General features: G+C 43.3%; 2 protein-coding genes across 10 annotated transcripts; one reads left to right on the top strand and one right to left on the bottom strand.

The window, feature by feature from the left end:
- Positions 1 to 25717: 25717 nt before the first annotated feature.
- TTI1 (TELO2 interacting protein 1) lies at positions 25718 to 70128 on the bottom strand. 9 transcript variants are annotated; one of them, XM_081257764.1, is made up of 10 exons: positions 70086 to 70128; positions 61423 to 61481; positions 57747 to 57860; positions 52986 to 55328; positions 48158 to 48367; positions 44800 to 44948; positions 41721 to 41861; positions 39135 to 39339; positions 38753 to 38840; positions 25718 to 27096 (listed from the first exon to the last, which is right to left on the bottom strand). In XM_081257764.1, the coding sequence occupies exons 4-10, from the start codon at positions 55285 to 55287 to the stop codon at positions 26913 to 26915; spliced, it is 3279 nt and encodes a 1092-aa protein (XP_081113890.1). In that variant the 5' UTR covers positions 55288 to 55328; positions 57747 to 57860; positions 61423 to 61481; positions 70086 to 70128; the 3' UTR covers positions 25718 to 26912. The 9 variants fall into 9 exon arrangements, with proteins under 9 accessions (XP_081113890.1, XP_081113889.1, XP_081113891.1 ...); XM_081257763.1 differs by having other exon boundaries at positions 69934 to 70119; XM_081257771.1 differs by lacking the exon at positions 25718 to 27096 and adding an exon at positions 34224 to 34409 and having other exon boundaries at positions 69934 to 70119.
- A 67-nt stretch (positions 70129 to 70195) lies between these two features.
- Positions 70196 to 128291, top strand: RPRD1B (regulation of nuclear pre-mRNA domain containing 1B). The gene is made up of 7 exons (XM_081257773.1): positions 70196 to 70774; positions 76618 to 76747; positions 83980 to 84113; positions 93389 to 93501; positions 95060 to 95186; positions 101818 to 101993; positions 125690 to 128291. The coding sequence occupies exons 1-7, from the start codon at positions 70624 to 70626 to the stop codon at positions 125837 to 125839; spliced, it is 981 nt and encodes a 326-aa protein (XP_081113899.1). The 5' UTR covers positions 70196 to 70623; the 3' UTR covers positions 125840 to 128291.
- Positions 128292 to 144179: the final 15888 nt, after the last annotated feature.

Raw genomic sequence — 144179 nt, 5'->3', positions numbered from 1 at the left:
CACAAAAACTTGGACATGAATACTCACTCGTAGCAGTGTTATTCATAAATAACAGCCCCAAAGTGGAACCAACCCAAATATCCATCAACTGATGAATGGATGAATAAAATGTGGTGTGTCCAGACAATGGAATATTATTTGGCAATAAAAAAGAATGAAGTACTGATAACATGCTATACCGTGGATTATTCTAAGTGATAATCAAAACATTATTCTACGTGAAAGAAGCCAGATGCAAAAGATTATGTATTGTAGGATTCTATTTATATGAAATGTCTAGAAGAGAAAAAAATCTATAGAAACAGAAAGCACGGGATTTCCCTGGTGGCACAGTGGTTAAGAATCTGCCTGCCAATGCAGGGGACATGGGTTCGAGCCCTGGTCCGGGAAGATCCCACGTGCCACGGAGCAACTAAGCCTGTGTGCCACAACTACTGAGCCCGCGTGCCGCAACTACTGAAGCCCGCATGCCTAGAGCCTGTGCTCCGCAACAAGGGAAGCCACCGCAATGAGAAGACTGCACACCACAACGAAGAGTAGCAGCCAAAAATAAATAAAATTTTTTAAAAAGACCCCTCCCCCTTTAAAAAAAAAAAAAGAAAGAAAGCAGACTGGTGGTTGCCAGGGCTGGGGGAAAGGAAAATGGGGAGTGACTACTAGCGGGTATGGGGTTCTTTTTGGGGTGATGGAAATGTTCTAGAGTTGATCAGGGGTATTCTAAAATTGATTTACACAACCTGTAAATAAACAAAAACCAATGAAATGTTAATACAGTACATTTTACATGGGTGAATTTAATGGGATGTGAATTATATCTCAGTAAAGCTGTTGAGGGAAATGGGCCCCTCTTAACGACAGCCCAGAGCCCACGTGCCCACAGCAGGCACATGGGAGGCACTTGGAAAATTCTGGCCGCTATTAATATTGCTGTGATTTTTATGTGGAAGCCAAAGCCAAGGTGTGCTGACCTCAGAGCAGAGCTGGAGGTGGCAGCCTGGGGGTTGGGACCAGGGGGCAGCAGAGAAACAAGAGACCTGGGAGAGGGAAGTTCTTAAAAGGGGTCCCCAGGCCCTGCCCTGAAAGCTCAGAAAACCCCCCTCACACCCCCAGGTTAGTCGTCCCCCAGTTGTCTGGTTATAAGAATAACCCAGGGGAGGTGTTTGTTCTAAATTCAGATGTCCAGGCCTCCTCTTGGCTTTCATACCCACACGGAACCACATCTACAGCTAGTGCCCCTGGCAGTTCTCATGCTTCTGAGTGACTCCAGCCCCCCAGCTCCCTTGGTCTCCAAGGCCTTGAATTCTGGCCCAAACCCTACCCACGCTGCCTGCCCAGCTGCCCTCAGGTGTGGACCCTCACAGGGCTCCCCTTTCAACTTTACCCCAGAACCTCCCTATCCCCTGCTGGGTGAGAATGGGGGAAACTGACAGCAAGGATCAGGCCTCTGGCCCCTCATTCTCTTTTTAATTAATATTTATTTATTTATTTATTTAATTGGCTGCACCGGGTCTCACGCGGGATCTTCGTTGTGACATGTGGGATGTTTAGTTGCGGCATGTGGAATCTAGTTCCCTGACCAGGGATTGAACCCAGGCCCCCTGCACTGGCAGCATGGGGTTTTAACCACTGGACCACCAGGGAAGTGCCATCTACCCCGCCCCCTATTCTTGATCCTTCATCCTAGGATTCAGAATGTGAGGCAGGGACGCCCCATTTCAGAAGGTGAGAGAGGGTCCGGTAAGTTTCAACCCAGGGACTGGACCCTCCTAGCACAGGGCAGGACTGACTGTGCTCCGAGTCGCTAGTAAGCGCTAGCTGTATGATTAGTTAACTAGAAGGGCAGGGACCGTGCAGAATCATCCCAGCAGTTCAGTAAGAAGCCAGCTTGGGGCACGGGATAACGGAGGCCTGGTCCAGGGAGAGGGGGAAGGAACTCAGGAGCCCCATCAGGATCCCTGGAAATCGGTGAGGCCCGCTGCCCTCTTGGGGCCCACACATCACCTAATCCTGGGGCCATCTGAGTCATGGCAGCTTGTGAGCAACCCAGGTTTGGGGCTCTATCCCCAGAGATTCTGACCCAGTAATTCTAAAGTGGAGCCCAGGAATCTATATGTCCAACTGGATTCTGATGGAGGTGGCCAGTGCAGTATAGTTGGAGAAATACTGTACTATATGATTCTTTAAAGAAAAAGACAGGGCTTCCCCGGTGGCGCAGTGGTTGAGAGTCCGCCTGCCGATGCAGGGGACACGGGTTCGTGCCCCGGTCCGGGAAGATCCCACATGCCACAGAGCGGCTGGGCCCATGAACCATGGTGGCTGAGCCTGCGCATCCAGAGCCTGTGCTCTGCAACGGGAGAGGCCACAACAGTGAGAGGCCCGTGTACCGAAAAAAAAAAAAAAAAAAAAAAGAAAAAGACACAGATAACTTTTAAAAAAATAATACTTTTTATAAAAGTGGGTGTTTGTTTCACTTAACCACGTGCCACATATAGACCTATCTCATTGTTGCTGCTAACTGGAGAGCATTTCAGCAGACGATGCACCACAATTACCCTCCCCTTTTGCCTCCTGATGGACATCTAAGTTATTTCTCATGATTTGCTATTACAGGTAATGATTATCTGAGCATGGCTCTATGGACAGCGTGGCACTCTTGGGGTATTTCAGAGTGTGTGGGACATCCTTAAACATGGAATTGCCAGCACCAGATATTCTATCAAACTGCTCTCCCCAGGCAACCTTGACTATCTTAAAAAAATTGTTTTTGAATAAGTTAATGTTAAAAGTTCAAAAGGGTATTTATAGAGAATTACATTCTGTTCCCACCCATCCACCATTTCCCAGTTCTTCCAGGAGGCAATTACCATTAGGAAGTTCTTAACTCTCCTTCCCGTTATAGTGTGTGTGTGTGTGTGTGTGTGTTTGTATGTGTTTAAATACCCAGATGATAGTGTGATATACACAGTTCTGCATCTTGCTTTTTCCACCTAACAATCTACCTTGGCGATGGTTCCACATTTTTATTGGCTGTAGAATAGCCCGTTATATGGATGAACCATGATTTATGTAGCCAGTCCCCTAGTGATGAACACTGAGGCTGTTTTCAATCTTCGCTATCATAAACAATGTTTATTGTGAATTTCCTAGAGTATAAATCTGCACGTACATGTGCAAATATGTCTGTAGGATAAATATTTAGAAGTTAGAATTGCTGAGTCAAAGAGTTTGTGCATTTTTTTTTTTTTTTTTTTTGCGGTACATGGGCCTCTCACTGTTGTGGCCTCTCCCATTGCGGAGCACAGGCTCCGGACGCGCAGGCTCAGTGGCCGTGGCTCACGGGCCTAGCCACTCCGTGGCATGTGGGATCTTCCTGGACTGGGGCACGAACCCGTGTCCCCTGCATCGGCAGGTGGACTCTCAACCACTGCGCCACCAGGGAAGCCCATGTGCATTTTTAATATTGCGAAATTGATCTCCACAGAGGTTGGACCAACTTACACTCCTGCAAGCTGTGTTTGTGAGAGAGCGACCTGTTTCCTGATTCCCCCACTCTCATGTTTTGATCCTGGTCAAACTGTTGGCTAAAATGGGATCTCATGGTGGTTTCAATTTGCACTTTTCTTATGAGTGAAACTGAGCATCGTTTTTGCTTATTTAAGCACTATTTGAGGGGGCTTCCCTGGTGGCGCAGTGGTCGAGCATCCACCTGCCAATGCAGGGGACACGGGTTCGTGCCCCGGTCCGGGAAGATCCCACATGCCGCGGAGCGGCTGAGCCCGTGAGCCATGGCCGCTGAGCCTGCGCGTCCAGAGCTTGTGCTCCGCAACGGGAGAGGCCACAACAGTGAGAGGCCCGCGTACCACAAAAAAAAAAAAAAAAAAAAAAGAACTATCTGGGGACTTCCCTGGTGGCACAGTGGTCGAGCATCCGCCTGTCAATGCAGGGGACACGGGTTCGAACCCTGATCCGGGAAGATCCCACATGCCACGGAGCAACTAAGCCCGTGTGCCACAACTACTGAGCCTGTGCTCTAGAGCCTGCGAGCCACAACTACTGAAGCCTGCGTGCCACAACTACTGAAGCCCGTGTGCCTAGAGCCCAAGCTCCACAACAAGAGAAGCCACCACAGTGAGAAGCCCGTGCACTGCAAGATGAAGAGTAGCCCCCGCTCACTGCAAATAGAGAAAGCCCACATGCAGCAACAAAGGCCCAACGAAGCCTAAATAAATAAACAAACAAAACAAACAAAACAAAACAAGAAAAAGAACTATCTGTACTCCCTTTTCTGTGCACTGACAGCTCATAATCTTTGCCCATTTTTCTATTGGTTTGTTGGTTGTCATCTTATTGATTTGTAGGAGCTCTTTGTGAGATGAATTGAAATATTTTTCTCAGTCTTTTGTTTGTCATTTGACTTTGTTTTTGGTGTGTTTTTTTTCTCCCAGGTAAAAGCTGTTAAGTACTTTATATCTATTAATCTTTTATTTTATCATTTCCGTATTATGTTTCATTTCTATAAATGTAAATTTTACTCTTCAGGGATTTAAATTGCTTCAAAGTATGAGATAAGGTTCCCATTTTATTTTTTTCCTCCACTGATTTGAAATGTCATCATTATCATATTGCAAACTCCCACATATATATGGACCTCTTCTCAACTTTCTTTTCTACCCCCCCCATTCATGGGTCAGTATTATACTGTTTCAATTGTTATGGCTTTATAACATATTTTAGCATATTCTAAGGCTGTTTTCTACTTCCCTTTCTGTTTCATTTTTGTTTCTAGAACTTGCCTGGATTCTTCTTTGCTTTTCCATGTGAACTTTAGAGTCAACTTCTCTAGTTAAAAAGAATTTGATTGTTATTGTAGTTGGGATCAGTAAAACTCATAAATTAACATAGCCAGAACTTACATTTTATGACAATGCCTTCCTATTGTATCTCAACACTCCCCTCCCCGGTAATGCCCTCTCATTTTGTCTGAGACTTATTTTGTGTGCTTCTAAAAAGAGTACTTAAAAAATAACGGATTGTTGAATGAATAGAAGGATTATATATGGACTGATATGTGTAATACATGTGAAATACAAAAGATGTTAATTGGAGAATCTAGGTGGTGGGTATATGGGTGTTCTCCGTATAATTATTTAAACTTTTATGTATGTTTTAAAATTTTTATAATAAGATGTTGAGGGAGAAGAGAGCATTTAGATGTTTCCTTCCTATAGACTTTGCATTTTAAAAAATTAATTCCAAAGCACTTGTGTTGCTGCTATTGTGATGTAATCTTTTCTTCTGTATGTCTTCTAACTAGATGCAGCTTGCATAAACATGAGTACTAGTAGTTTCTGTATTTTAACTTTTGTATCCAGCCACCTTATTGAATTTTTATTGCTTATAATAGTTTTTCATCTGATTAATTATCTCCCCAAGTAAGATTATCTTTCTCATTTCTTTCCAATCTATATAAGCTTTATTTTTTTTTCTCTTGTCTAACAGCATTGGCCAGTTCCTCCAAGATAATGTTAAATTACGGAACACATAGAGGACATCTTTGCCTTGCTTTTTAGCTTTAATGTGAATGCTTCTCATGTTTCCAATGCTGCCTTTTGAATATACATCTGGAGTCTCCTGTGAATGATTTAGGAGACTCAAGTCTTATTGATGAGACACCCAAACACTTCAATGTGAATGCCCATTTCAAGTTGGCACCATCCAAGCCAGGTTCCAGGAATATGCCCACCCCACTTCATAAAAAAAAAAAGGGAAAAAATGACTGGACCATCAGGTACAGCTCTGCAAACCAACAAGTATGGCATTTAGAGCATGGACTTGGGGGTCTGATAGACATGGGTTCAAATCTCAGCTCTGCCACTTCTGAGTTATGTGGTGTGAGGGCCACCTCCCTTCCCTGAACCTCAAGTGTCTTTGGGAAATTGAAGGGGACACTGTGAACTCAGCATCTAGCACACTGAGGCTGTTCTCATTCACCAGCATGGGGGAGGGCAGGGCCTGGGACTCTGCATTGCCAACACAAGAAAGTTTGTAAGCTGGTGGGATATCACATGTGCATAGCAAGTAGTCTGAAAAGACATCCATTAAGCTGAGAGCTGTGGTCACTTCTAAGGAGTGGGATAGAAGGGATATATTCCAGTAGGCTGAATATTTGTAAAAGGCAAGTTTTATATCTGTACCTTGAAATGCATACAAAGGTTTAAAGAAAACCAACCAAGAAACAGAAGTAAATAAAACGGGGATGAGGGCGGTATGTAAGATGCCAAGGTTGGCAGGAATCCTAGTATGTCTGAGTCCCCTTGACAAGGTCTCTTCCTCCAGTGATGAGAAGTGTTCTCCCTCTGAAGGAAGCCCTTGCTGACCCTACACAGAGCAGACCCTGGAGTCAAGTTCACCCCACTCCTCCTCCACCATACTCTCCCACCCTCTTCACACTCTTACTTCATTTTTGCTTGAGTTAGTCCTGATTTAGTTTAGATATCCACACTCCTTTGAAGCCACTTGTCTCAGTAAAGACCTGCCCACTCCCAGACTCAGTATGTGAATCTCAGTTAATCTAAGCTAGGGGCTTTTAATGAAGTCCACAGACCACCCCTACCAAGGGTCTGTGGATGGAATGCATGGGATTCACAATCTTGCATTGGGAAAAAAGAAAAAAAAAAAACTATGTCTTTCTTTTCATTAAACTCCAGCTGAAATTTATCATTTCCTTCTATTATGAATGTAAGCAACAAACCACAGTATCATTAGCAGTAACTTGTGACTTTGTCACCAATGGAAATCACAAATATTTTCATATCACAAAACAGTTATTACAGGTATCTCAGAACATTGTTTACCTTTATCACTACTTAAAAATTATGGTTGTTATTAGATCTGCTGCTAGATTTTGCTATTTAGTGCACTAATAAAGAAGCAAGTTTATTCCTATATCGCTTAAAAAATATATTTTTTGATATAGTTGGTTTCTTTTGTAATCCGGTCATTTTATTCAATGCAATTAAATAGAGTACTCTGGGAAGGGGTCCCTAGGTTTCACCAGACTGCCAAAGGGGCCCATGGCACAGAAAAGGTGAATAAACCCTGGTCTAAGCCAATGCTGGCAATTCCATTATCCGAGCTGGAGACTACTTAGGAAGTGTCATGTGACCTAGAGTGTCACATTCACAATGAGATGCAATGGGACATCTGTTGGAGGGAGAGTGGAGTCCCTCTTGGGAAAAGTTTCTTAAGAGGAGATACAAGGAAGTCATACTTTCTTCCTCTGCTTCTTAGTGTCTGAGCATGTGAGCTGGGAATTTCTTCCACCATTGGGCAGCCATGTGAAGAGCAGCTGATCCACTTGAGATGCAGAAAAGATTGATGGGAGATGCCTGGGTTTCTGAGGATGTGGTTGAACTGGTGAATTAGCCAGATAGGAACCTCCCTACTTCTAGACTCCTGTTATCAGTCAATAAATTCCTTAAGATTTAGGCCGTTAGGTCAGTTTTCTTCTACTTCCAGACAAGAGCACTTTCTCTAATCCACCATGCTATTTTTGTTCCCCCATGTTTTCCACACTTGGTCCTAACAATCAGTGGGGTGACGTGGAAAAGAAGTCAGCTCCTTGTTCCATCTGAGTCTTATGATTGGTCAGATCTTCTTTCCTTGAGGTTGAACATCTTCAGGTCCTTTAACTGGACTCATGTGAGATGGTTTTGAGAAATTTTTCTACCACTAACACATATATCTATACAGATCACTGGTTCTCAAACTTTAGCATGCATCTTTATAAATTTATTTATTTTATTTTTTAATTTATTTTTGGCTGCATTGGGTCTTTGTTGCTGCATGTGGTCTTCCTCTAGTTGTGGCGATTGGGGCTACTCTTCGTTGCAGTGTATGGGTTTCTCATTGCGGTGGCTTCTCTTGTTGTGGAGCACGGGCTCTAGGCACGCAAGTTTTAGTAGTTGTGGCAGGTGGGCTCAGTAGTTGTGGCTCGCGGGCTCTAGAGCGCAGGCTCAGTAGTTGTGGCACACGGGCTTAGTTGCTCCGTGGCATGTGGGATCTTCCCAGACCAGGGCTTGAACCCGTGTCCCCTGCATTGGCAGGCGGATTCTTAACCACTGCGCCACCAGGGAAGTCCCAGCATTAAGCTGTTAAAACACAGATTTCTAGGTCCCACTCCTGGAGTTTCAGATTCAGTGGGGCTGGAGTGGAGCCCAATAATTTGCATTTTCTAGCAAATTCCCAGATGATGCTGATGCTGCTGCACTTGGACACCACAGTTTGAGAACCACTGGTCTAGGTCCGTATAAAAACATGGCTTTCAGGGCTTCCCTGGTGGCGCAGTGGTTGAGAGTCCACCTGCCGATGCAGGGGGCATGGGTTCGTGCCCCGGTCTGGGAAGATCCCACATGCCGCGGAGCGGCTGGGCCCGTAAGCCATGGCCGCTGAGCCTGCGCGTCCGGAGCCTGTGCTCCTCAATGGGAGAGGCTACAACAGTGAGAAGCCCGCGTACTGCAAAAAAAACCCACAAAAAAAACCCATGGCTTTCAAAACTGAAATCACTACTCAAGGGGGGAGGGTCTGGCTAGTGCTAAGCAGAGCAGAACTATTACCTCCCTCAATACCAATAGCATGCTCTTATTATTGCAGCCCAAATTACAAACTGCTTTTTCATACTGTTGAACTCTATGTCACCAAGACTCTGAAACCTGTATCACACATCTGGCTCCCAAACTCTCTCCCTGTTCTTTGTTGAGGGCCTATTGTGTGCCAAGTGCTTTAAGGAATTATCACATTTAATTCTCATGACAACCCTTGAAATGCGCAGCTATTTCTTTGCGGGAGGCTAATGCCCAGAGAAATAAAGAAAAACAATTCCCAGGTAAATAAGTGAGGGACCCAGGATTTGAGCCTGGGTTATAGAACTCTACAATTAAGAACTCTCCTCCATCTTAACAGCATCAATTAATCAGCTGCCCTTTGGGGCCCAAGACAAATTTACCTAATTGTGCCTCATCTAGCTCATTTCTCTCTCTTGTCTACAAGGTCATCTAATGTGATTTTTGTCAAATGCCCCAGGTTTCTTGAGTATCTCCTTCACCCACAACTCAACCCTTTCACTGCCCTCACTGCTGCCCTAAAGAGAAGGAGGTTAAGTTTGCTGAGTTGCATTTAGAGCCATATGAGTTTAGTCTCTGAAAGTGTTAACTGTGGGCACATTTTAATAAAGGCCACTTTCTAGGCTACAGCTACATAAATGTCCCAATTTAATATGCAAATGTACCACAAGTTATTTAGGATGTGCTGGGCCTTTATTGTTCTAGTTGCCATTATGTTGATTTAGCCCAGAGCTTTATAGTTAATAATTTAGTAGGCAACCTTATTATTATTTTTTTTTTAATTTTATTTATTTATTTATTTTATGTTTGTCTGTGTTGGGTCTTTGTTTCTGTGCGAGGGCTTTCTCTAGTTGCGGGGAGCGGGGGCCACTCTTCATCGCGGTGCGCGGGCCTCAGTGTCGCGGCCTCTCTTGTTGCAGAGCACAGGCTCCCGACGCGCAGACTCAGTAGTGTGGCTCACCGGTCTAGTTGCTCTGCGGCATGTGGGATCTTCCCAGACCAGGGCTCGAACCCGTGTGGCCTGCATTGGCAGGCAGATTCTCAACCACTGCGCCACCAGGGAAGCCCGACAAGCTTATTTTTAAATCTCCCTTTGTCCTCATGCTTCACCTTTTTTTACATTAAGGGACTTAGGCCTGTATGAAGATTCAGTTTAATGAACGATCAATCCTTAAATAAGTGTAGTGGCAAAAGGACTCCCTTGAAATCTAGGAAAAGCTTTAGGTTCATGAGTTTTCACCTTCTTGATGGGATTCTTGGTCTCATCATAAATATCATGACTCAGTTTATCCCTAGTAGTTCTTTTTGTATTATATTCTGCTTTGCCCAATATTAACATCGTTAGTTGAGTTTTCTTTGGTTAGTATTTGCCTGGTATATCTTTTTCTATTTTCATCATTTCTGTGTCATTGTCTTAGGTATATCTCTTATACACAGCTTATGCTGAACTTTGATTTTTTAAAAATCTTATAGTCTCTGTCTTTTTTTTTTTTTAAAGCATGGATCATTCTTTTTTTTTTTTTTAATTTTATTTGTTTATTTATTTATGGCTGTGTTGGGTCTTCGTTTCTGTGAGAGGGCTTTCTCTAGCTGCGGCAAGTGGGGGCCACTCTTCATCGCGGTGCGCGGGCCTCTCACTATCGTGGCCTCTCTTGTTGCGGAGCACAGGCTCCAGACGCGCAGGCTCAGTAATTGTGGCTCACAGGCCCAGTTGCTCCGCGGCATGTGGGATCGTCCCAAACCAGGGCTCGAACCCATGTCCCCTGCATTGGCAGGCAGATTCTCAACCACTGTGCCACCAGAGAAGTCCTAGTCTCTGTCTTTAATAGGTAGGTTGAATCCACTTACATTTCTTGTGATCACTGATTTATTTGGACTTATTTTCTACCATCTTATTTTGAGTGTATGTTTGTGTGTGTTTTCTATTATCATGAGATTTTTTGGCGGGGGGAGCACATATGGTTGCTTTAATTTTTTCCTTCTTTTTTGACTTTTGATGGATAGCATTCTTTAGCACCCCATCCTTTTTCCTCCCCACTGATTTAAAAGCTGTGTATCACATTTCTTTTAGTGTTTTCTTTTTTTTTTTTTTTTTTTTTTTGCGGTAGGCGGGCCTCTCACTGTTGTGGCCTCTCCCCTTGCGGAGCACAGGCTCCGGACGCGCAGGCTCAGCGGCCATGGCTCACGGGCCTAGCCACTCTGCGGCATGCGGGATCTTCCCAGACCGGGGCACGAACCCGTGTCCCCTGCATCGGCAGGAGGACTCTCAACCACTGCGCCACCAGGGAAGCCCTCATTTTCATTTTTAACATACTTACTTAAGTCTATATTTTCCTAACAGCATAAAGGTTTTCAGTATCTATTTTCCTCTTAACACGACCATCCCTCTAACACCATGTAACTACCAACTGAATTGCCCCCCTCCCCGTTGTTCTCGTTATTGTCTAGAATCTTAGTTCCACTGTTTATCACAGAAATTAATGTTTATATTATCAGGAATTATTTAGAGTCACCCATATATTTGACTAATTTCTGCACTTAATGTCTTCCTTCTTCCACCTTCCCCTTTGCTCAAGTACTTGCTTTAGTAATCCTTTCCGTGAGGGTATAGCTGGTAAACTCTCTTACTCTATGAAAGTCTGAAAATACCTGCACCTTGATTTCCTTTTTCGGTGTCCATCTAGCTGTGTATTGAGGTAGGCCGACCATACGTTACCCTCCGCCTGATTTCTCTGTCTCTGTCCCCATTGCTGCTGATGAGAACCGTGCTGTCAGGTCAACGGAATTTCCTTCCCTTTGTAGGCAATTGGTCTCTATTCTCTGTACATCTTAAGATTTGTCTCTTTGTCTTTGATATTCTACTCTACCATTACAATGTTTCTGGTTGAGATTTTATTTCTTTATTTTCTTTCTTTCTTTCTTTTTTTTTTTTTTTTTTTCTTTTTGCGGTACGCGGGCCTCTCACTGTTGGGGCCTCTCCCGTCACGGAGCACAGGCTCCGGATGCGCAGGCCCAGCGGCCATGGCTCCCGGGCCCAGCCTCTCCGCGGCATGTGGGATCTTCCCGGACCGGGGCACGAACCCGCATCCCCTGCATCGGCAGGCGGACTCTCAACCACTGCGCCACCAGGGAGGCCCATATTTATTTTAAATTTTATATTTTTGGCCACAATGCGTGGCTTGCAGGATCTTAGTTTCCCAACCAGAGATCGAACCCAGGCCCCAGGAGTGAAAGCATCAGGCCCTAACCCACTGGACCACCAGGGAATTCCTGAGATTTATTTTTAACCATTCTATCAATATTTCGCACACGGTATGTGTTTTTCATCTGAGGACTTTCATTTTGATTCTGAAATATTCTCAGTCACCATCTCTTAAATATTGTATCTCCATTACATCCTTTATTCTATCCTTCTGGAATTCCTATTACACATATGTTGGACTCTTTCCATATGCTCACTATGTCTTAACTGCTCTTTCATATTTTCCGTTTCTTTATCTCTCTGTGCTGGACGGACGACCTAAATAGACATTTCACCAAGGAAGACATACAGATAGCCAAGAGGCACATGAAAAGATGGTCAACATCACTAATTATTAGAGAAATGCAAATCAAAACTACAATGAGGTATCCCCACACACCACTTAGAATGGGCATCATCAGAAAATCTACAAACAACAAATGCTGGAGAGGGTGCGGAGACAAAGGGAACCCTCTTGCACTGTTGCTGGGAATGTAAACTGATACAACCACTATGGAGAACAGTATGGAGGTTCCTTAAAAAACTAAAAATAGAACTACCATATGACCCAGCAATCCCACTACTGGGCATATACCCTGAGAAAACCATAATTCAAAAAGAGACATGTACCACAATGTTCACTGCAGCACTATTTACAATAGTCAGGACATGGAAGCAACCTAAGGGTCCATCAACAGAGGAATGGATAAAGAAGATGTGGCACATATATACAATGGACTATTACTCAGCCATAAAAAGAAACGAAATTGAGTTATTTGTAGTGAGGTGGATGGACCTAGAGTCTGTCATACAGAGTGAAGTAAGTCAGAAGAGAAAAACAAATACCGTACGCTAACACATATATATGGAATCTAAAAAAAAAAAAAAAAAATGGTACTGATGAACTTCGTTGCAGGGCAGAAATAAAGAGATAGACATAAATTTTAAAAAATACTTGAAAAATTATTGAATAAAAATATTTCAAGTTAAAAAATAAAAAGAGATAGACAGAAAATGGACTTGAGGACCTGGGGTGGGAGGGCGAAGCTGGGGCGAAGGGAGAGTAGCATTGACATACATACACGCCCGAATGTAAGATAGTTGGCTGGTGGGAAGCAGCAGTGTAGCAGGGAGACTGGCTCGGTGCTTTGTGATGACCTAGAGGGTGGGATAGGGAGGGTGGGAGGGAGGCTCAAGAGGGAGGGGATATGGGGACATGTGTATGCATATGGCTGATTTGCTTTCTTGTCCAACAGAAACTAACACAGTATTGTGAAGTAATTATACTCCAATAAAGATGTATTAAAAATTTTTTTTGATGAAAAGAATAATTTATCTATGGTTGCAGTGTATAAACAGAGGTTATTTTTCCTCACTAATTCATGGATGGTGTGGTTAAATATTCTTACCTCATTTTTATTGAGGTATATATGATTAATACACAATAAAAGCATCCATTTAAAGTGTATAACTTGATATAGTCATACAATCACCATTATATGATAAACATATACAGTCATATAATCACATTACAATCAAGAAAAGAACACTTTCATCAACCCCCAAACTTCCTCTGTACCCCTTTGCTATTAATCCCCTTCCCCAAACCCCAGCCCCAGGTAACCAGTGATCTACTTTTATAGATTAGTTTTGCCTTTCCTAGAATTTCATATAAATTGAATCAGACAGTATATACTCTTTTGTGGTTGGCTTCTCTCACCAAGAGAGTGATTTTGAGATTTATCCATGTTGTATATACCAGTACTTCATTCATTTGTACTGTTGAGTAGTATTCTGTTGTATGAATATACACAATTTGTTTATCCATCCTTCTATTGATGGACATTGGGGTTGTTTCTAGTTGGGGCTATTATGTATAACTCTGCCATGAACATTCATACACAAATCTTTGTGTGGACATGTTTTCATTTCTCTTGGGTAAATATCTAAGAGTGGGATTTCTGGACAGTATGGTAAATGATGTTTAACTTTGTAAGAAACTTCCAAACTGTTTTTCAAAGTGGCTACACCATTTTGCATTCCCATCTGCAATGTATGAGATTCTGGTTGAGAAGCAGGTTATTTTTAAAGTAGGAGCTCAATGCCATATTCACTGAGGGTGACTGTAAAAACACTTAGAAGGTACACTGAGCTATACAATGTCAGGAATGGTAATGAAGGCTCTGCGAGGGCACAGACTTTTAGTGTCCTGTGTACTGCTGAGTCTCCAGTGCCTCGCACAGGTCTTGGCTCGTGGCATGCACTCAATAAATGAATCAATGAATAAAGATTTGTCCCTGACAGACATTAACAGCTTTTAAAATTTGGGTCAAAGTTTGGACCTACTGCATCCTATTTGAGCAAAGGAAGTTTTGGGGAGTCCTGTTTTCTCCTTCCCTAAATTTCACAAGACCCTTGTTTTGAACTAGTTGGCATTTCTACCCCATTTCTATGAGATCTACCATCCCTTTAGCCAGGCTTCTCTTCAAAGCCCAAGATGACCACTCTACCCCCAGCGCTGTGTCTGCATCGCAGCCAGGAGGAAGGAGAAGGGAGAGGAGGGCACACACCCTCTCTTTAAGGATACTTGCTTGAAGTTGAAGATCATTTCTGCTTATCTATCATGGGCCAGAACTTAAGCCACATGGCCACATGGCAAGGGAGATTGGAAAGCGTGACCTTTATTCTGACCAGCTGTGTGCCTAGATAAATAGCGGTTCTCTTACTTAGGAGAAGAGGAGGTTATGTACTGATGACTTCTAGCAGGGCCTACCCTGCGCCTGCCTTTGTCCTGAATGCTAGGCACTAGTTCAATACACTGTATTAGTCGAAAAATATGTTTATTCCTCAACTCCAAGGAGAACTTTTTTTTTTTTTTTGCGGTACGTGGGTCTCTCACTGTTGTGGCCTCTCCCGTTGCGGAGCACAGGCTCTGGACGTGCAGGCTCAGCGGCCATGGCTCACGGGCCTAGCCTCTCCGCGGCATGTGGGATCTTCCCGGACCCGGGCACGAACCCGTGTCCCCTGCATCGGCCGGCGGACTCTCAACCACTGCGCCCCCAGGGAAGCCCCAGGGAGAACTTTTTGATTCACTACACAAAAGGATGCCACGCTGGTAGGTAAGGAGGTGTCTCAGTCAGCACTTCCAGGCCTCATCCCCTGCCACCAGACCAGCCACCGTGGCTTCTCCCTCAAGGTTTTCTGATCCAGCTACAGGGGGTAAGGAGCAGTTGATGGATGGTGCATTCAGAGAAGGGGGAGTTAATAATGGAATCTGTCGACAGGCCCACATTGTTGACCACCCTGGGACCCAAGTGTCTGCCTTCTGGTGACCTACCTGAGGAAGCTTTGATGGGCCCAGTGGCTGAGCTGGGTGCAGAGAGCTGGGTCCACTCAGCTGCCCTTCCCACGGTCCATCAGGCTTGGTGTCCAGGAAACTTAGCAGCCTACAGAGGGTAGGGTATATCCCAGAGCTGTGTGTCCAATACAGCAGCCATTAGCCCCATGTATTTATCTCAGTCTAAACTAATAAAATAAATATTCAGTTCCCTAGTTGTACCAGCCACATTTCAAGTGCTTAGTAGACACCTGTGGCTAGTGGCCACCATAATGAATAGCGCAGACATAAAACACTTCCATCCCTGAAGAAAGTTGTATTGGACAGTGCTGCCCCAGAGGAGAGACATCTCAGCTTGAATTATAGAGGCAGAGTACCAAGAAAGAGGCAGGTGATGGGTCTGATCTACACTGTGCCAGGCAGACCCAAGCTGGGCCACCAGGGTCCATGGGCCCCACACTCTGTGAGGGAAGCAAATGAGAGGGAGGAAGGTGTCCAGGCAAGGGTGCAGAGGGGGCTGGAAACGTATCTGTGTCTTGTTTAAAGGATGTTTTAGTATGGGTTCCTCCAGAAGCAGATGCTGGGACAAAGGTTTAATGGCAAGTAGTTTTCTGGGGAGGTGATTCCAGAAAGTACCAGAAGGGGAGTGAGGAAATGAGACAGGGAAAGTGTGAGTGGTCAGGCAAGCATCCACTGGGAGCAAGTGGGGCCCCATCCTACCAGGGAGCTCTGGGAGCCAGTGTACAGCACGTACCTCAAAGTCATCCCAAGGGCTTGGGGAGCTGTGGTGTTTATACATTAACTTCTACTAGTCATTGGCTGAAGGCTGCTCCCAGGGTGTTAATTTGCTACGACTTCTGGTCTGCTAAGTATGGAGACAGAGGGCCTTCCTTACCTGTGGAAAGTCCTCAAGCAAAGAGATGCAAACATGGGGCAGCTGGAAGTTGGCTGGGGCAGACTGAGGAGGTAAGACCTGAAGGATATGGGCTGGGCACCTGGAGAAGACCAACATCCTTAACCCCCAGCCTCATCTCTCTCTCTCTCTCTCATTCTCTCTCTCTCTCTCTCACACACACACACACACACACACACACACTCCTTGCGTATCTCTCATCATGCTGGCCTCTTCCTTTTCCTCAGACTCACCCTGCTCCCTCCCACCACAGGACCTTTGCATACGCTGTTCTGGGAATGTCTGAAGCACTCTTCTACTCTTTCCCATCCCTTTTCATCTAGTCAAGTCCTACTTATTCTTCAGATCTTGGCTCAAATGTCCCTTTCTCTAGGTAGCCTTCTCTGAGGGACACCCCACCCCCACCCCAGGACAAGAACAAGTCCTATTGCACACCATCCCAGCTCCCTGTCCTATAAATGCATCATTATATATTCGCGAGGTTAGTTGATTACCACTGTCTTCCAGTCAGACTGTAACAAAGGGATCTTGCTTGTCTTATTCACAGTGACACATAGTAGGTCCTCAAGAAATATATGTGGGGTGAATGCATGAAAAATGAGTGAATGAATGATTGAATTCCAGTCCGAATGACTAGGACTCCCAGTATCCAGAGAGAATTTACTAGCTTAAGACCCCAGGAAGAGGAAGAGGCTAATTAGCAATTCATTAGGATCTGTTCTCACTTCTGTAGTCAATGCTAATCACTTGTTTGTTTAAAACAGGAAGTTCTGCACTCATTAAATCCATTAGTAAATGAAAACGTTTCTCAGGGAAGTCTGGCCTCCCACACTGGAGTGTAAATTCTAGGGCCGCACCCCCCACCACCACCCCGACTTTGTATAGACTTCACAGAAGTCAGGAAAGCGGGTGCTCTCAAGCTGTAATTACCCTGGGAGAGGACTTGAGTCTTCCTTCACAGTGGGACCTTAGGAACCTGCTTCTTCAGCCCTCTGAGCTCAGTTTCTGCCCCTGTACAACGGGCACATTGTATCTCATGGCTAATTGTGAAGATTAGAGGGAGCTGTGGTGCCAGGAGTGTCAGCTCACACCTTGGTGTTATCCTCCCTGATGGCCGGTAGAGGGTGTATTTTGAGAACATAGCTACCGGGCTGTCCTGAACTCTCCTGCTAGTTAACAACCAGGGGCCTCTCTCCTCCTAAGCAGCCCAGCTTAGGGGCTCACAGGCCATGATGTGCTCGCCCTGGCCTTGCATTAGCTCATTTAGTTTGCACAGCAAATCCATTATTAGCTGCATTGGCAGATGTGAAAACTGAGGCTTGCAGAGCAGAGGCACTGGCACATGGACTTGTCTCCTCCCCACGCTTGGCTGTCTCCTCCTTGGCTGTCCAGGAAGACGCCTCTGCCTCGAGGCAGACTGGGCTCTCCCCAGTCTGTTCTTCATCAGGTGTGTCTGCTGGTCCTGGGTCTTACTCATCCTCCTGCTCCCAAGGACCTGATGCTCTGCAAAAATGGAACATCTACCTGGGTCCGGGCATTAACTACATACTAGCCTCAGTGCTGCTTTTCCTGCATTAAATCACTGAGTCCTCACCAAAATTCTACAGGCTGAGCTACTATTATTACCCCCATCTTCCAGATGAGGAAACTGATGTGTCAGAGGTCACAGGGCTGGAAAGTGCATAAATGGCCAAGGCAGGCTGCCTTCAGAGCCCGTGCACTTCACCCCACAGGGGACTGTTCTGCCCTCACAACAGGCCTCAGGACCGGTGGAGAGGAGGGCTGGGGGGTAGCCTGGCAAGGGCGAGCTCAGCCCTCCATCCAGTCAGAGCCCTGCAGAAAAGCCACAGAGAACAACTTCCCTGGTGCAATGCTACCAACCCATTCCTTAGGCGCCTACTGAGTGCCCACTGGTAGTAGAGTTGTGTCTGCCTTTGGGTATGGAACAGATCAGCCTCCCTTCCCGAAGTTTCATCCTTTTGTTCAGCCTTATTGTTTACTGTTCCCACCTCCCATTCACATGAGCCAAACATCATACATGCTGTTCCCTCTTCCCAGAGGGGATGCTTCCCTTTGCGTCTGAGGGGCAAATACTACAAAGCCAGTTGGGACAGCCTTTCTTCCATGAAGCCTCCCAGTTTCCTTTCAGTTCTACCTCTGGGCTGCCACTCATACCTCTAAGGTATCATCATCATCATGACGACCAGCTCCTACTGAGCACTGCCCAGGGGCTAGGCCCTGAGTTTAGCACTTTATTCTCACCATGCTCTCAGGGAGGTATTATTTTTATTCCCATTTTGTCAAAGCTCGGAGCAAACCCAGGCCGTCTGTGTCCAGAGGCCATGCTCTTAACCGCTGCTCCCAACCTCCTCCCAATCCAAACTTTATTGCTGCCTTCTCATGATGATTGTTTTGTTTAGCTCTCCTCTGAGCCTGGCTCCTAGGAGACAGAATTTATGTCTTTTTGTCTCTGGGCCTGGCACATAAAAAGCCTCGGAAAATGCTTGTTGAACTGAAGTTTCCAACCTGAAGATTTTGAATTCTGTTGCATAAACCTGATGTAACGGATCATGTAACTCATCATTTGATGTTGGCAGCCTCAGGTTTGAATCCTATCTTTGTCCTTTATTTGGTGCCTTTGGGCCCGTCACTGGGCAGCTGTCATCCTAACAAGGAGAGGAAGACACAAGCCACAGCCCTGTCCAAGGTGCTGAAGATGCAGTCATGAATGCAACCCCTCCAGGAGGGAAAAGGCTGCAAGCTGGACAGAGCCTCACTGGGGTTTGGGGCAGAGGGCACTGTGCAATGCCCTGAGAGCACTGAGTGTGAGTCCTAAATTCTGTCTGGGCAGTCAGGAGAGCCTCTGAGTCTCGACCTGCTTCTCTTGGGGTTCTGAGGGCTCAGATGAGCTGGGGCGTGGATGGGAGATGGTTTTTCTGCATGCACACAGGGGCTGTGGGGTGGCTGTCTGTACAGCACACAACCCATCCCCTGAAGGGATCCTAAGATCCCTTTTCTTATTTGGCTTAAGCAATACCTCCTCTCCCCCAAGCCTGGTGCCCCTTGAGAAATGCACAGCACAGGAGAGGGACCCCAGATGATGTTAGACTCCTATCACCAAAATGTGAGCTTACCATAGAATTATAGACTCACAAATGTCTTATATTTTAATAATAACTTTGTGAGTGAATAAGTTACACATGTATATGATTTAAAAATGTGAAGAGTAAAGGGAATTCCCTGGTAGTCCAGTGGTTGGGACTCAGCGCTTTCACTGCTGAGGGCCTGGGTTTGATCCCTGGTTGGGGAGCTAAGATCCCACAAGCCATGTGGCATGGCCAAAAAAAAAAAAAAAAAAGAGAAAAATGTGAAGAGTATAAAGGGTACAATGTGAAAAGATCTCTCATCACTAATCCTGTTACCCTTCCTAGAGGCTGCCACTTGAGTGTTCTTTAAGAAAATTCCACACATAAAGTACCCCTGTCCCTCATAAATAGTATCATTGTTCTGCTTGCCTTCTTCTTTAATAATGTATCTTGGAGATATACACAGAGAACCAGCTGTTTCTTTTTAAAGGCTACTTGGCACATTACACGTTAGTAAGACACTTATTTAGCCAAGACTCTCTGGATGGACTTCTAGGTTGTTTCCAAACTTTGATTAATGCAAACACTGCTTCAATGAACTCTTTGTTCCTTATCTTTGCATGTGGACAAGGAAATTCCTAAAAGCGGGACTGCCGAGTCAAAGAGTACGTGCATTTAAAATTCTGATAGCCATTGTTGGTTTATTCATTTTATTATATGGATGGACCATAGTTCATTTAACGTCCATCCCTCCCTCCCTCCCTCCCTCCCCAACCTGTTCTCCTGCTTTCTAATTCCATATTTACTTTTAGGAAATAGTTAACATTTCATGACTTTTGATGTATCATTTGTTCAGTATTGTTCACTACAATTTCTCTTTTGGGGGAGAGCAAGGGGGTGTTTCAGTTTCTTCTGGATGGATGTTTAAGTCCTATGATTAGGTTACTTCCTATCTTTTGCTTCCAGTCTCTTGAGATATTCATGTAAAGCATTAAGCATAATGCCTGATACATTGGGCATTTAGTATTTGTGAGTTCCTGTAAATCAGGAACAACCTCGCAGTGACTTGCCTGTGCATGTACTCCTTTGTGCACGTGTGAGTTTTAAATTCTTAGAGGCAGAATTGCTGGTCAAAAGGTGTATACATTTAAATTTAGGAGATATGGCCAAACTGACCTCCAGGGAGCTTGTACCAACTTACATACCCGTTTCCCCCAATACTTGCCAACACTTTATTATCCAATCACAGTTTAGGAGGTGGGGCAATTTTGGAGGCCGACAGTTTCAAATCCTAACAGACAGGGAAACTGAGACCCTGGGGAGGAGGAGGGACTGCCCAAGGTGACCTGTGAACTGTGGCACAGTTAGATTCCCATTTCTGGAGGACGGAGCAGTGTCTAGGGTGGAATGTGTGAGAGCACCAGGTGGGGTCCATGAGGTAAGAAAGGATGTGAAAATGGGGTGGAGGGGAGGTGGGGTGCACCAAGGTCTGGGTCCACTGCACACCTCTGCCTTGGGGAATGTAACATGTTTTATTTCTTGTTATTTTACTATTATTATTTTTTGGTTGCGCCGTGAGGCATGCGGGATCTTAGTTCCCTGACCCCGGATCGAACCCGTGCCCCCTGTGGTGGAAGCACGGAGTCTTAACCACCGGACCACCAGGGAAGTTCCATGTTTTATCTCTTGAAGAAACTTCTGACTCTTCTCCGTTACTTCTCCCTATCTCCACCCCCACCCTACCCCCCAGCATCTTTCCCCTTGGAAACAGCCTCAGAGATTCTGAAAGGAGTTTTCCTTACTTCAGAGCCTGCCTGTGTGGGAGGAAGCTGAGGACGTGAGGGTACTGACTGAGAGAGCCGGTTGAGACCCAGGAGCCATTGTGCGAAAAGAATGGAAAATTATATGAGGGAAAATGGAAGGGGGTGGTGGAGGCAGCCATTCATCAGTGCTTTTTAACCTTTTCCTGCTGCAAAAGCGGGCAGCCCCAGATGCTGGGAGATGGCTGCAACGAGAGACGTTTTCATAAATGGCTTGTGCCTAAGGCTTTGAAGGGTGGTGGGCACCACTCCCTCCTCTCCTTTTGCAGGCGGGCTTTGTACTCTGGGTAGAAGTGTCAGAAAAGGTAGAACAGCTCCTAATCTAGGAGATGATTCCTCTGGGAAATCAGGCTGCTTTTCAAGTGTAATTTGAAAAGTCGCTGCCTCCAAACTTCATTGGCGGGGGGCGGGGGGTAAGGCAGGGGGGCAGAGGGAAGAATGCCATTTATAAAGCAATCAATGCTTCGACAGAGGCAGCCATCACTCAGAATTATTTTCTGAAATTTGGCCTCTCTTCCTTACTCTGGAGGAAAGGCAACGTGGGCACTTTGCTTCCAGTCAAGCCCGACACAGAGGCTGGGGTAAGTCACACAAAGGGAGAGGAACCCTGCCCTGTTCATCGCAGCTGGAGCTGCGGAAAATCATTTCTAGGGCTTCTCAACTCTTTCGAATGAGCTGGAGGAAGCCTCATCAGAGGTTCCATTCATCTCACTTCTTACTTTTAAACTTTAAAGCACATATTTACGTGCCTCAAGTTGCCCTTGAACCATGGCGTGTCAAACAGTTTGGGGTTGATGGAAGAGGTACATTTTCTCGTCCTGGGACTTTCAGAAACACAATTTCATCACCAGGCTCTCTCCCTTCCAATTTCTGCTGTATGCTGCCACGAGATGCATATTCTGAAAACGCTCTCAGTGCTTTACTCTCCCATTCAAGAACCGTCCAAGACCTCCCCTCTTGATCTCTTAAGTCTGGGAACCCCAGGTCGACAGTCAAGGCCCTTCGTACATGTGGCCTCAGTGACCACAACCTTCTCACACCCACCATCCCTAGACCACCAAGCCACCCTTGTCACCTGCCACAAACATGGGGTGGTGAATGCCTGTCATTTTGGCCCTTCTGCACCCTGCAACTCTTCTCCTGGTAACCGAATGCAGGGCTTCCTTTTGGGGGAAAGCACCGCACCCCAGTTCCCTCTCCATATGGTTTGGGTGAGCTGACCTGACACCTGCCTCCAGGCCTGCTCAAGAGAATGTAGATCTGGGCTTGGCAAACTAAGGTCCCAGGGCCAAAAAAAAAAAAAAAGACCCCCAGCCTCTTTTGAAAGACTCCTGAGCTAATAATTTTTACATCTGTAAAAGGTTGTAAAATAAAATCAAAGAAGATGCCATAGAGAACCTATGCCCATAAAACCTAAAATATTTGCCATCTGGCCCTTTACAGAGAAAGTTTGCCGACACCTGCCTGAATGCACAATGCTTGGTTTGGGGTGGGGCGATGGAGGGGCTGAGCTCAGGAGAGCAAGTCCTAGGACTTGAGATGGAGCCGTCAGAGGGACGTGCCCACTCTCCTAACTTTGTTCAGCAGAAAGAACATAAGTCTGGAACTACTGGTGGCCATCTTTGACACTTTACGGAAAGAGGCTGCTGGAGAAGAAAGGCAACCCTGGGGGAAGCAGAATCAAAAGACAGACTGGCTGTGGGACCTGGAGCCAGCTGGGCCGGTTGGTCGTGCGAGCCCAGACATTTCTTTCAACTCAAGCCAGTTTGAGTTGGGTCTCCTGTCAGCTGCAAGGGAAGGAGTTATGATGAGCACAGATACTGGCAGGTCTGGCCGATGCATTGGGCGTGTTATTACCTTGTCTGGAATTGCCCTTTATCCTCTCTGCCCGCCAAAGAGCCTGCTTGTCTTGCCAGGATCTTTTTTTTTTTTTTTTTTTTTTAGTTTATTTATTTTATTTTATTTTTGGCTGCGTTGAGTCTTCATTGCTGCGTGCAGGCTTTTCTCTGGTTGCAGTGAGCGCGGGCTACTCTTCGTTGCGGTGCACGGGCTTCTCATTGCGGTGGGTTCTCTTGTTGTGGAGCACGGACTCTAGGCACGCGGGTTTCAGTCGCTGTGGCACGTGGCCTCAGTAGTTGTGGCTCACAGGTTCTAGAGCGCAGGCTCAGTAGCTGTGGCACACAGGCTTAGTTGCTCCGGGGCATGTGGGATCTTCCCGGACCAGGGCTTGAACCCGTGTCCCCTGCATTAGCAGGCGGATTCTTAACCACTGCGCCACCAGGGAAGCCCTTTTGCCAGGATTTTATCCCCCGCTTGGCCCTCCCCTCCCCTCCTGCGCCTCCCCCCCCCACCCCCGCCACACACCGGCTGTGGTCCTCTGTAGTTCCTGGGTAGTTCGTTCTGAGACATAACCATCTACTTCCTCAGCTATAATTGTCTTGGAAGAGTAGGTATTGCATCCCTAACAAAGCCACGAGCCATGGGGTGGGGATAGGGGGAAGGAAAGCATGTTGTCGAGCCCCGGGCATTAGCTAAACACCATAAACACTACAGCACTTATTCCCCCTGAAGCAGCCGTCAAAAGAGGGGGGGCAGCAGCTCCATTTTAGAGATGGGAAAATGAAGTCCAGTGACTCACCGAGCTCACGCAGTCACTAAGAGGCAGAGTCAGGAATCAACCCCAGCTCTGATGAACTCTACACCCATGTTCTCTCCACAGTATGGTGCCCCCTGAGGGCCACATCCAGCTCTGCTCGGGATCCCCTGGATCCAGCTCTACACTTCCCTGAATCCTCCAGGAGCCTCCACTGCCTGCAAATCAGACCTCAAACATCTCAACCCGAAATGCAAGGCCTTTCAGTATCTGCCGGTTAATCCCTCCCCCACCCGTCTCCAGCCACACTGATATCAGAGTACTCAGGGTGCACCCCGAATGAGAGAAGAAACCCTCACGGCACCAGCAAGTTTTAACAGGGGAAACGATCACTTTGCAAAGCCTGCATTAACAAAGACTAGATTGAGTCAGCTGGACAGCTTCAAAATTAAAGTTGCCTGAATATAATAATAACTGGAGAGGCATTCTAATTAGTTGTTTTTTTTTTTTTTAATCAAGTGCAACAATCTGCCTGCAGGAATCTGAGAGCGACTCAGGATGTCTTAACTCTTTGAGGAAGAGGTGGGTTTTTGGAACATCACGGCAAGTCCTCCCATGCAGATGATCTCCTGGAGGGCTTCCCCAGAGCGAGAGTTTTGTTACAGCACAGGGTGGGTGTGCATGTTCCCCCCCAACTTCTCAGCACACCATCATGGCCTGCCACACCCAGGAACCTGGGGGAGGAAGGCAGGCTGCTTTAATCTCCCTGGGAGCTAGGTCATGCTCGACAAGTCACGCCACCTCTTTGACCCGTTCTTTCATTTGTCAGGACCTAGAGGTTGAATTAGTCTATCACTTTGTGTCCCCAGTGGAATTAGGAACAATTCTGTGAATGCTTCTACAATCCCCTCAATTTAGAGGGCATTTCCTCCCTTTCCCAAAGGAAATCATCCCAGAATTTTAAAGCTGGAAGAGAGTTAAGTGATTCTCTCTCTCAGGACTTCTTAACTTGGAGTTCCTCTGGGGTCATAGGTGAAGTCTCTGAAATTATACCCAGAATTTTGGGAGGTCAGCTAAGCAGACCCAGCGGGAGGTGGAGATGGTGCATGACTGTAGGCTTGGAGGATGCAGCGCCCTCCTGGGAGTGACTGGAGGAGGAATGTTTCGGGGGAGTGGGTCCTCAGATCTCATCTGATTCCTGGAAGAGCGCAGAATCCTCAAAGCTCAAGAACTCTCTCTTTGGCCCATTCCCTCCACTTTACAGGTGGGAGAACTGAAGGCCAAAGGTGGGTGGTGATGACTCACTGACAGAGCCAGACCAGAAGCCAGCTGGACATCTCATTGCCCTTGCAGGGAAGGTCCTAAAAGGAAAGGAGTGGGGCCTCTCTGGAACTGGCTGGGACCCTTGCTCCAGTAAGTCCCCATGCCAACCATCTTGTTTTGTTTTTTCAGAGCTTGGGGATTATCCATGTCACTGGAGGAGTTATGTAGATGGTGCCTCACCATGCATCTGGGGAGGAAGCATTCATCATTCTCGAATGTGCATCTTTCAGCATGGGTGAGTGAGTGTGTGCATGTGGCTGAGTACCTGAATTTACATCATCTGTGGGTTTTCAATCTCCCAGCTAGAAGAATCAAGTGTTTATCCTGCCTTTTCTACACAAACTCCCTCAAGGTTACCACATGGTTGATGAAGGGACCAAGGCTCTAACTACAAGCAAGCCGGCATGGCGGGGCTGGAACAGCACTGCTCTGTAATACCTAATGAACCAGAGGGTCCAGGTGAGGCTCACCAATGGCTGCCAACTTCACAAGAAGAGATCAGACGTCATGTACCTCCACCACCCATGGAGGCGTGCAGCCAAAAAGCAAAAACAAAAAAATCAAACCCGATCAAGCCTCTTGTTCTGCCTCCTCATTTACAGGAAACACAAGTGACAGGAGCAGCCCGTGAAATGACCCCCCACGGGGATGCAATCAGTAAAGCCAGACTGTGGGAAACGCTGCAGAATAAATGACCTTGTTTCCTCAACAAAAAACTTCCCGGGAAAAGAAGAGAGAGGTGGAGAGAGAATCTATAAATTAAAAGAGATTTATTAAGGGACATATAGATAATGGCAATGTACATACCTTATTTGCATCCTGATTGAAACACACAGGACCACTGTTAAATTTTTTAGGTGTGATAATGCTATTCTGGCTGTACATTTATTTAAAAAAAAAAGAAGTCTGGATATGACATCTGGAGTTTGCTTAAAAATAATCCAGGGGCCGGGTGTGGTGTGCAGGTAACTGGGAAGGGACGGGATGAAGCAGGGCTGGCCACGTGCTGGTGACTGGGTGCAGCTGGGTTATGGGCACGTGGGGCTTCAGAGGACCGTTATCCCCGATGGAAAGTTAAAAAGTACTTAACAGGTATCCAGAAAAACGGTCATGAGTGTTTGCCTTTGGAGAGGGAAACCAGATGTCTGGGGAACGAGGATGGGGAGACTGACTTTTCATTATTTTGTACTGCTTGGATTTTATACCTTGACTTCGTATTACCCATTCATGAACATAAACTCAGTTTTTTTTCTTTTTTTTTTTTCCTGGCCTTCCCTCGCGGCACGCGGGATCTTAGTTCCCTGACCAGGGATCAGACCCAGGCTCTCAGCAGTGACAGGGCAGAGTCTTCACCACTGGACCACCAGGGAATTCCCCATAAACTCATTTTAAAAAAATCACCCAATTTAAATAACAACCTTCAAAGTGAGTTCTTGATCGTACCTTTCATTCACGAAGTGCCTTTATTTCATTTTCTTCCAAAGAACAGGTTAGGTTCTTATCTCCTTCCTTGAGGAGGAGGAGGTGTGTGAGTCCATGCTGCAGGCCGGTGATCTGAAAACTCTCCAATGTGTGATACTTCCACGTGGTCCTCAGGCGGCCGAGGTCACACACGATGGGTAGTACAGGCCTCCGCCCGACGTGTCCTCAAGCTCTTGGATGTGGGTGGGTGCGTGGGGCGGCCTGAGAGGCAGCTAGGGCCGCAGAGATGGTAAGCTAAGGAGTTAAGCCCTTAGAGCTGCCAGACAATGTCATTTGAAAATACCAGGTAGGAAAGAGAAGTAACAGTCAGCTACTTTCCTTCAATCCAATTTCTAAGCAGTGTGATCGATCAATTTATAAATCGATTGGCTGTCTAATCCACCTTGGCAGTCTTCTCTGAGGCCAACGCCACCGCCCTCGGCCAGGGTGATCCTCGGCAAGCTCCGCAGGGGACCTCCTCTGGCGCCTGCCGGACTCGGGGGCGGGCGGGGCGGGGTCACTGCAGCTCCTGGAGCAGGCGGAGAACGTTGGCTGCGTACGGGTTCTGCTGCCCAGTGGCGCCCCGCAGCTGCACCGGGTGCAGGCTGGGGTGGGGAGGTGTGAACTCCTGCGGGCAGTAAAGTTCGTTCAGGAGGAGCCAGGTGGAGTCCGGGTCTACCTTCATCAGGTAGAGGAAAAGGCTGTGGAGAGAGAGATGGAGAAGAGAGTGAGGGCACGAGGGAGGGCTGCTGGTGCCCCACCCCAGAGGCTGCTTAGCCGGCTCTTGGAGAAAAAGATGATAACCGCATCACTCTGCGCAGCAGAACAAAGCCCACTTTTGTGCCTAATACAGGGCCATTAGGACGGTCCCAAAGTCTAACAGAAAGAGAGGTAAAGAGCTTCATATCCATTGACATAGAGAAAAGGAAAGTAGTTAGTCTGAGCAGAACAATCTTGACATCAAACAAGCTCTTGGCAAAGAAACTGGTTAAATTCTGGGCTATAAAACAGTTCTCAGAAGGAAGAAAATGGATAGGGCCCACCCCTTATTACAGAGTCCACTTCGCTCACAGGACCAGCCCCAGTGCAGGGACTCCCGCTCCTGCTTGGGGAGCCTGGGCAAACCCTCAACTCCTGAGTCTCAGGTCCTTATCTCTGACCCTCCAGCACGCTGCTGAATTCAGTAGTTGGCCCGTTTCTGGCCCCTGAGAGCCATGGATTCTTGGTGGCCTGGATCCCATAGAGGGATCAGATGCAGTTATTCTCCCATGGCAGGATCGGCTGAGCCTGGCTCAGGGACCTTTAGCAGAGGCGGAACACTGGTGCCCTATACACGACATGAACACAGCTGAAGGGCCGGGGCCACGCAGCACCAGACACCCACCACGGGTGAGGTTCTTTATCTTGGTCTGAGCCGTGGGGTCACAACCCTTTGCCTCGTATCTGCTCACATCCCATTTTTGAACGATGCCCAGGCCACTGTGCCGGGTAATCCAAGTGTAGACTTCCTATGCCTGGCTGACTCAGCGATTCGGAGTCTGGCTTTTCAATCTCGGGAAGGATGAGGCCCTCCCCTAGCCGGGCGGCTCTCTCTCAGCCACCCTGCCCATCTCAGCTCACGTATCACCCGTGCAGAGAGGGTGGCCTTCTTGACCATGTCGCCTAGGTGGTTGCCCCTTATTTTTCTCTCTCAGGACACCCTCCCCAGCATTTATCAATTGCCTGTTTATTGACCATCTCCCATCTCCCTTCCTCACAGCACAAGCCCCTGAGGGCAGGGACCATGTCTGTTTGGTTCACTGTTGTATCTCAGGCACATCGTTAGCACTCAACCAATACTTGATCGAGCAGGTTTCATGTTTAATAAGGGACTTACTATGCTGCACACTAATGTCTTCAGATGGCATCCTTCTTTGAAATAGTTATATTCTGTAAAATGATCTAAAGGAGAGGTCAACTGCTCACTACCAAGGAAGGAGCATGGATGTTACGAACAGGAGTCACGTTACCGCAGATGTCACCAGCTGTATGGCTTGCCTCCGTCTCAGTTTCCTCATTTCTAAAACTGGGGATGTACTTCACCCAGGGTTCTGCTGGGGTTTAAATGAGAAAACACAGACCCAGCCCTACACAGGGCCTCCCACGTGCGATCCCTGTCTACCAACTAACAGCGGATAGAATCTATTTCATGGATCACGTTTTATTTTTGATGACCATTCCTAGGAGCCTCTCCGGTACTGCTGGGCATCAGATAGGAATGTAAATGCTTGCTAAACAGAGCTAAATTCTGGTTTTTAATTTCGCTATCTAAAAATCTAAACCTAAAAAGCCTGTGCCGTCAGGGGATTTGGGTTTTACTCCGGTGAAGCCACTTTTGCTTTCTTCCTTGGGTTTAACAGACATATGCTAAGGAGGCAAGGGAGACAGGTGGAGGGGGCACTTTGACACATTTTCTGGCCCGCTTTGTGCCCGAACAATTTAAGTTTTCTTTACTTAGGATAATCTTGAGTTTATAACCTCAGCGGTGGTTGCTGGAGAAGTGATTAGAATATTCTAATTCATTGCTTCCACTTCACCGCAGAAAGGAGATGGGGCCTGCGTGGGAGACAATTTTTGTTTAAAAACAAACATATCTTTGATAATTAGAGTGGCAAGGGAAATTATGAAAAAAATGCACCAAACATGGGAAGCAGATTTCTATTCACACGTGACAGAGCTGACGGTTTTCCCCGGTGCCAGAGACTGTTAGAATGCAAATGGTTTCATTTGATTTTTTTTTCCCCCTTCAAGAACTGGAACAAGCTACAGCATGGGCGCACTCTCAGCTTCGAGGAGTATTTTGATCTGGGCGACACCCAGCAAAGTGGTGCCGTGGCCCAGTTCAGTCACAGCTCTGCTCTGACTTACACGGCATGGAAACGTTGCAGTGTTCATTTTTGGTCTCCTTTTTAACTTACTAAATGCGGGTGTTGTACTCGTTGGCAGGAAAGGAAAAGGGAGGAAGCCACTCTCTTTGCCCTTCGAGATCCTTAAATAAAATGCCAACAGGGAGGCAAAGGAAAAATCGTGTGCAAAGTTCATCTTCTTTTAGTTAGCTAGAGCCATACTCTTGGAAGAATCATTTTGGGTCTCACTTCTGAGCTCTTAAAGAGGTAGAATCCCCAGAATGGCAGGTGGCAATGCAGGTTTCTTCCCCACCTCTGTGGCTGGGAGCAAATTATTTTGCCTTTGTGAACCTGCTTCCTCCTTCTCCAAAGGAAAATAATCACATCTGCCCCACCCTCCTCACAGGTTTGTTCTGAGGCTCTAAGGAGATGAGGTGCAGGAAAACACTCTGAAGTGTATAATGAAAACACTGTTCCTTCCAGAAAGAGAGTGTGTGTGTCTAAGGAATAATTATCACTACCAACCCTGGCAGCACTGCCATACCATGGAAAATTCTCAGATGCTCTGAAAAGGGCAGAACATTTGTCTTTCGTTTCAGTCATAATTTCCTTCACACTGACTCGGTAGGGGTCCCAATTCTCAGCCACTGGGGTTGTTGTTTTGTCCATTACTTTCAGGAAGAAACGAATGTAATATTCTTTGCCCTCCGCATGCCTGAGGTCGGAAGCAGATGCCGTGCCCTGCAACCAGGTGGCTGGCAGGCATAGCCACGCGCTTGCTTGGCAAAAGGCATGCAACCCGCTGAACTCTAAACGCTGACAAATTCTGAACCCGGACCCCTGTTCACTTTGAGGCCCTGGGAGCTGAGCCTGAGACCCAGGAGGTCTTGTCTGAGTACTCAGCGGCCCAGCTTTTCCCCAAACTCCAGTATTGCTTCGTCCTGGGACAAGTTCCTGCCCTTCCTGAGCTGGGGAGAGGGGTTCCCAGACAATGAAGGGAAGAAGGCTGAAGACCTCGAAAGCATCCTTTTGCATAATCAAAAGACAAAGAGGAGACCTCTGCTTTGGAGTGATAGGAGTACCTGCCTGGAAAATGTTCCTAACACATCGTGAGACATGGCCGAGATGGCTGTTGAACATGCCAAGTGGCCGACTCCCATCTATTTTCAAACCCAAAGGGAAACACTTTAAAAAAATATATATGTACACCATTTAACTCCTGAACAAAAATTTCTTTCTCTTTCCCCCAGGCCCGAGTCAGTGGCTCCAGGGAGCACAGTTATCAAGAGATTATCTGGTCCCCAGAGTTTCGGGAAGCACTCAGCTGTGCCTCCTGCCTCGAGTGTCCTGAGGCGAGTGATTATCTCTCAATAACCTGTAGGGCCGTGTAGCTTAAATGATAACTTGACTTTAAAAAATTTAGAACTCGCCGTTAGGCAGTTTCTAAGCAACCTCTGTTTCCATGGCAAAGAAGCCTGGTGTTTATACTGATTTTTCACTTAAAATGCGGTTTTATTGAATTTCACTTCATGCAGGCAGCCATTTCTCTGCACTTCAGCCCTATCTACAATTGACGGGTAGCAGTAAGTACCTAATAAACTCCAGACACCAAACCAATAGAAGCGACTCATTCCTTTATGATCAATATCAGGTGCTCCGAGTGACAAAGCTGGGGGTGAGGTCGCCTGGGGGAGCTGGGAAATGTGCTGCTAGAATCTGGCTGGCCAGGTCTGGTTCCCTCTCTGCGTGGTTCACCAAAGGTCTACTAGCACCTGGTCCAGCCCAGGCACTGCGTCAGGGGCGTGGGACACAAAGACGGATGGACAAAGGCTCTGGCCTCAGGGCTCCCTGTCTGGTGGGGAGGACAGACTGACCACAGAAGCCCATGATGCAATGTGAAGAGGGTGGGCCGGAGCCGGGGAAGGATTCCTGAGGTGGGGACATGGCAAGTCACTTCTCTGTACATCAATCAGATCGGTTCTAACCCCCTTCCGGCTCCAACACTCCCAGCAGTTCTCAAGCATAGGGGCTGGATCATGGGCCCTTTCACCCCAAATGCAGCAAAAAGACACCCCTCTGTTGAAGATGCAAATATTACAGAGTATGTCCTCACCATCTTGGGTTAGACAACACCTGCTCAAGGGGAGCTCTAGAAAACCGCTAGCCAATCGAGGCCCAGCAAAGCTAAATAAACTTAACTGAAATTCGGAGCTCCCAGCTCTCCTGGGTGACAGGCTATTCTTTCTCTGTCAATTACTTGCTTGAGGGATCTGCTGCTCCTTGTCTCTTTCTGGGTTTATAAAATGCTCTCATGAGCTGTCTGCGTAAATGCCGGTGGTAAGGGACTTGCGGCTTTGTGATGTTTATTTATTTATTTATTTACTGGGGGGCATCTAAAGAAGTTATTCAGGGTGTCTCCTTAGGGACACGATACAAGCTATCTCTACGTGGGCACGACTAAATGCAGTCAGAGGGCAAAGTCACTTGTTGGAAAGCAGGCACACCTGCAAAGTTATTTTGGCTCCCCTGTTATTCCCTTTCTGGCAGAACAGCCTCCACACTCTTTTCTTCTGTGGCCATCTCTTCTCCCGTGACTCCGTACATGATGATGCTACAAATGAGGCTGTGTGTTTCCTTTTAAATAAACGGACGCTCAAGGTGTCGACGTGTCCGAGCCAGCAAGCAATGGGGCGATGCTTCCATACTCAGTAATTTACTCTAATGGGTCTCGGTTCATCGGTTAACCAGTATCTCAAGCCTGTCCTTTCTTGCTATTCAATTTAGCTATCTTGCCCTGCACGCGGGCCGTTTTTTGTTTCTAAATGTTGGAAATGGAGGATTATGACTTGAAGCAACAATTTACTCTCCAAATAAATACTAGCAATGACCTCTGCAGCTATACATACTCATTCGACTTAACTCTATTTACCTGTTCAGAGTCATTCGTCTATCGACCGTCAACCCACACACTCACACAGAGGCCGATATTAAAAATATTGAAATGCAACGGGGACAGGATTTAAAACCATAAACACCAGTGGAAGCTTACGATGATCATTGAGTCCCTAAAGTACCACAAGACAAAGTACCATAGATGCTGTGGAATGACTCCACTGCTTTGTGCATATTTAAAAAGATATGGCACTGAGAGGCCCAATCTGTTACTGACAATTCAAAAATAAGCCAGAACCAAGAAGGGTTTAAATCCCACTGGGGCAGAATCTAAAAGCAGCCCTTTCCATCTGGCCAGCTCTCCCCGCTCCAGGCCCCACCGTCGGCCTAGATCCCATGATGACAACGCTGCTGGGTGCAGATTTCAAAGTGGCCCCGGCCGTCTGCACTCTCAGGCTGCATGCAGTGTTTCCTGGTCCTCCCTGGAAGATGCACACCCTTGCAGATAAAGACATCTTCATGGCAGCCTACCTGTTTTGTGCCCCCCTGCCCGCCACCCCCGAACTGTTTTCCTGTAACCCACGCTCTGGCACTAAGCCAGCAGCCTCCACTGATGGAGCCATCAGAAACAGCTCTAGGAAATGTACTTCTGTATTTACTGCAAGGACATTAGAAATAATCAGTCACAATGGTACCTAGTGTTCTTCTAAGATGACCCACGGGGAAATTTTCTCAGGGTTCAGCACCAAGGGAATTCCAGAGCTGTGCTTCCTTCTAAAGGCTTTCTTTTCTTATTTCAGTAATGACTGGAATTTGCGCAGCAGATGCGTTTACCTCCTTGCCTTGTCTGTTAGGAGGCCCAGAGCCACGTTGCAGGCTCATCTCTAGCAGAGGTGAAGAGTTCAAAGCCTGCGTTTTATATATTAACTGCAACCCTGGCTTCACCTTGTTCTCCCTCTTATTATTTTTCCCTTAAAAAATGTCTTCACTTCTTATTTACCTTGCTGCATACACTTAAGTTTATAAGATGCTTTAGGTCTTTTTTGGAATAAGGAGGAAGTTTAAATACTGATAACAAGTATTATTGATTGACTTTTTAACTCTGGGCTGACATTTTGTGCTAAAGACTAATATACATGACTTTACTGAATCTTTGTCATGATTTTATTAGGTGGAAAAAATAGATATGCTTATTCTAGTCTTGTAGATGAGGAAACTGAGACTTCGAGAAGGAAATTAATTTGCCCAAGGGCATACCACTACTGAACAGCGATGTGGGGCCAACTCTACCTTGGTCTTCACCTTAGAACTCTCAACACAGTATGTGGCTAATAAGAGACTCTAAAGCATCTTTTAAATAAATACACATATAATAAGACAATTGAGGCCATGTCCTTGGCTACTTTAGTTGGTACTGAGATAATCAACATTCACTCCTGCCTCCCCTGCAAAGGGATGAAATGACCACCCTGTGGTCGGCCAAGACTTCTGATATTTGAAATCTACTTTGTGCATGCGGTCCACCTACCAGGCTCGATCTCCCGTCAAGAGCATCGTGGTTCCTGACCCAGTATGGCATATACAAGTGCATGTACGCCCCACACTCGGCTTTCCAACTGGGTGGTGAAATGGATGACCCTGGCAGATTATCAATCACATGACAACACCAAGGAAGCAGGGGAAGGACTGGCTGCATTTGATTTAAGTAGCACAGAGGTCCCTGCCTTCAGATCTGAAACCCAGCAACCCACTTTGTTTGTAATCTGCATGGCAGATGTCTCTTATCTTTGACACCAGGAAATCATGCCTATATATGCACAGTGAACAGCTTCAGATCTGAGTGTATTTTTAGAACAGTGAGCCTTGAAAAGAAAAGCAGCAATGCCTGTCAAAAGATGGATAATGGGAAAGCTAACTACTTGGGTCTGGATTTGTCAACTATTAATCGAATGTCAAAAGGGAAAACATTAGGAGTGCCCTCATTTCCATAGGAAACAGCTTTGCAGCCCGAGCTCAAACAAACTGCCCACACCATTTAAGGGGATGAGCTACTAATTTCAAGCTCAGCTGAACTACTGGATCACCTCTGTGGCTCCTGATCCATTCAAATATAATAGGCCCATGTGTGAGAGGAGTTGGGGCTCTGACGGGGATGAAATGAAAGAGCCTCTGCCAGTCTGAGTTCCTCCAGGGTTTGAAGGCAGCGGCTGCATTTTTGATGGGCTGGGATCCTACTGCTAGAAAGAAAGCGGGGAAGTCAGTCAGTAAATGAACCTTCAAACTCTTGGTCCTGGCTTCTCATGCAAAAGGCGGTAGGGGGAGGTAGAACAATTAACATGAAAAAGACCCTTCTGAGATGGAAACCCCAGTTTAGATTTCAGTCAGGATGAAGCAGGCTTCCAACAAGAAATACCATGCCCAAGTGTATATGTGTACATGTAACATATACACAACACATTATATATTTGGCAAATTTATATATCTCCCATAAGGGTGTGTATACACACATAAATAAAACTCCAGAACGTAAGCATCATGAGGGCAGAGGCCTCCTCTCTCCTGCTCCCCTCTATTTTCAGTGCCTAGAACAGTGCCGGGCACACAGCAGCTCCTCAGCCAATCAGCAGAATGGATGAACGCCGAGCGTACTCTCTCACATATTAATGCTATTCATCCGCATGATGGTTCTGGAGGAAGGTGTTATAACCAAACCCAGTTTACAGAGGAAGGAAATGAGGTGCAAGGAAATGAAGTCATTTGCTCAAGGTCACAGAGCCAGTAAGATGTGAACCTAGGTTTGTCCACCTCTAAGACTGGTGCCCTTTGCCCGTACATACAATGGCTAAGCGAGGAAGATGGGAGGGCCCTCTCCCTTCCCCACCACACACATCAAGAACCACAGCATCAAGCACCCGTACAACCAGGAGGTGCAGCAGGCTACTTGCTGGCACCCTGCGTCCCCACCTGGGTTCTGGGGTTGACAGGTGGAGGTAGGACTGGGGGGTGGAAACCACGTGGCCTAAGAGCATTGTTGGGCATGGACTTCAACTTTTAAAAAATAGATATTGCCTAGTTTTGTTCCATTTAGCCCCAGGGTGGAAGACTGACTGATTTATGCACAAGAGAGGGAGCCTCAGAGGCTGCTCAGAAAGAGGCCCAAGGAGTGTGGTTTTAATGGAGTTGAGTTGAACCAGGCTGAGAGCATGTACTGGTTGGAAGGAAAAACACAGAAATTTGGGGAACGTGCTCTCATCTCAAATTCCTTTCATATGCAGGAAGGAAGAGCTCCGTGGCCAGGAAGGCACAGAACTGTGAAGGCCCACTCACTGCCTGCTGGGAGGTATCTCAGAGGCTTCTAGGGCCACTGGAGAATTTATATCGGTTAAGTCGGCCAAGGCTGAGATGCGGGCGTGGCTGATATAACCTGTTATTATGTAATCCAGTGCTTATTCTCAGGGACTCGGCCTTATTTACAGCTCATGATATGCTGACCCCTCTTCCCATACCCCAAATATGGTTTTCTCATTTGTTATCCACTGAAGTCATTTAACTAGGTGGACTTTGGGGGAGTCGGTATTTTTTCTTGCATGGCCAGTTCACAGTGACACCTGGTGGTAACAAATGGCAAGGTTATACCCTGCTCTTACCCCCTCCGCCCCCCCCCACCAACCAAGCTGCAAGATTTATGTCCCTCCTTACAAGGCACATTTGCTAGATAAAAGCATTAAACTGGAATGGCATCTCCGTTCTTAGCATTTACAGCCTTGGTTATATCAACCACCCCCTGATCAATTTCCATTTCTAGAGTTTACAGCCTGGATGTAAAAGCCTGCCACAAAGGCTCTATTTAATACGACAAATTAAAAAAGCAAACACAGGCTTGGTCATTCTTTGGAGCCAGGAGAAGCAAACAGGAGTAAGGAAAAATCCAACTGTAATGCACACAAAGAGGAACTTTCACGGCGCTGCCGAGTTCGCCTCCATCCCAACGTGAGGGACGCTGCCCTGCAGAGGTCCCCACCGCCACCTGCCAGACCTACAGACACAGCTGCTCATCCACCTCTCTGAGAATGCAGGAGGCCTCAGAGCAGCCACCTGCCCTCACAGGTTTCCTCACCAGCCCCGCCCGATCCAAAGCCAGCTGGTCAGCTGCCCAGTGTCGGAAAGTCACTACTTCTGAGGGAGCTGGGGCGTCTCTGGCTTTCACTAGTTCTTTGGGATACGGAGCTGAAGCTTGAGTTTTTGTAACCCTCTGGCTACAGATCTCCCCCTTGGGCCCTGGTAAAGAACACACAGCCTTCTCTTCTCCCCTGAGTGGGTGGAGGTGTCACTGACAGCTGTGTGGGGAACACTGAAGGGCACGTGCGGAAGCGGGGGGCTGGGGTGGAGGCTCCTGCAGGGGATCAGGTAAGAGATGAGGGTGACCTGGCCTGCCCTGGCAGCTTGGAGGTGAAGGGAAGCAGTTTGAAGAGAGATTTCGCAAGTTAGGTAGACAGCCTTCACTTCTGGAATGGATGTGGGGTGTGGTGGAAAGAGAAGAATTCAGGACAAACAACCAGATGGATGTGCGGCCATTTGCTGAGCTGGGAACTCTGTCTCAGTCAGGGGACCTCGTTCATTTGTTCCCGGAGATCTGACTGTTTTCATACTAATCGGCCCACCCATCTCCCTCTCTTGGCTCTGTAATGAGACTTGCAAAGAGACCAGATTTCCTATTGTCTCAGACGGCTTCTCCCATTTAGAGAGCTTGTTAATTTCTGAATCAAGATGCCGAGTCAGCTCCTGATCAAGGACAACACAGATATTTTTTCCCCTGACTTCAAAATAAGTTTGCAGATGACGTGTACGTAAAGCAGGCAACCTTGCACTTCCTCCCCGCCCGGCCCGTCAGAGGGAGGTCACCTGACTCAACCTCAAGTGGAACAAAGAGGCGCCGCAGTCAGGCCTCTGGCTGCAATCTCCTCCCCGCAAGGCCCCTGGAATTCCAACTCAAGAGTCAGTAAGGTCCAATTCGGGTTTAACTGCTTTCAGTAGCAAACAAAGAAAATTAGAAATGAAAAGATAATGAATTGTGAATATTAGCTTGTTTGATGGGTCTAAACTTGAAGGATGGGTATGGGGCGGGTGTAGGAAGAGTAGAATGGGACAGGGAATGAGAAAACCAGATCTTTGGGACTCTTGGCTGTAACAGGCACCCAGAAGAATTTGCTTCAAGATGGATTCATCATGTTTGTGAGTTGTGCTTTAAATCACAGCACAATTCGCTTCAGGAACACTGCCTGGAAGAGGACTATTTTCATCCTAAGTTGGTTCTTATTAAGGAATAAGAAGGTCCGGGGACAAGAAGCTCTTTGGGATGCACCCCTGTGCTTGAGAAACCATGATGGATTCTGGGCCTAGGGGATGTGACAGGAAAGGGGCAGAAAGAAAAAACGCAACTGGGGAAATCAAGAGCAGAAAACTGCAAAGGATAATAAGTCAATTCAAAGAGATATTTCCATCGCTCCAAGAGAGTGCAAGGTTTATAAGGGAGCAAGTTGGCTTTCCTCATTTCACAGACAGAGCAGCCTTTCAGCCCTTCAGGGAGTAAGATGACGCCTACCCCACCAAGGAAGATCAGGGACACGTTCCCAGAAGCTGATGAAGTGGGAAGGACTGTTTCTTTGCCCGGGGAGGTGGAGCTGCAGTGCCCAGAGCGGCAGGCAGTGCCAGGCCAGACAGACCGGCTTTCGCCCCAGCTGCAGATGTCCAGGGATAGCAGTTCCAGGGCACAGGCTGATCCTGGCTAGAAGGAGAGCTGGGGAGAGGGGGTCAGGGTACATTTTGGGTCTCAAGTCTGGGGAATGCTCCTGTGCTCAGAGTTTTAGCTTTTGATAAATAGCCTTTAGGACTCTAGGAACCAGACATGGCTTCTCCTGTCAGAGGTGGTACAGCTACTCTCTAATAAGCAAAACTCTTAGAAATCAGAATCACATAATTTCAGAGTTGAAAAGGCCCTTTAAATCATTAGTCCAGTGGTTTTGAACGTTTCTTGGTTCACAGACTCCTATTATAATCGGATGAATGATGTGGAATCTGTCTAGAAACAGATACGTACATGTCTGCTTGCACACACACAATTCTGCATACAATTTGTGAGGGTTCACGGCACCTGACACCCATTAAGATGCTCTGTGGAGCCAAGGTTTGCTAGATCAATAATCCAATGCTTTCGCCTTGTGGATGAGGAAGCTGAGAGAGAGGTGCCAGGGTCACCTGGTCACCAGAAGAGTAGGGCCTAGAAGCCAATCACCCTCTGACCAGGAGAGTGCTTTGTCCCCTATAAGACATCACCTTTCTGCTTTTTGCCCCTTTGGAATTGTTGCTGATGCTGCAGCAGGGGAAAAGGTTACTTTCAAAGAGAAATGTGTCTAGTAAAAATACCATCTCTAGATGTTGGCACAGTTAAAGAAATCATCTTAACCTGGCAAGAAGAGAGAGAAGAGAAAAGAACAGAGATGCCTCAACTCTGCTTCCCATTAGCAAATCATCTATAATTTAGGAGAAACGTCAAGAGATGCGGGTGATCAAGCAGACGTACCTCCTGGCAGCCTCTTGTAATTTCACGGGCTGTTTGGCACTGAGGTAAATCAAGCAGGCATCAGCTACTTTATTCAGGTCACCCTCACCTGCAGAGAGGAAAAACAAAACAAGCGTTGGCCCTCAGGCTTCAGTGGGGATGAGCAGGCACCAACTGCTGTCTGATGAAACGGGAACAGTTAGGCAAGATGCTGTGGGCTCTGTACTGCACCCTTAAGTCAAAAAACACAGCAAGGTAAATGGATAAATGAGGCCAAAGTGAGATGGAAGGATGTGCACAGGACAGGAGATGACAGGAGCATGGCTAAGTGAGGAGGGCAAGGGTGGGGGTGAGACAGAGTGTGTACAGTGTGTGTGCCCAGGTGAGACTGGCTGGTACCTACCTAGGTCCAGTCTCTCACAGAGGGGGCCCAGGCCCTGCAAGACGGCCAGCTGCAACTTGAAGGCCAGTGAGTGGAAGTAAACTGGTCCAGCCCTGGCACTGATGGGAGCCTGGCTGACTAAAGAGCCAGCCAGCTTTGGCAGGACATCTTTGCAGAACCGGTTCCTTAGAAAATCGCCACACTTGCCTCCCAGGGTACGCAAAACCTGTGGAAACAGACCCCAACCCGGTGACTGAACGTTGCCAAGGCAGCGAGAGCGCTAAAAGAATGTTTGCTAATTCAATTTCATCTAGGTCTCTGCTTGAAAAAGAAAAATAGAATTATTGCTGTTAATTCCTTGCCCACGGTTTGTGATTCTGACAATTATGAATTCGGAGGTCTCTGCTCCCGAGGCATGGCTGCTTCTATCCATAAATACAGATTACATGGAGAATAATTCAAAGGAATCTTGGGTTGGATGAATAGTATGGTTAATACCTGGATTTCCCTCCCTTTTTTGTTTTTTTTTTAAAAAAAAAGAGCTTAAAGCAGTTCACATAGATCATCTCTTGAATCTTCCTAACATCCCTTGAGGAAAGACTTGTGCTTTTAACTCTAGCTAGCTGAACAAACATAAACAGGCCCAGTAGCTGAGGCCCAGCTCAGCTGCTGCCATGCGCAGGCATCGAAAAGGGCAGTGGCTGGCTGAGGTCCCTGGCTGGGTGAGGGCAGGGTCCCCAGTGGGCAGAGCTGAGTCAGAGTTCCTTCTGTTCCATGGCACAATCTCTTATGTACATCACCCTCATTCCATCTTTCACGACAGGTAGTCTCTTTGCATGTCTTGTTTTAAACCTTCTCAAGCAGAACATATTGAAACGTTTTGCCCCACTGCACAAGACTGAGTATACAGGATAATAAGAATTTCTTTAAAAATTGGTAAGCAAGGGACTTCCCTGGTGGCGCGGTGGTTAAGAATCCGCCTGCCAATGCAGGGGACACGGGTTCGATCTCTGGTCCGGGAAGATCCCACATGCCACGGAGTGACTAAGCCTGTGTGCCACAACTACCGAGCCTGCGCTCTAGAGCCTGTGAGCCACAACTACTGAGCCCATGTGCAACTACTGAAGCCCACGTGCCTAGAGCCTGTGCTCCTCAACAAGAGAGGCCACAGCAATGAGTAGCTCCCGCTCGCTACAACTAAAGAAAGCCCGTGCACAGCAATGAAGACCCAACACAGCCAAAAATAAATAAGTTAAATAAATAAATTAACAAAAAAAACTGGTAAGCAAGGCATATCCAGGACAGAGAACATTTACCAACTCTGTAGAGAACAAGGCACTTATTTCAGGGCCCTCAGCAGCCTCAGTTACATCTTTATATTTTTTCATTTTTCTATACTTGCTGTCATTTCAGATAAACTATTAATTTTCATAAAGGAAAACGGCACATCTGAGTGACTCAGCAAGACCTCCCTCCTCCTCCCCTCCCCAACGTCCCTCCTCCTCCCCTCCCCAACGTCCCTCCTCCTCCCCTCCCCAACGTCCCTCCTCCTCCTCTCCCCAACCTCCCTCATCTTCCTCTCCCCAACCTCCCTCATCCTCCTCTCCCCAACCTCCCTCCTTCTCCTGTCCCCCCACCACCCACATGTGCGTGTGCGTGTGCGTGTGTGTGTGTGTCATTTTGTGTATTTTGCTTTGGAAAAAAATATTAAGGATTTTTTAATATGTTTTAAATGTGAGCTTGCATTTTGGTCCAGTATATGCTGAAGAATCTTACAAAATACTTTAGCCAAGTATATTAGTTGCATTCCTGGCTTCATTCTATATCCTACGCATCTTTTTTCTTTGCCTCATCTTGCTCACCCACTTCTAATTTATGTTAGCTTGCTATGGTAAATGTATCTCTGTAACTTGCCTTCAGTGCTTTTTAGAACAAGGAAGGATATAAATAAATAAGCCAAAATATGTGTGCTAATATAAGCCAAACTACGTCAGGGAGAATAATACCTTACATACACAGAGGGGGCTTCTAACTTTTCAAAGCATTTCACCAAATAGTCCCACTTTATCCTTGACGACAACAACTCTGAGAAGGGCGGGACAGGTGGTCATGGGCTTGTCCAGAGCCGCTCAGCTGGACAGAGGACGCCCACTGCTAGAACCTAGTCCGTCTTCATCTTGGCTCTTGTGGGCATGAACTCAGATTCAGCTATTATCACTTCCTAGCTGTGTGATCCTGAGGAAGTTCCTTAACGTTCTGGGCTTGTTTCCTCCTCTGTCAAACACGGGGATACCAGCATTCTTCCTTATAAGGTCGTTGTACGGAGATGAGCTCATGTGTGAAGTGCCAAGCATGTTGCCCGGCACAGAGGAGGTGCGCAGTGAATACTGGTGGCCCTTTTCATCTACTAGTTCTCTCTGCTTCAAATTCAAAAGGAAACTGACTTTATTTTCTTCTTTGTGCTTTTCTTATTTGCCTATACTTTCTTCAAGGTATAGTAGGTCACAATCGGATAAAAAGAGAACTACCCCCAAAAGACACCACTGAGCCCTGTGCTCACTTCCCGCCATCCCCACGACTGATGGCGGTGGGGCATTGGCGCAGTACCTTGAAGGCTCTGAGCACTGCCAGGGGGTCATCATTTGTGAGTCGGTGCACGAGCGAAGGCCACGCCCGATGAGCCAAGGGAAGGAGCTGGTTCTTGTGGGACTGCAGAACAACCACACACAGATCCAGCACATCCAAAACCTGCAAGAAAAGAGGACGGTATTTTGGCAGATAGTAAAGGCCTGAAACCAAATACCTGGGATCGAGTCACCATTTTAAAAGAGTAAAACTTAGAAACTCATGAGTCAAGGAAATATTTACGAGTCCTGACTACATGCCAAGCACTGGCTAGGTACTGGGTGGGGGGCACACAGGGACAAAATACTTATGTTTCCTTTCCTTGGCTTATGGTCAACTGGGGAAAGACTTCAGATAACACCGAAATAACGGGATGAATGATTACTAATTGTGACAAGTACAAGGAAGGAAAGTCAAGGGGAAAATGCAAGATAAAGGGAGGGATCTACACCATACCAACTGTCGGGAGGGCTTCTCTGAGGAAGTACCTTCTATAAGGAGGCACACTGGAAACAGTAACGAGGAAGACCCAGAGGAGGGAGAGCTTGCAGTGCTTAGAAAACTAAAGCAGGGCAGCGTGAAGTGTGACAGAGGAGGGGTAAGATGGGGCTGGACCTCGAAGATGTCACATTAAGACTTTTTAATTTTGTTCTAAATGTGGTGGGGGAGCCGTGGAAATGTTCGGGCACGTGCTATGATACAATTCATGTTTTTAAAAGGTCACTCTGGCTGCTGAGTGGAGAAGGGACTTGAAGTGGGAGTGAGAAGAAGTGAGGAGGCCCTTGAGGGAGCCACGGCGCATGTCCACATGGGAGGCGGGGAGTTACGCGGCTACATGGTCGTGGCCGAGGCAGAGAAGTGAAGGGTTTGAGACCTGTTTTGGAGATGCAATGGCTTAATTTGCTGAAGGACTCGCTCTTGGGGAGATGAAGAGAGGTATCAAAAAGAGCTGCTTGGGTTCAGGCTTAGCCACTGAATAGATGCAGGTGCAGCTTAATGAGATAGAAACAAAGGAGGAGGAGGAAACCGGGAGGGTGGGTGAGATCAAGTTCTGTTACCTCTAAATGGAGAGGTCAGGTAGGCAGCTGGGACACAGGTCAATCTCAGAAGAAAGGTCTGGGGTAGACTAGATGTAAATTGGGGTTTTTACCTTCCCTGAGAATATGTTTCCTGATCTCTCATGTCTCAAAGCTCACTGAAGACAGACAACCTGCTCAGTGTCACAGGCAGTGGTCACCACGATAAGCAAGTGCAGGCTTCCCTCCAGCACAGACGGGCCAGCCTTCCCAGAGCAGGGGAGGGTACACGTCTGAGTCAGGAAGACAGAGTGAGGTCTGCAGTAAACCCTTATTGGATGACTACTGTGTGCTGGTCACACGGAGACTGGAACAGAAACAAAAACAAAACAGGCCCTGCCCTTGAGGGCTGAATAGTTAGGCAGGGGAATAAGAGAAACCTCAGGAGAGCAGAGTAGTACAGTGGCAATGGCTTTGGTATCACTGACTGCCTTTGGATTTGAGTTCTGTCACTAACTGGGTAAGTTACATCATACTTGAGTGAATCATTCCCCTTCTGCTTGGAATGTTCTTCCCCCTCCGTTGGCCCCTGCAGGGCTGGCTCCTTCTCAGCCTTTAAGTCTCGACTTAAATGTTATCACCCGACAACTGGTCTAAATCAGAACGTAGCTCCCTCTTATTCAACAGGGTTTGGTAGAGTAGGTTCCCAAAATGTGTTTACTACATGGGTGCATTTTCTATCATAGAACCTTCTTATTACCTTCAGAGCATTTCCTCCACGTATATGTATTTGTGTATTACCCCTTTCCCCTCGAGAGCTAGGAAGTTCCATGAAGACAGGGATCACGTCTGCTTCGTTTCCTTCTATATACCCTCTGCCTGACCTATAGCAAGTCCTCAATAAGCATTTAGTGAATAAGCGAATAAGTGAATGAGTGTATATGCCACGTCTGATGCTAACTGTTTTATATTTATAGTCAATGACCCAGTGAGGTAGGTACCATCATTTTCATTTTACAGATAAAGAAGGTGATGCTCACAAAGGTGAACTGACTTACTGCAGGTGGCATGGCTAGTGAAGGGCAGAGCCAGGACGGGAACTCGGGTGTGCAGACCTGACTCCAGGGCTGATGCTCTCAATAGCTACAGTGTGTATACGCTGCTACAAAGCCTCCAGAAGAGGGAAGACGCTTACTAATGTATCAAACCAGACACCACCAACAAAAGGCTCCTGAAGAGTGCCTCCGGAGTGGAAAACCCGTCAGTGCTAAGAAGTATCTCTGGGAAGTCTAAACAAATTCCGCAAAACCCAGATGCTGAGTGAGGTAATCTGTGGGTCAGGGTTTCCCAGCCCCCCACCCATGACCAGGGCAAAGTGCTCTCATCACTATCAGTAATGCACGGAGGCGGCTGTTTCTCACTCCTGTTTGGGGGTAGGGAGGAATGGGTCAGGCTGTGCTTTCCTTTGGGTGTAAGATCTGCCCCCAGGTGATTCTGAAAGCTGTGTCCCCCATGCCCACCCTGCCCCACTGTCCTGTTATCGGAGTTACTACTGTATAGTTTAAGTCTTTCTGATGGGGAGGCTGCTTGGGAAACTGCTAGCAAACAAGGATGTAAGATTAAGAAAAGTGTGGGTGCCAGGCCTAGGATGAAAATGGAAATAGAAACAGAGACAAGGGCTAGCGTCAGGCTTGGACGAATGACTTCAAAATATTAAAACCTGTGTCCCACATTAAGTCAGCTCAGAAAGTGATATCCTTTCCAAATCATATGACTTTTTACCCCTTGGAGATGCAATAACGCTCCAAAACTTTGTGGTTTTTAATTCTACCAAGGGGACTCAGATCCCTTTTGGCCTCTGGACTGATACAGAAAGACGTAAGACGGGCATCCCACAGATAAATTCCTCCTGATGCCTTCTCTTGGCCACTGCACACGCACTGGGAGATAAGGGGGGGCTCCTTGCTCATCCATGTAGTCATTGCCAATAGACCAAACCTCAGTCCCGCAGCTCTGTGAATGCAGGGAAAGGGCCGCACACTGACCTTCAAGCGGATTTTCAGATTTTTGTCTGACATCAAGTGGATGCAGCGCTCCATCACGTCCGTGGCTATTTGGATCTGCACTGGCAGTGGTGGCTGCACACTGGGATCAGTGTCATTCTCATCCACTTCAGGAGGGTCTGACTGCTCCTCTGGAAAAAGAGCATAACTGGGGGCAGTGTTTTACGAGAGATGCCCCACCCCAACTTGATCTCCCAACTTCAGATCAGGAGTAAGACTTACAAGGGAAAATGTCTAGGAACTGATCCCAAGGAAACCATGTAAAATTTGGGTCAAGCTACGAGTCAAGATATTCACCGAAGCATTACCTGTAACAGCTAAAAACTGGGGGAAAACCTTCCACGTCCACTCAAGGGGGTACGGTTATATGAACCATGGTATATCCATACAATGAATGGCACATTATGAGGGCCTGAAAATTTGCATTTACCAAGGGCTTTAATGACAAGGGAAAATGCTTATGAAATAACATTGTGTTAAAAAGAGAAAAGCAGGATACGAAATTGCATACACAGTGTGAGCACTATTATATAAAGTTTTATATAAAGACCGGAGGGGGCTTCCCTGGTGGTGCAGTGGTTGAGAATCTGCCTGCCAGTGCAGGGAACATGGGTTCGAGCCCTGGTCTGGGAAGATCCCACATGCCGCGGAGCAACTGGGCCCGTGAGCCACAACTACTGAGCCTGCGCATCTGGAGCCTGTGCTCCGCAACGAGAGGCCCATGCACTGCGATGAAGAGTGGCCCCCGCTCGCTGCAACTAGAGAAAGCCCTTGCACAGAAACGAAGATCCAACACAGACAAAAATAAATAAATAAACTTAAAAAAAAAAAAAAAAAGACCGGAGGAAGTTCAAAATATTAACAGAGACGGGGTCATGAGTTAATGGATGATTTTTATTTTTTCCCTATATCCTTAGTCTTTTCTAAGTTGCCATTAATAAATATTTAAAATAAAAACATAAGAGGGCAAGATTCTAATTTGGAGCCCCGAGGCTGGCAGCTCCCTGGCTGGCCTCTGGCCCTTTACTCTCTTTCCTTTCCTTTTGGTTCATCTTTTGACTAAAGGGGGTACATGCCTGTCTTCTCTACCAGCCTGTAAGATCTTCTGAGGGCCAAGATGAAGCCTTACGCATCTTGGTATGAGGGACAACACCAGGGCAGCCTGGTGCAATATACAGGGATGGGGTTTGGTCAGAGGACTAAAGTCTTGCCTCCACATCCTATTAGCAACTCCTCTCATCCCACGTCACCTCATTTGAAAAAAAGGGATAAAGCATGTATACCTCATCTGCTTGCTGAGAGAGTTAAATGAGACGAATGTCACCAGCTATTATCATTTTTTTCATTGCCTGGAGTGCTGCATTGCATGAGATAGGTGTAAGTTTGTAAATTAAAACAACAAAAAGACTTGAGAGTTGCATGAAACCCTGGCCAAAATTCCTCCCCTGAAGGTCTTCCTCTAGCTGCTTATAGCCTCCAGTCTCCCCACACCCTCAATACCAGCTGTGCTCATTTACACTGAGCTAAGCATTGCTCCCCTAACTTTCTGCCATTTCAGTTTCCTCTGCTGGAAAAACAGAACCTTACAGTAGAGTCCACACCTGTCTCTAACAGACGCTGAAAAGATAAATGAAATTGCATTTGTAGAATGCTTGGATTTCTTGGAGGAAGGGACCTCAGATATACAAGGTGCTCTTACTGTGGTTAAAACAAAAAACCCATGTCAAACCAACATCAATCCAAACATTCCTTATAATGCCAAGTGTGTGGTGTGTACTTGATGAACGATAATTATAAGAATGATAAGGCTGTGCTTTTCTTTCTAGAGGAGGATTTGTTGTTTGAAATTCACCTACTGTGAAATGTTATCTGAGGGATGTGGATTTTGCTATCGGAAGAAAGATTTGATTCATTCGGTCTGCTCCTAGCCAACATCAACTAGAACCAGAAGATCCTAATCATGAAAGAATGGATTCAGTGACAATGCTAGAATGTCAAACAAGAAGGGCAAATCTGGATTACGAGGGATCAAGATGCCTCTTCTTCATGGTTTCTAGGCTTGAGCAAGGGGTGCAGTTTACGAGAAGGATTGGGTTGGCTCAAGAAACAAAACTGAGAAGAAAAAGCCTGATAGATTTCTGATTAGAAAATTCTGTTCTTGGGGAGAATAACAACTCAACTCTGCATAAATCATTATTTGGGCCTTGTGATGCTTCCCTGCTATTTAGAAGGAACTTGTTGTAGTTAGTTGCATTGAACTACTATTTCCTGTTATCCTGGAGGTACTGGCTTCAGTTCACCAGAGTAGAGTGCCAAAAAAAAAAAAAAAGAAAAAGAAAAAGAAGTCTGCTCTCTTCCGACCTAACAAACTAATTTGGGACTCAGTTTGATTTAGGATAGTTCTGAGACCACCAAGCTCATTATGACTTGGCATTTTATATTTGCAGAGGAGATTCTAATAATTTATTAATCCTTTCGTGACCTGAAACTCCAGATTGAGCTTGTGAATAAAACAATAGGCCAGAGCTTCAACTAGCCTGAACTCCCTTCTCCTTTATCATATAAATTGGTAAGAAAAACACTGGAATCTACTCCTACCAATAAATAAAATAAATGGACAAAGCATATGAAAAGATAATGGGCATAAGAAAAAATTGTTAGGAAAGATGCATACAGAAAGATGCTCAACCTTTCTAGCAATCAAAGAAATGCAAAGTAAAATAACGAGAACCATTTTAATTTAGCAAGAAGTAAAACTGGTTAATAGTCAATGTTGGCAAGCTTGTGGTGAAACCAGTATTAATCCTGAACTGCAGAAGAGAAGGTGTACATTGCCACAACCTTTCTGAAAGACAATTTGGCAAGCATAACATGATGTTCATATCCCTGACCTAGAAATCTCACTTCTGAGATTTATCCAGAAATATGCAAAAAGAAGAAAAAGGTCACGTGCATAGAATCGTGCACTGCAGCACTGTTTATTAGAGTGAAAAGCTAGAAGCAACCTAAACTTCCCACAGGGGAATGTATACTTAGTGGCAGCTATTAAAACATTAATTATGAAAACTCCATAGCAACATGAAGAGTTCCTTATTATATAACGAAATGCAAAAAGGGTATAATGCATTTAAACTGTGGCTGCAACCAAACAAAAACAGGTTTGCAATAGGAAAGGATGGAAAAAGACGACACACAAAGTGAGAATGCTTACGTCTGCATGGCGGGGGTTATTTGTGACCTTTCTTATTTCCAAACTTTCTATCATGATGTTTCATTGTTTTTACAATAATCTGCTTCCAAAAAGTAAAAAACAGCTGAGGCCAAACTAAATAATAGTTACCTTCTTCATTATCAAAATCCGAGACATTTCCATCTGCTACATCCTTTTCCTTGAGGTAGTTCAGCACAAACTGTTCAATGTCTTCGGCTGTTGTGGTATTCTCACGTCCTTTCTCAAGACTTGCTGGTCTTTGGCTCAAATGACTTCCCTCTTTCCCTACACTTTGCTCTTGGAGTTGCCCGAGATGACCTGTGTCTGGGAACCACTGGGCTATAAATAAAGTGTTATAATGATCACCTTGGTCATTGACAACAGGCATTAGTACTTTCTAAGTAGAATAAGCTCTCTGCCATGGCCTGCATGGTGCCCACAGGATCCGGTCCCTACCTGTCTCTCCAACCTCCTCTTCTAACCACTCCTGGCTGCCCAATGTGCCAGGTATCCTCCTGCCTTAGAACCTCTGCACATGCTGTTCTTACTATCTGGAATACTTTAACCTCCTATGTAACATCTGGTTAATTCCAACTCACTTTTCATGTTTCAATACAAATATACGTTGCCTAGTAAAGCCATCCCTTGACGCACCCCCCCCACCCCGCCAATCTAACTTAGGTCTTTTATACGCTGTCTTATACAGCACCATGTTCTTTTCTTTCAACTCATCACAATTTGTAATTACTGTATTTACTTTGTATGTATTGTTTAGTGTCTGAATCTCCCATTAGACACTGTGTCCCACTGATCACCACTGGAAAGCTAATATGCCCAGCATGGAGTGGGTGCTCAAAATATATGCTGAATGAATAAATACGCTAGACTGGAGGAAAGCTACCAGTGACAAAATTCTGAGTGCAGGATACACTGCTCATTAGTGGAAGAGAGGCTCTGCAGAGCCTTGAGAGCGGACACAGTCTCACATAGGTATTTGATATAAAATGCTTCAGAAGGCTGGCATTTTCTCTCCAAAGCTTTTCCTTTTTTAGTGATGCTCCAATACTTCTGATGTGTCACCGCAGAATAAGCCTTAAACATTACAGAACCAGTGGTTTTCAAACTTTGTCTTGAGGAGCCCTAGGGCTCTGCAGAAATGTCTCAGGGTCACAACAGGGAGGGGCACCCAGAGACAGCACGTTAAAGGGTGGGAACAGGGTTTCTATGCCTTCTTTCACCAGCCCTGCTCTAATTTGAACTCTTTTTGTATACTGGGGTCCCCTAGGGCTTCATTTCAAATAAGGGCCTTAATACTTAAAGAATGCATCAACCAGAAAACCCTTTGGCCCGAATTTTTGCCCTCCTTTTGCAGAGAGCAGGGGAGAAGTCTCTGATGACCTTTAGCACCTGCTAATCTCTTTTCTATCAAGGAGCATCTGCACAGACCACAGCAACAGCAGATGGGCTACGCCAGGGTCAGGCCACTGGGAGCAGCAGAGAGCAAATGCTGGATGGGAGAGCATTCGGTCCAGTACCTGGAGGTTCCTACATGGAGGAACCTCGATTATGCCATTTCTTCAGTGCCCAGACATAAATCTGTCCTTAATGTACTCTGAGGGACTGCATTCCCAATGGGTTAAAGCCAGGGCCCAGCATTTACACTGCTAAAAGTAGACATGCTTCAAAGATTATTTTCTAGATTTAAGGCAAAGCAGCTCGACCTCACTCTTAATGCAAATTAAACTATAATAAGGTGCACTTTTTCTCCTACTGGATTAGCAAAGATCACAAAGCTAGGTAATATACAGTGTGGGTGACGGGGTGGCAAAACTGGCGCTCTCTTACACTGCTGATGGGAGTTTAAATTGGTGCAACCTTTTCACGGAGCAATTTGAAACTCTTTTATCTATCACAGATTTAAATGTAGTACCCTCTAAGCCAGCAACTGTCTTAGGAATATACTCTACTGGTATACTCAGACATGTCCAAAATGACCTACAGAGAGTACACTGCAGCATTTTGGGGGTGGAGAGGGCAAAAGACTGGAAACCACCAAAATGTCCACCAAGAAAGGGCTGCTTAAATAATGGTGCAGCCACACAATAGAACATTGTGTCCAGAGAAACACGGCCTTGCATGTGTGGATGTGGCACAATCTCTGAGTGCTGAGGTATGTGGTATGGATGCTTTCTCATTTTCAAATCTACCCAATTTTTTTGTTGTTATGAATAATCATTGAATCAGTAGTTGGTGCTAAGCAGTAATTTAACTGATGCTTCTTGCCTTCACTGTGGAACCTAATGCTTTTTTAGTCAATGCCTGTGAAACACTGTGTATGTGGTAACTCAATTTCCTAAAAGAAATACTGGGTTCTTTTAAAACCTTTTGGAAGTTCTCTGAGACCACACTTCCACTCCCATCTTAAAAGAGTGACCATCAGTTAAGACAATTCGAATGACAAGAGGACACGCCAGCAGACAGTGCTACTTTGATTTGGGTAAGACTGATCCACTCCCCAGTACTGCTTACCACTCAAAATGCAAGTGTAGTCGGGGTTATCTCAAAACTTTCAGAAAAGCTATCCCCACTTTTGCTGCTTTTCCTAGGATGCTCTCAAGTCAAGCTTAACCATTCTCATTTTCCTCTCTGCAATTTAGAGAAAAGGTGCTACACAGGATTCCTCTTTAGAGATGACCAAAGACACTGGCAATCTAAGGCAATTCAATTTTCATGGCCCAAATGGAGATATCTCCTGAGAGGATATATTTAATAGGCCTTTTGTTAATATATTTTTTAAAACTCAAACTGACGTGTAGTAGAGTTACTCAAAACGCTAAGCATGGAAGCCTGGGGGATATTTGGGCCATGGAAGCCACTCATAGTCTAAAATCCATAAGCAGTAAGCCAGTCTTAGGAGTGTTTCCATGTTCTTCTTGGTCACCACTGCCATCCCAGTGACTAGTCCAGCACACGGGCTTCTGAGTGGTTGCAAAATACAACCCCCACTCCTTCCCTTGGTCTACAAGGCCCCGTGGGATTCATCCTCACCTAGCCTTCCAATTTCATCTTGTGTCCCTGTCTCCACAATGATCTCTTCTCCATTCTCCAAAGACTCCAAGCCCTTTCTTCCCTCCAGGCCTTTGCACCTGCTGTTCCCTTTGCCTGAATGTTCTTAAAAACCATAAAAAGGATGTGGCAGCTCCATATGTACTGATGGGCCCTTCTCAGCCTTCAGGTCTCAGCTCTAATGCCGTTTCCTCAGGAAGGAAGTGCCATGATCAAGCCCCCTGACCACTCTGCTACTGTCCTGCTACTCTCTTGCGGTAGCAGGAAAGCTCCTTGAGTTTAGTCATCTTGTTCACTGCTGAATCCTGACTACTTAGCACAGTGTCTAACATACTGCAGGTAATCTTTGCTGAATGAATAAAAGAATACGTACACTGGGGCCTCCCTGGTGGCGCAGTGGTTGAGAGTCCGCCTGCCGATGCAGGGGATACGGGTTCGTGCCCCAGTCTGGGAGGATCCCATATGCCGCGGAGCGGCTGGGCCCGTGAGCCATGGCCTCTGTGCCTGCGCGTCCGGAGCCTGTGCTCCGCAACGGGAGAGGCCACAACAGTGAGAGGCCCGCATACCGCAAAAAAAAAAAGAAAAAAAAAAAAAAAAAGAATACGTACACTGCATGTGAGCGCTCATGAATGAATGAATGAACACTGGAAGTGGTATCAGCTACAGGGCAGAGGACTGTCCCTGTTCAGTCACCTTCCTTGAGAAACTTTCTTACACGGTCTTAGCTTTTTCAGCTGACGAAATGAGGTCAGTGACCTTTCCACCTACTTTGGCGGCTATTAGAAGTACTGAAATAAATACTGGAGGTATGCTCTTTGGATAAAAGGAACTCATGTATATAGCTCATATATATATATATATATATATTTTTTTTTTTTTTCATTCGAAGATTGACTATCCAGTGAAGGGATTCTCTTTCTCATAGTCCAAAACTTTGCCTTTTTTTTTTTTTTTTTTTTTGCAGTACGCGGGCCTCTCACTGTTGTGGCCTCTCCCATTGTGGAGCACAGGCTCCGGACGTGCAGGCTCAGCAGCCATGGCTCACGGGCCCAGCCGCTAAACGGCATGTGGGATCTTCCCGGACCGGGGCACGAATCTGTGTCCCCTGCATCGGCAGGCGGACTCTCAACCACTGCGCCACCAAGGAAGCCCCAAACTTTGCCATTTTAATGGTGGGTAACACCTCCAACAGACACCCAACAGGGTGAAAGGGAAGTAGAGAAATTCAAACCACCTCATACAATTAAAAGGTTAAAAGAAAGTTTCTAGACCTGCTCTGTCCAACATGGCAGTCACTAGCTAGCTACATGTGGCTATTTAAGTAAAAATAAAAAATTCAGTTCCTCAGCTGCACTAGCCACATGTAGTTATTGTATTGGACAGAATAGATATAGAACAGTTCCATCATCACAGAAAGGTCTATTGGACAGTACTGTTCTAGATTATGTGTGGACTGAATAATTTACATTAGTCCTGTTCGCCATTAGCATAGATACTGCTAACTCTAAATATTGTCAGAAGCAGTCTGGTATATTGAAAAGAACAAAGTTGTCATAAATCCTGACTTGCCTCCTTATTAATTGTGTGACCTTGGCTAAGTAGGAGCTCACTGAGCCTTAGTTTTCCTTACCTGCAAAATAAAAATAATGTTTACATTTAGTCTGCAGGGTTTATGTCCCTGGGACAGAGCAGGGGTTCAATAGATGGTAGAGATTATTAAAAGTATAAAAACATAAGCAATGGAACTCTACCGTAACGTGTGGGACCAGACAGACACCTATTCAAATAACGTCCTCCATAGCGTAACCCCAAACAAAGAAAAAAACAGTTAGGCAAACAAGGATACTATTCCTTCCCTCCAATCAGCATTAAAAAAGGGCTCTCAATGTACCTAATGCTGCCAGCAGGGCATGCAGTACACTGACAAAGGAAGTTGTTCTCTTATCATAAAATTGGTCCAGGGTAGCCAAGACATCTTGAACCACATCTGCCACCAACGGGAGCAGGCTAGCATCTGAGTTCTGTAGCATGACTTCCAAGACCTTCGGGGTATGCGGGTGGAGAGATAGATGACGCAGATTTAAAGAGATCCCATTTACCAAATAGTCTGAATTCTCATTGATCAGCTGCTGCAGGGAGTCGTAGCCACAAGCCTGGCAAATGTCCATCATGGTACTGATGGCCGCCTGACTGATAAGCAGGGTTTGGTCTCCAGCTTTCTCCAGGACTGGATAGAGGGCTGACATCAAGAGCAAACGGAAGTCTTTCCCTAGTGCGTGTGCAAAGTGGCCAATCCCTTCCAACTGGATGCATATTTGCCAGATGTTACTGTTCATGGAGCAGATCGTGGGACTTGGCTTTGAGAAGGTGGGAGAAGAGGTAGCCTGGTAGGTGTGTGCACCAGATGTGAGGGCCTGAATGCCTGACTGCATCATAGTCAGCTCCTCTCCCACTTCTTCAGCTTCCAGGCAAGTGACCAAATACCAGTTTTCTTGGCTTGTGTATTCTTCAAGTATTGATGTCACGATCTCCCTCAGTTCCTCTGGGTTTGTTTTAACGTGTTTTTCATGAAGATTCTCTACCCCTAACCCAGCAGCCCCTACAACCAGTTCATTAAGGATCATGGCGGCCTGCTTCCGGTAAACCACAGACTCGTGGTACAGTTCCATAAAGGAATCCACGAGCAAGTAGAGGTTCCCATAGAAACCAAGAAGCTGACAAACCTGCCTCAAGAGCAGGAAAACCCTCTCGTCAGTGAAGAAGCGGAAATATCTCCTCTGCATTTGAGCCCATGGCCGCGAGGCTGAAGTCTCTGGAGAAGTGCTCAGATGCTCAGAGTTCCAATGCCGCTCTTCAACGATTTTGATGTCGGTCACGTCTAATTCCAGAACTTGGATAAGCGCTTTGGAAAGGCGCTGGAGATGGGCCACAGAGTTGAGGACAAAGTTCACTTTGGGGCCCAAGAGTTTCAGGTACCCGAGTAACAAGGAGAGAGTAGAGAATCTGCCCTGATCATCTTGGGAGTTCATCAGGCGGGGAAGGGACGTGGCAAGGGAGTGCAGGTTTTCTGACAAGATGTCAGCAAAGGCTCTGCTGCCCACCACGACTTTCTCATCTGCAAAACATCTCAGAATTTTATTGCACTGGGCTTGGACGTCAGGACTCTCATCATTTACCAGACTCACCAGAGCCTTCAGAAGGGGACCAGCTGATTCGACCAGTGACTGACTGCACTTCAAGAGAAGGGCCTCGACAAAGTCTATCAGTTCCAGCCTCACCTTCCAGTGTGGGTGAACTGAAACGCACTCAATTATCTTTTTAATAAGGACAGTCAACCTGTCGCCGGTATTTTTTACCCAACTGGCTTCCCTGTGCACCAACAGCTCCGCTACTCTGTGCTCCACAGCAGGCTTTGCTCGGACCTCTGAGACCCTTCTGAGCTGTTCATCAGCCATAATGAAGCTCACTGTCTTGTAAAAGACCTTTAGGGAAGACACGACAATGCTGTGCCCTTGTTTAAAGTCTCCTGTGATGACCCTGGTCAGTGTAGTTGAGAGGCCAGGTAAAAAAGAAGCAAACAAATCCCCCAGCTGCTTTTGCTCAAGTTCATCCAAGGACCTTGGATGGTCTTGACACTCACATTGAAAGAGTAGAACCTGTAAACATTTTAAGGCAGCCATTTTAATTTGTTTTGATTTCTCCTGTTCTGCTAGGCCTAACAGTAAAGATACAGCAAATCCTAAACGAGGCAGAATGGAGGGCTCATAAATAGTCAGAATGATGTCCCCATAAGCCGAGTGCATTAATGCACTGAGGCCCTGGATCACAGCCAATTTCAACTCCTCTGACACAGCTGCAGGTTTCTGGGAGTTGGGTGAATACAGGCAAGCAGAGAGTTCTGAAAAGAGTTCCTGGAGAAGTTCTTGTTCCTTCACACACGTTGAAGAGAGGACAAGGGTGATGCATTCCACCACACTCTGGATCAAGCGCTCTCTTTTGGGGCCCAGGGTCTTCAGGGTAAATCGCAAAGGGAAGAGGATGTACTGCTGAAGTTCCTGAAGGGCAGAGTCACTCACGACTTGTAACTGTGCCTGCAGACGCTCCACATTCTCCACTGTCTGGGTCTTTGTGAGCTGAACACAGATGGGACGCAAGACGCCAAAGGCCTCCTCTGGAGTATCAAAAACCGCCATTGTGCAACAGGCTTCCTCTCACTGAGGAAACACCCTGCAGGCTGGAGGGAGAAGACTTTTCAGTAAAGAAGGCCAAGCTCAAAGCAAATACAAAGTGAACTTGTACTCATTCATTCAACAGACATTCAGTGGGGGCTTATGTACCAGTCACTCCACACGGTGCTAGGGGAGCAGTGGAACGGAAAAGAGCCGGTTCCTAGTCTTAGGGAGCTCCCAGTCCAGGGAGGGAAGCAGATGTACAGTTACAACACAGTCTCTTAAGAATTAGGCTAGGCCTGTGCTTATGGTCCTACATGAGTGTAGAAGACGTATGCGTCATAACACTCAGAAAGCCAGGGTGGGTTTCACGGGAGGAAGATGCCTTGAGCCAAGACTCAAGGGAGGAGTGAATTGGAACCTGTGGGCTATTCTAAGGAGTATGGATTTTAACCTGTGGTAGTGATGGAAAGCCACTGAAGGTTTCGTCTTTTTTAACTTGAGGTATAATATACATAGAGCGAAAGGCACTAGTCTTAACATAACAGCTCAGTGAATTTTAATGTACGCAGAGACTCATAGAACCACTACCCAAAATAAGATATATAATATTTCCAGCACCCTGGAAAGCTCCCTCATGCCCCTTTGCAATCAATTCCTATTTCTCCTGCCCAGAGGTAACCATTACTCTGACTTTTATCAGCCTGGACTAATTTTACCTGTTCTTGTCATGGAGAGGTTTCAAGCAGAGGGTGATAGAAACAATTTTATGCACTGAAAAGACCCCCTGGCAGCCAGTAATACAGGAGAAGACTCAGAGCTGGGTGAGACTGAAAGCAAAACAAAATGAAAGGGAGTGGCCAGAGAAATGGGAAAACCAGGAGCGCACACTATCACAGAGACCACGGGAGAAGAGAGATTTGAACAGGATGGAGAGGTGGATGGCACGCAGGCAGTGAAAGGAGACAGGTTTATAGGTAAGTGAAGGAGCTGTGCGACTTTACACGTGGGCTATCAGCCCATGACTCTGCATTTCCCCTCACAGAGAAGAGGCTCTTTTCTCTGTGAGGGGAAATGCAAAGTCATGGACTGATAGCGAATAAGAAGGCGGGTAAACAGAGGGCTTCAGGAGAGAAATAAAATTCTCAAATATTCCCTTTGGGGAAGCAGAGCATGCTGGGAAGACACAAAAGTGTGGCCCAAGGGTACTGAGGACTGAGTTGAAGCTGGAGACCATTAAACATGCACAACTGTAAAACGCTGGTACTGGATGGAGGTTTAGAGATCACCTAGTCTGGTGGTGTCTCCTTCTCTCTCTCTGTCTCAGCAATATTTGCCGGGGGCTTCTGAACAGATGATGACAAGAAAGTGTCCGCTGCTTCTCACTGTCCCCAGTAGTGCTGGCAGGCAAGTGGTGCCTGGTGGGTGTGGGCAAGACCTGCTCAGCCCAGAGAGAGAGCTGGTGCTGGATCTCCTCCATGGGTCGGGAGAGGGCTCCAGGGCAACAATCAGGCTCTCATACCCTGGACAGAGTCTGGTCCACAGAACTCCATGAGAGGAAAGGCAATGCTGGTCTGTGAGGTTCCTTGGGGGGATATCTCCTGGTCTGTGACCCTCAAGAAGCCAGGGAAGGGAAGAAGCTCAAATCTTCCCTATTCCAGACTAGCAAAATCAGGTGTGGAGGCCAGAAAGCTGGGCCAGGGACTACTGACACCCTATCAGCACCAGCTCACACACTGATGACCCTGAGGCTACTGTGCCACGCCTTACCCAAGGTACTAGTAGTTAGAACAACAGAAGCAAAGGAAGTAACCACTTAATGGGACCCAACAGTCAGGAGCAGGAAATGCAAATAGAGCACCCTTGAGGTGGTGAACCTTAGTTTAACAGAAATGCTAAAGGAGACAGACAAGACTATGAAAAATAATTAAGACCAATAAGGAAATTCAATTACAAGACAAAAGATATTTCTTAGAATTTAAAAACATGTCTTTCCACACTAAAAAAGCTCAACTGATTAAAAAAAAAAAAAGGCGGTTAATTGCTGAGATCCAATTAGTGGCTGGGAAGATCAAGCAGAGCTATCTTAAAACTGAGCAAAAATACAAAGAGATGGAAAATGTGAGACTTGGAGCACAGATCTGGGAGAACCCACATATAAATAGCTGGGAATTCTGGAAGGAAAAAAAGGAACAGATGGAGGAGCTAAAACAAATAAATAACTGAAACATTTCTCTGAGCTGCAAAAGGATTTATCTGGAGATTGAAAAGACTGAAGGATACACATCTAGTCAAATTGTGGTAAAATTCCTGTACACTAAAAGATAAACGGAAAAAAAAAATCACATATGCCTTCAGGAAGAAACAACAAATAACTTATAAAGGAAAAAGACCGTCTTTGGACTTCTCATTTGCAATAGAAGACAGTGGAAGAGCATCTACTGACTGCAAATAAAGGATTGTGGCCCCCAAACCCTACTTACAGCGAAGATATTCAGCTGTCAGGGTGAAAGAGCCGTATGCAAGGATTCAGAGAGAGTAGCACCACGTGCCCTACCAGAGGACTCCATTCAAACAAGAAGTGACTCGAAACAGACCTAAAATGGGAAGATGAATGAAGAAGGAAACGTTGCTGAGTAACTTTTTTTTCTTTTAGCATGGAAAACTTTCTTCCAATAAAACGTTTAAGTGGAAGCCCAGCACGTAAAACAGATAAAATCAGAGGGTCTGGTTAAAGCTGGGGTGAAGGCGATGGCCGGGGGCTCTGCATCTCTCTTATTTATCTCAGGAGTTTCAAGACAGTAACCTGGGGTCCCCTGAACTATGTTCTCAGATTATATGACAAAAACTGTAATAGAGCAAGTGAAGTGAGAACACAACCTGTCCCAAACTGAACTTATCCGTTTTCTTCTGTATTCCCTTTGTGATTTATGGTCCTCACCTGGGCTAGACGCCTTAGCCTCTCTGCTTTCCTTCACCTCCCTCTTCATTCCACTGTTCCTTTAAATTTCATCAGTTCTACCCCATCAACATCTTTCAAAGCTGTTGATGATGATAATCATCTATTTGATATTGGACTGACCGTAATGGTTTCTTCTCTGGCCACCCTTGCCTTGTGTGCTTGCCCTTCTTGAATCCGTATTTCACACTGACATGTAAGTAATTTTTTTAAAACAAAAATCTGGATCACTCTTTTCCATGTTTAAAATCCTTCACCTGCTCTTTGTAGCCTGCCTAAAGCACAGACACCTTTTTTACCATGGCATACAGGGCCCTGCACCATCAGGCCCCTGCCTGTCTCATCAACCTCATTTCGCACTGCTTCACCGCTTGAACTTGAAACTGCAACCATGTGAAATTATAAAACTTGCAATTTCCTAAACAGGTAGTGCTATTTCATATTCTCCTCCTTTCTCCTACCACTGTACGTACTGCTATTACAGTATTTAGCATGCTGAATTATTTTGTATATGCCTGTTTTACCTACTTTAGACTGGGCAATCCTACACCTAGAACCTACAAGGGCATCTGGCATATGATAAGCACTCAGAAACATCTGTACAGATTCTCCTTTCAAGTAGGATATAGTAAGGTATGGCAGGCCAATACTCCTGGTGACAACTAGAGAAACCAGATAAATTATAAAAATCGTTTCTTAAAGCATCAAATAATTGCAGAAGCAACAAAGACCAGATGAACTAATACTCTAGTGAAGGATGAAAGTTCACAGTAAGTCAACAATCAATAGTTGGGTTTTTTTGTTTGTTTGTTTGTTTTCCATTTGCTGATCCTGGACATGGCTCAGGATTACGAAGAGGCCCAGGCTGAGGGCTGTCACTGAGGAAAAAGAAACCATGATGCTTTTAATGTGGTCATATAGGAATGGAGTCCTATATGCAAAACCGTAGTCTTCAGGGATCTCAAAATACATGACTTCTGAGAGAAGGCTGCTGCTGGGGGACAAATGGCTGAGAAACGTCCAAACAAATGAAAGAGATCAACCCACAGATTCAAGAAGCTCAGCAAAGCCCAAGTTGACAATACAAAGAGAAACACACACAGACACATCATAGTCAAACTGCTGAAAAACCAAAAGTATGGAGAAAAATCTTAAAAGTAATGCAGCAACAGAAGTGACAGGCAACTTCTCTAAAGAAATGATGAAATCCAGAAAAAAACAGAATGACATCTTTAAAGTGTGAGAAGAAAGTAACTACCAACCTTGAATTTTACACCCTATAAAACTATTTTTCACAACTGAAGGTAAAATGCAAGACAATAATGCACAAAAGGTGCATGGATAGTATAAAAGGAGTTAAGTGTATTAAGAGTCTAGCAGTATCAGGAAGTGATTAAAAAATCTGTATTAGACTGTCAAGAATGCATGTCAAGAATGCATGTTGAAATCTATAGGGTAAACTCCAAAAGAGCTATAAAAGTTCAGACAGTAGTAAAAATGGGATAATAAGTACTTTTGATTGATCCAAAAGGTGAAAAATGAGAAAAAGGAAAGCAAAACTGGTGGGTCAAACAGAAAACAAATACTTAATAAGATGGTGGACAGAAGCCCAACTGAAACACTGATTACATGAATTCAGAGTTTCTCAACAGTGGCACTACTGACATTTTGAGCTGGATAATTTGTTGGTGGAGAGCTGTTCTGTGCACTGTCAGATATTTAGCAGCATCTTTGGCCTCTGTCCCCAACATACCAGTAGCACTCCCCCAAGAGTACCAACCAAAAATGTCTCCAGATACTGCCAAATGTCCTGTGTAGGGCAAAAATCGCCCTGGATAAGAACCGCTGGTATAGAATCAACATAATCCCAATCAAAACCCCAGCAGCATTTTTATAGAAAGTTATAAGACGACTCTAAATTGATATGGGAATGCAAACAACCTAGAATAGCAAAGACAATCTTGAAGAAGAGGAATTAAATTGGTAAATTTTGGTGGTGTCATTTTTACACTATCTGATTTCAAGATTTACTGTAAAGATACAATAATTAAAGGGCAAAAAGAAAGACAAACAGATTAGTGGAACTGAATAGAGTCCAGAAATAGCCCCCACATATACAACAGAGAGTCCATATGTAGACTCACATACCTGACAAAGTTGACACTGAAATCAACTGGGAAAGAATGGTCTTTTCAATTAAAGGTACTGTGCCACCTGGCTATCCACATGAAAAAATATATAGGTCTTGATTACATCTCATACTAGATTTAAACATGAAATGTCAAATAACAAAGCTTTCTGAAGAAAACAAAGAACGTCTTTGTAATCTTGGAGTAGCCAAAGATTTCTTAAACAGGACACAGAAAAGAGCTAACCATAAAAAAAATGATAAATTGGACTACACTGAAGTTAATATAAAAGATTTTCTATAAATCATTAAGAAAAAGACAATCCAACAGAAACATGGAAAAGAACTTGAACAAGCATACCACAATAGGGGATATCCAAATGGCCAATAAACATATGAAAAGACATTAACATCACTGCTCCAGAAAATGCAATATAAAACCACAACAAGGGCTTCCCTGGTGGCGCAGTGGTTGAGAGTCCGCCTGCTGATGCAGGGGACACAGGTTCGTGCCCCAGTTCGGGAAGATCCCACATGCCGCGGAGCCACTGGGCCCGTGAGCCATGGCCGCTGAGCCTGCGCGTCCGGAGCCTGTGCTCCGCAACGGGAGAGGCCACAACAGTGAGAGGCCCGCGTACCACAAAAAAAAAAAAAAAAAAAAAAAAAAAAAACCACAACAAAATACCGTTACACACCCACCAGAAGGGCTAAGCTGAAAAAAAGGGGAAAAAAAGAAAAAGGAAAAGAAAATCCTAGGCGTTGGCAAGGATATAAAACAACCAAAACTCTCATTCAATGCTGGTAAGAGTGTAATTGATACAACTACTTTGGAAAATCCTTAGGCAATATCTATTATTCTAAAGGTAAACATACATATGCTCTATGATCTAGTAATCACATTCTTTGATATATACCTAACAGAAATACATACATAAATTTACCAATAGATGTGTTCTGGAATACACTAGCCACAACTGTCCCCACAAAGAAACTACCCAAATGCACATCTATAGTAGAATGGATAAACTGTGGTATATTCTCCCAATGGGATACTATACAGATGAAGACTTACCACAATTGGAGATCTTCAAAAGAATGGGTTACGGGCTCAGAAATACATAAACCAGCTTTCTGTAAGGAAGAGAGTATAACAAATTGCTAGTATAGCATGACTATAAAAGGCAATCATATACCTTTATGGGATGGTCATGAAATCACAACTGTGTGACAATATGTCAATTACAGAAGGAACTGCTCAGAGATTTAGAAGCTTAGGAGTCCTAGATTCTAGTCCGATAAAATGCAACACTGATTAAAGTGGCACTGCAAAGTTTGATGTTTATATAACTGACAGCAACTGGGGTATTCTGGCCCAGAAAGTGATACTGGGGTGAGGCATTCAGAACAATCTGATTCTCAGGGTGAGCAGAGAAAACAACCCAGAGTTCAACTGTGGCAGACAGTGACTATATAAACCAGTTCTTGACTCTAACCCTTTCTGAGTTCAGTGTACCCCTTCCGTGGTCATAGAAAGCAGTCACTGGGGAGGTGGGGGAAGAGATCTGCAATCGGAGTGCTTGAATGAACCCATTCCCCTGGCAGCTTCTTCCCCTCCTTCCCATCTCTTTCTGCCTTTTCATAGGAATGGGCTGTGTAAGATCCCTGGGCCATGGCATCCAGGTGGTGCAAACGGGACAATCTGTAGGTGCTATACTTTACAGACACTTAAAAGATAAGACACTAGACCACAAGGTATTTATTGTATCATATAGTTAAAAAGTGAAAAAGGGAGGAAAAAACCCCAGGGAAGTACAAAAGGAACTCAGAAAAAGAATGAACACCAAAAAGGAAGGGTTCATGGAGGGAGGAGGGTTTATGTTGGGGTGGGGGGACTACACACTTGGGGCTGCATGGGAAGGCTGTTCAAGGAACAATACCTCACAAGCAAAGGCCAGAAAGCAGAAAAGTTGTAGCCCCTAATAAAGGCAGAGACGAGAGGGAGACACCATCATGGCAAGTGAGCCATGCCTCACACAGGGGTGATGTTCTGATGAAACCACCTGCTCGGGGCCTTTGTAACTTGCTGTTCCACGATATATCTTCACGGCTTGCTCTCTAACCTTTCAGGGCTTTACTCAAATGTGAATTCTGAGGGAGGTCTTCTCTGATCACCCCAACTTAAAACTGCAACCCACCCTCACTCCTCCCCTGCCTTGCACTCCCAATCTCCTTCCCCTGCCTTTGAAATTTTCCTCCATAGCATTTAGTACCATCTGTCAAACCAAGTTATCCACCTATTTATTTGTTTATTGTCTCTCTCTTCCCGCTAAAATATAAGCTCTATGAGGGCAGTAATAGTTGACAGTTTTGTTTATTGCTTCCGGCAAAGAGCAGGCATTCAATAAATGCTTGTTGAATCCATCACCACAGACTAAGGTCTGGCTCTCTCTTTGGTGGATCTTTGATATCAGATATGTGTGAACTGGAGTCTGGGAAAAACCCACCATCCTCTTCTCCTGGGGTGAGTTATTCCTACAGGTAGTTGATCTCATCCATTACAGGAGGATCTTACTAGATTGACTCTCAGGTGGCATTCATAGTTCTAGATTTTGACTGTATGCCAGCCCATTTTTTAGGGTGTTTCCAGACAGAATGAGTATGAGAACAGGAATCTGACAATCTGGGTGATAGTCCTGGCTCTGACAGTACCTGATGTGTGGTTTCCATGAATTTTAGTTTCCTCAACATAAAATAAACTCGGTGGATAAGATGATCTCTAAAACTTCTAACTTTTTTTTTTTTTTTTTTTTTTTTTTTTTTTTTTTTTTGCGGTATGCGGGCCTCTCACTGTTGTGGCCTCTCCCGTTGCGGAGCACAGGCTCCGGACGCGCAGGCTCAGCGGCCATGGCTCACGGGCCCAGCCGCTCCGCGGCACATGGGATCCTCCCGGACCGGGGCACGAACCCGCATCCCCTGCATCGGCAGGCGGACTCTCAACCACTGCGCCACCAGGGAGGCCCTAAAACTTCTAACTTTGAATTAACTAGCACATGGTAGAAAGACTGGGTTTAGATTCCAGAAATAGGAGTTTAAATAAAAGAATTGCCAACACAAGTTCTTGACTAGAAAGAAGAGAATTAATATTTGTTGAAAAAACCCACCATATGCTAGGCAATGTACATAAATAAATTCCTCGTCTACAAGCTGAGTAACACAAGGTTCAGAGAGATTAAGTGATGCCCAAGGTTACACAGCAAGCAGTGGGATTCACCTCAAGCCTGTGTGACTCCAAAGGTTGTATGCATTCTTTTCACTACACCAGAGGTTTCCAACCCAACTGTTTATCAGAACCAAGGGGAAACAACGTAAGTACAGATTCCTGGGCCTCACACCAGATCTACTGAATCAGAATCTATGTTGGGGGTGGGGTGGAGCAGGTATGTTTTGGGAATCTATTATAAAAGTTTGCAAGGTCAGTCTGATGATCCATGAAGTTGCTAAGACAGTAGAGTAGATCTCAAATGTTCTTACCACACACACAAAAGGGTAATTGTGTGAGGTGATGGAGGTGTTAACTAACCTTATTGTGGTAACCATTCTCAATATATATATACACTGATATGTGTATCAAATCATTACATGGTACATCTTAAACTTTTACAATGTTATATGTCAATTCCATCTCAATACAGATGGGGGGAAAGAAAAAGAAGGCTAAGTAGGAGTGGGGAGACAGGACTCCCACTTCTACCTAACAGTAATTAGGAGCCCTCCCTCACGGGTGTCAAAGGAGGCTGAGTGAGGAATCTGGACTTCTACCTACACTTGGAAGTAACAAGGTTGGTCCCCCCCACCCCTGCCTTATCCTGCCAGAGTGGTTTCAGAGGAAGCCAACTAAAAAGAAGACTTCTATAAGGTCCAGAGTCTTAGAACATAATACAAAAATGTCCAGTCAAAAATCATTCACCATACCCAAGAACCAGGAAGATCTCCAAATGAATAAAAAAAGAAAAATCAATCAATATACGTTAACACTAAGATGACAGAGACATTAGAATTACCTGACAAAGTTATTAAAGCAGCTGTGATGAAAATGCTTCAATAACCGATTATGAACTTGTTTAAAACAAAAGAACAGAAAACCTCAGGAAAGAAATAGAAGATACAAAGAAGAAATAAACAGAAATTTTAGAACTGAAAAATTCAATAACAAATAAAAAGCTCAGCAGATGGGCTCAACAGGAGAATGGAGGGGACAAAGGAAAGAATCTTTAGAAATTACTCAATCTGAACAACAAAGAGAAAACAGACTGAAAAGAGGCTCAGGGATCTATGGGACTATAACAAATGATTTAAACATCCCAGAATGAGAGAAGAAAAAGGGCAGGGTTGAAAAAGGACTCAAAGCACTGAAAGCTCCCCCAATTTGGCAAGAGACATAAATCTATATACTCAAGAAGCTGAGTGAACCCTAAACAGGATTACCCCAAAGAAATGTGCACCAATTATAATTAAAATTAAAATTTATGAAAACAAATGACAAAAAATCTTGAAAGCAGCCAGAGAAAAATGATACCTTGCCTATATAGGAAAAACTATTTGAATGACGCTGGATTTTTCCTCAGAAGCCATGTAGGCCAGAAGGAAGCAACACAATAATTTTCAGGTGCTGAAAAAAAAAAAAAAAAAAACTGTCAACACAGAATCCTATACCCAGCAAAAATGTCCATCAGGAGGAAAAAAAAAAAAAAAAAAGAGGAATGAACTGGAAAGATATCCTCAGATGAAGGAAAACTAAGAGAATTTGTCACCAGCAGGCCTACTCTACGAGAATGGCTAAAGGAAATTCTCTAAACAGAAAGGAAATTAAAAAAAAAAAAAAAAAAAAAAAAAGAATCTTGGAACATCAAAGAGGAAGAAAGAACATGGTTAATAAAAATATGTATAAATACAATAGGTTTTTCTTATTCTCTTAAATTTTGTAAATTGTGTTTGATAGTTAAAGCAAAAATTATAACACTGACTGATGTGGTTCTAAATGTATCTAGAGGATATATTTCAGACAAATATAAACAGGAAAGGGTAAAGAGACATAAAGGAAGTAAGGTACATTTACTTCACTAGACCTGTCAAAAATAAGTTATATACACATAATATGATACCTAGAAGAACCACTAAAATGGTTATACAAAGAGATACACTCAGAAACACTATAGATAAATTGAATGGAATTCTAAAAAATGTTCAAGTAAAGGAAGTCTGGAGGAAAGAATTAAATTTCAGACTTAACCTCTAAAATATCAATAATTATATTAAGGGCTTCCCTGGTGGCGCAGTGGTTGAGAGTCCGCCTGCTGATGCAGGGGACACGGGTTCGTGCCCCAGTCCGGGAAGATCCCACATGCCACAGAGCGGCTGGGCCCGTGAGCCATGGCCACTGAGGCCACAGCAGTGAGAGGCCCGCGTACCGCAAAAAATAAATAAATAAATAAATAAATAAAATAATTATATTAAATGTAAAATGTCTAAATACACCAATAAAAAATGACTGTCAGAGTTGGTTAAAAAATATGACTTAACTACATGCTGTTTACAAGAAACTCACTTCAAACATAATGACATAGTCAGGTTGAAAGTAAAAAGATGGAAAAAGATATTATCATGTAAACATTAATCAAAGGAAAGCAAGACTAGCTATATTAATATCAGATAAAGTAGACTTCAGAGCAAAAAAAATTACCAGAGACAATAAAGGACATTATATGATGATTAAAGGGTAAATCTATGAAGAAGACATAGTAATCTTAAGTGTGTATGCACAAAACAGAGATGCAAAATGTGTGAAGCAAAAATGGATAAAACTGAAAGGAATAGTACAGGTGGTCACCACAAGTATAGGTGGTGACTTCAACATTCCTCTCCCAACAACTGATAGAACAATAGCAATTATAACACAAGAGCTCAACTACACCAACCAACATTTACATAATTGACATTTACTGAATATTATGACAGTAGGATATACATTCTTTTCAAGTGTCCACAGAACACACACCAAGATAGACCATATCTTGGACCACAAAATAAACCTCAACAAATTTAAAAGAACTAAAATCATACAGTGTGTTCCCCAACCACGATGGAATCAAACTAGAAATTACTAATAGAGAGAGAACAGGAAAATCTTCACACACCTGGAAATTAAGCAACACATTTCTAAATAATTCATGGATCAAGGAGGAAATGTCATGGGAAATTTTTACAAAATACATAGAAATGAGTGAAAATAAAAGTTCAACATATCAAAATTTGTAAGACATAAGTACAGCCATGCTGAAAGGGAAATTTATAGTACTAAATATATATATTAGAAAAGAGAAAAGCTCTTAAATGAATATCAATAATCTAAACTCCCACAGCAAGAACCTAGAAAAAGACAAATAAAATAAAATAAAATAAATCAAAATAAATCCAAAGCAAGCAGAAGGAAGAAATAATAAAAATCAGAGCAGGAATTGAAGTTTAAAACAAAAAACAATAGAGAAAATCAATGAACCAAAGAAATGGTTTTTTAGAGACATCAATAAAATTGACTTCTAACTAGACTGATGGGGGTAGGGGGAGGGAGAGGGAGAGAGAGAGGGAGAGAGGGAAGGAGGGAGGGAGGGAAGGAGGGAGAGAGAGAGGAATTACCAATACCAGTACTACAGACTGCAGATATCAAAAGATAATACAGGAATACCACAAATAATTTTATACACATAAATTTGACAGATGAAATGGCAAATTTCTCAAAAAACACAAACTACCACAATTCACACAATCTGAAATAGATTACTGAACAGCCTTATAAGGAAACTGAATTTATTGTTTAAAAACTCCCAAAATCAAAGAAAAAAGAAAGAAGAAATCTTCAGGCCCAGATGGTTTCACTGCAGACTTCTACCAAGCATTTAAAGAAAATTAACACCAGTTCTACACAATCATCTAGAAATGGAAGAAGAAACACTTTCCAATCCATTTTATGAATCTAGTATTATCCTGATACCAAAATTCAATAAAGATAATACAAAAATTTTTTTAAACTGCAGACCAACTTCCCTCATGAATATAGATGCCAAAATCCCAAACAAAATATGAGGAAATACAATTTAGCAGTATGTAAAAAGAATTACACACCATGACAAAGTAGGACTAAATTCCAGGGATGTAAGGCTGGCTCAATATTTGAAAATCAATCAGTTATTAATATTAACAGGCTAAAGAAGATAAGTCACATGATTATAACATCCTCATCTTTCTGACCTCTAAATGTTGAAGTGTCCTAGGACTTAGTCACTGGGCCCCTTTTCTTTCTATACCTATTCCTCCTTATGACTCCCACATTTATATCTCTACCCGATCTCTCCCTTGAACTCCAGACCCATAAACCCAATTGCCTATGAGATACCTCTACTTGGACAGGCATTTCCAATTAGACACATACAAATCTAAACTCCTGCTCTTACTACCCAAACCAGCTCTTCCCACAATTCAGTACATACATGCAAACTCCATTCTTATGGGTGCTTAGGCTAAAACCCTTAGGGCCATATAAGCTCTTGCTTCTTTTATACCTCATACCTATGCTGTCAGTAAATCCTGTGATCTCTTCCTCTAAAATATCCCCAGAATCTGACCCTTTCTCACTACCTCCACCCTGGTCTGAGTCTTCCTTTCACCTGGGTTATCACAACAGCAGCTGAACTCGTCCTCCTGCTCCTACCCTTGCACCCTTACTGTCTATTTTCTACTTAATAGCCACATGCTCCTCTTTTGCTCAAAATGGTCCAATGGACTCTTGTTTCATTCTGAGTAATATCCAAAGTCCTTGCTATTGCCTATAGTCCCCCACATGATATGGTCCCTGGCAACTTCTCTAAGCTCATTTCTAGCCTTCTGGTTCACATCACTTGAGCTCTCCTCCTTGCTGGTCCTTGAAAATGCCAACAATGGTCTGACCTCAGGACTCTGCACTTGGTTTTCCCTCTGCCTGGAACATTCACCACATAGCATAGGGCTTGTTCTCTCATTTGTTTGAAGGCTGTGATCAAATGTCACCATATCAGTGAGGCCTTCTCTGACCAGTATATATAATACACGCCTATCTGCCCATACGGGCAGTCCTCATACCTCTTACCCTCCTTTATTTTTATTCGAGGCATTTATAACTTTCGGGCTCATTTTACACACGTTTATCTTCCCCTGCAGAAGGTAAGCTTCCCAGGACATGGATTCTGTCTGTTTGCCTAGAATAGTGCTTCAGACATAGGTTCTCAAAAATTATCGGCTGAATGAATAAATAAAAACCACTGGCTCAGGAGTGAAGAATTTGGGATAAGATAACCTTGATTTGATTCCTGGTTCTGTCATTTCTTGTGTCCAAGTGACATTGATTACTCAACCATATTTAATGTTTTCTCATCTGTCAAATAGTGATAATAACCCATACCCCACAGGACTGTTGTAAGGATTAAATAAAAGAATGTTCGTAATTTGCTTAATACATAGTGACTTGGTATAAAAGTGCTCAGTATATGACACTGTTACTTAATACAGAAAGATGGCCTAGATTTGGACTCAAAGGCCCTAGGTTATAATTGTGACTAGATATTGACTGTGATTTTAAGCTATTCACCTATTTTATATTAATTCACTCAGTCAGCTACGAATAAGGTGCTGGGGTAAAAAAGATAGATAAAGTAGAGTCCCTTCCCTCTAACCTTAGTTATGTGATCTTGGGTAGGTCACCCAAGCTCCCTCAGCCCCATTTGCCAAATGGGAATAACATAATACCTATTGCATAGCTTTGTTTATTAAATGAGTCACTATGTGAAAACACAGTGTCTAGCCCATAGCAGCAGCTCGTTATGTTGGCTATGATTATGATGACTCCATTCTGAAGGAGGAGTAAAAGCACCTAAGCAAAGAACAGCGCAGTATGAGCAAAAGCAGGCATCAACTAGTACAGTGCCTCCTAACTGGAATCTGCCCACAACTGGTCAGTCCCACTATGATCAGGACATTTAAAAATTCTACTGCGTCTACAATAACCTAACTCCCTACCACCACCCCACAGCAGTTACAAGAACAAATTTCTCTGCTGATGTGATATTGGAATTTAAAACTTTTAAAAAATAGTTAAAGGATAAAGTCTCAAATAGTGTTTCTTAAAGGTCAACGAACCCATTGACTTCCTTACCCTACTCCCCCCACAAAGTTAACATGTATTACTTAAATTTGAGCAATAGTCAAATGAACCCCCAGAAGGTAGCCTGTAATTCCCTGAATACAACAACCAACTAAGAGCCGGGAGCACAAGGGTGTGTTTGACGGCGGTCCTGTCACAGACTAAACATCGCAACTGGCCACTAAAGGTGGTCCCGGAGGCCTAGTGGAAGCCCACCGCGTGAGAAGGGGGGCGTCACCTTTGGAAAAAGAACAGCAAGAGCCAAGGCGTGGAGGCGTGAAAAGTGCACGTGGGTGGCTTGGCAGAACCAAAAAAAGCTTTTTGTGGGGGGCGGCCAGAGAGCAGGACACGTACGGAGGAAGAGTGCTGCTGGGGCCTGCCAGGTGACGGAGAAAGGTCCCGTTCCAATCCCAGGTCATGGTCTCTCAGCCTCAGCATCCCCTCCGGATCCCCCCCTAAGGGCTCGCGGTTGCTGTCTCCCTCTCGTTCGCGCCACTCTCCCTTACCTCGTCTTCCAGCCTTTCCCTCACTCTCGCACCTCCTCCGCCGCGCCGGAAGTGACGCGTAACGCGCGCGCCGCACCGCGCCAGAAAGGTTCTGCGGGAGCGGGAGAAAGGGTTCCGGTGACACTCACTGCGCCGGCGTGCGGGCGCGAGCGGTCAAAGCGCCTTCCGGAGGCCGCCGAAGTGCGCCCTTTTCCCTGCCTGTCGCTTTCGGAGTGCTCCGAGCGAAATTCAAAGAGGTCTTCGCCACCGGAGGGGTGTTTTTCTACACTCTGACTCCCCTCGGTGCCCCGCTTCTCCGGCTCTTGCCCTTTGACCCTGCTATCGCGGCGGGGTGAGAGGTCGGTGGCCATCTTGTGGCGGCGGCGCGGGCGGCTGTTACTGCGGAGACCCATCCCCTCCCCCTCCTGGCCGCCCCGGCCGTCTGTCAGTCATAAAGAGTCCCGCAGGCCGCCAGGTGAGGTCCCGGCCTCGTGCCGTCGCTCTCCCCGCCGCACTGGGCGGCCCAGGCCGATCCCTGCCGGGCCTCGCCGCCGCCACCATGTCCTCCTTCTCCGAGTCGGCGCTGGAGAAGAAGCTCTCAGAGCTGAGCAACTCTCAGCAGAGCGTGCAGACCCTCTCCCTGTGGCTCATCCACCACCGCAAGCACGCGGGACCCATCGTCTCGGTGTGGCACCGCGAGCTCCGCAAAGGTAAACACTCCCTCTACCCCCATGGGTCCTCCTCCCGGGTAGCCCTCTCCCGCACCCCCTCCCGAGGCCCCTCTAGCTTCTTAGCTGAGCCTGGCTTTCCAGGCCTGGGCCTCTGGTTGATTGCGCTTCTGAGGTTGGAGACAGTGTTATCCCCATTTCTCGGAGAAGGAAACCGAGGCCTGGGAAGGTTTAAGGTACTTGTCTGAGGTTTCACCGACCGGGGCTCAGGACTCCCAGTTAACCCAGCCGCTTTCCTCTCCGGCTCCTCCTGACACTTGTGACCATTATTCTCTCGGCAGCGTTGAGTGCCTGGTGGAGGGTACAGGCCTTAGCCTGTTGTGTGCCAGGCGGTTGCTGGGCATTCGGAGTAAGATTACCTAGATCGAGCCCTGGCTCAGCCACTTACTAGCTGAGTGATACCGGGCAAGTTTTTTCTCTCTAAGCCTGTTTTCTCATCTGTCAAAAGAGGACAAGGGTAACTGCCACTTCCAGAGCCTTTATTCTGTGCCAGTCACTGTGCTAGGACCTTATGTATGGCCTCGCACTTAGTCCTCAGCACTGCCCTGGGAAGTGGGTGCAGTCACTGCCATTGCAGAGAAGTCAAGGGGCCACACCACCTAGACCTTGCCTCTCAGGTTCCTCTTCTCATGCAGCTCTCCTTGGTTCTAGACCCTGCTCAGCATCTGGCAGCCATTGATTGAGCTCAGCCTGTTGCGTGCCAGGCACTGGGTTGGGAGCTTGATAGCATGTTGGCTCCAGAGGCCAAGTGCCTCTGGAGCCTGACTTTGCCATTTACTGAGCCCCCGCCGCTTCACCTCTCTTTCCTTCAGTTTCCTGATCTGTAAAATAGAGATAATGATAACTGATATTTACTGTGCCTTTGTTCTGTGCCAAGTGCAGTACTGATATTACATATTACATACATTGTCATTTTTTACAGTCTCTGAGTTCTGTGAAGTAGGAACTCAGCAGATGAGAAAAAACGGAGGCTCAAACAACTTGAGGTGAAGAGTAAACAGGATAATCCACATGAACATCTAGCATGGTGTCAGGCAGAGTGTAGGCATTGGATAAATAATGGTGAGGTGGGATACTGATGACTCAGTGTGGGGCATGTTCTTTGCCTCAGATTGCTTACAGTCTGCTGGGGAAAGAATGGGCACCTACCCAGCTATCTGATACCCCAGTGAGCTTCATAGCAGAAAGCTGAGCAAATGAAGCTTAGCACTGTTTTGGACAGCCTGTATGTGGTAGGCCCTTTATAGCATAGGAAGTAACTCTTCATGTGTTCTCTGCTATCTGTGAGGTCAGGATGTCACTCTGTTTTATAGATGAGGAAACTGAAGTGGCTAAGTGGTATTTTCAAGGCCTTAGAACCAATGAGGCTCAGACTACATCAGACTGGCAGACACCAAAATCCAGGATTCTTTCAGAAGACCCAGTTCTAGTCCTCTGGCAGAGATCCCCCACCCCCCAAATATCATGTGCTGTACTGAGATGGGGGTCCCCTCAGCCCTCAGGGTAGTTGGGGGATAGAGCCTGGGCCTCCCAGGGCGCCATTCATGTACCCCACTGTGCCATTCAGATATTATTTCTGTCATCTGAGATGTGGCGGAAAAATTCGAATTGCTTTCTACAGGATCCTATCTGGTAGGATCTCAGAGGCACGTCAAAATCCACCTCAGATGTCACTTTTGTGAAGCCATCTTGATTCCCCACCTCACCCTATTTGAGATACAGAAAATAAAGAGTACTTTCGTTTATGAAGCTCCTTTAACCCTAATCTCATATGATGAAACCTTAAGTTGTAAGTAGGTCAGCATTATTATCCCCATTTTATAGATGAGAAGATACAGATATGAAGAGATGAAGTGCTTTGTTAATGAGTGTACAGCTGGGACATTAGTCCAGAGCTCCAAGACGCCGAAACTTGTTTTCAGGTACCTAGTGCATCAGTGCACTTAATAAGTGAAGGTGATCATCTTACTCCAGCCAAACCCGTAGTGCTTTTATTTATTAGAATTAATCTGCATTTATTTCAATCTTACTAGTTATGTCTCTTTCACTGGATTATGTTTTGAGGGAGAAACTAGCTCTTCCAGTTGTCAGTAATGTACACAACGTTTAGCATGGTGCCTGTTAACACAGTTAAATAGTTTAGGATTAGTTTAGTTTAGTTTAAATTGTGGTCTCTTGACATCATTTTCATGGCTGAGTAAAGGATCAAGCGGCACTGTCTAATAGAGCTTTCTGTGATGACAGAAATGTTTTATATCTGCTGTGCAACAAGGTAGCCTCTTGCCATGAGCACTTGAAATGTGTGACTAAGGAAGTAAACTTTCAAATAAATACAATTGAAAATTCAGTTCCTGAGTTTTGTTAGCTACAAATTAAGTGTTCAGTAGCCACATGTGGCTAGTGGCTATCATACTGGACAGTGCAGAACTAGAGGATGCTCTTCCAAGCATCAGTGTACAGTTTCCTAATACCTAGCCTTCCTTCATGAATTGAAAATGCCCCCGCACTGAAGTGGAAAAATATTTTGTGCCCTAATGTTAGAATTGACTAGCCCTTTAGGTTCTAGCCCACCCTGAATCTTTAAAAATGGACATTTCTATCTATAGTCAAGTCATTTCCTTAAGACATTCACAAACCATCTCTGTTTTGCCTCCAAATATTTATGAGACTTTAAAAGTTTTCTTTTTCCTGCTTAAGTACTACTTCTCTTCATGATGTGTTATTTTCTTCCCATTCCCTAGGAATAATTCTTAATTTATCCCTTTGGGCTCTGTTCTAGGTAGAACTTCTCTCTTTCTTTTTGGAGCAGTTTGGTGTAAAATACCCTAAGATGAACATTTTTTAGTAGTGCTTTTGTACCTTACATTTGTACTACTACTACCTTTAGTAGTGCAGGTAAATAGGCCTTTTTTTAAAAAAAATTACTTTCTCTAGATGTCAAAACCAGCCAAACAAGTGAAAAATTTTGGTCAGCCAGTTATTTAAACTTTGCTCAATAACTATTTCAACCAATTTGGAATGGGCCTCGGTAGGGAGTGAAAGAATCCATACTGACATATTGGAAAGACATTTGAACAAGTGAGTTATCACCCAGGGCTGGAGTAGAGGGTGTGTGTGTCCTGTGTATTATGACTGTGTGTGTTCAAGTGCTCTAGAGCTTTGTGGGTTTTTGTTGTTGTTTGCTTGTTTTGGCCACACTGCCCAGCTTCTGGGATCTTAGTTCCCTGACCAGGGATCGAACCTCGGCCCCTCGGAAGTGAGAGCAAGGAGTCCTAACCACTGGACCTCCAGGGAATTCCCTTTAGGGCTTTGTTATATTACCTTTACACACATGGTGCTCAAGTTGATTATTCAGGATGCTGGATGTGGAGGGATAAAGTTTTATCCTAAATTCCCATTGCTAAGTTTGAGGGTGATGAGAATTAATTGGTATTGTAGATAGTGAAAACCCTGGCTATCTTAGCTATCATATTTGTAATACTGCAAAATGTATCAGGTCTTGAATGGCCAAATTGCATTTTACAATATGGATTCTGGGTTTTTTGTCTTGTTTTGTTTTGTTTTTTGTGGTATGCAGGCCTCTCACTGTTGTGGCCTCTCCCGCTGCGGAGCACGGGCTCTGGACGCGCAGGCCCAGCGGCCATGGCTCACGGGCCCAGCTGGTCCGCGGCATGCGGGATCCTGCCGGACTGGGGCACGAACCTGTGTGCCCTGCATCGGCAGGCGGACTCTCAACCACTGCGCCACCAGGGAAGCCCTGGATTCTGGGTTTTTTAACATGAAGTATATTAGTCCAATTTGCTCTCTAGAAGTTCTGTTTTGCTTACTTTCTTACTTACGTACATATTTATTTATTTATTTATCTTTGGCTGCGTTAGGTCTTTGTTGCTGCGTGCGGGCTTTTCTCTAGTTGTGGTGAGTGGGGACTACTCTCCATTGCAGTGCACGTGCTTCTTACTGTGGTGGCTTCCCTTGTTGCGGAGCACAGGCTCTAGGTGCATGGGCTTCAGTAGTTGTGGCTCGCAGGCTCAGTAGTTGTGGCTCGCGGGCTCTAGAGCGCATGCTCAGTAGTCCTGGTGCACGGGCTTAGTTGCTCTGCGGCATGTGGGATCTTCCTGGACCAGGCTTCCAACCCGTGTCCCCTGCATTGGCAGGCGGATTCTTAACCACTGCGTCACCAGGGAAGCCCTGTTTTACTTTTAAATCTAACTTTCATGGCGTTATAAACTTGGTAGTTTAACTTGCTGCAACATCCTAGAACAAGGTTTGCTTTAAAAAAAAAAAAGAAAAAGAAAAAGCTTTTTGCTGTAATTATACCTTTGTAGCAACAGTGGGATATTGAAACTATTCACACTTTTGTTCTGTTTTTGAATAATAATTAGAACAGTTAAAGATAGTTCCAGGTTTTCAATATTCTCATCAGTTGGCCATCTAAACTAGGTTATTATCAGAAGGTTAGTACATTTCAGGATATCCATATTTAATTTTATGAGCACTTTAAGTCATCAGTTTCAACTATAACATGCTTTAAAAATCTTGTTTTTAACTTGAGTTATTCTCCTGTAGCTACATTTTAAAATGTCAGATCTTGAGCCTGCTGTGTCAGAATTTATACATGCTGTGTGCATTTCAAAAGAAACAAATGCTTTCTGAGAGCAGTGGAGTAAGGACTAGTAATTCAGGTGTAAAGGTTGACATAGGGCTTGCTTGAGTCTTTTGGGCACTTTGGCATTGGAGAAAACTTAATGTTTTGAACTATCTGATTGTGTTATTATTTATTTCTTTTAAAAGAAAACTGGGACCAAAAATGGTAGTGATGTAACTTTACGGTTGAAGAGTTATGTGCACAGAAGCCAGGAAATTCAGTAATGTTCCCCCAAGCAACTGTAACTCAGACATATTGTGTGAGGTTTTTATGGTTTAATGCATGCTACCATATAGAGTAATAGGAAATACTACATTTAGTAGGTATAAGAGAGAAGAATTATATTTTTTGTGGGAGCCATAATTTTGCATATCCAGATTTCAGACCTGTGTAAATTTTCAGTGATCACGTAACAATAATGTATATTTGTATTTTGAGATAAATATCCATTGGTGCATCTAGAGATTCCTCTGGATTGTAGAGTTGATATCATTGACTGATTATGGTTATTGGGATGTTCAAAGAGAAATTCTTGGTCTAGGAGCATAAATTACAAGTATCTTTTAAAGCTGAAACTTAACTCAGTCTTTCATTCTGTGGTATTTGATAATTAACAGTGAGTAAGAAATGCTCGTTTTTGCAGTGTAATAAATGAAAACCTTGGTTTTAACATGTCTTCTGGAGATGTATTGACAGCTTATCCTTTAGGAATTGACTGGAGAATACTGACTGCTTATCCTTTAGGAATTTTCTTTGGATTATCTTAATTTTTACTGCCAATTAATTACCCTGACTAAAATAACACAGAAATTAAGATGGCGTATTCTTTTTTTTTTTTTGAAAAACAATTTTATTGAACTATAATTCACATTCCACACAAGCCACTCCTTTAGAATATACAATTCAGTGGTTTTTAGTATGTTCGCAGTTATGCAACTATCACCACAATCAGTTAAGATGGCGTATTCTTGTTTTGTTTTTTTTTAAAAATTGTATTCTCAATCCTGTTTTACTAGACACCTCCAGGAGTCCCTTAAATTGTTTTTTCAAACATAGCAGTCTTGACCTCAAGTAGATAATGCTTGTCTTAGTGTTCTTTAGGAGTAGCTTAGGGCAGAAGAATTGTGGATTGAGAATTTCCTTGGTGTAAGCTAAATTATCTTCTTTTCTTTTTTTCCAGCCAAATCAAATAGAAAGCTTACTTTTCTGTACTTAGCCAATGATGTCATTCAAAACAGTAAAAGGAAAGGACCTGAATTCACTAGAGAATTTGAATCTGTCCTTGTGGATGCTTTTTCTCACGTTGCCAGGTATGTTTTCTGGTTTTTTGTTCTGTTTTGTTTTTGAATGCATTACCTTTTCCTTTTTGTTCTTTCTTTTTTTGTGTGTGATAGCCTTTGTAACTTGACAACTTCATACTTTTTAAAAAGAGGTACTTTATAGAGAGTTGCAGAGGCCAAATTGTGGTTTTATATTTTGCCTGAACCCTTGAGAACTATCTCAGACAAGTAAATATTTTGATGCATTGAAGGGACTCAGTCTAGCACTTGAAGCACATCTTTTCTCCTAGATGTATTCACTATTGAATTCACTTCTTGAATATGGTACTTTCCTTGGTTTGGCTGAGTTGTCTCATTAGCTTATGGTCAAAAAACAAAGCTAAATAGTACAAGGGAACTTTGCAGTAACAAAACCTTAATAGCAAGAAATTAGCTGCTGTGCCTTTGTTTTTACTTACTTCTGGATGTCTACATGTCTAACTTACTAAAAATAGTAGTCATTACTGTACCTGCAAAGATAGTAATTATTAGTGTGGAAAGTAAGATATTTGCTCTGGCTCTGTCATATTAAGTGTGTGCCACTATTGTGTTCTGTGACAGAGGACGGGGGTGGGTAGAGCATACTTACAGCTGATATCACGGAAACTATACATTTAATTAACAGTTTTACAAATCACTTTTATTTATTTAAAAACTAACTGTTTTTTGTAGATATAAGTTAGTTGCCTAGGAGGAGCAAAGAAAAACTATTTTTCACTAGAATATTAATAAGTAAGCAAATCAAACAAAACATCTTTGCCAAAGGAAACTGGGAAGGGTGAGAAAGAGACTAGTGGGTTAAACGAAAATTGTTCTAAGGTCTAGAGTGTAAGTGAAAGACCTGAAGTGTGAAAGTAAGTCTGGCATTCCGTGAAAGATTTGGAAAGATTGAAGGAGTGAAATGAGAACTCCAAAAGATTTTTAAGAAATGACATCTAGCTTTGTAGAGATGGATAAAAGATTTCTGTTAGTCAACTGGCTTTTTTGTTTGTTTTGAACGTGGATACTGAAAAAGCAGAATGTTTGGGAACTTGAAAAAATATTGAGTCGTCATAACAGAATAAGCTTAGAACAGACTACTAGAGTAGCCCACTGAAATTGGAGACAGGCATTTTCCTGTTTTGAGGAGATTCAGTTCAGTTTCCTAGACGTTGGCTGTAGCTCTGCCTCCAGCACTGAGTGGCCTTGGATGTGTTATGTAGCTTTCTGAGCCCACGTTTCCAGGTTAGTTAAAAGGGAATGTCACCACCTGTCTCATTAGAGTTGTGAGGCTAAAGTAAAACAACAATGCTCAATCCACAGTCTTTGCCCATTCATGGGCGTATATTATATTATAAACTATGTGAAGAGAAAGACTGTTTCTTTTTTGTTCTTTCCTGTATTCCAGACACCTAATAGAGTATCTGGCACAGAACTACTGGGTTTTGTACCTTCAGGAACACCATTTAGATAGTCTTGATGTGAATGGTGTCCCAGGAGCTGAGCAACATTGTGGTCTGCCCTGGCACAGAGTAGGGATTCAGTAAGTAGTTGTTGAATAAGTTAATAAATTTAGGGTATAAGAAATTGACTAAAGTAATTCCCTATAGGGATAGTAAACATAACATTTTTCCTTAAAAATTTAACAGCAATCATACGTAGTTCCCAAATCAGAAAAGTGTAAGTAGAAAAGCGGTGGGAGAAGGAGGGATGAGCAATACCAGGATTAAAAATTTTTCTACTTGGTTATCATCTTAAAACCTATCTAGGAGGCACTGTAAAAATGTCTTGGCAAATTCTGTGGCATTATGGGGAAAATAGACCTGATCCTTTTAAATAAAAAAAGATAGCTCTATTACCTTTCATTTTTGCATTCTTCTGGTTCTTTTAAGCTCCCCATGTCTCTAAGCTCCCTCCCCACCCCCACCCCCACCCCCATAATTAGAATAGAAAGTCCAGCCACACCACTTCAGTCCTGATGCACCTTATCAACAGTAGAAAGTGCTCTCTGTACAGTTTTTCTGTGGCCAATTGATGAACAAAGATAGTGGACCCATTAATATTGACTAAAATAGATTAGGAATCTTTTTATGATAATTTCCTATCTCCTCCCTCAAACCCCCTACCCCCTAGGAAGGAAACAACAAACCTCTCAAGTCAGAGAAAGCTGCCAAGCTCATAGGGTAGATTTAATTTGAATAGCAGTTTAAGTAACCAGAGTTTAAACTTATTTTCCATACAAATGCCTTCTTGTTTTCTTCTTAGTTTGGAGATAGTTCACTTAATCTTTCCTTCAAGATGTATTTAAGTGCCTTTGTGCAAAGTACTGATGCAGACACTAGGGGGGCAAGCAGTGAACAAGGCAGGCAAGGACAAAATGAATAAGATACTTTCAGAGAGTGATAATATGTGATAATAAGGGAGAGGCAGGAACCTGAGGTCCAGGGTGTTGCTCTAGTGTAGGCTAGAGATGACATTGGCTAGGACTCAGGAGCATTGAGGAGATAATAGCTTCTACTTGTTGAATGTTTGCTTTGTTTACTTCATGGGTAGATTTGTGCCCCCGCCCGCACCCCCCCCCCATGTAAAACTGATAGGATTAGTGGGAGCTTGGTAGTGAGGGAAAAGAGAAATCAAAGATTATTTCTAGGTTTTTGGCATGAGTATGTGGATGGCTGATGATGCTGTTTACCGAGGTGGAGATTGAGGTAAAGATATGGTAGAGGAAATCAAGAGTTCTGTTTTGGCCATGTTAAGTTTGAGATGGCTAATAGATATTATATTCCAAAGGGTGATGCCATATAGGCGGATGGATGAAACAGTCTTGAAGCTCAGTAGGAAATTGATTTCTGGAGACATAAATTTGGAATTATCACCATATACATATTTATTTCCTGTTATAACAGTCATGGGTCCCCAAGACCACTTCCAGGTCTGGTGACTTGCTAGGAGGACTCACAGGACTTGTGTATAGTTGTGTTCCTGGCTATGATTTATTACAGTGAAAGGATATAAAGCAAAATTAGCAAAGGGAAAAGGTGCAAGGGATGAAGTCCAGAGGAGACGAGGCGTAAGCTTCCAAGAGTCCTTTCATAGTGGAGTCACACAAGACATACTTAATTCTTCCCCCTTTGAACTGTGGCAACACATGTGAAGTGTTCTACCTGAGAAGCCCATTAGAGATGTAGTACCTAGGGATTTTGTTAGGGTTGGTCGCAGGCACTCTGCCAAAATTCTAGGCTCCCAGAAGGAAAGCAGGTGTTCAGCATAAACCATACTGTTTGTATAAGCACAGTAAACCACCCTTATCAGTTAGGAAATGATGGGAACACTTCTGAAATCCAGGTTCCGAGATGCCAGTCAAGGGCCAACCTCATGAGCAGGCCTGTTAAGGGCAGCAGTCTCAGGCCTGCTATGTTAACTCTTTTCTACACAATTGCAAAGGACTGTTTCTGCTCTACCTTTACATGAGGTGCTGTTGGAAGTGCTGAGGATACTTAGAAAGAATTTATGCCCTGGGTAGGCCTGCCATAGGCCTACTGTGCATGGGATAAGAGACAAGTACACAAATTATAGTGGGTGTACCAAGGCAGTGCCATTAGAGCTGCAGAGGAAGAAAAGGCCCCCACGCTGGCTTGGCAAGCCCTCTGGTATCCAGCTGACACTTCAAGCAGTAGTCCTACATGTGTATAATACATACTTTTCACTTTTTAGATCAAATTTTCAGTGGTTGAATTTATAAATATTTAGAATTAAGATACTAAGTTGTGTTCTGCAAAGTAAGTTACATATGTACTTATTTATCATCTTTCAGTTTATTCATTGATAAGTGGCAAAGATTTTTTGTGTTTTTTCACTTAATGATTTCTCAAGTTAGAATGGAGTTAGTACAACTTGAAAAGATAGCTCCTTGTGTCATAAAATGACTTTTTTGCTTTGGTTATATCCAATTTCAGGTGCTAAAGTGACTTCCACTTCATTGGAGCTACTTAGGGCAAAACCGCATCAGTAAAAAGACTTCTTTACTGTTGTGTCTATATCTTTAGACCTTAGCCGGCAAAAATTTGATTGACTGTAGTGCTCAAAGAATTAACCTGTCGTGGTTAATTATGTTCACTAATTAAAGTAGAGCTCCCTTTTGGCTGTAGCCTTTAGTGGTGAAAGCCTTTTGAAAATCTTGTGGTTACAACAGGTTTGAGCATCAGTATCCACTATACAGTAGTGTACTGTGCAGCTGTACTCACTATCAGTCTTTTTTTTTTTGCGGTATGAGGGCGTCTCACTGTTGTGGCCTCTCCCGTTTTGGAGCACAGGCTCCGGACTGGACGCGCAGGCTCAGCGGCCATGGCTTACGGGCCCAGCCGCTCCGCGGCATGTGGGATCTTCCCGGGACCGGGGCTCGAACCCGTGTCCCCTGCATCAGCAGGCGGACTCTCAACCACTGCGCCACCAGGGAAGCCCACTATCAGTCTTAAGCCCCAAATAGCCCCAGGAATGGAGGATGGTGGTTGGATGGGTGTTGTGCCCCTCCCAACCCTTTTAACTAAATCCTTGATAAGAATTTGTTTTCGTGATTGGTTTCTCTTTTAAGAGAATTTGCAGAGAACAGATTTTATGTTAAAAGTACCAACCAGTTAAGTTCTGATTAGTTGTGATTTTGTTACCGTAGTTATAATGACTTTATTTTTCTAAAGCCTACATTTGATCACATTAGGGACTTCCCATTGCCTTCAGGATAAAGGCCACATGTTTAGTATGGCATTTAGGGTCCTCTATAATCTAATTCCACTGTATCCCTCCAGATTCTTCTGCTGTTTCCACCCCCCCCCCCAATATAGTACTTCAGCCCCCGGAATTACTCAGAACCTTTTGCTCTTCACCTTGTTCTGTTTTGGGGATTCCATTCAAGCGAGAGGAGAAAGCATGAGCATAGGCACATGTACCAGTGGCAGCAAGTGCTGAGTAGAAAATACTTACCATTGAGTGTTGCCAGAACATGAAGCCTCAGGTAGGGTGTGGAGAGGTGAGGGGCTGCTGGGTCAAGAACCTAGAGGTCAGGACTTAGGCCTTGTTCTTTGTATTCCAAGCACAGTATTTCAGAAACCTTAATGTGCAGATGAATGCTTAATTGATGTCTGACATGAATGACCTTGATGTGGTAAAATGGTCGTTGAAAGTTAACTAATTGTATGGCCTACTGAAACCTTTCTAACATTTTTCAAAAAAAACATTGCAATTAAATATTTATTGTGCTTGTTCTAGGGCATATAGCAGTGGGGGAAAAAGACAAATCCCTGCCCTTGTGGAAATCACATTCAGATGGAAAGAGAGTATAAACAACAGGGAAACTGAATATATAGCACATCAGAAGATAAATTGTGTGGAGAAAAATTAAGTAGGAGTAGGGAGTGTAATTTTAAGTAGGGAGATGAGGAGAGGATTCACTGAAAAGGTGCTGTGTGAATATACGCACCTGAAGGAGGAGAGCAAAGGAGCCTTGCCTGGCCTGAGCCTTGGTTCCAAGCTAAGTGCAAAGGTCCTACACTTTATGGCAGGAGGGCCAGGGAGCTGTTGAGGAGGGAGGGGAGAGTGAGGATAGGTGAGGTCAGAGAAATAATGGGCTGGGCTGAGAAGGGCTTTGTAGGCTCCATTAGGACTTTCACTTTTATTCTGAGGGAGACCAGGAAGAACCATTGGAAGTTTTGAGCAAAGGAGCAACATGATCTACCTTAACACAACAGTTAGGATTGGACTTTTAAAACTTGAGAATAGATGGTTGGAGGACAGGGTGGAAGCAGGGAGACTAGTAATGAGGCTGTTGCAGGAATCAGACAAGAGATGATAGTGGCTTGGGTCAGGCTGAGAGCAGAGAAAGAGGTGAGAAGTAATTTGTTTCTAGGTGTATTTTGAAGATGGAGTAGAGATGTTTTTATTATAAATATCAAGGTCATATCTTTAAGTTTTATAAATATCAGTGGAAATTTCCCCCTCACCCCGACCTCTGACTTTAAAAAAAAGCTTTACCAATAGAATAATTAATTTGTATGTATCCTGATTTAGTTAGTACTTTAACCCCCAATTTAGTGAAATTTGCCGCTAATAATTCATAAGTAATACAATCTGACCAGATTAGGCTGAAAACTCAGCTCATCTTGAGTGTTAACGTAAGTTTTAGAAAAGTGCTGTTAGGGCTGGGGGTGGGTGAAATTCCCATCTGAGTTGAATTTTATATGGTTTCTTCTTGAGGTTCCTATTAAAGATACTGACTTAGATACTAAGATGTCAGGGTAACCCTTCTTGTTTATAGTTCCTCAGTGTAAGGTCATTGACACCTAGACAGCCTCACAGAACAGAACAATTCATAGTAACACAGTACATGGTGAGGGAATTTGTTTTCCTTTCAGAAAGTCTCCCCCCATGCTTCCACTTGCTCTCTCACACTTTATGGTAAACAGCTGCTTCACCCTGAGTGCGAGTTATGGTCATCTCATTGAAAAATAAGAGAGTGATATGTTTTAAGAGAGTAATATATCAGGAAAAAAACTAGCTTCTTTCATTCAGATATAAATTACAAAGGACTGTATTATGCTCGGTGTGTTCTAAGATGATTTGCTAGACACCTTTGTGTGAATCTGGAATACAGACCTAGCCTGGAATTAAAATAATTATGAAGTAGTGAGTTTAAAGTTGAGATCAGTCTTGACATATATGTATGTACGATTGTATTTATACATATTAGAGGTGTTGGTGTGTTAGCATTGATGAGTTATTATGAATTTCTTCCCCACTTTAAACATTTGGTTTTAATCATTTTTTTCCTGTCCTTAAAAATTTTGGCCTGCTTTAATTTCCAGCAGTATATCTGGCACTAGATTTCAGTTAATGCCTTGTAAAAAGCAAGCTGTCACAATTGATATGATTGATTTTTGATAATTCTCTGTCAGTAAAAATCAGCCTTTGGCTTTTTGCCCTATTTGCCCCATCTTTCAAAGAGGATAAAAGACACAGATTAATTCCGTAGCATAATCCCTCTCTCTTCTCTACACACCACAAGAAGAATGTAGTTTCTGGTCAAGTTTTGAATATCCGTTAAGTACAGTATGTACCTTACTCTTCTTTCTGTTTTTAAATATGTAAATTATTTAGTCAGTTGTTGGTTTTTTTTTTTTTTTTAAAGTAAATCTGTCCTAATTAAAAGCAAAAAATCTTAAGCTTATATATATCTTTTCGTCTTTTCTGGGCAGAGAGGCAGATGAAGGCTGTAAAAAACCTTTAGAAAGATTGCTGAACATCTGGCAAGAAAGAAGTGTGTATGGCGGCGAGTTCATACAGCAGCTGAAGCTGTCTATGGAGGACTCCAAGAGCCCTCCCCCCAAAGGTAGAAACATCACCACATGTTTACAGCTCTTGGTCTTTGCCTACTTTCGAATCACATATGAAAAGCTGCAGTGGGGGTTGCTGTGAACCACCAGCGATTATATGATTCTTCAGAGAGAGATGATCATAAACGATGGTGAGAATTTATGTAGTGCTTGCGGTGTGTAAGCCTGGTTCTAGTATTCATGCTATTCATCATCTCATATCCTACCTTTTGATCTGTATTCTCCTTGGCACGCTTATGCCTTTCAGAGACTTTCCTTGCACAAGGGAAAGGAACAACAAAATTGTTCAGAGTTACGGCGAACTAGGAAGTACCCTGGGCTAAGATTTTGTCCGAGCCTCGCCGCTAACTGTTATAGGATCTTGGATAAGTCCTTCAGCCCTTTTGGAACTTGTTTTCATTACATATTGACGTGGTTTGGGGACATACTTTTGATGGTTGTCAGCTGCTGTCTAAAATTGGTTTTGGTCCTTATTGAACCCAGAATATTCTGAGATAGTGTGTTCCTGTTTGTGTGTGAATTTTACCAAGTCCTTCTTAAAAGCTATGTTATTTTTTCTTTTAAAGAGGAGTAAAATCAAACGTTATTTGGTTCTTTGGCTTCCAGTTAGTTGTGGCTTAATTCTAAACGTGACATGTTTCTAAGCTACAGATCTGATGTGACTGTACACATGCTCATTGCCTGGAAGGTCAAGTCCAAATACTAACATAGTATTGAGGACCCTTTATAATGTGAACTACTCTACTGTTCCAGATTCTTCTCCCATCTTCTCACATATACCATATTCTTTGGCCATACCTAGCGATTTCCCCTCTGGATGCTCTGTTGGCACCCCTTCCTTTGCATCTGCTGTTACCTCTGCCTACAATGTCCTTCTGCCCCTTTTGTGTGGTGAACTTATTCCTTAAGAATGCTACTCACGTTCTGACATCTTTGCTAGCTTGTCTGGGCCCATGTAACCAATTCCCTCCATCTTCCTCTGGGACTTTGTACATGTCTCTGCAATAGAACTTAACCACAATTAGTATATGTGATAATATCATTCATTCAGCAACTCTTTTTATTGTGTACCTTTCACAATCTCTTCCAGGTCTGAGTTTATATGCGTTTTAAGGTGGAGTAACTTTCCTGTGAAACTAGAGGTTAGAGGCTTTCTAAGAATGACATACGTGCTTTCAGTCTGCAGGTCATTGTTGTTTTACTTGGAATTGATAGAAAACAATTTTGGGATTGGATTGGATTCTGGCAGTGTTTGTGTTGTGTCCTTTGGAAGTATTCTACACAGTGTTGGGGAATTATCCAACATTCTTTTCTCTCCTCTGACTTGAAGTCCATTGGTAAACAGTGCTGATTTTTTTAAAAACACCTTTGGGCAAGTAGGAGAGCTCTGAGAGATGATGTTTGAAGCTTTGGGCAAGTAGGAGAGCTCTGAAAGATGATGTTTGAAGCTAAGTCAATTAAACAAGCATTTGCCAAACATATGCTTTGAGTAAACAGCTATGCTAGACAGTATAGGAAAGAGCAAGAGAGGAGTGAGAAATAGTTTTGCACTCAGGGAGCAGTCAGACAAATGGGAATTTGTGGCAGTGCTAGATTTGAAAATAGCTCCATTGGGTTTCTGTTTTTTTTTTTTTTTTTTTTTTGAGTGTCTAGACATTAACAGCAATAGAGGCAGTATTACTCTAATGTAGAGGATAATGCTGATCTAAAGATAATTTCTCTTTCTCTAGTTTGTAAAGATGAAAACACATATCAAAAGGTTCCAATGTGTTTGTCTCAACTAACTCACTCTGTCTTCTCACTGCCTTCTTTGGACCTGAGTTATCAGAATATTTTACACAATCCTTTCAAAATATTGATGAGTTTTCCAGAAGCTTATTTCCAAATTTAAATAGTCCTTTTATATTTCAGCCTTAATTCAGGGCTAATTCTTTGTCTTCACACAACTTTACAGAGTTTACTTTTGGAATAAAAATTTTCCTGTGGAGCTGACATTTCTAATGTTGGAGAATGTGTGAGCTTAGGAATTTTGTTTTAGAACTGGAGTTTTCTTGAGTTTGTGTACCTGTAATTTAAAATCTGTGGGGGTTTTTTCTTTCTTTTTTCAATCCCAGGTATAAGACCCAGTGATTCTAAAGTTGTCTCTGTATTCTTGGGAATACTCATGCTGTTGCTTCACTGAGTGGAACTTATTATTTACTTCAGTCCCATATAAATCACACGGTATCCTATAGCTGTAGGCTTTAGAAAGGAAAGGTAGATACAAAGGAAATAGCATTTATTGAGCACCTATTCAGCACCAGCCCCTCTGCTGGCTGCTTTTCACATTAATTTATTTTAGATCCTTACAACTACTCTATGTACTAGGTATTATTTTCCTATTTCAGATGAAGATATTAAGCCTCACAAGGGTACAGTAATTTTGTCCAAGTAGATATAATTGATAAGTAGAGAATTCAAACCCAGATCTATATAACTTAAAAGCCTGTGTTCTTCACACCATAATTTTTCGTTGAAAGCACATGGATTCAGTAGACTTGAATGAGGGTATGAACTCATGAGTAGGTCACACAAGTGTCCTGGACCTTAGTATAGTTAGTTTAGCTATTCAGAGCAAGGGTTTGAAATCAGACTTCCAGAGTATGAATCCCAGCTCTGTCACTTCCAAGCTGTGTGACCTTGGGCATGGCACTTGACCTCTCTGAGCCTCAGGTTCTTACTGTACAGTATGGCTATTATTATGGCTAGTAATAATACCTCATAGGGTTGAGTGAGGATTACTTGAGGTAATGAAGGTAAGATGTTATTAATGTGATCATATGACTTCTATTTGGTACCCCCTCCCAGTTCTAATATCTAATATTCTGAGTTTCTAAATACAAACCAATAGCAAAAGTAGGAGGAGTCACGTTAGTATGTTCAGTCCCCCAGATTTTGTGCAAGGCTGGAGAGCATGATGGTTAAGAGCACAAGCTATAGGCCCAGCTTCCCAGGTTCAGGTCTGGACCTGGCCATTCAGTTCAGTGAGATGATACAGGTAGAGTGCTTTCAGAACTGTGCCTCAAGTGTCAGCCCTTTGTTGCACATCTTTTTCTCTCTACAAGTAAAGGTAAATGTGCTTTTTTAAAAAAAACTCCCTTATTTTGCAGGGAGGGGACAGAGAATGAGGGAGCTGTTGGAAACAGTATTTCCTGATTCTTTTTTCATTATAAAAGTAATATAGAAATGGAAATAAAAACAAAAGTAAACAAATGGGACCTAATGAAACTTAAAAGCTTTTGCACAGCAAAGGAAAACATAAACAAGACGAAAAGACAACCCTCAGAATGGGAGAAAATATTTACAAATGAAGCAACTGATAAAGGATTAATCTCCAAAATTTACAAGCAGCTCATGCAGCTCAATATCAAAAAAAACAAACAACAAACAACCCAATCCAAAAATGGGCAGAAGACCTAAACAGACATTTCTCCAAAGATATACAGATTGCCAACAAACACATGAAAAGATGCTCAACATCACTAATCATTAGAGAAATGCAGATCAAAACTACAATGAGGTATCACCTCACACCAGTCAGAATGGCCATCATCAGAAAATCTACAAACAATAAATGCTGGAGAGGGTGTGGAGAAAAGGGAACCCTCTTGCACTGTTGGTGGGAATGTAAATTGACAGCCACTCTGGAGAACAGTATGGAGATTCCTTAAAAAACTAAAAATAGGGGCTTCCCTGGTGGCGCAGTGGTTGAGAGTCTGCCTGCCGATGCAGGGGACACGGGTTCGCGCCCCGGTCCGGGAAGATCCCACATGCCGTGGAGCGGCTGGGCCCGTGAGCCATGGCCGCTGAGCCTGCGCGTCCGGAGCCTGCGCGTCCGGAGCCTGTGCTCCGCACCGGGAGAGGCCACAGCAGTGAGAGGCCCGCGTACCGCAAAAAAAAAAAAAAAAAAAAAAAACTAAAAATAGAACTACCATACGATCCAGCAATCCCACTACTGTGCATATACCCTGAGAAAACCATAATTCAAAAAGAGTCATGTACCACAATGTTCCTTGCAGCTCTGTTGACAATAGCCAGGACATGGAAGCACCTAAGTGTCCACCAACAGATGAATGGATAAAGAAGATGTGGCACATATATACAACGGAATATTACTCAGCCATAAAAAGAAACGAAACTGAGTTGTTTTGTTTTTGTTTTTTAAAGATTCTCTTGTTTTTCCTAATTTATTTTTGACTGTGTTGTGTCTTCGTTTCTGTGCGAAGGCGTTCTCTAGTGCGGCAAGCGGGGGCCACTCTTCATCGCGGTGTGCGGGCCTCTCACTATCTTGGCCTCTCTTGTTGTGGAGCACAGGCTCCAGACGCACAGACTCAGTAATTGTGGCTCACGGGCCTAGTTGCTCTGCGGCATGTGGGATCTTCCCAGACCAGGGCTCGAACCCGTGTCCCCTGCATTGGCAGGCGGACTCTCAACCACTGCGCCACCAGGGAGGCCCGAAACTGAGTTATTTGTAGTGAGGTGGATGGACCTAGAGACTTATACAGAGTGAAATAAGTCAGAAGGAGAAAAACAAATACCATACGCTAACACATATATATGGAATCTTAAATAAAAAATGGTTCTGAAGAACCTAGGGGCAAGACAGGAATAAAGACACAGACATAGAGAACGGACTTGAGGACACAGGGAAGGGGGAGGGTAAGCTGGGACGAAGTGAGAGAGTGGCATGGACATATATACACTACCAAATGTAAAATAGCTAGCTAGTGGGAAACAGCCGCATAGCACAGGGAGATCAGCTCAGTGTTTTGTGTCCACCTAGAGGGGTGGGATGGGGGGGTGGGATAGGGAGGGTGGGAGGGAGACGCAAGAGGGAAGAGATATGGGGATATATGTATATGTATAACTGATTCACTTTGTTATAAAGCAGAAACTAACACCATGTAAAGCAATTATACTCCAATAAAGATGTTATAAAAAAAGTAATATAAAATCTGTTGGGGGGGGTTCTTTTTTTCTTTTTTCAATCCTAGAAATTTCAAGTGGATTATTTAGAAGATCCAGCTTTACTGGTAGATGACTGCATTTTGTAATGTGATTTGGGATCCTTCAGGCTAACTTTTTGCCTTAAAATTAGTTTCACAGTCTGCCATAGTGTCTGAAATTCTATCACAGGTCTCTAAGAGGCATACCATAAACCCTTAGGTAACCAGATTCCTTGAAGGTTAGCTAGTACAGGCCCCGTGAAGACACAGGGATGTGTTGAAGGATAGAACAGAAGGTGTGCAACAAGGACAGAAGGATTTCGGCCCCTGTGGTGTTTGCCCTGCCTATAAACAGAGTGGTTGAGGAAGTGAAAAAAGGAGTGCGTGTAACACCTGTGGTCAGAGCCGAATTGATAGCGGAAGGTGCCTGATCTGAAGTTCAGACACAGGAACAGGACTGGCAGATTTCCCGGGTCATTTTAATGGTTGTCCAACTCGATTGAGAATTCTGGGCCTTCTCGCTGCTAATTCTGTACACATGAGCAGGGGAGAGTCTGGTTTGTGTAAAGGGAAGCAGGGATAGTTATTTCTGGCACAGCACTAGGGCTTTGCAGTCGCTATGCTTCCTCTGCCTTCAAGAAGTTTCAGACTCAGGTGTATTGACACTTTCCTGGGTATTATAGCGATGTAAAGGAATAAGACACTTGCTGTTTCGATCGGAGAGGTAAGGCCTGTGCCTGCCAGTTGCCACGCAAAGTGGCAAGGGCCCAGCGCTTTCAAAGAGAGGCCCTGATGCTGTGGGGGCTGGAGGGAAAGGATGACAGTCGGAAGGGAGTGCTCAAGGTGGTTCTGCCGTTACCATCACCAAGGAGACTTTGAACTTAGGTGGCCTTTTCAGGGTTTTGAGTAGAGGCATGATGGGGTGAGAGCCCAGCTCTAGGAAGATGGTGTAGTCTAAGTTGCAAGAGTGACTAGAAGAGGCAGAGAGCCCAGCTGGGACAGCGGTCTGGACAAGGCATGCATAAGGACAGGTGGCTTATAAGAGGCTTTGGGAAGGAGCAGAAAGAGGATGTAAGGAAGAATTCCTCACAATTGTGGAATCTGCTAGAAGTTGGGACTTTGGGAAAGATTCCACTGTCCTCCAAGGCATTGTACCTGGAAGATGGGGCCAGTGGCAGTGTTCATAATGGTAATAGGTAGCTCAGGAAAGGAGGAGCCCTGTGGGGGAAATGATGAATAATTTATTTCCAGTAGGTCCTCTAGTGGAGGTACAAGAGAGCTGGAAAGTAGGATGATAACGGTTACCTCCTGTTACACCCTCTTCCATCAGGATGGCGGAGGACAGAAATGGCCCTCAAATTGTCATCAGTTTAATTTCGGTTTTGCATTGCTAGAAGTGAGTGCCAGCAGGAAGTGGTAAAAAGAACTCCAGATTAGGAGACAGAAGACTTTTGCTGTAGGACCCAGATTTAGACTAATAAGGTCTCTGGCTTTGGACACACCACAGCCGGTGGGCCTTGACGTTCTCATGAAAAATGAGGTGGGGAGCAGTGGGGAAAGCAAATACATAGGTCTGCCTGAGGCCTTCCAGTGCCAAAATTCAGTGATTCTGAGTGTCCTGAGATGTTCAGTGATGTGTGGTTTTTATATATAATAATTTCTGTATGAGAGTTGGAAAACTGAAGGATTCAAGTTTTATATTTTTTTTCCTACCTTCTTTAGTGTTTAACAGTTATTTATTGATTATTGAGCATTCTTCTAGGTGTTTGGAAGTGAACAGAACAATACTGTAAATTTTTTTTTTTGCTCTTATGCTTACATTCTCTAGTGGCTACTCATCAAACATGGCCACTTTGATGCTGTAATGGCTAAACGTTCACACAGGTCATACCGCACACTACACATTAATTAGGCAGGCACTGTGTGCAGAGTACTGTTAGATATTTCATATGCAGATTATATCCTCATAGATTTTCTGTTTGAAAAATAACAGCCGTCCTTGCTTTGCATAGGAGAGCAGGACTGTACAAATGACCATTCAAGCTGAAACCGTACAGAGTGATCTTAATAATCAATGGGGAAAATTACAATTATTCTGTGACTTAAAATTTTTTATCAAAGAATTAAAAACTCACTGTTGATTACAATTGTATAGGAAAACAAAAAAAATAGTAAAATTAAGACTTAGTTAGCATGCTGTAACATAAATTAGAAACATTGTGAGTTAAAGTGTTTATTTCTCTGTAACAAACTTCACGAGCGGTTTGAACAAAGCTTGTTGCATCTTTTCCATCTTTGTCATACTCCTTCCTAAATTTGGATCAGCTTCCAACATTTTATCCTTTGTGCTTTCAGTGTTGTGAAGTATCTCAGAGTTCCTTTAAAGTGAAGTTTTTTGTCAGCATCACTTCCTCTGGGACATTGTCATCCTTTTCATCACAGCCACATTCTTCATTTATGTTGATGAGTTGGCCTTCACTAAATTCCTCTGGCTGCGAATCCATCTTCTCTAGAAGAGCATGGCAGTGCCGGCATCCCCACAGCCAGCTGTTTCTTCTACAGCTCCATTTGTTTTCCATGCGAACTTCATTTCCAGCGTTAACTTTCGTTTTAGTTTCTTTGCTGCTCTTTCATCTTTGTCAGTCAGTTCCCTGTTTTGATTATTTATTTTTATAAAATGTCACGTGGATTTTGTCACTGGGAGACTAACAGCACAACTAAACACTTCGTTGTCTGTGTGTGAACTGAATAACGGAGGTGCAGTAACCAATTACTGACCTTGGGAGAAGTGATGCAGTCACTAATCATGATGCATTTCTATTATTTATGTAGTGATTTGTGGACTAAAGTTAGCAGCGAGGGTTTGTTGTTTATGCAATTACACAGAGTAAATATGCCATGGTAACTGAAATTTGAACTCTGTTGTTGGGGGAATAGTGTCATTTAACCAAACTGTGATAATAAATCTGTGCATAATAGAATAGTGCAAAGACAAGACTGCCGGTAATGCAAATGATGCTGTTTCTCTTTAGTAGAACAAACAAAAACATTAAGAAAAAATAAAATCCACGATATTGACTTGGCTTTCACATCAAACATAGCCTGGTCAGTTAATATGTAAGGTAGAGAACAGGAACTACATCCTGGGTTCCAGAAGAAAGTGTTGAATCAAGCAGGAAGTGTACATGATTCTGTTTATATCTCACAGAGTTCTGAGGCAGGTGCATGGTGACCCTCATTTGACAGATGAGATGGAAATTGTGTGACGCTAAGTAAGTTGAATTCAGTGGAAAGAGCACAGATTTTGAAATCATACCATTACATGAGTTATTTAGCCTCTCTGGGTCTTCATTTTCTCACCTCTAAAGTGGAGATACCATTGTACATCTTAGAATTGTTGGAAGGATCAAATGTAAAGAAGCTATTGCAGTGCCTGGCACATATTAGGCATCCAATAGTTTCTTTACTTTCCAAACCTGAATTTCTCATTTAGATTTATGTCCCTCAGTTGTTTGGCATTTATTTTGTATTGTCCAATTTAATGCAAAAGGAATGATTTTGGAATTAAACACATCTGTCGTAACAATTTAAAAGCACGTGGTACGGATAATAAAAAAATGTAACCTGTTAGCCTCAGAAGTGGTTAATTTTAAAATGGTGACTTATGTAATTTCTCTCAGTAATATGTCATAATGCTCAGTAATGGTTATTGTAAATTTTAAGGTAAAACTAGGTTTGTTTTGTTCTTAAAGGGATAGTTTAAAGGACGTTTGTTTTTAGAGCTTTTGACACAATTTTATTGATGGGTCTCTCTCTACTACTTATTTTCTGAAGTGACCCTGGAAAGCATAAAGTATCTCATTTTGTACACGGTATATTCCCTACAAATCCTTGCACACAACAGCTTGCTTCATTACACATTACATTTTCTGATGAGGTTTCTTACCTTTTTACTTCTCCTGTTAACTTTTTTTTTTTTTTAAGATAACGACGTTTTTAATGAAATGTGTTAGTTTGGTAAATTTCACTTTTAGATGCTTTTTTTCGGTAGTATTTTTCCAGTGAGTCAATCTGAGTTGACGGACTGAGGCCATTTTGACTCTTCTCAGTAACGTAGGGAATGACCACCAATTGAAAATAAGTGGCTTAAAGGTTAATGTTAAGCCATCTCTGGAAGTGTACACCCCTTCTACCCTTTCTTACTTGCGACCCATTGAGCATAGCATTTGACTCTTACCTGTACAGGCTGTGGTGATGCAAATTTGTCACTTTTTTCCTTCCTCTAGCAACAGAGGAGAAGAAATCTCTAAAGCGAACTTTTCAGCAAATACAAGAGGAGGAGGATGACGACTACCCTGGAAGCTACTCACCCCAAGATCCTTCTGCAGGACCCCTCTTGGTATGTCTTGACCCCCAGAGAGTAGGGCAGAGTGGCTTGAAGTGACCTCTAGTTGAAGATTCTGGCCACAGGGTGGCGCCAGTGACCAATAGTATGGAATTACCAGAGGGCAGTTCTTGGCACTGGGTGCAAGATGCACCTAATGAAGCTTGCCGGACAGCAGGCTTGATTTTGTCTTCGCATGCCCTGAGTCTGGGATGGATTTGTAAGAGTACTTGGATTTGGGTTTTTTCACTCCTAGAAGTTGAAACTATTCTTTAAAAAAATAGACATTTTGTAAAGGGGTAGATAATGTTACAAAGGCATTCAAAAGTCCTCTACCATAGCTTGTCTCCAATAGCATGGTTGTTTCTTATAAGTAAACAACATATTAGTTTCTAAGGACAGTCTGTGTAGCAGTAGCAAATTTACTACACTATAACCTATTTAAATATTAAAACAGGGAGCTAGCATTTATTGAGTTTTTAGCTGTGTATCTGCATTGTTTGACCCTTTGTGTAAGTTAGTTCATGAACTCTGTGTGGTTGGTTTTAGCTGTTTGTTTATGTAGTTATTCGTTTACAGTCAAAGAAAGTGAGGCTCAAGGAGACAGATTAAGTAACTTGCCAGTGTTTTAATTGAATCTGGGTCTGACTGACTTCAGAGCCCATGCTCTTTTCACCGAGTTGCACTGCCTCTCAGTCTGCCTAAAACAGCTTTATTTTATTACACATGGGTGTGTTTAAGGCTTGTGTAAATAGGAAGCATGTCTGATTTGTGTTATGTTAAAATGTTGAATTAGTCCGGGGGTCAAATGAAAGCAGTGTTAGGCCATATATCTTTGCATTTAAAAACTTTCAAGAGAATAGCCTGAATTACCAACTTTCAGGATAACCTGACTACCGTCTACATGGTAGCCTTAGGGTTATTATGGACTAGCTAACCTGTCAGCGTTGTGTGTTTCCTGACAATTAAAAAAAACCCTTTCTGGTATACACAGAAGATGCATTCTTGGTTTGCTCTTCTTGGTTTTCTTCCCTCTTTGTTTGTAACTAATGAGCTTGACACATTTAATTTTGGGAGTGACTGCCAAAGTCAAAAATGTCGTCTTTGTGATATTCATTTTGTAGAGCAAATTCAAGAAAGAATTGAAGTAGGTAGTGTCATTTCATTTAATCAGTCAACACACAAATTGCTAAGCATTTGACATGTATACTTTTATTCTAAACTGGAGGCCATTCTGTACTAGCGATCATGCATCCTTTGAAACCAAACAGTATGAACCAGACTCCATTTTCTTAAGTTGCCAAAAACGTTCTTTAAAAAAAGTTCTTTTTCATAGTTATGTAGAATTTCATTTGTGTTCTACCATGGACTTAGAAAAATTATGTACATTCTCTTAGAATTTGTATCATTGACTTCAGTATACACTCTGGGATAAGAACAATGATTTTTTAAATGTCAGGGATGATCATATTTAGAATTTGCCTCCACCTCGTTTAACTCCAGCTAAGTTTCTTTAAACCCCATATCCCCATATGTCTTAATGGATAGTGTTGTTTGTGTTTTCATTGTACAGACTGAGGAACTAATCAAAGCTTTGCAGGACCTGGAAAATGCTGCATCAGGGGATGCTACTGTCCGACAGAAAATTGCTTCTTTACCCCAGGAAGTGCAAGATGTTTCTCTTTTGGAAAAAATAACAGGTGAGAAGGTAGTTTGGGTGAAAGATGAGGGGAGGGAGACATATCTCCAACGCATCAAACCCCAGGACATGCTTATGTCTGCAAATACATACCTTCCACATGGTGTTGGGTTCTCTGTCATCTTGGGATTTGCAAACATAACTCACATGCTGCACAAAGAAGCTGCTGGAATAGTCCGAGCTTGAATGGTGACTCTAGGAATTATTGCAGAAATGCTAGCATGCCACAGCCTGTGGTACTCAGTACAAGTAAGGTCTTTTGAAACCACAGTGCAAATTATGTGTGCGGGGGGCAGACGGGGGGAAGGCATTAAACTCATGACCCTTTCCAAAAAAAAAAAAAAAAATTGTGATTCAGTGCTGTGACTTCTACATTGTACACTGACATACCCCATAGGTGATAGTGCCTTCAGTGCCAAGAACTCCAGGTTTGTATTGTTAGTCGTGTCATTTTGCCCTCTTGATGATCACCCCCAATTAAACAGGGAGGGGCAGTTGGCATCCTTCCCGCTTTATGCATGGGCAGTTGAGAGGAAGGAGTGAAGTGTGAACTCATGTAGAGTATGCTCTGCGCCAGGTGCTTCTACCAGCCTAGGCTGCAGAGCCTGCATTCTTCCCGTTACAAAAGCTCGGACCTTTTGTTCCACTCTCGTCCGAGGGCCACCATTTTCTCCTTCCAGTCCCTTACCTTGGCTGCTTCACTCACTTCCTCCATATCCATTTAAAGGAAATCAAAGTTACTCATGAAATACTTCCTTCACTCAACAGACATTTGAGGCGCCCCATGTGGCATCTGCTCTAGGGGCCGCACCCACATCCCGTCACAGGTTAAGTGCCCCAAAGGAAAGGAAAGCAGAGGTGTGGGGGTGGAGGCGCTGTTCGAAAAGTGCCCAGGGAGGTCTTCCTGATGAGATGGGCTTTGATCAGAGACCCCCCGATGAAGAAGCAAGCTGTGAGGAGACCTAAGGGAAGGCAGTGCCCCCCAGGTGGAGGGAGCGGTACCTAGGAAGACCTTCAGGCAGGAGTGTGCTTAGTTGGAGAACACAACACGGAGGCCTCTTGGGCTCGCTCTCTCTGCTGCCACCATCCCTCACCCCAACAATTAAACCCACTGGATTTAACAGCCTGTTGATCCCACAGTCTGTTGATCCTTCCACCTTTTCCCAGCCTTTACTCCCCTTATGGCCTTGTTTTCTTCATTACTCAGCTTGGAGTCGTTACACTTAGAGTCTTTATAATCACTCTGTCACACACACTCAGTCACTTTTGCTCCTTTTTCCCTTCACTCTAGTCTTGTGGCAAAAACCCAACGTTTCTCCTGGTTAAATCCAACTTTGTTGTTGTTATAAGGACCACCTCATTTATTCTTACTGTCAGAATCTCAATCTGCAAAATTGGAAGCAAATTAATATAAAACTAGCAGTGTGTATAATTTCATTTGTTTTCACTGACTTAAAGGATTTATATGGCTTTTTAAAATTATTTATTTATTTTGATTTTTAATTATGGTGAGATACACCTAACAAAATTTCACCGTCTTAACCATTCTTTTTTTTTTTTTTTTTTTTTTTGTGGTACACAGGCCTCTCACTGTTGTGGCCTCTCCCCTTGCGGAGCACAGGCTCCGGACGCGCAGGCTCAGCGGCCATGGCTCACGGGCCCAGCCGCTCCGCGGCATGTGGGATCTTCCCGGACCAGGGCACAAACCCGCGTCCCCTGCATCGGCAGGCGGACTCTCAACCACTGCGCCACCAGGGAAGCCCTTAACTTAACATTCTTAAGTGTGCCACTCAGAAGTGTTAAGTACATTCACGTTGTGCAACCAATTTCAAGAACTCTCTTCGTCTTGCAGAACTGAAGCTCTATACCATTAAATAACAACTCATTTCCCCCACCCCCAGTTCCTGGCGGTCACCGTTCACAACTGAATGTGGCTGGGCAAAACAAATAAACACTGGCTGACTTCTCTTCCTATTTCTGTGGATGAGCATGCTGTTTTCTAAAGCAGCCCCTCTGCCTGTTAGACCTGTTCCTTCTCACCTACTCAAGAACACTGCTCCAACAATTCTCCCCTTTTCTCCTGCATCTCCATTTTTTTTTCCCCCTTTACTGGATCATTCTCCATAGCATAAAAACATGTATTTTTTTCCCATTTGGGAAAAATTTTTTTCTTGACCCATATCTTCCTCCAGCTACCATCTCATTTCTCTGTTCTTTATAGCAAAACATTCTAATATAGGTCGCCAATGCTCATCTGTCTCCATCCATGCCCTGCCCCCCGCCCGCCTGCCCCGTTCTCTTTTGGTTCCACTTCACTGACTCTGCTCTTATTAGTGTTGCTGATGGCTTCCATATTGCCAAAATTCAGTGGTGAATTTTTTGCCCAATCTTAACTTGGTCTCAGTAACATTTGGCCCAGTTTCTTCTTCCTGAAAATACTTTCTCACTTGGCGTGGTAGACAGAATGATGATCTGCCAAAATGTCCATGTCCTAATCCTCAGAACCTGTGAATATATTATCTTATATAGGAAAAGGGACTTTGTGGATGTGATTGAGTTAAGGATCTTGAGGTGGGGAGATTATCCTGGCTTAGTCAAGTGGGCCCAGTCCTTATAAGAGGGAGGTAGGAGGGCAAGAGTCAGAGGAGCTGTGACTGTGGAAGCAGAAGTTGGAGAGCTGCATTTCGAAGATGGAGGAAGGGGCCATGATAATGAATATTAAGACAATCCATTTATGTTGTTTTAAGCCACCAGGTTTGTGGTGATATGTTAGAGCAGCAGGCGGAAGCTGGGACCGCATATTCTCCTAGCATTCCTCCTCTCTCTCTGATTGTGTCTTTTCAGTCTCCTTTGCTGGTTTCTTCCCTTCTCCTTCACCTCTTAATTTTGAGTAATTAGCCCTCTTTCCTAGTTAGTTTCACTGACAGTTCCTCTCATTCTGTGTAATGACTTTAAATAACAATTTTTATGCTAACGATCCCCTAATTTATATCTCTAGTGTTGACCTCTCCCTTGAACTTGAGACCCATATATCCAACCTTCTGCTCAGTGTTACTATTTGGATAGCTCGAAAGACATTTCAGATTTGGCCTGTCCAAAACCAAACTTCTCATCTTCCCTCCAGAATTTCTCTCATGGTCTTTTCCATCTCAGTAGATGACCCCCTCATAATTCCTGTTGATCGGGGCTACAACTTGTATCTGACACCTTGTTACCACCTCGGCTGCTGCCACGTGGTGCGAGTCACCACCTTCACTTGAATTATCACAGTAGCCCCCATCTGCTCTCCCTGCTGCCTGCTTGTTCCCCAGTCATCTTTCTGTCGTCAACAGAGTAACCAGAGTGATCTGCTAAAATGGAAGTTGGATCGTGTCCCCCCTCTGCTCAGAACACTCTAGTCATATGGGTTCCTTGCTAGGCACTTTCCCCTCCAAAGGCCTTTGTACTTGGCTGTTTCCTCTGCCTGGAATGATCTTCCCCAGATAGTCACGTGGCTTGTTCTCTCACTACCTCCAGCCCTTGGTTTCTGTATCACCTCAGTGAAGCCTACCCTGGCTACCTTTTTTTTTTTTTTTTTTTTTTCCTTTGGCTGCATTGGGTCTTTGTTGCTGTGCACAGGCTTTCTCTAGTTGCAGCGAGTGGGAGCTACTCTTCGTTGTGGTGTGCAGGCTTCCGTTGCGGTGGCTTCTCTTGTTGTGGAGCTCAGGCTCTAGGCACGCGGGCTTCAGTAGTTGCAGCATGCGGGCTCAGTAGTTGTGGCACGCGGGCCCTAGAGCGCGCGGGCTTCGGTAGTGGCAGTGGGTGGGCTCAGTAGTTGCGGTGCACGGGCTTCGGTAGTTGTGGCGTGCAGGCTCAGTAGTTGTGGCTCGCAGGCTCTAGAGCTCAGGCTCAGTAGTTGCCGTGCCCGGGCTTAGTTGCTCCGCGGCATGTGGGATCGTCCCAGACCAGGGATCGAACCCGTGTCCCCTGCATTGGCAGGCGGATTCTTAACCACTGCGCCACCAGGGAAGTTCCTGGCTACCTTATTTAAAATTGCCTTTGTCCCTCTGAATGCCCCATTTTTCCTCCTTTGCCTTATTTTTCTGTAGAGTTCTTATCTTCAGCTGGTAAATAACTAAAATATAGTGTATTATTTATTTCTCTTCCTACCTGAGATTGTAAACTTGCGGGCAGAGAGTTTTTGTCCTGTGTGTTACCTGTTGGCTCAGAGCCTAGAACAGTGTTAGACCCACGATAGGAGCCCACGTATTCGTCAGGCTAATTGGAAGATTTGGAGGATAAAATTTGATTGGAGTGAGTTTAGTGACAGCAGTAGGGGAGGAGGTGGGTACCGGGAGGGCAGACAGCGGAGCAGGGATGTGGAGCAATAGCTAGAGAGTGGCGCACAGCTGTGAGACAGAGCAGTGTGTGTGTGTGCTGGTGGGGTGCTTCCGGAGGGAGAGAAGTTGATGAGGCATGGGGAAGCGCAGGGGACAGACCCAGAAACTTGAGTCTTGGAGTAAGCAGGAGGGGCTGGGATGCCCATGCGCAAGTGAAGGGCTGGCCAAAAGAGGCACACAGCCCTCGTCTGTGTGGCTGGCAGGGCAGACAGAGCATGTGAGGACAGCCGCAGGTTAAGTTCTTCGAAGTGAGCATCTCGCCACTACGTTTTGGCTGCATATTCTTCTCTAGCCCATAGAACTATTACAGGTTCTTTTTCTGGTTTGTAATTATTTGTGTGAATGAATTATTTCCTTTCTACACTTCTTGGAGTGTAAAAGAATTGGTTTTGTTTATTTATTTATTTTAATCTCAAAAATTAGTGTTTTCCTTGCCATTTTCTGCCACAGGCACTTACACATTTTAATGAATTAACCATTACAAAAAATAGCTAAGCAGTGACAAAGCTAAAGCAGCCTAACCGCCCCAGCAGCTTACTCCCAGACTGCACCACCAATCTAGAAGAGTGTCACTGCTTCACCCTCAGCGGCTGAGAATGTCTCTTTCCTTTGTGTTCTCTTTGGCTCAGTCCTCCTCCACCAGGAACATCCTGTTGTTTCCCTGTCCCCGAGGAGCATAGAAGTACCTGATCTTTGACATCAGGCCTAATCTGGAACCCCTCAACAGTCCATCTTCCAGTATTCACGTAGAGAAGGCATCTAAAAGTCAGGCAGACTGTTTGCCAAAGAAACTGTGTTGGAATTCTTAAATCCCGGTTAACGTATGACAGTGCTGAGGTCTCTCACCTTGACGACCTGTATTCATAGGAAGCACCAGATCTGTATCACTGTGTAACTCACTTTGAGCTTGTCCCATGGAACTACTGGAGTCTCTAGTGCTTTGTTTCAAAGCACCGATCCCTCTCGATCCTTTAAGGCCTTTTTATTTTTATTTTATTTATTTTATTTTATTTATTTTTTGTGTGTGTGATATGCGGGCCTCTCACTGTTGTGGCCTCTCCTGTTGTGGAGCACAGGCTCTGGACGCGCAGGCTCAGCGGCCATGGCTCACGGGCCCAGCCGCTCCGCGGCATGTGGGATCTTCCCGGACCGGGGCATGAACCCGTGTCCCCTGCATCGTCAGGCGGACTCTCAACCACTGCGCCACCAGGGAAGCCCTAAGGCCTTTTTAAAATGAGGTATACCTACTTAAAAATTTTAATCTCACCATACCCACACGTAATTAATTACATCACTTCTTTGAAATACAAATAGTCCTTTGTCTTATTTCCTAATGTTGAGCCTTGTTCACCCCTTCTTTCCAAGGATACCCTTTCTTATACTTTGATTCTTCCGCACAGTTTTTTCCCCAAACAATGAGTTGCAACCCATTAATTGGACCTGAAATCAGTCTGGTAGATAATGACCAACATTTTTTTTTTTTTATGGGTTAGAAGATAGAACACCCTGCACATACTAAGGAAAGTATTGTTTTATGAAACTTGTGTTTCTTTTATTTTTGTGTATTTATATAAAGTGTATTTCTTAGCGTGGGTCACATTCAAAAGCATTTGAAAGCTTCTTATCAGACCCTATTATTTTGTTGAATAGAAGAAGAGGTTTAAGGCTTACATAGTTTAAGAAGTAGAATCCTGTAGGTCCATTTTATAGATGTGGTTTTGAGTCCCAGCTCCTCAGCAAAGAACCTGCTACTGAACCTGTCACTTTTATTAAGTCTTAGTTTCCACACCCAAGAAATGAGTGCTTGCTTTTATATTTCAGAGGGATATGCAAAGAATATTTAATGAAATAATATGAATGAAAGCACCTTTGAAATTCTCAGAGGCAGGGAAATATTATTTCACAAATGACCTTAAATATCTCTTTCTGTTTATTTGTAGAGCTTTTGTCGCTATATTTATTTATTTATTTGTTTCTATTTATTCATTTTTTGGTAGAGGCATTTAGAAATCATTTACCAGATTCCCCTCTTTGTACAATTGCCTCACTTCAGGTAATTCAGAAATGTCCCATCTTGTTGACAGGAGTGAGTACCTTTGGATTTCTCTGTCAGCCAGTCCATTGTTTGTCTACAGGTTCTGGCCTGTTCTTGGACTTAAATGTTAGGGGAGAAACTAACCTTCCCCAGAAATGTTTGCAATTATGCCTGTGTCATTGTATATTGTCTCTTTTTTTGGTCTCATTTGTACTTAGACAAAGAGGCAGCTGAACGTCTTTCAAAAACAGTAGATGAAGCATGTCTGTTACTAGCCGAATATAACGGGCGCCTGGCGGCAGAACTGGAAGACCGACGCCAGCTGGCTCGGATGTTGGTGGAGTACACCCAGAACCAGAAAGATGTTTTGTCAGAAAAGGAGAAAAAACTAGAAGTGAGTACATTGCAAGGCAGACCCAAACTTCCCAAGTTTCCCTTCCTGCAGCCCATATTAGGAGGTTTTTATTATGCCTTAAATAACACGTTTTTTTTTTCCTTTTAAAAAAATTCATGAGATGAGAACATCCATCAGATTTTTTAAAAATTAATTAATTTATTTATACTTGGCTGCGTTGCATCTTCGTTGCTGCACGCGGGCTTTCTCTAGTTGCGGCGAGTGGGGGCTACTCTTCATTGTAGTGCGCGAACTTCTCATTGTGGTGGCTTCTTGTTGCAGAGCACAGGCTTTAGGCACGCGGGCTTCAATAGTTGTGGCTCACGGGCTCTAGAGCACAGGCTCAGTACTTGTGGCTCACGGGCTTAGCTGCTCCGCGGCATGTGGGATCTTCCTGGACCAGGGCTCGAACCCATGTCCCCTGCATTGGCAGGCGGATTCTTAACCACTGCGCCACCAGGGAAGTCCCTATCAGATATTGTAATTATCTGAACCTAGTTAAAAATCAAAGTCATATTTTTATATGTCCAGGAAAGAACAAATGGGAATGCAGAAAACAAACAATGAAGCCTTAAATAACAGCATTTAGGGTACTACTGTTGCTTTAGTTTGAACTCATATTAAAAAAACACAATTGTAGGGCTTCCCCGGTGGCGCAGTGGTTAAGAATCCTCCTGCCAGTGCAGGGGACACGGGTTCAAGCCCTGGTCCGGAAAGATCCCACATGCCGCAGAGCAACTAAGCCCGTGCTCCAAAACTACTGAGCCAGTGCTCCGCAACAAGGGAAGCCACTACAATGAGAAGCCCACGCACCGCAACGAGCAGTAGCCCCCACTCGCCGCAACTAGAGAAAGCCCGCACTCAGCAACAAAGATCCAACGCAGCCAAAAAAAAAATGAAATGTATATTGAGGTACAGGAAGAATAGGCATTCAGCGAAACCAAAGAATGTTTGTTTGGTAATATTTGGGAAATGCTTGAAATTTTCTTTCTTTTGGGTTATACTGAGATTTATTTCCAACTTGTATCCTTGCTAAGGCCAATAAGTAGTGTGCCTCTAAGCTCTGTCTGCAGTCTGTTCTAAAATTCCACATTAACATAATAATGTTTATGGAGCCCAGTTCTCATACTGTTGAGAAGGAACTAATTTCTACCCGGAGCTGACATTGTCTGAGTGCCCTTGGAGAGGGGCTTCAGAACTAGTTTCTCTAGTTTGCGTTTGTCTGGCTTCTTAATTAAATACATGGTGGCTTATCCTCAGTCCTTTGAGATAACTGAACCGGCAGTGTGGACATTTGGGAACTCTTGCTTGCTTCCAGCTGCTAGGCTTCCTTTTCAGGAGTGTCTGCCCTTCTTTTTCTCAAAGAGACCTGGAGAAGAGTTGCAGCCAGTGGTTTGGGAAGGGAAGATAGTTTTGAGTTGGAGAATCAGTCACTTACTACAAGAAACAGAGTGGACTGGGGAGGGAGGGGATAGTCCCCCTCCCCCAGCCCTGTACTCAAGAAACACATTCTCTGGCACAGAGGGAGGGAAAAGTGAGCTAGCCCTGTGGCTGACATGATTGTGTTTGCCTTTCAATACAGTCACCTGACTTGTGCGGGGAAACGAAGGATGGGCGCTCTTTACCCATGTTGTTACCTGCAATGACTCCAGGAGCTGTGATGGGTAGTAGTGGTGGAAATTTCATATTCCTAGCCAGCTTGAAAGTGGAAGATGGGAAACGGCTATAAAAATAGTATGGCTTAGATTTAGAAATCAACACTGACCAGAAATCCTAAAGGGAGTTTCACAGGCAGTGCCAGACGGTCATTTATCTGAAATGCTCATCTTTCACTGAGGAAGCATTTTCAGCACTGTGCCCTGGGACTAATAAGAGAGTGTAATTAATGATTCTTGTTGTAAGTCACCATGCCATCTGTTGAACTGCCCCTTGGCAACACATTAAGGGCTTTCTCTGATCTGTCAGACATTGATTATCATGAGCAGCTGCTGCTGGGTGGAACGTGGCACACTACCCTAGAGGACAGAGTCTTTGAGAAGGAGATTGGGTTGGTAGCGTGAATTAACTCTTTGTACGTCTCCCTTCCTCATAGTTGCACTTTCCTCCCTATATTTCTTGGGGGATCATTCTGGTTTCTCTAGAACCAGTGGTTTGCTAGATGCCACAAGAGGTCATTAAGGCAGAGAGATGGATCAGAGATGTGAGTGTGTTTTGTTGCTTTCCAGCCCAAATTTCTACTCATCTGGGCATTGGAATTCCATTGCTTTAAGAATCAGAACAGCTATGTCCCACCACTGGAAAGTGCAGATTCTGAACTGCCAGTTCTTATTCCAAACCATGTCTGTCAGCCACATGAGCAGAACTATTCATCGTAAAAGTGGAGCTAAATTTGCTGCATTTAAAAAAACAAACTACTAGATATAACATAAGATGTTGAAAGATGGTTTTACTTCTTTCTTTATCCATGTTTGCTAAAAATATGAACGGTTTGCTCCCTAGAATCAGATTTTTCTCTCATATCCCATAATAGACTGGTCTTAATTCCATTATATCCTTATGGTGATGATAAAACTTGCTAAGTATGTGCCACTTGAAAGATGCATTATTACTATGAATTCTTATAAATCTTCCAAAAGTCTCTTATTGATGAGGACAATAAATAAAGTTACCTACCTTTTTAACATTTCTTTTTCTTTTTTTTTTTAAAGTCTGTGAATTAACCAAGTTTTTTTTTTTAACTAATGTTTATACTTTATTTATTTTTTATTTTTTTATTTTTTGCTTTATAACAAATTAAATCAGTTATACATATACATATGTTCCCATATCCCCTCCCTTTTGTGTCTCCCTCCCATCCTCCCTATCCCACCCCTCCAGGCGGTCACAAAGCACCGAGCTGATCTCCCTGTGCTATGCGGCTGCTTCCCACTAGCTATCTACCTTACGTTTGGTAGTGTATATATGTCCATGCCGCTCTTTCACTTTGTCACAGCTTACCCTTCCCCCTCCCCATATCCTCAAGTCCATTCTCTAGTAGGTCTGTGTCTTTATTCCTGTCTTACCCCTATGTTCTTCATGACATTTTTTTTTTCTTAAATTCCATATATATGTGTTAGCATACAGTATTTGTCTTTCTCTTTCTGACTTACTTCACTCTGTATGACAGACTCTAGGTCTATCCACCTCATTACAAATAGCTCAATTTCATTTCTTTTTATGGCTGAGTAATATTCCATTGTATATATGTGCCACATCTTCTTTATCCATTCATCCGATGATGGACACTTAGGTTGTTTCCATCTCCGGGCTATTGTAAATAGGGCTGCTATGAACATTTTGGTACATGTCTCTTTTTGAATTATGGTTTTCTCAGGGTTTATGCCCAGTAGTGGGATTGCTGGGTCATATGGTAGTTCTATTTGTAGTTTTTTAAGGAACCTCCATACCGTTCTCCATAGCGGCTGTACCAATTCACATTCCCACCAGCAGTGCAAGAGGGTTCCCTTTTTTCCACACCCTCTCCAGCATTTATTGTTTCTAGATTTTTTGATGATGGCCATTCTAACTGGTGTGAGATGATATCTCATTGTAGTTTTGATTTGCATTTCTCTAATGAGTAAAGATGTTGAGCATCCTTTCATGTGTTTGTTGGCAGTCTGTATATCTTCTGTGGAGAAATGTCTATTTAGGTCTTCTGCCCATTTTTGGATTGGGTTGTTTGTTTTTTTGTTATTGAGCTGCATGAGCTGCTTATAAATTTTGGAGATTAATCCTTTGTTGCTTCATTTGCAAATATTTTCTCCCATTCTGAGGGTTGTCTTTTGGTCTTGTTTATGGTTTCCTTTGCTGTGCAAAAGCTTTGAAGTTTCATTAGGTCCCATGTGTTTATTTTTGTCTTTATTTCCATTTCTCTAGGAGGTGGGTCAAAAAGGATCTTGCTGTGATTTATGTCATAGAGTGTTCTGCCTATGTTTTCCTCTAAGAGTTTGATAGTGTCTGGCCTTACATTTAGGTCTTTAATCCATTTTGAGCTTATTTTTGTGTATGGTGTTAGGGAGTGATCTAATCTCATACTTTTACATGTCCCTATCCAGTTTTCCCAGAACCACTTATTGAAGAGACTGTCCTTTCTCCACTGTACATTCCTGCCTCCTTTATCAAAGATAAGGTGACCATATGTCCGTGGGTTTAACTCTGGGCTTTCTATCCTGTTCCATTGATCTATCTTTCTGTTTTTGTGCCAGTACCATACTGTCTTGATTACTGTAGCTTTGTAGTATAGTCTGAAGTCAGGGAGCCTGATTCCTCCAGCTCCATTTTTCGTTCTCAAGATTGCTTTGGCTATTCGGGGTCTTTTGTGTTTCCATACAAATTGTGAAATTTTTTGTTCTAGTTCTGTGAAAAATGCCAGTGGTAGTTTGATAGGGATTGCATTGAATCTGTAGATTGCTTTGGGTAGTAGAGTCATTTTCACAATGTTGATTCTTCCAATCCAAGAACATGGTACATCTCTCCATCTATTTGTATCATCTTTAATTTCTTTCATCAGGGTCTTATAATTTTCTTCATACAGGTCTTTTGTCTCCTTAGGTAGGTTTATTCCTAGATATTTTATTCTTTTTGTTGCAGTGGTAAATGGGAGTGTTTCCTTGATTTCACTTTCAGATTTTTCATCATTAGTATATAGGAATGCCAGAGATTTCTGTGCATTAATTTTGTATCCTGCAACTTTACCAGATTCATTGATTAACTCTAGTAGTCATTTATTTTTCTTAATACTGCCAATACTTGTTTTAAAACTGCCACATCATGAAGTCTGCTTTTATTTTTTAATCTTTTCATTGCTGTCGGTGTAGAATATGTAATTCTTAGAACTCTGGGAATGTAATTATTTGCTTGAGAGTCTCTTTTCTTCCCAAAGTTCTAGTTTGTTAACACGTAAGGTTTTTTTCTTCAAGTTTATATCTTCCTTATGTAATAATCATACCTTTTTATTCTTTCACTTGAGAATTTTATGTTAGATTTCTCAGTGGCTTCTAAAGTTTGGGATAGGGAATATAATGATTCAGAGCCTAGGATGATTCAGACCTTGGGATGTAGAAGACAGAGTTATGGCTCACAGAGAGATTGTGTTTCTGCCCTCAAGGAAATCATATTCTTGCGTAAACAGCATGGGTGAACATAAAACCAAACTGAGGGATTGTACATAATATAGATCAAGGAGACAATTGGCAATTGTGATTGTGGTTTAAGGTTAAGTCCAAACTTCCTCGCAGGCACTAAAGCCTTTTCTTAAAAGGAAGTAGCAGATGAAGAAGGGAAATATATTTTTAAATGGAGAACAGCCAGACCTGAGCAGACAGATTTATGAAAGGAGACAAAGACAGAAGGTATGGGAGCGGGGTGCCAGAGCCCTCCTGTGGGGATTAGGCTCCATACTCTTTCAAGGGCTGCTTATTCAGGCATGAAGTCAACAAAGCCCATGCCAGGCAGGAGATAATCAGAGAGGAGCATGATGTATGCTCTCCCGTCAATGAGCTTCCACTCTAGTGTGGGAAAAACAGCGAAAAAGGAGTTAAAGTAGAATGTGAGACATGTTCTAAGTAAGGGGACTATCCTAACTCACTGTGTCTAAGTTAAAATAGACCAAGGAAAAATGAATATGTTAATTGTTTAACATTAATTTGATCCGAAGTTTATTTAAAATATAAGAGAATTAGGGCTTCCCTGGTGGCGCAGTGGTTGAGAGTCCGCCTGCCGATGCAGGGGACGCGTGTTCGTGCCGCGGTCCGGGAGGATCCCACATGCCGCGGAGCGGCTGGGCCCGTGAGCCATGGCCTCTGAGCCTGTGCGTCCGGAGCCTGTGCTCCGCAACGGGAGAGGCCACAACAGTGAGAGGCCCACATACCACAAAAAATAATAATAATAAAATAAAATAAAATATAAGAGAATTATAAAATGCACGGGCAGTTTTTGAACAACATACTGCCTTCAGCAGGTCTTCCAAAGTTCATTAGAATATGTGCTCTTTGGCTGCTCTTACAGTGTCAGGAACATAATTGTTCCTCAGTAAATATTTGTTCTGTGAGTGAAGTTCATCACCTAATGAAACCTTATTTCATAAAGAAGAGGATTTTCTAGGTTGCATTAAAAAATTAATTCTTGGTTGTAAAGAACATATCAGTAAAGAAAGGTGAGTATTTGATGGAAACTGTGGGTTTCCTCTGTTGTGTTGCTTTCTTTTTTTTCCTTGAAGTAGAATCATGATTCATTTTGAGATGATTTTTTTTTTTACCTTTTCTTTTTTTTCTGCTTTTCCTTTTGGGTGTTATGGTAGACATTGGCCTTAAACTCCAGGCAGGGTTAGAAGGAGAGCTGCTTAATATTTGTCATGAACATGAGGAAACACAGAAATGGGAAAGAAGGCATGTAGAAGGAAGCACAAACAGCAGCCCCGAAGTGAGAATAAGGAATATGGAGGATACGGAAGAAGGTGAATTCAAAAAGGAAAAGGCCAAAGGTACCAGAAAAGCCTCTAAACTTCAGTTCTTGGAGCAAAAGGAAGGTTTGTTTCTGGGTGACAGAGGTGACCATTACCCCAAGTGATTGCTAGAAGCTTACAAGCCATAGAGTAGGACAGACAAAGTTCCTGTCTTGTCAGTTTGGAGAAAGTATGATGTGGTATGTTCTGTCTGACTGATCAGGGCATGTGAAAAGCAGAGAGAGAGAGAGAAGGAAATCTATTTGTACAAGCATTGAAGGAAAAAAATCAAAAGGGGGAAGGTACCCAAAATTTTACCACCTTAACACATCAGTTGGTTTCTTTTACATCATAGTGTTAGACTAGCAGTGCTCTAGAACTGAAAGGAGACAGTTCTGTGATATACATGCCACTTTGTACACACACAGACTATATGCCACACAGGGAAGAGCTCTGGGGAGATGTGTTCCTATCTGCAGATGTTTTTTAATTGAGGTGAAATGTATAGAACATAAAAGTAATAACCATTTTAAAGTGTATGCATTTCAGTGGTGTTCAGTACATTCATAGTATTATGCAACCACCACCTATATCAAGTTCCAAAACATTTCACATTCCGTCATACCAAAAGAAAACCCTGTACCCATTAACGAGTCATTCCCTATGCGCCCCCTCCCCCGCTCCTCCCAGCCCCTGGCAACTGCCAGCCTGCTTTCTATCCCCATGGATTTGCCAGTGCTGGATATTTCATATAATTGTGTCTGGCTTCTTTCATTTAGCATGTTTTTTAGGTTCATCCACGTTGTAGCATGTATCAGTACTTCATTTCTTTTTATGGCTGAATTGTCCATTGTATAGATATGAAAAAATGTCTACCCATTAATTTATTGATGGACAGTTGGATTGTGTCTGCATTTTGGCCATTATGAATAATGGTGCTGTAAACAGTTGTGTACAAGTTTTTGTGGGGACATATGTTTTATTTCTCTTGGGTATATGTATAACTAGGAATCGAATTGCTGGGTCATAAGGTGAATTCTGTGTTTAACTTTTTTTTTTTTGCAGTACACGGGCCTCTCACTGTTGTGGCCTCTCCCGTTGCGGAGCACAGGCTCCGGACGCGCAGGCTCAGCAGCCATGGCTCACGGGCCCAGCTGCTCCGTGGCGTGCGGGATCTTCCCGGACCGGGGCACGAACCCGTGTCCCCTGCATTGGCAGGCGGACTCTCAACCACTGCGCCACCAGGGAAGCCCTATGTTTAACTTTTTGAGGAACCACCAAAACTGTTTCCCATAGCAGCTGTACCAGTTACATTCCCATTAGCAGTGTATGAGGGTTCCAGTTTCTCCACATCCTCGTCAGCACTTGATAACTGTCCTTTTTAAATTCTAGCCATCCTAGTGGATGTGAAGCGACATCTTGTGGTTTTGATTTGCATTTCCCTGACGACTAACGGGGATGAGCATCTTAGCATGTGCTTTTGGCCATTTGTGTATCTTTTTTTTGAGCAGTGTTTATTCAAGTCCTGTGCCCATTTTTGAATTGGGATGTTTGTTCTTGAATTGTAAGAGTTCTTTGTATGTTCTGGATATTAAACTCTTACCAGATAAACGCTTTGCAGATATTTTCTCCCATTTTATAAGTTGTCTTTTCACTTTCTTCATAATGCCCTTTGAAGTAGTAAGTTTTAAATTTTGGTGAGTTCTACTGTGTTTTTTCTTGTGTTGCTTGTGTTTTGGTGTCACATTTAAGAATCCATTGGCAAATCCCGGATCATGAAGATTTACTCCTGTGTTTTCTTCTAGGAGTTTTGTAGTTTTAGCTTTTACATTTGGGTCATTGAGTTAATTTTGCTATATGACGTGAGGTGGGGCAGGGGGACGTGCGTGCAACTTCATTGTCTGCATATAGATATCTAGTTGCCCCAGCACCATTTGTTGTCCCCCACTGAATACTTGGCACTTTTGTAAAAAATCGGTTGGCGGTAGATGTATGGGTTTATTTCTGGACTGTCTGTTCTATTCCACTGATCTGTGTGTCTGTCCTATGCCGGTATCACAACTGTTTTGATCACTGTAGCTTCATAGTAAGTTTTAAGATCAGAAAATGTGAGTCCTCAACTTTGTTGTTGTTTTTCAATATTGTTTGGCTATTTGGGGCCTGTTGCAATTCTGTGTGAATTTGAGGATCAGCTTTTCCATTTCTGCAAGAAAGGCTGTTGGAGTTTTAATAGGAATTGTATTGAATCTGGAGATTGCTTTGGGCACTATTGCCATTTTAACAATCTTAAGCCTTCTAATCCATGAACATGAGATGTCTTCCCAATTATTTAGGTGTGCTTTAATTTCTGCTGCAGGATTTTAAAAGAGATGCTAGAGTATCACTTACTGATGCATTTGATATTACAAAGGCCCTGTTTAGGTGCCCTTGGTATCAGGGACCACAGTAGAAGACAGCATGCGCCTCTTTTCAGTAGGCAGTGTCTTACCCACCTCTAGAAGGCCTGCGTATGTATGCATGTGCGCTCAACAAAGTCACCAGGGCATGGTCAATGACAGCCAGCTTCACTCTGCAAAGTAAAGGCCTTGATGTCTAGGTAAGGTCATTAACAGGATTACCGAGCTGGACAGAACCTCAGAGATTGTATAGTCCAGCTTCTGAATTGGTAAAGGAACTCGGACCCAGTTAGCCCAGACCAAGAATACAATTCAAAGCAGACATCTGTGATTTTTATTGGGTTTGTGTTTTTGTTTGTTTATTGTGTTTTTTTTAAATTAATTAATTTATTTCATAAGGTCAGGTCACAGCAGAAAGACACTCTACACAGAAGAGTAGCCAGAGTTGATCATTTCAGCAATCCCAAGAATCTTGTTTCAGAGACATGACATCTTATGTAGGGGGATTAAAATGGTTGCATGAAAGCATTCTAAAGTGGCCCTCGAGGAAACCTTTCTGAATTTGAGAGAGCCCATTTTGCTACAAACGTTCTGAGTACCCTCCTGCTATAACTGTGCATGCTCTTGCTCTGAGAGGAAGGGAGAAATTGGTTCGTGGAACTTGGGCTTGCTGCTCTTTCCCCAGCGTGGCTCCTCCCCCTCAGCTGTAATGAATACTCAGGCAGCACAGCTTTCTACTTCAGGCAACACAGCTGGGGAGGGGGAGACGGCCCGGAATCCAGCACTGTCTTGTGACTCTTCATGTATCTGTTTGTAATTTGGTTATAACAGACTTGAGAAAGTCTTTGACTGTAGCTGAGGGGCGCTAAACCGAACTGCTGGCCGTCTGTTGTCTTTGGCAGCATCCCCCATCTCCCTGCAGGGAGCAGGTGGTTAGAAGTGTTCATTCCTGTAATGGGATAGGCAGTAGGTGGAGATAGAGAGCTCCTTTTTTGTCAGCTTTGGAGTAAATTCTCCCCTTTCCCCGTGATGATGAAAGCCAGTATCTCATCGTCCATTATAGTGAGGGCAGATGGGAGCAGGTGATCTAATCCTCATTTTATAATCGGAGGGGGTTTTTGTTTGTTTTTTCGGTTTTAAAAAAATTTTTGGCCACACTGCGTGGCATGCAGAATCGTAGTTCCCTGACCCAGGGATTGAACCCGTGCCCCCTGCAGTGGAAGCTCGCAGTCCTAACTACTGGACCACCAGGGAATTCCCTAATCCTCACTTTAGATGAGAAGACAAAGCTCAGCATTTATATGATCAGTTCAAGGTCACAGAGGAAGTCAGTGAGGACCAGAACCCCAGTCTCCTGAAACCTGACTCCAGTGATCATCTACTGTGTTCCCCTGGGAACTGAGAGGCCCTGCCTGGTCCCCCACTAAGCAGTCCTCTACACTCACTGCCCTTCCTCAGCATATGTCATTCTTTCCTCCCTAGACTAGCAGTGCTGTCAGCACCACGGGCTGTAGAATAGTTGAGGCAGGTCAGTCTGCTCACATGGGTCAAGTGATCAGGGCGGCTGTACTTGTATCCTTCCCCACACAGCAGGCCTTGGCTTGCTTACTGCTTTTTCACCCCTTTAATGTGGGATCCTTTTTTTTTTTTTTTTTTTTTTTTAAATAGGTTTCCCTCCAGTAGGTGGGGACTTTTCTTGAGTTATGTGGTTCTGTGAGTAATTTGGAGTTTGGAGGCAGTGTTTAGTCCTTGGATTCCTTCCATTCATTTTAGGTGCTAATTATATATAGCTCAGGCCAGATTTGCAGCTGGAACTTTTATCTGTCGGTGTGTGTGCTTAGGTGTGTGTGTGTGTTCTTTCTATATTAATCTCTTGTCACTCCACGGGGGAAAATGCCCCATATAATGTAGTTCACTTACTTGGTGACCTAAGGGCATGGTTCACTGACATTTGAGACTTTACACTGAAAAAAGCGATGTGATTTCAAAGCTCTCCCAGCTGGAATTCCATACTTTTTTTTTTTTTAAGATTTTTTTTTTTTGGTGTGGACCAATTTTAAAGTCTTTATTGAATTTGTTACAATATTGCTGCTGTTTTATGTTTTGGGGTTTTTTTGCCGCGAGGCATGTGGGATCTTAGCTCCCTGACCAGGGATCAAACCCACACCCCCTGCATTGGAAGGCGAAGTTTTAACCACTGGGCCACCAGGGAAGTCCCTGGAATTCCATACTTTTAGCCACAGTGTTATTTTTGTATTTATAGTTCAACTTTCGATGAATCCTCCTCCTTCCTGAAACAGCTCCACTGAGTTTTAGCTGGTATATGTGGCACTAATTTTTCATATTTATAAAGTGCATATACATATTGAGTCAAAACAGCATCCGGGCCCCATGTCACTGCTTGTCTGTGAAAACATTCATTCTTATTCAACTAATATTCAGTTCTTTCTCTTTTCTTTTTTTCTGATTATAAAGGAAGCACATCATAGGAAACGTAGAAAAATTAAGTATAAAAAAAATCGTAATCTCACGACCCAGAGATAACTACTTTTAGTTTTGGTATATTTCTTTTATTTTTCCCTCCTGTTTTAAAATTAAAATAATCATAGTGTCATGCTTTTTAAAACTTTTATGTGATCATTTTCCCTTCTTGACAAAAACTTTATAAACATTTTAAATGGCTGCTTGAATATCTGTGGTTGGATATTCAATAATTATTTTTATTGTACTGTTTCTCCCCCCCCCCCACTTTGGGCTAACTTTTAGTCTAGATTATTTCCTTCCTATAAATTTCTAAAAATTGATTCTGTATGTGTGCAGATGTCTGCTTGTCTCTAAGTACCCTGCAGGTCATATGCATTTCAAGGTCTTTGCCACCAGTAGGCATTTCTGTCTTAAGTGTTCTTGATATTTTTCAAAGCATCTTAGGCAGTCTAGAACTTTATTGAGCTTTATAGACAGACAGATAGAAGATATATATGTATAATATGTGTATATATATATCCACAAGTTAAGGATTAATCTTTGTTTTATGAAGGAATGAACATAGAATAGTTTAATTAGACAAATAGGGCTCTCTTCTAGGTTTTATCTGTTTACATGTGAAACGGCTGTGGGAAAATAGCAATTACTTCTCATTATAGTATTGACTTGAGTGAGCATAACTTTGAAAGCAGAGTTCAGATTACAGAAACTTGAGCTCTTGTGTCTAGGTGTCTGTTTGACCCAATGGGTACATGTTATTTTGAGCAAAGATGTATTTTAGTCTTTATGAATGTTCCTACTCCTGTTAAGGTGGGCCTTCTACTCCCACTTCAAGTTGTGATTTTTGAAGAAAGTAAAATGGGATTGTGGCATACTCTGCAATCTTCTAAGTTATATCTCTGACTTTGTTTTTCCTTATAAAATGTAGGGCTTGCAATAAGGTCAGAAAGAGTCTTTTTCCATGATTAGGGCTAAACTGTGCATGCTTATAATGAGTCAACCTGAAAGCTTTACAAAGTCCCTGAGGTACATACAGCATGCTTCATGTAAAGAAGTGATGGTACCAGCCAGATGTCATTATGACTCTGCCAGCCTCCTTATTTGTTCTCTTCCTTATTCAGGTTCTTTCAGCATCTTTAGGAAAAAGTGTGGACCACTCTCTTGCTTCTTCCAGTCATTAGGTACTTTGAGCATTTTAAGCAGAGTAACTTGGCAAATTTCAACTCAGCAAAAATTTGCCAGCAGCCTTCTAAGCATTCTTGAGGTTTGGATAGTGATTATATATAGACACACCCCACTTTTTCTTCATGATGTCTGGTATGATGTATTTGGTGCTTTTCCGAGTCCTTTTATTTTGCCCATAGTGTTTCTGCTCCGTGGGACATAAACTCACTAGGAGTTATTCCCAGAAAGATACCGTTTGCCCCAGTTAGGATTTAGTGATGAGGACCTAAAGTGCCCATTCCAGGCTCTTTCTGTTCTGACTTTCTCTACTGAGGCCAGTGGTCTTTGCAGCCTCTTGTCTTTGGCATGGCTTTTCATTTATAAAATAACAATTTTACCCTCACCTGGGGCAAACAGTTTCCAATACTTGTCTAACCTAAGTTGTTAGTGTTTGCCTTTCTTTATCCCACAGGATCTTTAGGGCCAAGTTATTTTCCTTTCTGTGGAAGAAGTCTCCAGTAGGCTGGCTGAAGGGGTCCTTCTCAGCACGTGTAGCATGCTTTGCCTCTCTAATATTTTTTTTAAATCACATTCACACAATCACACCCCTGCACCACTACCACTATCCTGTTGTAAGTTCGTGTCTCTCCTTGCTGCCTCTGCTTACCCCATTGCAGCTTAGCAGGCATATCTCCACTACTGTCTTTAGAATCTTCCACCAGTGGTGTAATCTCAAAAGCCAAAAGATACTTTTCAGTCTCTGTCTCTCATCTCCTTTTCTCTTTTTGGCCCTCTCTATAGCATTTTATACTGTTTAATAATTTTTATGTTTTCCTTTTCTGGTTTCTGTATCCCACCTTTTACTGGTTCTAGGACTTTTGTCCTTTAATCAGCTTTTCTCCATCCTTGCCCTGTAAATATGGGTTTTCCTTTAGCTTTTTTCTTATTCCAGACCTTTTCCTTGAGTGACATAAAGTGGCTTCAGCTACCACCTTTGTGCTGATGGCTTAAATCTCAATCTTTACCTAGACCCTTCCTTGTACTTAAGGCCCATTTATCTTATTTCCACAGACACTTCTTACTTAATATGGTCAAAACATACCATCTCTTCCCTTCCAACCTTTCCTTTCCTCCTCTTCCCCTCTCTTGGAGAAGAGCATTGCCATTCATCAAAACCAGACACTGGACCTCATGCAGTGTTTCTCTCCCTGTTTTTCCCACCTCCCACGCCAGTCATTTCACCCTCCTCATGTCCCAGTCTCTCCCTCAGCTCCTGTGCTGCACCTCTGCCAGACAACCTCCTGTCGCCTGTCTTCCACATTGGAGTAGTCACCAAGCCATTGTGATCTTTGTCTCCTCAGGTTTTCTTGAATTTGTCCCCCTTCTCTTCATCTCTTTTTCCACCTCCACCACCTTAGTTCAGGCTGTCACCATATCTCACCTGGTCTCTTGCAGTAGCCTGGTTACTGATCCATCTGCATTTGTTCTTATGCCCTGTGATCCATTCTTTTGCATGGCACCCTGTGATGTTTTCAGCATGCAGCTGTGGGCATGTCATTCTCTGCTCAAACATTTAAATGGCTTCCCATTGCTCCTAGAATATAGGCCCAAATCCTCGCATGTGGCCGTCCCCCTACCCCACCCCAGGACTTGGCCCCTGCTGATCTCATCAGCCATATCTCTTGCCGTGTTCCATTGCATTTTGTCTGTGCTGGCCTTCTTTTGTCTCTGGCTTCATATGTGCTAGTCCCTCAGCCTAGAACACTCTCTCCCTCCTTTACTTCCCACTGGTTACCCTTACCTGGTTGATCCCCATTCATCGTTTATATCCCAAGTCAAACAGTATTTCCCGGAAACCCCATCTCCACCCCATAAAGCCAGGTCTCTCCCCGCTGCCACCCCCCATATATACTGTCGTAGCTCCCTATCATTTTCCTTTAGAGCACCACATAGTTTGTCATTCTGTTTAGGGAGTATTTGGTGATTCTCTGACCAGATCATAAAATCCTGGCTGTATTGTCATTCTTTCATCCCCAACCCTATCCTGATGCTTGGCTCAGCGTCTGACCTCAGGTGGCACAGACGGTTGCAGTTCGGTTTATCTCCAGGTGCGGTCAGAGGATATCTTCAACGGGGACTCCTTCTGGCTGAGGACATTCCTACGAGATCTAGGCTTTACTCCTGAGACAAATTCTTTTTCTCGCTCAGCTTTTAGATTGATAGGGTTGGACTGTGGTGCCACCTAATTAAACATTCTGTGACTTTTTTCCCCTCGTCTTGGAGGTCATGGGCCTTTTCATTTTCTCACGCCAGCTTCTAATAAATGTGCTAAATTTTCAGGTCATACTCAAATGGTTTGTGGGAGGAAGGATTTTGTATCCCATTAATAATTCTCTTTTTCTTCAATTCTGTACAACTTTAACATATAAATCAGGAAGATTAAATATTACTTATAAAATAATAAACATGGGAAGAGTGATTGTTCTTTTCCCCTCTCAGATCTGCTCATTGACATGGAACAGTTTAACAAGTGCTTGGTCTCATTCAGAACTCAGCATCACCCCAGAATATAGGCATTATTTCCATTCCCATCTTAGGAGGATGCTAAGCCCAGCAAGGTAAAGTCACATGTCATACCACAGACAAGAGGTAGGGTAGGATCTGAACCTTGGATTTTCTGACTCTGAGTTTTTTCTGTTCTACCACAGAGACCTCCCTCCAGTGGGAGTGTGATATACCCTCAGTCTTTTGGAGGAGCTAGGAAATGCATTTTCTTCCTTTTTTTGCTAATGGGAAGGAATTGATGTTTTTTTATTGCTTATAGAGAGAGCTGTATCCAGATACTGTGCAATAACCTACAGGCTAGCCTGCTTCAGGCAGACCGTATAGCACTTAAAATTATAATAAGCATTGGTTAAAATTATTTTGTGTGAAAAATGTCCTTTTCCTTTCTGCCCTTTGCTTCTCATCTGCCTTCTAGGAATGCTTGACTCCAACAGTATCAGGCTCAAAAGGAGAAACAGGTGAAAAGTTGGCACCTTTGATGCTTGCACAGCATCAATAACCTGGTTCTTTATTAAAATAGTCATTAAGGAAGTCAGTTTGTGGGGGCTTTATCTGCATAAAACTTGCATATTTGAAGGTTAACTTTTTTAAAAAGAATTAATTATAAAGAATTCTTCCTGTACAGTAGTATTTTGGTTTTATCTGGTTTTGTATGAGGGGTCCATTGCATAAGTGGTGTAAGCATTTTTGAAGGACCCAGGTCATTTTTAAGTAAGTCTCTTTTTAAAGCACTTTTATGGACATCTGTTAAATTGTAAATTTTAGCTTTATGATTACATTAAGGTTTGAAAATTTGCCCGGTCCTAAAATTGATTTTATTTTTGTTAGTTTCATTTTTTATTAGTTTAGTTATGTGTATACAGTGACTTTTCATTCTTCTTCCCTTGCTTTTGCAACTCCCTATCAGAAGGGGGGGTTTGTTGTGATAGTAGAAGCTCCCTTAAACCTTTTGTGTAGAGGGTCCTCTGGGGAGAAGGAAATACCCTGAAAACACTTGGTGGTATGATTTCAGGTTTAAGAAGCCTGTTCCCACTTGATTCCTCCAGTGGCTGGTTGGATTGCTCTGAGAATACCCCCGATGGTGGTCATTTTGTCATTTTCCCTTCTGGGAAGTACTTCGTGTGTTCTGTTGGAAGGGGGTGGGGGTGAGGGATTTCCTCCTCTGCCTCTCTTGAGCTTTTGGGGCTGGACGAAGAATAAAATGGACAGAAGGCAGATTAAGAGGAGAAAAAGAGACAAATTTTCATCATGTGCATGGAAATCTCATAAACATGGGACCTAAGAAGTGGCCAGAGAAGGCAGCTTTTATGCTTTTTAGACAAACAGTACAGTTGTGAGGCTTTTAATTAGAAAAGACTCGAGACAGAGTTTAAGCCTGGGGTAGTAAATTACAGCGTAAAGTGCCGAGGTTTGTTTATAGAGGCTCTTCTCAGCGCTGAATTCCTTGTCTCTGACAATAAGTGTTTCCTTCTACCTCTAGGTGCAGAGAGTGAACCTTTCACGTGAGGGATTTATTTCCTGCTTTTCAGGGAGACAGAGGAGGGTCAGAGTCTTCCCCCCCCCCCCTTATATTAGTGGCTTCTTCAGCAGCTTCAATTCAAAATAATCAATATGCCATGGTGGCATATTTTGGGGCAGCCCATTCTGAGCCCCAACAATACCTTTATTACTGATTTTAGTAATGGAGCTGCAAGGCCCTGAGTACTGGGATCGGAGCCACGACTTCCTCTTTTCCCTGTATCTTGCATCTTATTCAGCAGCTCCAGCCCTGCTGAGACATCCCAGAATGTATCATTTTGAGATGTCTCCGCTGCCACTAAGTCATACGGAGCGTGGAGCTGGGTGAGAGAGAGGTGCAAGTCAGTGATGGGTTTTCAACGTTCCCGTGTAGATCCTTGAAGAAAAATTAAAAACAGCATTCTTATTTTCAGTCCAAAGATCTCTAGGTTGTATTTTCCCTTAAAAAAAATGAATGAAAGAAAGAGAAATTAATTAACTAATTGGGGTTTAAGTAGAAGCTGTGACTTCTACGTGTAGATCCTGTGAGCCTTAGTGGCAAGAGGTGAGCCTCCTGGCAGGACGAGGGGGCTGAGTGGGCACGTTAAGTAATCTTAGGGTGAGGATCAGCTTCCCCTTTCTGCCTGGCTCTCTTTACCCTTCATGCGATGAAGCCGTTCTTTGACTTTGAAGCCGTTCTCTGAACAGGGCCCTTCATAAACTTCTTCATGCATAATAACCCTTTATGATTCTTAATTGGGAGTAGCCAAGCAGTGGGTGATTTTTATATACCGTATGTCCTATAGCACAACAGGGCAAGATGAAGGAACACATGAGTCTTGTTACGGGAAATCTTATCAAATCAAGCCCCTGCCTGTGGTGTTATTTCTAACATAATATTTCTTACGTAAGTACTTCTTAGCAAGAAAAAAGTAGGTTTGACAGTGTTTACATTTGATCGGTATTTCTTGCATGAGTTGCTAGAGGAGATGCTTCTAATTTTGTTTTGAAAGTGAAATTCCTGTCGAAAGGTGACTGTGATGTCGGACCCGGTCATTTCTAACCATCTTATTATCCCCAAGCTCATCTGCAGCGTGTCAGATTTGGCTTACCGCTCTAACCAAAAAAGGCAAAGAATGTGTCAGCCTTGCTTCCTTCAGCCAGTTGTCTTGGTACTTCATGCTGGACTGTGTTCCCACAGAGTCAGCTGGATCCATAGGAGGCAGGGGGATGTTGGACACATTTTCTCCCTCTGGTTTGAAGTCTGTGAGGCAAGATTCCAGAGCTTTGTCAGGACCATAAATCCTCGGCATTATCTTAGAAATACGCGTTGGGCCTTTACCTTCTATGTTTTAAACATTTCTTGGCAGTCAAATAAACCCAGGCAATTCCTCACAGGTGCCTGCTTTCCCCTCCACCTCCTCTCCTCAAGGATCCTGAAACAGGGCAGCCGTAGCAGCAAATCTGGTGGAACTCTTGCCTGTTTCGTGGCTCCCCATGGCCTCTCTAGGGTGGCGTGGGGTTTGCTGCAGTAGGTGCCTGTAGCAGAATGGAGGATTCAGCTCAACCCATCACCTCTGCCACCACCCCAGTATAAATTATGCACGAGCAGGGAAGAAAAAGCAACAGCTGCCTGGGTTTGCCTTGTCTTTTCTTGCTTAAAGTAGGTAGTGGAGGAAGAGGCAAGTGTCTGTGAAGACAAGAGTATGAAAAAGAGCCATGTGAAGTGTGGGTGAGGTGAATTAGCTGGTAGGGAGAGAAGACTGATGAGCAGGAGTGGTGCAGCGGTGTCATCTGCTAGTGTAAATGGTACAGGGCTTGATCTCTCGAATTCCTGTACCAGGCAGGGGAGCATGAGCCTTAGATTAAAGACTAAGTCCTCTGTTACAAGTGTAAGGTATTTTAAACAAGGAGCATGTGACCACCTTGCCACATCATTTGTCTGAATGGTACTTGGTGTGCTAAAGAGACTGTGGGATGCAGCACACTTAATGAGTCAAAAGAACTTGAATAGGTCTCATCACTTTGAAGTTGGTTTTCATGGTATCATGAAACGAAGCCTGGATTTCTGCTGAGCACAGGAGTTGCTGAGGGCATGGTTTGGAACCTTGTAGCAGCAGAGCTTGTGGACCACAGTTGTCAGAAGGCAGGCTAGTAGTTTGAGAAAAAAGATTCTTGGATTCTCCTGAGGTCTGTTTCCTTTGCCCGTCCAGAACCTAAGAGAATAACTGGAAAGGCAGCTATCAAGGGAGTGCCGTGACCTGACTGGCAGATTCTTCACAGGGGCCACCGGGGAAGTCCCTGTTTTAACAGTTTTAAAAGAAGTCTTTACCTGTATTTAGATATTTAGAGTATATATATCTAGTCACTCTTGCTGATACATTTTGACCTCTTGTCCCATTGGTCATTTTTTTTGAAGGCTGTTTTTTAGAACAGTTTTAGTTTCACAGCAAAATTAAGACGAAGGTACAAAGATTTTCCACATACTCCCTATCCCCAGATATGTATAGTCTCCCAACTATCAACATTCTCCAGGTGTGGTACATTTGTTACTGTTGATGAACCTACACTGACACACTAATAATCACCTAAAGTCAGTAGTTTACATTAGGGTTCACATGGTGTTGTACATTCTGTGGGTTTGGACAAATGTATAATTTATCATTACGGTATTTTCAGTACCCTAAAAATCATCTCTGCTCCACCTGTTCATCCCTCCCTACTTCCCTCCAACCTTTGTCCCCATGATTTTGCCTTTTCCAGAATGTCGTATAGTTGGATTCATACAGTAGTTAGCCTTTTCAGATTGGCTTCTTGCACTAAATGATATACATTTAAGGTTTCTCCATGTCTTTTCATGGCTTGATAGCTCGTTTCTTTTTAGTGCTGAATAATATGCTGTTGTTTGGATGTACCAAAGTTTATTTATCCATTCACCTACTTAAGGACATCTTGGTTGATTCCAACTTTCGGAAGTTAGGAATAAGGCTCTTATGAACATTCGCATGCAGGTATTTGTGTGGGCATAGATATTCATCTCCTTTGGGTAAATACCAACAAGCATGATTGCTGGATCATATGGTAAGAGTATGTTTAGTTTTGTAAGAAGCCACCAAATTGTCTTCCAAAGTGGCTGTACCATTTTGCATTCCCAACCAGCAATGTATTTGAGAGTTCCTCTTGCTCCACATCCTAACCAACATGTGGTGGTGTCGGTGTTCTGTGCTTTGGCTATTCTAATAGGTGTGGGGTGGTATCTCAACAGTGTTTTAATTTGCATGTCCCTGATGACATGTGATGTCTTTCACAAACATTTTCTCCCAGTCTCTGGCTTGTCTTTTCATTTTCTTGACAGTCTTTTGCAGAGTTGAAAATTTTCATTTTAATGAAGTCCAGCTTGTCAGTTCTTTCATGGATCATGCCATTGGTGTCGTACATAAAAAGTCATCACCAAACCAAAGACCATTTAGATTTTCTTCTGTGTTATCTTCTAGGAGTTTTATAGTTTTGTGTTTTATCTTTAGGTCTCTGATTCATTTTGAGTTAATTTTTGTAAAGGATGTAAGATTTGTGTCTAGATCTGGTTTTTTGCATGTGGATGTCCAGTTGTTGAAAATACTATCTTTACTCCACTGTATTGCCTTTGCTCCTTTGTCAAAGATCAGTTGATTATATGGGTCTATCTCTGGGCTCTCTATTCTGTTGCATTGATCTGTTTGTTTATTCTTATGCCAGTATTGCATTGTGTGGATTACCTCAGCTTAAAGTAAGTCTTAGAGTCAGGTAGTTTCTAACTTTTTTCTTCTTTTTTAACATTGTGTTGGCTATTCAGAATCTTTTGCCTCACCATATAAACTTCAGAATTAGTTTGTCTGTATCTACAAAATAACTTGCTGTGGTTTTGTTGGGATTTCCTTGGATCTGTAGATCAAGTTGGGAAGAACAGACATCCTAATAGTATCGAATATTCCTATCCATGAACGTGGAATATCTCTCCATTTATTTACTTCTGTGTTCAGTCACAGAATTTTGTCATTTTCCTCCTATAAATCTTATACATATTTTGTTAGATTTATACTTAAGTATTTCATTGTTTTGGGGCTAATGTAAAGGTATTGGGTTTTAATTTCAAATTCCACTAGTTCATCGCTGGTATATATAGGAAAGCAATTGCCTTTTATATATTAACCGTGTATCTTGCAACTCTATGTTTTTTAATCCTTTTCAGTGAATCCCACTTTCATCCTTTCTCTAGTGATGCCCTCCTCCTAGGCTCATGCAACTGCTCTTAAAATAGAAATCCCTATGGGAAGAGAACGAGAAGAAATGCCCATGGCACAAGGAGGTATGGGCATGATCCATCCACTTTCAGAGTGGCCTGAAGAGAGGACTTTAATACGGAACATACTTCCTTTTAATAAAATGAAGTTTCTGTGGTGATATCTAGAATATAATAGCAGCCTAAGCATGATGAGATACCTCTCCACTCTCCTAAACAGGAATAAATGGGATTTTTTTTTTTAAGATTGCCTTTAAAGAGAGTTATTTGAACTTAGGGTAGTGTGGGGGTGTTATCAGATCAATCACCTTTCCTTTTTTAAAAAATATTTATTTATTATTTATTTATTTAGGCTGCACCAGGTCTTAGTTGCAGTATGTGGACTTCTTAGTTGCAGCATGCATGCGGGATCTAGTTCCCCAACCAGGGATCAAACCCAGGCCCCCTGCATTGGGAGCGCAAGAGTCTTCCCACTGGACCGCCAGGGAAGTCCCAGCCACCTTTCCTTTTGCCTTCAGGCGGACTTGCTCAATTAGTCTAAGGATTACGCAAGAGTGAGGACCCTTGGATTCTGATCTCAGGTCAGCTCACTAGAGACTCAGTGATTAACAAACTGTTCTTGAGGAATTCCTTCACCTGAAGTGCTCTGTAGCTACCAAGACTGGATGGCTCTGAGTTGAGGTGGCTTCCATTTGTCAGCTTTGGTCAGAGGATTTGGGCAGGGAACAAGGGGTAACTATTCAGTAACTCTTTCACCTTTTCTGTACCTAGAATTCAGGAGAAGTTAAATAAATGAATCCACGCCCAGTAATAGAGAATTGGTCTTCTCTATTAATTTCCTGTGAAGTCTGTGAAACCAAAGAAGAAAACTATTTGTGGAGGGAAGGAGAGAGAACCTTCACGTTTTAGGTCCTCAGATTTGAAAGTAGTTTTCAGTTTCAAGGATGAAAGGTGATTACTTTATGTGGTGTGCTTGTGCATGATATTATCTCTTATATATTGTAAATTCATTGGGCAGCTATGTAGACACCTACTGTTGAGAGGGCACTGCTCGGCGTGGTGGACGCTGGGTGAAGCATATAGGTCTGGACCTAGCCTCCCGACGCTTACTAGTTTGATGGAGGAGTCACTAACAATAATTAACGTAAGTCATTATTTTAGTTGTATTAGGTCTACGAAGGTAAAAAAGGGGGTGCCAGGAGAGCTTACTTTCTTAACCTGTCCCTTGTCTGTTCGTTTGATGGCTTGTGTGAGCAGCTCTCATTTCAGGTGGAAGGCTGACCACCACCAGTCATGTAGGGGTGGAGCCTCCCTGCCCATTTCCCCATTCCCCTCTTCCACTCCTTGCTTGGGATTTGTCTTTACAACTCAAAGTAACTGTTCTTCATTTAACCCTTTTCCTGTCTTATCACTCTTCCTAGGAGTGCTTAAGCTTATGCCCTCAAACCCTTTGCCTCTCTAAGTGTGCATAGGTGTCTGGCATGAAGGAATCTGGAACTTGAAGAAAAACCTTATGGGTGGTCCAGTTCCTTCAGTTTTCAGATAAAGAAGGATGAAGGAAAGGAGGGAACACGTCCACAGTCACACAGAAACTAAAAGAGCCAGAACTAAACCCAGGGCTTTGCGTCTCAGCCCAGTGCTTTCTGTTACCTTCCTGCAGGAGACGCTTTAGTCACCAAGGGCCCAGCCTCAGGAACCTCCTTATCTTTGCAGAAACACCAAGGAGGGTGACACAGTTAGAGGGAAAAAGTCAAACCCCAAAGGGGTTGTAAACCACAGATCTCACATGGTCCAGAGTTGTTACTCCATACAGATTTACCAAGAAGACCTTTTAGCTGGGAGCTGAGGAAAGAAAATAGTATATTCAGTTCCTGTCATCAGGGGAGTCATATTTTAGGGGAACATAGAAGTCTTGTATGTATGGAGAGAGTACCTAAGAGCAGTCTGTTAGGGGCGCAGTGCACAGGAAGGCCAGTGGAGATGGGGACCAATGTCTTGGATAAGGAGGAAAGATTTTTCTAGAGGAGTGGGACTCAGCAAGTAGGCGAAGGAGTGGAGTCAGGACTTTGCCAGGACCAGGAGAAGAAAGAGATCCCTTCGGGCTTGAGGGGAATCCTGAACAAACGGCCTGTGCAAGCTCTGGCATGTGCATGGGGGGGTTGGGAAGTTGTAAGAAGACCTTGCTGCTGGGAGCAGTCATGGAGATAGTGCCGTGCCATGCTTCCCTGTCTCAGAGGAGTGACTTGAAAGCTGGGCTTCTGGAAGATAAGTCTGTTCAGGGGAGTCTACTAGAAGGCGTCAGCTGGGCCTTGCTGCACTTCTCAGGTGTGGAACAAGGAAGTCCTGGACACAGGCAGTGGCAGTGGGAATTTTAAGCTACTGTAGTCCTTGTCTACGAAGATAATAACTCTGGGTTAATCTAAGTTTAACACACAAAATATAGCTTTATAGTGGTTTTCCTAGCCATGTCTAGGTGGAGTTTTCAAAATGATTGTAAAGCTTAGGCTTTATTTTATTTTATAAAGTATTCTGAAATAGATAAGAACCAAAGACACCGCAAATACAAAACATCACTTTTTACTTCCAAATCGCAAGTGCTTAGTTGAATACCATTTCATTCACTGTTGCCAGTATTGAACTCTTGAGCTTTCCTTTTTTTATTTAAAGTTTTGCCTTTTGAGAGTTTGAATGAATGTTTAGCTGAATGGGGGAGGGGCTGTCTGGTGAGGAGCACACAGAGCAAGAAGGTGAGAGTATCTGTATCTGCTCTTTAAACCTGACCATCAGCACACACAGACTTAACTGCATTGTGTTCTCTTTGTCTCCTTAGGAATATAAACAGAAGCTTGCTCGGGTAACCCAGGTCCGCAAGGAACTCAAGTCCCATATTCAGAGCTTGCCAGACCTCTCGTTGCTGCCCAACGTCACAGGGGGCTTGGCCCCCCTGCCCTCTGCTGGTGACCTGTTTTCAACTGACTAAGGCAGGTGTCATGCCCCAGACTCCCATCTGTACCAGCAGAAAGAAGAGGGCAAGTCATGGTTGGAAATAACCTAGTAGCCCCTGGTTCTATCCCTCTTTCTGCTCGGCCCCCCCCACCCCAGCCTCAAGAAAGAACCGCAGGGTCTGATTCTCCTCTCCAGCCTCTCCTGTTGAGCACAATTGAGGACAGTGGCGAATGGAATCCAGTTTAGATTTATATTTGGAAAGCATACAAACTCACTTCACGTTTCCATGCCCCTGTTGGTTTTCCATTCTTAGCTCTCTCTTTACACCCAAGAAGTTATGAAAATCATGTGTAGAAGAATCTCGTCTCTCACGACAGCATTGTGTCATGAAAGCAGCTTCTCCTTTCTGAGTTGGGCTTGTTCAAGTTCACCTGAACTTCCACTGAGGGACTCAGTTCTGGAGTAGTTGGCTTTCCTGACTGCCATCCACCCCAGAGATTGGAGGCACAACTGTTGAGCAGCTTTGCCATAAAGAGTTTGCCAAATCTCGGATCCTCCCTTAGTGTGACTTCTAGCAATGCGTAGTCAATGGTTAGGTGCATTTGTGAGCAGACTACAGGATCTAGCAATAACATTCAAAGCTGATCTGGGCCATCAAGTCATAGTTCAGAGAACGACTAACAGGGATCACAAGCATGAATTAAAAATAAGTTATTTGCTTTAGGGTTCCTATCCAACGACCTTCCCAGGCTGCACTTATCAAGGGTGCCACCCACTGTCAGCGCGTTCCTAGAAACATGATCTTTGCCCCAGTTGGTTGTGAAGGCGGTTGTTAGAAATGGCACTGTGGGCCCCCAAAGCTATAAAGGCATTCTGGGAGTCTGGGCTCTGCGTGGGTGCTGCTTTGACCCTTTCTTTTGGGGAGTCGGGCACACACTAACATTTAATTCACTGCGTGGGCACATGTCCACAGCATGGTGACTAAACTTGAAAATCTCCCCTGCAAATATGACACTCTGTGCATGCTTGTCTGTCCTTCGGTTCACACCACTGCACGTGTCCTTGTGCCCCTAGGAGGAGGAGTACTTTGTGTCCGATGTTACTGAATAGCTCATCTCGGGAAGGGGGAAAGTGAGGGATATTAATTGGGGGTCTTAATTCCATTATCATGCCAGCTGACATTATGACTATATAATGTAGTTAGGATTGTTACCTTGCGTTTAGTAAAGGTTAGGCCTGCTGACTGTAAGTCATGCTAATTTGGCAGGCTTATTTTTGACATTGGAAAGGGCAGAAAACAATTTGCCCAAATAGTGTAATAGGAATTATAGCCCAGAGGCTGAAATCCAAAAGCTATAAAAAGGAATTCAGTGGAGGGGGCTTCAGAATTTTCAGGACTACCAAAAAGCCAATTTACATGTAATTTTACATGTTCAGCGTGTTAGAACATAACGTCTGTTTTTAAAAGTGTAACAGGCTTCCCTTCGAGAAGCTTTCCTGCCTGCCATGAAGTGAAAATGATAAAAAGTCATAGCAGGTGTGCAGTTTAACTCTGTGTAGGACCTAGTAGCATTTAAGCTATTTTTCAGATTGAATACGGTCTGTGTGTTGTTTGCATATTGACACTGCCTGTTGTCCTGTCATTATTAAATTAATGAGTCTATATATAAAGTTTGTCTCCCAGAGGCCATAGGGCAGTAAATGACTTTTACTAAAATTGCAAAATAAATTCCAGTCTTTGCTGTTTCTGCATATAAGCCCCCTCCCCACGTGGTGTGCTGCTTTAGTCCCGCAGATGAGCTTGCTTCTGAACAGACCCATCTTGCACAAACTCTGTGCTTTCTTTCACCAAGGAAGCAAAGTCTTACCAGCCACAAACCAGCCAAAAAGGTATAGTAGATATCTGCTCTCATCAGCTAGATGAAAATGTTATAACATAATGGATTTTGCCCACTGCTCTGTTTTATCTGATTGAGTCTTTGACTAGAGATTGTCACATAATTCTTACAGCAAGAGCAAGAAATGAAACTGTAGCAATTATGTAAATGAATGTGTTGGCCTCTTAACACCTGTTACTAGTGGACTTCCTGTAAGGAAGTTAGTTCTGTTTTTTAACTCTTAATTCTCCCACATCCTCCCCAGGAGTGCTTTTTACTTCATTTGTTTAATTTAAATGAACCTTTCTCCTTGTACATGTGAGGTGATCTGGCAGGGCAGGGTGGGTGAATTTTGTTCTGTGTTCTCCTATACTTAGGGCATCCATCGGCCTCCAGGACCTTTCCTTCAGGTCTTCTTCCTCAGAAAGTCTTCAATCTTCCCTTGTTTTTTGTTCTGTTTTTTTTCTTAAAGAGTATTTTTAAAGCTTAAATTTGTATATTAATTTAGGACTTTATTTAGAAGTATAGGCTGCCATTGGCGGTAGCAGTATATTCTGAAATGTCTCATAGATATATATTTTTGAATAAAGATGGTGTTGTTGAATGACATTGTGTAATGTTTCTTTTCCCTCCCCTGTTAGGGAACACCCAAAGCTTTGTTTGTAATCAGTGGGTAATTAGTAATCATCAATAGAGATTGTGCTGTCTCTGCAGAGTCTTGTCACTTAGGAGTTTTTTTGACTGTTTAGTAGCCCATAAATACTTAGCACTTAGATAGTATTTTTTGGTTCTTTCCAGGGGGTTAATTAGCTTTAATTAGCCAATTCACACAGTACACAGGAGAGATACCTTCATAGTTTTATCTTCATTGTACGGAAGTGGGATTGATGGAGAGAGGTTAAATGACTCTTTGCCTAGTATCCTTAGTATCACACGGTCTCCGACAGATTAAAACTTGGAAGTTCTTTGATTTCAGCACTTCTGTTTGTACCACTAGGCCTCCTAAGAGAGATTTGATTTTGGCAGTACAGTGAAAACCACTCTGAACAGTAAAATAAGCATGTGAGATAATTGCAAACCCAAGGGGTATGTCTTTTAAAAACATTTTTTGTGGGTTTCTTTTCACTTTTAAATTCAGTGAGAGCATATTGACTATTATTGGTTAAAACTCAAAATAACAAAAAATGGTTTGAAATACTTTCCTTTGAAGCAACTGATATGTTTAGAAGGATGATTTTAACCTTTCTTACTGGGTGAGGGCAGCATTTACCAAAAGGAGTACAGTTACCAGTTTATCCCGCTTGTCTCATGACGCAAAAAAAACTGCTGTAGCCCTGGTCCTTCAAGGCTAAAGGCAACCCAAGATGAAGATCAGATTTGGAAAGTTGAGACTATGCATTAACCAAGTTCTGTCTTAAAATATAAAGGTTGAATGTAATATGTAAATCTCAGGAGACAAGATCTCCTTCTGTGTCCCCAGGTTTCATGGTCTAGTTAATGTCTTCACTCCTGCCTATAAATAGTAAGTCCATAATTCCTCTGGTTTAATTAGCACTTCAGGCTACAAAATGTGACTCTGAGGTCCTCAGAGCTGAGGATGGAACTAACTACCCAAGAGTTCATGAATCTGTCAAAATGCTTAACTTCCGTGATTAGAGCCATTAACAGTGTGACCTTCCTAGGCAAGGTGCTTTCCTCTCTGGGCCTCAGTTTTCTTATCTTTGAAGTGTATTGGACTAAATTGTTTCTGGACACCCGCCAGCCCTAAAGCATATGGTTGTTGTCTTGCAGGAGAAGAATGCAGGACTGAAGTCTGAGAATGCTGGATGGCATTTGCTGGGTTCTCAATAGTATTTGATAGATAGACTAATAATATCATCATCTTGCTGTATGCGCTTATTTTTTTAAAAGTTTACATGAAATCCTGGAGGCTGTGAGGATCAGAACACGAGACAGTGCCAAGACTAGGAAGATGAGAGTAAGCACGGTAGCTCACTGTCTGGGGACAAACAGTCTGCATTTGGTTTATTTGAGATCTTTAAGAAAAAGCCACCCTCCAACCTGGTTTGCTGTCTTGCTTTCTCTTAAGATCATTCATCTAGCTAAACTCATTTCTCATCGCCACCTCTGTGGGATTTTCCACTTAAAAATCATTTTTGCACTCTGAGGCACAGATTCAATTAAGAATCCTTTATTCTCCTGTACAGTATATTAGGATTTGCACAGCTTTACCTAGTGTTGGAAGCCCAGTTTGTTCAATTTTTTTAAGACGCTGAGACAGTTATTTTACATTAAGAATTCACTTCTACCCCTGGTTTGATAAATCTTAAAATTAGCAGTATGCATTAAAATTTACCTAATACTTTTTACAAATAAAAGGCAGCCGTAGCAAATGATAACCCCCATCTTCTGATCTCCTCTCACTGTGATGACCTTGGGCAAGTCGCTCAGCCTTTCAGGACCTCAGCTGCTGCTTAAAGGAAGTGAGTGAGGTTGACTAACCTATGAAGTCCTTTCCAGATCTAAAGTTCTGTGACTAGGCTTTCAGAATATTTCTTCCTATTGAGAATCTTATTAATAATACCTCTGTAGATTTTTAAATGCCAGTTATCTGTATGAACTCATGAAATCGATAAGGTAGTTATAAGCATACCTATTAATAACTTTAAATGAGATGTTTGTAAAAAGGACCTAGTACCATGTCTGGGACAAAGTAGGGGCTCAATAGTAGCTGTTACTATATTCAAATGATTGTAGTTATTTAAATGCACATGTAACAAGAGGTTAAAATAGATGTTTTTTGCAAGGCAGCAATAGATACCACATAACTATACCATATGCTGTATTTATAATGGAGATGGTCGAAAACCTGTAGCCACCGTAAACTCCCTCACCCACATCAAGGATATAAAAGAAGAGTTAAGAGCCGAAGAAGGAGAATTTTTGGTGGGGGTTTCTTTGAAGAGAGCTATTTTGTGTGTGTTTGGAGTCTCCTCAGCAAGAGTAATGGGTGCCAGTTGCCCCTCACCTCAAGGCTAGGGAAAAGGGCCTCACTGGAGCTTTATATGTGCATCCCCTGTAGGGCGACAATCTGATACACTATACAGACCCCAGCCTGGAAAAATCTAAAGGATGAGATGCCAGTGGCTGGCTGGGTGCTTTGATGATGGAGCAAAGGAGAGGTGGCAGAGGTGGGTACAGCCTCCACTCCCAGAGCTTGTTGGGCCAGGGATGTGTCTCTGCCTCCCAAGGACCAGATGTGGGCTGCATGCAAGAGAACTGGCATGCGGTCATCTCAGAGCCTGAGCAAGAGGCGAGGGTTTCCTCCAGAAGATGAACTTCCAACTCGCGGTGCTGATGAAGGATCAAAAAGCAGAGTCATGGGGGAAATCGTCACCCCTGAGGGCTCCCTGGGGCATGAAGATGGCATGACAGGGAGAGAGGAGAGGACGGATGAGCCACCCTGAGGAGCGTTGGAGGAGCCCACATGAGAAAGACAGTTAAACTCTTGCCAAGTCAGTGCCCAGTCACCACAAAGCCTCAACTAAGGATGTTTTCTTGCTTTGCCTTCATTTCCTCACTCCCACAGCCCTACCCCAGGAGGGTCAGAAACCTTAATACACAAATAAGGCCTCACTTCCCTGATGCTGGCTTCTGGTCTGCAGCAGGCCCAGAGAAGGCCTCAACTTCAAATGATAAGCCATTTTGATTATAATGGAATTGGACGTTTAAATTTCTGAACTGAGACTGTTTTGCATCTTAAGTGTGACTACAGGTTGATATGATGATGATGATGTGAGATTGACTAGTGAAGCTGTAGAGGCCTGATTTTCTTCTAGAACTAAGGGATACACTAGTCCCACAAGTTGGATTTCCGGAGACGGTAGGAGACAAAAACTTGCTTTGTGATTGTAATTCCACAAGCCTACTTGTTTATCGCAATGGTTACACATGTTTATTTTATGACCTTTAATTCTTTTTTAATTTTTAAATTTTATTTTATTTTTGGCCGCTTTGGGTCTTCGTTGCTGCGCACGGGCTTTCTCTAGTTGTGGCAAGCGGGCGCTACTCTTCGTTGCTGTGCTCAGGCTTCTCATTGCGATGGCTTCTCTTTTTGTGGTGCACGGGCTCTAGGCGCGCAGGCTTCAGTAGTTGTGGCACGCAGGCTTAGTTGCTCTGCAGCATGTGGGTTCTTCCCAGACCAGGGCTCAAACCCATGTCCCCTGCATTGGCAGGCGGATTCCTAACCACTGCACCACCAGGAAAGCCCGACCTTTAACTCTTGATTCATTGGGTTTTTTTTGTTAACTTAAAAAGTTCCATTTCCACATCTTCAATTTGTTTCTTAATTAGTAAGTTCAAGAATTATCCTTCTCTGTGTATTTGAACACTTTTTTAAATTGTAGTAAAATGCACAGTATAAATTAACTATTTTAAAAGTGTATGATTCATTGGTATTTAATACATTCACGATGTTGTGCAACCATCACAACCTAGTTTTAGAATATCTTCATCCCCTCAAAAGGAAACCCCATAGTCATTAAGCAGTCACTCCTACTCCCAACCCCCTGGCAACCACTAATTTGCTTTTTGTCTTTATGAAATTGCCTATTCTGGATATTTAATATAAGTGGAATTTTACAACATGTGATCTTTGCATCTGGCTTTGTCCATTCACCATAGTGTTTTCAACATTCATTCATGTTATAGCATTTATCAGAATTTTATTTTTTTAATGGTTGAACAATATTCCATTGTATGGATATCCATCAATATATATCATTCAGTTGATGGACATTTGAGTTGTTTCCATCTTCTATTGTCAATAGTGTTGCTATGAATATTCTTGTACAAATTTTTGTTTGAACACCTGTTTTCAATTCTTTTAGATATATACCTTGGAGTGGAAATCCTGGGTCATATGATAACTCTGTGTTTAACTAATTGAGGATCCACCAAATGATTTTCCACAGTGGCTGCACCATTTCCATTTCCATCAGCAATGGATGAGGGTTTCAATTTCTCCACATCCTTGCTGTGTTAGGGTTTTCCCGAGAAATAGAATCAATAGGATATTGATATATGTAGGTAGGTAGGTACGTAGGTAGATAGATAGATAGGGATTTATTTTAAGGAATTTGCTCACACAGTTGTGGAGGCTTAGTAAGTCCAAAATCTGCAGGGTAGGCCAGCACCTGGAGACCCAAGAAAAGAGGTGCAGTTTGAGTCCAAAGACAGTCTGCTGGCATAATTCCTTCTTGCTCAAGGGGAGATGTCAGTCTTTGTTTTATTAAGACCTTTGATGGGTTACTCACATTGTGGAAGGTAATCTGATTTTCTCAAAAGTCCATCCGTTTAAATGTTAATCTCATCCTAAAAACACCACAGGAACATCCAAAATAATGTTCAACCAAATATAGGGGCACCATGGCCCAGCCACATAAAATTAACCGTCACATTTTCCAACACTTGTTATTTTCCATTTCTAAAATTATAGCTGTGTTGGTGTCCTAGGGCTCCATAAGAAAGTACCACAAACTGGGAAGCTTAAAACAGCAAATTCATTGTCTCACAGTTCTGGAGGCTAGAAATCCAAAATCAAGGTGTTCACAGGGCCATGCTCCCTCCAAGTCACTAGGGGAGGATCCTTCCTTGCCTCCTCCAGTTTCTGGTAGCCCCAGGCATTCCTTGGCTTGTGGTAGCATGACTCTAATCTCTGACTCCATCTTCCCTCTGTGCCTTTGTCCGAATTTCCCCCTTTTATAAGTAAACCAGTCATATTAGATTGAGGCCCCCCTTAATCACCTCATCTTAACTTGATTACATCTATAAAGTCCTTATTTTCCCAATAAGGTCAAAGTCTCAGATACCAGGGGTTAGTACTTCAACATATTTTGCAGGGGAGGGGGGACACAATTCAACCCATAACAATAGCTATCCTAGTGGGTATGAAGTGCTCTCTCATTGTGGGCTTGATTTGCATTTTCCTAATGACTAATGACATTGTGCTTCTTTTCATGTGCTTAATGTTCTTTGTATATCTTTGGAGAAATGTCTATTCGGGTCCTTTGCCCATTTTTGAATTGGGTTGTCTCTTGTTGAGTTTTAAGAGTTCTTTATATATTTTGGATACTAGACTGTTATCAGACACATGGTTTGCAGATATTTTCTCCTATCTTGTAGGTGTCTGTTCACTCTCTTGATAGCGTCCTTTGATGTATATAAGTTTTAAATTTTGATGAAGTCTATGATCTATTTTTTCTTGTGCTGTTTGTGCTTTTGGTGTTATATCTAAGTAAACACTGCAGATCCAAGGTCATGAAAGTTTACTCCTATGTTTTCTTCTAGGATTTTACACTTTTAGCTCTTATATTTAGGTCATTGGTGCATTTTTTAGTTAGTTTTTGTGTACAGTGTGAGGTAAGAGTTCAACTTCATTCTTGCTTATGGATATTCAGTTATCTCACCCAGTACCATTTGTTGAAGAGATTATTTTTTCCCCTTGAGTGGTCTTGGCACCCTTGTCAAAATCTTGAACACTTTAAAAAGTGAATTTAAAGGTTAAGTAATGGGTTGTGTCTTGATCAATTCGAGTTAACCTTGAAGATCTTTTCCTAGTTCAACTTTTCATAAAATCTTGACAGCCTAACTTCCTGGTAGAATTGTGAAACTCAAAAATATTCATGAGCTGACTCCCAACACAATTTTCTTAAACTGTCTCTAACGACTTTTAGTGAAGTCACCATCTATTAGTTAAATGATATTTTAAAGTATAAACCAATGGTGAAAACAACTAGGATAGAAATTTTCAGTTCCACCCATGAAGGATTAAGTGCTGTGGGAATTGCCTTCCGCCATAAACAACTAGAAAAGCAGACAAAATATATGAGACAAACGTTTTCAGACATTGGACATAGGAAGCATTGGGACATCTCAGGGCTGTTACTCCCTGAGAGAAGGAAAACACACAGGAAGAGGTGGATTGCCCCTCTTACTCATTTAGGATTTTTCCAGTCTTCACAGAGATGGGGAACCAGATGCCCGCTGTATCACTGAACTGGGAGGCAGGGGTCAGAGTTCAGGAAAGCTGAGGCAGCTAAAATTTACATGGAGAAATAACAGAGAGAAGGTAGCTTCATAGAGGCAGAGCTCAGAAGATCCACAGAGGGCTCCCTTGACCCTTAGGTAAGTTCTGATCAGGACATATGTGGGATGAAACTCCATGCCACCAGAGAAAGAAAAAACAGAAAGCAGTAATTCCCAGGGCTCGCATAGATCTGGGAATAGTTGAAGTTTCTGCTAGCCAGAGAAGAGACATTGTAATACACAGTGTTGGATAGAATCCTGAAAAGGTCATGCCTTTGTGGTGGGGCTAAAGTAGTCCTAGAGTAAAGGTTGCTTTTAGCTTGCCATAAAACAAGCTCAGTATTAATCCTCAAACTGATCTGCAAGTAACTGCTTGGCAGAACAAAGTCCAGCACTGTTTAAAGAAATACAACAAAACCCAGCACTCAACAATGTAAACTTTATTATGTTTGGCACAAAAAAAAATCACCAAAGTAGCAGAAAAATATGATCAGAACCAGGAGAAAAATAATTCAACAGATCCAAAATGACACAGGTGATAGAATTAGCTGACAAGGATTTTAAACAGATATTATTAACATTATAATAAATACTCAAGGATATGTAAAGGAAAACATGAACATAATGAGGAAAGACATAGAATGTATTTTTTAAAAATCCAAATCAAATTTTTGGAGATGATACATAGACTATCTGAAATTAAAATAAACGGAATGGGATTAACAGCAGAAGAAATTAGACCCTGCAGAAGAAAAGATCAGTGAAATTAAAGGCACAGAAATAGATATTATTCAAAATGAAGCACAAAGAGAAAATACTGGAAAAAGAATGAAAAGAGTAGCCTGTGAAACAATACCAACTCTCAGAAATACATACCAGAAGGAGAGGAAAGAGAAAGAGACAGAAAACATATTTGAAGAAATAATGGCCATTCCTCAAATATGATAAAAATGATAAAGGGGCATAGGTCCAAGAAACTCAGTAGTCCTCAAGAAGAACAAACATGAAAAAAACTTACATCCTAAGACACATCATAGTGAAATTGCTAAACCACTGGTAATGAATAAGAAGAAACATATACCAAGGAACAAAGATCAGGGTAGCAGAAGACTTCTCATCATAAACTATGCAAACCAGAAAGGAATGGCATGACACCTTTAAAGTGTTGAAAGGGGGGAAAAATGTAGAATTCTGTATTTAGCAAAAATGGGTGGGGGTGTGGTCAAGATGGCAGAGTAGAAAGACCCTGAACTCACCTCCTCCCACAGGCATGCCAAAATTATAACTGTTTAGAGAGCAACTATCTATGAGAACAACTTGGAGGCTAGCAGAAAAGATTTTCCATAACTAAGGACATAAAGAACTACAACAAGATGGGTAGGAGAGGTGAAGATACAGTAAAGCCAGGATCCACACACCCAGGTAGGTGACCCACAGTTGAGAGCATAATCACAATTGCAGAGGTTCTTCCCAAGGAGCAAGAGATCTGAGCCCTACATCAGGCTACCCAGCCTAGGGGTCCTGCACTGAGAAGATACGCCCTAGAACATTGACTTTGAAGGCCAGCAGGCTTGCATACAGGAGAGCTGGAGAGCTGTGGGAAATAGTTTGCTCTTAAATGACACTCAAAAAATCTGACATGTTCCAGGGCCCCGTGCAGAGGCAGTAATTTGAAAGGAGCCTGGATCAGACCCTCATGCTGACCTTAGAGCCTCCTGGAAAGGCAGGAGGCAATTGGGATTCTCCCTGGGGACACAGACACTGGAGGCAGCCATCTGGGGGAGCTTGTTCTACCATGAGGAGATTGGTGGTGGCAAGCATCACTTTGCAGTCTTCTCTCTAACCCATTAGTGCCAGGGTTTTATCCACCCGCCAGCAGACCAGCACCAGTCCCAGGACCCCCCAAACCAAGCAGTCAGCTGCCCCAGGACCCAACCCTACCCACCAGTGGACCAGCAGCCACTGCACAAGGCAAGGCCTGGCAGCCAACCAGACCAGGGCCCAGCACCCCCCCTACTAGCACACTCATAGTAGTAGGCCCTTTGACAACAAAAGGGCCCATGCAGCCCACATAGGGGACACCCCTAGAGCATACAGCTCTCGTGACCAGAGGGGAGTGTGATGCTGGGCCCCATAGGACATCTCCTACATAAGGCCACTTCAAGATAAGGAAACATAACCAACCTATCTAATATACAGAAATAAACACAGGCAAAATGAGAAGACATAGGAATATGTTCCAGACGAAGGAGCAAGACAAAACTCCAGAAGAACTAAGTGAAGTGGAGATAATCAGTCTACGCCCTAAAGAGTTCAAAGTAATGATCATAACGACACTCAACAAACTCAGGAGAAGAATGAATGAACGTGTGAGAAGATTAATGAAGAGTGGGAAAATATAAAGAACTAAATAGGGCTGAGGAATACAATAACTGAAATTTTAAAATACACTGGAAGGAAGCAACAGTAGATTAGATGATACAGAGAACAGAGCAGCAAACTGGAAGACACAGTGAAATTACCCAAGCTGAACAGAACAAAGAAAAAAATAATTTAAAACAATGAAGATAGTTTAAGAGACCTCTGGGTCAACATCAAGCATATTAACATTTTGTTACAGGGGACCCAGAAAGAGAAGGAGGGTTGCTATTTGAAGAGATAATAGTTGAAAAATTTTTTAACTTAGGAAAGGTATCAGACATCTAGGTCCAGGAAGCACAGAAAGTCCCAACTAGATGAACCCAAAAAGGTCCACACCAAGACACATTATAATTAAACTGGCAAAAAAAAAAAAAAAAGCTAATCTTAAAAGCAGCAAGAGAAAATCAACCAGTTACATAGAGGGGAACTCCCATTAGACTATCAGCTGACTTTTCAGCAGAAACTTTGCAGGTCCAAAGGGAATAGCATGATATATTTAAAGTGATGAAAGGAAAAAACCTACAACCAAGAATACTCTACCCAGCAAGACTATTATTTAGATTTGAAAGAGAGATCAGGAGTTTCACAGGGACTTCCCTGGTGGTCCAGTGGTAAAGAATATGCCTTCCAATGCAGGGGATGTGGGTTCAGTCCCTGGTTGGGGAACTAAGATCCCACATGCCACAGGGCAACTAAGCCCGCGCACCACAGCTGTTGAGCTCACGCACCTCAATGAGAGAGCCCACGTGCCACAAACTACAGAGCCCACACGCTCTGGAGCCCATGTGCTACAACTACAGAGCCCATGTGCCCTGGAGCCTGCACGCCACAACTAGAGAGAGAAAACCACATGCCACAACTAGAGAGAAGCCCACGCGCCACAATTAGAAGCCTGAGCACTGCAACGAAGAGACTGCATGCCAAAATGAAAGATCCCGCATGCCTCAACGAAGATCCTGCGTGCTGCAACTAAGACCTGATGCAGCCAAAAAAATAAAATAAATAAATATTTTTTAAAAGTTTCACAGTTAAGCAAAAGCTAAAATAGTTCAGCAGTAGCTTTACAAGAAATGTTAAAGGGACTTCTCTAAGCAGAAAAGACTACAACTAGATATATGAAAATTATAAAAGGAAAAATCTTATTGGTAAAGGCAAACGTATAGTAAAGGTAGTAGATCAATCACTTATAAAGCTAGCAGGAAGGTTAAAAGTCAAAAGTAGTAAAATCATCTATATCCACAATAAGTAAGGGATAAACAAAACATAAAGATGTAAAATGTGATGTCAAAAACGTTAAATATGGATAGGAGGAATAAAAATGCTTGGTTGTTAGAATGTGTTAAGAGATCATCAGCTTAAAATAATCATATTTAGGGCCTCCCTGGTGGCGCAGTGGTTGAGAGTCCGCCTGCCGATGCAGGGGATACGGGTTCGTGCCCCGGTCTGGGAGGATCCCATATGCCGCGGAGCGGCTGGGCCTGTGAGCCATGGCCGCTGGGCCTGCGCGTCCAGAGCCTGTGCTCCGCAACGGGAGAGGCCACAACAGTGAGAGGCCCGCATACCGCAAAAAAAAAGAAAAAAAAAAAATAAATAAATAATCATATTTACATAGTTATATATGAATCTCATGGTAACCACAAACCAAAAATCTATAATACACACACCAAAAAAAGAGGAATTCAAACACAACACTAAAGATAGTCATCAAATCACAAGGGAAGAAAACAAAAGAAGAAAAAAGGAACTACAAAAACAACCATAAAACAATAAACAAAATGGCAATAAGTACATACCTATCAATAATTACTTTAAATGTAAATGGACTAAATGCTCCATGAAAGACAGAGTGGCTGAATGGATAAAAAAAGAAGACCCATGTATATGCTGCCTATAAAGACTCACTTTAGATCTAAAGACACACACAGACTGAAAGTGAGGGAATGGTAAAATGAATTCCATTCAAATGGAAACTAAAAGAAAGCTGGGGTAGCAATGATTAGATAAAATAGACTTCAAAACAAAGACTGTAACAAGAGACAAGGAAAGGACATTACATAATGATAAAGGGATCAATCCAACAAAATGATATAACAATTTAAAATGTGTATTCACCCAACAGAGGAGCACCTAAATACATATGGCAAATAATGACTATAAAGAGAGAAATTTATAGTAACACAATAATAGTAGGGGACTTATAACACCCCACTTACATCAATGGACAGATCACCCAGATAGAAAATCAGTAAGAAAACACTGGCCTTGACCAACACATTAGACCAGATTAACTTAGTAGATATAGAGCATTTTATTCAAAAGCAGCAAAGTACACATTCTTTTCAAGTGCACATAGAACATTCTTCAGGATAGATCACATGCTGGACCACAAAACAAGTCTCAATAAATTTAAGAAGATTGAAATCATATCAAGCATCTTTGTTGACCATGATGGTATGAGATGAGAAATAAAATACAAGGGAAAAAAAAACTACATAAAACACAAACACATGGAGGCTAAACAATATGCTACTAAACAAGCAATGGGTTGTTAAAGAAATCAAAGAGGAAATTTTTCAAAAACCCGAGTGGGAGAAGGTGTGTGTGAACAATTTGGTGAAAAAAGGTTAATACCCCAAATATATAACTCATATCAAAAAAACAACCCTATTTTTTTAAATGGGCAGAGGAAAGAAAAAGGACAGAGAACCTGAACAGACCTTTTTTTCCAAAGAAGACACACAAATGGCCAACAGACACATGAAAAGATGCTCAACATCACTAATCAGGAAAATGCAAATCAAACCACGATGAGATATTACCTCATACCTGTCAGAATGGCTATCAGCAAAAATACAAGAAATAACAAGTACTGGTGAGGATGTGGAGAAAAAGGGAACCCTAACCCTCGTGCACTGTTGGTGAGAATGTAAATTGGTACAGCTACTGTGGAAAACAGTATGGAGAGTCTTCAAAAAATTAAAAATAGAACTGCCATATGATCCAGCAGTTCCACTTCTGGGTATTTTTCTGAAGAAAACAAAAACACTAATTCTAAAAGAAACATGTTGCCCCTATGTTCATTGCAGCATTATTTACAATAGCCAAGATATGGAAGCAACCTAAGTGCCCATCAACAGATGAATGGATAAAGAAGATGTGTATATACACAATGGAATATTACTCAGCTATAAAAAAGAATGAAATCTTGCCATTTGTGACAACATGGGTGGACCTAGAGGGTATTATGCTAAGTGAAATAAGTCAGAGAAAGACAAATACCATATGATTTCACTATACATGGAATCTAAAAAACAAACTGAACAAACAAACAGACTCATAGATACAGAGGTCAAACTGGTGGTTGCCAGAGGGGATAGTGTGGAATGAAATAGGTGAGGGAGATTAAGAGGTATAAACTTCCAATTATAAAATAAGTCAGGGGATGTAATGTTTAGCATAGGGAATATAGTCAATAATATTGGAATAACTTTGTATGGTGACAGATGTTAACTAGACTTCTCGTGATCACTTTGTAATGTATAAAAATATTGAATCACTATATTGTACCCCTGAAACTAATTTAATATTGTTTTGATCCCTGAAACTAATTTAATATTGTAAGTCAATTTTACTTTAATTTTTAAAAAGAGAGAAAAAAATGAAGATGAAAGAAAAATGTTTTCAAAGCAACAAAAGCTGAAATAATTCATCACCAGTAGACCTGAACAATAAGAAATGGTATCTGAAGAAGAATGATACCAAGATAGAAATCTGGATCTACACAAAGGAATGGAGAGCACTGAAAATAACTCCATGGGGAAGTATATAATTTTTTTCTTATAATTTAAATGTCTTTAAAAGATAATTGAGGAAAAAAAAAAGATAATTGAGGGACTTCCCTGGTGGTCCAGTGGTTAAGACTTCGCCTTCCAATGCATGGGTGTGGGTTCAATCCCTGGTCAGAGAGCTAAGATCCCACATGCCTTGCGGCCAAAAAACCAAAACATAAAACAGAAGCAATACTGTAACAAATTCAATAAAGTCTTTAAAAATGGTCCACATCAAAAAGAAAATCTTAAAAAGAGATAATTGTTTAAACAAAAGTAATAATGTACTTAGAGTTTTATAACATACAAGAAAGCAAAATATATGACAACAAAAGCATAAAGTCAGAAGGGGGAGAAATGGAAGTATTATTATAAGGATCTTATAGTATTCGTGATGTGTTATAATGTCACTTGAGAGTAGATTGTGATAAGGTAAAAATATACACTAAAAAGTCTAAAACAACCATGAAAATAACAAACAGCTGTAGCTAATAAGTGAACAGAGGCGATGCAATGAAATCATAAAAATTATTTTCAATTATTCCAGAAGAAGGCAGAAAAAGGAAAAAATGGAGCAAAGAATAGATGAGACGTAGAAAACAAATAGCAAGGTGATACGCCAAAATCTGATCCTATCAGTGATCACATTAAATGTCTAAATACCTCAATTAAAAGGCAGAGATAGGGCTTCCCTGGTGGCGCAGTGGTTGAGAGTCCACCTGCTGATGCAGGGGACGCGGGTTCGTGCCCCGGTCTGGGAAGATACCACATGCCGCGGAGCGGCTGGGCCCTTGAGCCATGGCCGCTGAGCCTGCGCATCTGGAACCTGTGCTCCGCAACGGGAGAGGCCACAACAGTGAGAGGCCCGCGTGCCGCAAAATAACTAACTAACTAACTAAATAAATAAATAAATAAATAAATAAGGCAGAGATAGTAAGAAATTTAAGGTGCATGGTTTCAGGTGTCGGAGTCACCAAGTAAGACACAGCTCACATAGGCACTAGATGGAATGATGCTTTACTCACAGAAGAAAGCAAGACCTGCTTTAATAGTGAGCACTGGTTCCCCATGGTCAGCGGGTCCTGTCCTGCAGCTGACACAGGAAGATGGTCTGCATGCGCCCCTCATTGTGCTGCAGGAGGAGGACCCTGTTCCCTCTCCCCAGGAACAGATACAAGCAGTGGGGTTGGCCAGATGCCACTTAAGCAGAACAAAGACATACACATCCAACCTGTTAGCAGGGGAAATATATTTGCAAACAAGGTGATATGCCCAGCACTAGCTGTGAGGGCTCCTTACCTTCCTGTTAGGAAACGTTTCAGGCTCCAGGAACACGTTCATGCAACTGTGCAAGAGTCAACAGGCTGTGTATGATCGCCTTTCCCAACATATTTACGATCTGACCCTTTACAAAAGTCTGCCCATCTCTGGATTAATGTAATATGTACCTCAGCCCAACAAGAGACCATGATGACTGCTGAATTATTGGGGTATGAATTAATGAGGTCTCCATGTATTTCCTAACATGTGCACTTTCAAAATATCAGATGCTTAGGTTACTTAGTTTTTGTCTCCCTGGACCAGGAACCCACTGGGTAATTGTGGACTGTTAGATATGTATGTGGGCTCAAAGCCAGGTTAGAATGCATTTCACTTCCCTGGGTAGGATCTTTGTGATGTTGCTCCCCTGGAGGATTCCCTTTCAATTAAATCTGATGAGTCAACTCGACATGCTCCAGGCTAGAGCAAAGAATCCTGAACTTGGAACCCAGGTGAAGTCCCAAGTCCATCACTGCAGAATGGAGTGACTTAAGGCAAGTCACTTCACATCTCAGGTTGAGGCTGACTTATCAGGGAGACATAGTATTTCCAGATCTCCCTAGAGATCTTCATCCCCGTGCTTAACATGAACAACTGCACAGAGAGGCAGCACACGGAGGTGACGGGCACCAGCTCCAGTCTCCAATGATCTGAGTTTGAGTCCCAGTCTCCTCACGTTTTAAATTTTATTTTATTTTATTTTATTTATTTATGGCTGCGTTGGGTCTTCATTGCTGCGCGAGGGCTTTCTCTAGTTGCAGCGAGTGGGGGCTACTCTTCGTTGCAGTGCACGGGCTTCTCATTGCGGTGGCTTCTCTTGTTGTTTAGCACGGGCTCGAGGCGTGCGGGCTCAGTAGCTGTGGCTCAGTAGTTGTGGCGTGCACCAGCTTAGTTGCTCCTTGGCATGTGGGATCTTCCTGGAGCAGGGCTCGAACCCGTGTCCCCTGCATTGGCAGGTGGATTCTTAACCACCGCGCCACCAGGGAAGCCCCCCAGCCTCCCCATTTAACTGGTACTTTGCTTCCCTGTGTCTTGGTTTCATCATCTGTACACCAGGGATGACAATAATAGACTCGTAACTCTGAGGGTTATGGGAATTTAATGAATATTGCTGAAGTAAGCTGAGCTACATGAGTATTTGTTAACTAAATAAAAGCTCTTTACTGATGTGGAACAAACTGGGCATGTGAGCCTGGGATGTGGTACAGCTGGACTCAGCCGTTCTTCTCTGGAGGTCACAGAGCAAGAACTGTGTCCTCTTAAAGTCACAGCTGTTGTGAAAAGGTGCTGGAAAGGGGCACTGGCCAATTGCAGGACAGTAGCTAGGCCTCAAAATCAAGGCCTCCCAGGAAGGATGACTTGGAACAGTTTAGCCTGCAGATGAGAGGGCAAATCTGGTGGTGCTCAATGTACATAGACAAAGGCAGGCATAAAAATGGTTCTTATTTTGAGGATAAAAGTGGGGACAGGAGTTGGACGTTTCAGTGGGGACAGCTTCTGACCCATTATCAGGAAGACATTGCCCCACCAAGGCTGGCTGACCCTTCTTGTCCAGGGTGCTCTAGAGAACTTCTCAATTAAGGTGGAGAGTTAGACGAGATGAAACATACAAGGGCTCTCCCATATCGAATAGCCCTGGACTCTAATATTTCTGTTGGCTTTGAGATTTGACTGCTGATACGTGTGGTAGGAACGAAGCCATTGCTTTTAAAGTTCCAAAATTTGAAGCTTGCCAAGAACTGTCTAAGAGTGTCTGCCCAGATTCCCTGGGCCACCTCCTGATGGAGTGCTCAGCGGCCTGACTTTACTCTAAACCTCCCCCACCTCCATGGATTATGAAACA

The sequence above is a fragment of the Mesoplodon bidens genome (assembly GCF_964165515.1).
Source record: "Mesoplodon bidens genome assembly, chromosome: 15".
Taxonomy (NCBI): domain Eukaryota; kingdom Metazoa; phylum Chordata; class Mammalia; order Artiodactyla; family Ziphiidae; genus Mesoplodon; species Mesoplodon bidens.
This window is presented reverse-complemented; position numbering and strand designations above follow the sequence as displayed.

Bases quoted from the DNA above. Each gene is read 5' to 3' on its own strand.
- TTI1 (XM_081257764.1), bottom strand. From the start codon at position 55,287: ATGGCGGTTTTTGATACTCCAGAGGAGGCCTTTGGCGTCTTGCGTCCC. The intron at 44,949-48,157 runs GTAACTATTATT...CTCTTTTTCCAG, and splicing joins GGATTTTGATAATGAAGAAG to AGGAGCAGTCAGACCCTCCT. The intron at 41,862-44,799 runs GTCAGTGTGCGG...CTTTTCTTGCAG, and splicing joins ATCTGAAAATCCGCTTGAAG to GTTTTGGATGTGCTGGATCT.
- RPRD1B (XM_081257773.1), top strand. From the start codon at position 70,624: ATGTCCTCCTTCTCCGAGTCGGCGCTGGAGAAGAAGCTCTCAGAGCTG. The intron at 84,114-93,388 runs GTAGAAACATCA...TCCTTCCTCTAG, and splicing joins CAAGAGCCCTCCCCCCAAAG to CAACAGAGGAGAAGAAATCT. The intron at 95,187-101,817 runs GTGAGAAGGTAG...ATTTGTACTTAG, and splicing joins TCTTTTGGAAAAAATAACAG to ACAAAGAGGCAGCTGAACGT.